Below are 141,916 nucleotides of genomic sequence, written 5' to 3'. Positions count from 1 at the left end.
ATTGCCAAACAACAAGTTTTCCTACATCTGAGCGTCCTTGTAAGAAAGGACTCCAAGGAAACTTCCTGTGCTTTTCTATCGCTTGCTTTTCTCCTTCTTATATAAAAATGCTAATCGAATGGGCTGGAAAAAAATGGGATAAGTGGTGCCAGTGTGTTCCCAGATGGCAGCATGGATGGGACCCCTAAAGGAAAGCCAGCCCCTGAAGCAAAGCCAACCCTAAGCTGTTCTGGAAGCAAAGCCATGCAGTGAAGCAGCAGACAAGCAGGGCAGATGTGGTGAATGTGCTATGGGTGTGAGCTGGGGTTGTTTTTAGCCTGAAAGCGCAGTGCCTTTTTCTGTCTTAGTTTGTGATTAGCTCTCAGTTTGAATTTGTTTTGTTTCTCCACTTTGTGACAAAATCCAAACATAGGTACAAAACTGATCCATTTGGATGCATGCGGGAATGCAGCCATGCTGTTCTCCAACAACCATTGTGAGTTATGTTGGAGAATAATAAGAGGGAGGGGGAGTGACTTCCAGGTGTGTCTGCTCATTGAAATAGCACAGGGCTGCTTGTGCCACGGGAAGGAATGCTGTAATATAGAAAACGACACATGGTTCTGCTTTTATTCACCTCCAGTGGTAATAAAGTAGTCCGAACAAAATGTTCTTTTACTACAATATCTCCCATTGGTTTTTTTTACTCCCAAGATGTGATGTATACAGTGAGAGAGCTAAACATCAATCTTCAAATTGCTCTCAGTGGTGCCATGCCAACATGCCCTGATAGTGTGCATGTGTTTTTTCTTACTCAGCTGGTACTGCGCTGTAAAACAGAGCTGTATTTACACGTGTCTCAGAGTGATCTACACGCCAAACTGCAATATGAAACAATATTGTGTGAGTTCCAGGCAGCCCCACTGCTCTACCTCTGGTTTTGCCGTTCCTATTTCAGTTGTTTATGCCACAGTTTGTGGGGGGAAATAGAATTCTTTCCAGTACGTTCTGGTTTCTGCTAGTTCTGCTTCAACCTCACTGCACAGGGCTTGAAAGGCAGAGTATATTTGTCCCAAGCATGCTCCTCGTCACAGGGCAATGTATTGCAGTGTAACTAGTTTGGCTTCTGCTGCTCTGCATGATGTGGGTCCCCTCAAGGACATCCCTGTGTGCCCACTACAGCAGTGCATATGGTTAATCTGACAGCAGCACTGCTGCAGGTGGTACTCACGGCGGCTGCCCTTGGTGTGTCATCTTCGCTTTATTAGCAGTGATTTGGTCACACTATTTTTTCTAGTTAACACCTCTACCACCTTCCCCTTGCCCCACTCCATCCTCTGAGGTGCAGCTGACAGTGGCTGAAGGATTTATTTTTACACGTGGGGACACTGCCAGGTTGGAGCAGTTCTGTGGCAGATGCTTTGTGCTGCCCATGTATTTATTAAATCTCATGCTGGCTTTTGAAGGTGCCCAATTTTTCTTCTGGTTTATACACTTAAAGGGAAAAAAAGGGGGTAGAATGTGGGTAATGTATGACCCGTGTCAGGGTGCCTGGTTTAGTCCTGGCTTACTGCACCATCTTCTCATAAAACTGAGATGGGCCTTATCTCTTAAATTTTATTTGTACAGCGCCTTGGGATGTAAGGCAGAAGAAGCACTTTATAGAGTTTATTGTTTTACTGTAGTATGGTAAGCCACCCGAGGCTGTGGGGTTGCATAACCCTCTATCCCATAAGGCAGGAATAGCGGGCGGCGTAGCTGTGCAAACAGCTGCTGGGTTATGGTGGGGGATGTGGCTTCCCTTGGGTGCTCCTGCACCACAGTTCCATGGGCTCCAGCTGCTCTGGGCCACCTGGAAAGTGGCATCTCCCCAACCGGGTGCCCTCTGGGGAGTCTGATGCAATATCGCATCATTGCAGTTTGCTGTCAATTGTGAAAATGACATTAAATTGCCCTTGGGCTGTAGAGAGCTGAGATTGGAGGGGGAAGGTGGGATTTGGGCAAATTTCTTGTGCAGTGAGAACGTGATACTTGGAGGGTTGGTGGTGTTTTGCTGATGAAATGATGGACTGAAGCTCTTTGCTGGCACTTGGGCTCTTTCCTTGCCCCATTCCTGGTGAAGGCCAGTGGGATGCATCCCTGCCCAAGGCTGGGGTTGGGTCTGGGTGGGCCTTATGGTCCAGTCCCAACCACTCTGACTCTGTGGTCCTTGAATCATAGAATTGTAGAATGGCTTGGGTTGGAAGGGACCTCATGGATCATCAGGCTCCAACCCCCTGATGCATGCGGGGCCACCGACCTCCACGTTTAATACCAGACCAGTAGTCTGTGTGCCACAAACCCTTTCTGCAGCGCAGCCCTTCTTTGTAAGTAGAGCTTCTACCAAAATGGTTTTATCAACTGTTGTGTTTTGATATCAGGCATTAACTTTCTTGGGCAGAAAAGTACCCTTCTTTAGTAAGCTCAGTAGAAAACCATTGACTAGAGAATTCCAGTTTGGCTTTGGGCTCGTGTGTAAATTAACCACAGCCAGAACTGGAGCTCTCACATTTATTGCATCAAATACTGGATTGATTTAGGAAAAAATAAAAAAAAATTGAAAGCGTTTACATTAAAACATTTTGGTCAGATCAGTGGTAGCAATTAATTCTTAAGGACAGACAGTGCGAACGGGCTGTCCAACAGCCCAACATCAAGTTGAAGTCCAACATCAAATACTTGTTTTCCAAACAAAATATACCCAGATCAAATCAAAATAGATCCAAAAATATTAATGCATGCTGACTGAAAACAGGTTTTCTCCTGAGCTTCTTCCTGTTGCTGTTAAACCAAACTGCAAATTATTTGCCCTAACACTGATAATTCTGTACTGGATAATTTAGATATTCACTTCATCTCCAGCCTCCCTGTTAGTATTCACCTGGTAGTGGAGGAGGTGTGCATTGCTGTTGGGTAGGTGGAAGCTGAAGTGGGGACACGGATGGTGAGGGTATGGCACAGAAGCAGCATCACAGCCTGAGCGTAGTTCTCCTGCTGGAGCTGGATGTCCAATTCATCCCCCTCCAGCTAATTGCTGTGGCTATTTAAATGAAGTCCTTCATTAAAATAAATGCAGTAGGTTTTCAATTAGACCAGAATGAAAACTGGGAAGGATGTTTGTTTCTCAGAGCCTTCATGAAGTGTGGTAAGGTTTGGGTTTCGTTGTAGGACTGAATTACACCTCCACTGCAGCACCTGGAGCTGCTCTTAAAGGAATGAGATTTGTTTTCTGCTGCTAAAATGCTGCCTAGTGGCCCCAGTCATTTCCATTAAAGAACTACTCATTGAGCTTCATCTTAATTTGAATGTGGATAAGAAGACACTGGTATAATGAGAAGGGCTTCAGAGGTCAGCAAAAAAAAAACCACACCAGTACTTTCTGGAAATGATGAATTTTCATGGAAAAGGAAAATTCAGTGATAAAAGTGATGCCTGTGATGTTACTGCTGTGATTCCTACAGCCATTCATTTGCATCAAGCTGTTCTGAGAGTGGACGCACCCATCTGACCGGAACGATAAAAAATTAGTCATCTTCATCTGCGCAAACAATAGCGGCCATGAAGTGGGAGGCACTAAAGGACATCACCTCTGCCAATGGCAACAACCAAGGGAAGCAGCATCAGGCATCACTTCTGGTTCTGAGTCTGGAGGTGAGTTTGGTAGTTGTGTTATTACTCGTGTTTGCTTCTCCAAAGCAACCACTAACCTTTTGTTTGAGTTTATTCCTGTTTTCAACAAGGGAAGCCTTATTCTACCATGTGAATGTGAAGACTCTGTAAAGATAATCTATTCTTAAATTGCTGGGTTTTTCCCTCTGTTTCAGCACTCTCCAAACAGCATTGCTTTCAGCATCTGGTGCTGCTGTAGCATCTCTGCACTGAATGGCTGGGACATATAAACAGGAGGGGGAATGGCTGTTTGTGAGGGTGGGCAGTGATAGGACAAGGGGGAATGGTTTGAAACTGAGACAGGGGAGGTTTAGGCTGGATCTTAGGAGGAAGTTTTTCCCCCAGAGGGTGGTGACGCACTGTTCACAGGTTGCCCAAGGAGGCTGTGGATGCCCCATCCCTGCAGGCATTCAAGGCCAGGCTGGATGTGGCTCTGGGCAGCCTGGGCTGCTGGCTGGCAACCACTGATACCAGCAGTGCTCATACAGCTATCTGTAGGATTGATTCCATTTTTGGGGTCCAGACCCTTTGCTTGGATTCAAAGCCCTGATGATGGGATGGGGAAGGCAGCTACTCCTGGTGCAGCAGAGGGGCTGGCAGCTGCTTGCTGCATCCATCTCAGCTATTGCTCTGGGCATGGATCCAGGGATGAGCTTGGCACCTTTTCCATGCTTTCACCTGTGGGGAAAAAACACTCCACTCTTCCAACAGCTATGTCTATTTTTAGTTTGGTGGAGCATAAGTGTGATAAATAATTCTGTTTTTACACACAAGTTTCTTTGCGTAACTGTTGGATTTTTTTTTTTTTCCCCATGGTAAACACTCTGTGACTTTAAAATATATATACCCTTATTGAAATTCTTATTGGAAATCTGATGGTGCTTTATCACAGCCTGACCTCTCTTGTCTAACTTCTGCATTCAACAGGCTCTAGAGGCAGCTGTTCTGTGCTTCATTTGTATTGTTGAATTGAGGGGTCTCCTCCAGTCTTAATGGTTCAACGTTCTTTGCTCTGAAGCTGGGGGAGGGGCAAACTGGAAATGGAAAAGGGAAAAAATGGAAAGCAAATGGTACTGTTATCCATTGGAGGTCAGGAGACTTTCAACACAACTTTCAGCAGGACAAGGGGAGATGGATTGAAGTTGAAGGAGGGCAGATGGAGGGTGGATGTCAGGGGGAAGTTGTGTACTGTGAGAGTGGGGAGGTGCTGGAACAGCTGCCCAGAGGCTGTGGATGCCCCGTCCATCCCTGGAGGTGTTCAAGGCCAGGTTGGATGGGGCCCTGGGCAGCCTGGGCTGGTATTCAATGTGGAGGTTGGTGGCCCTGCCTGTGGTGGGGGGTTGGAGCTTCGTGATCCTTGAGGTCCCTTCCAACCCAACCATGCTGTGATTCTGTGACCTTCACAGCTTTGTGGTTGGGAAGAACATCTTGTGAGGAGGAGCAGACACTAAGCAGGGGCTGATGCAGGCAGGAAACATCAGGGCCTCAATGTTAATTTCTTTAGTAGTAAGGTTGTTTTTTGTTGTTTGTTTGTTTGTTTTTGTCATTCATGGCTTACATCATATTTGTAGAATTTCTCAAATAAAGCCAAATGGAGGAAGCTGTGCTGCAGGTGTTGCTCTGCTCATCCCAACTCCATGGAACATCCCAGCTTCGTTCATTGCCTCAGATGAGGAGGAACTAAATCTGTTGCATATAGATTTTGTTTGCATCATTTTCATGGGGAGTAGCTATTTCTTTAGATGAACAATAGAAGTTTTGCCTTATGGCTTCTCCAGACTTCTCTTAGAAGTCACTTTGGGATTCTGGACGTGCAGCTGTGACTGCTGAGGTCTGTGTTTGCATTGAATTCTATGCCTGCTTAGGTTTGAATTGTTCTTATGAATTTCCTCAGAAAATATAACCCTGGTTCACGCTGCTATACGGATTAGGTCAAGTTCTGTAGTGCTGCTCTTGATTGCTTTCTTTATAAGATGTCACTGAATAAATTACATTCTTAGAAACCTGGTAGAACTTCTATTATTTTTTTTTTTTTTATGTTATTGGGCTTCTCTTGTATTTTGCCTGTGCCATTTCCTTCACCTTTCAGGTGAAGCAGAGGCCCTGCAGTGCAACCTCTGCTCTGCTTTAGGGCAGCTCATGGTGTGAGTGTGGCTGTGGAAAAGCTCTGCTTGAGCTCTGCTGCTGCAAGCCAGATGAGTGAAATTTAAGAAATTATTCCTGTTCAGATGTAGGTTGGCTTTGTTTTTAAAGTTGGTCTTTGCTCTGATCCATCCCAACAGCTTTTGGCCCTGTCTGGCATACCCCACCATTGGGGATGCTGGGTGCAGTGGTGCCTTGGTTGTGCTGCTCTGCTTCAAGCCCCACTGGTGAGCCATAAACCTGCCGCAGCAACAGGATTTCCAGTTAATTTTGCATCTCTAACGAGGCTAAAACAATACTCCTGTGCTCAGTGGAAGAGCATTATCTGGATGTTCTCTGTGTCACCCTCTGATAGAAAATTAATCTCCATATTCAGCAGCTGCCAGAGGTCTCGCTGGTTCTCCCCAGAAAAATGCCTGCGTCCAGTGGCAGAATGAGCCTGCAGCAATCAGGGATGGCTTTGGTTGAGAGCCATTCCAGAAACAAAAGCTGCATCCAACAGGCAAACAAACAGTCGGCAGCTGAAGGCTTTGGAGCTTTCTTAATGAATGGAGAAGGTCATTTTTAAGCACAGATTCCACAAACCTTGAGGTTCCCTTTATGGTCTTATGTAGATCACCTCCATGTGTATCTTGTCCAATGAAGAAGAAAGCTGTGATGCTTTCTTTGTGCTGTCCTTGAATAGTTACACTGACTTCTTCGGCTCATTGCTGGGATCTCTGTTTATCACAGAATCACACTGTTGGGTTGGAAGGGATCTCAAGGATTATGAAGCTCCAACCCCTCTACCACAGGCAGAGCCACCAACCTCCACATTGAATACCAGCCCAGGCTGCCCAGGGCCCCATCCAACCTGGCTTTGAACACTGCATTCAGGAGTGTTAGGGGTTGTACTGAGGGATGTGGCTTAGAGGGAAATACAGGTGGTAGGTGGATGGTTGGACTGGATGACCCTGGGTGTCTTTTCCAACCTTAGTAATTCTATGATTCTACTCCAACCTAGACAAAACTAACAGTATATTTAGGTACATTCTTAATTTGCAAGGCAAGAAATACTTCTGCATCATGTGTGTTTCTTTAGCAGTCCTTGTGTATACATGAAAACAAATCAATAGGAATGTACCTTGTGCCAAGGCTCCTGCTGCAGATTGCTGCTGCTCTTGCACAATGTGGGGCCCTGGCATTTAACTAAAAGCAGAGAGAGCTGTCAAAGGCAGTGCAACACAAGGGGAAAATGCACTTAATGTTAACAGGGCAGATTGGTATGGGTTTTGCTCGCAGTCCCTCTGGAACAGTGGCTCATGGATGTGTCTCTGCTTTCCAGCCATGGGCATAGCATTCTGCTTGCCACTTCGAAGCTCTGGAGTGTGGCTCAGGAAAGGGCTGGTGGTTAATTCCCACCAGGCACTGGAAGCTGTGGGCCCATGGAGGGCTTGTTGCCCTGGGGCTCTGGGTTGCATGCAGGAGCTGGGCTTTTCAAACAGACATAAACATCGGTGTGAAAAACATCCAAGGGAAGCAGGGATGTTCTGTGCTGACAGGGCCTTGGAAAAATAATTGCCCTACAGCAGTATTGAAACCAAATGGATTTTTCTGTGCAACTCCAAGGCAGGCAAGGGGGGAAAACCAGCTTGTTGCAGCAGGCACAGTGTTGTGCTGCTCCCTATGAGGCCAAGCTACAGCTGTTGTGTGCTTCTATGCGGTGCCCCTGCAATAAAGCAGGTTCTCTGTTTCTTTTATCCTTATATCGGTATGTAAAACAGCAGAGAAACTCTGGGAGATCCGTGTAGCACAGAGGATGCCATCATATGCTGCTGTTACATAAATTCAGGTTCGCTCCCTCTCTAAAATCAATTGTCCTGGGAAGCTGCGCTGTGTGCTGACACATGGAAGCACTTTGTCACAAGCAATTATGCCATGCTACAGTAAATTGCCACACAATCTATTACATTATGAGGCACTCAATGCGCACAGCATTTTTTTCCTCTAATCAGCCTGCCTAATTACCCATTAGCAGAAATGGGATTTGCAAGATTGTCCTAAGACTTTTCCAAAGGAAGGGGATTTTAGAAAGGCGATACAACTCAAAATACTAAATAGGGAGACTTATTTGTTGCAAAGACTCGTTTCCTGAAACAAGAGAAGCCTGCGGCTCACAGCTGTGCACCAAATGAAAATGACTCGATAGAGGCTGTCTCCATTGCTCACAACTGGCAAGTGTGGGAGCGTTCGTGGCTGTGCAGAAACGTTTGTGGTTCTTCCTGGGAGATGGGGCCGTGTTTTGTGAATTCATAATGCTGTTAATTTGCTGTTGGTGTCCTGTGTAGTGTCATTCTGTACAAGAGGTGACAGCCTCCTGTTGCACCAGGGCAGGGTCAGGGTGGGTATGAGGACCCATTCCCTCCCCACAGAGCAGTCAGGCATTGCACAGCTGCCCAGGGAGCTTGGGGTCCCCATCCCTGGGAGTGTCCCAGAGCTGTGGGGATGTGGCACTGAGGGATGTGGGCAGGGCTGGGTGTGCAGATCCTAGAGGTCTCCTCCAACCTTCATGATTCTGTGATTTAATGATGCTATCCAAGACAACTAATGCCCTTTGTACACTGCTGGAGAGTTTTTCTGCTCTTAATGGGGAGCGTTCTGTGGCCACCTTTATGATGCTTTGACTTCCTAAAAACTTGAGAGGCATCTCCCGTTTGTTCCCAGCTGTGTGTCCTTTTGGTGTGCCAGCATCCCCAGACTGGCTGCATTTGGCACTTCTGCACTGGGAGGCTGTGAGCAGCTGCTGGCCAGCTGTGGCTATGGGGCTGTGCTCCAGCTGTGCTCCAGCTGTGCCCAGCTGCTCCCAACCATAGGGCTGCATCTCTCACAGAGGCAGCAGCCCAGCTGCTCTGCTGGCAGCGCTGCCTGCTCAAGTGGCCGGGCAGTGATGCAGCATCTGCTCTCTGCTCATGGGCAGAGACAAGTGCAGAGCAATCAGGGCTATTGCTGCCGTCCTCTCTGCTGCTTGCAGATCGCTTGTGAGCTCCTTTAGCTGTTGAGTTCTGCACTTCTTGCTGCTTTGTCATCACTTCTGGTAAAGCGTCCTTTCCTTCTTGCCCTTTGCTTTCTCATTACATCTATGTATGTCAACAGCTCTTTTGGCACAATCAGGTCAAGACTTTAAACTCTGCAATTCTGTTTCTTTTGTTTGTTCTTGCTTTTATTCATTATTGCCCATTCTGACCATCTTGGCAAGGACATTAGAGAGCTTTGCTTGTTTTGAGGCCTTGCTTGGTTTCTTATTTTGCTTGTAGATCTTATTTTCACTCCCTTTCACCTTAGGAGCAGGCATAATTTTGCAAAACTTCATTTCTTTGTTCCCCCCGGACAGTGGGGAAATGCAATCACAGCAAGGTTCCTCTGATAGCTCCCATCTGTGGTTCAGACCTGCTGCTTCCGTGCTCATGTTTGTGAAACATGGCAGCTTCACCTCCTCTCCCAGCAAGGTCCTTGAGGTGGTGGCCATGTTTAATTAAGTGGCTAAATGAGATGGGTTCCAGCAGCTGCATCTGGGCTCTGTGGGAGATGCTCTCCTTGCAGTGCTGTGGTTCTGCAGCTCCTCCAGCACTGGCCCTCTTGACCTCCCTGGTAGGGAAGGCAGACAAGCATTAACCTTTCCTTCCGACCTGTGCTCGCTCGCCTGCCACTAATTGCAAGGCTGCACAGATACATAACTGCAATCAATGCTGCTGAGAAGTAAAGGAGGATAGATAAATAATTTGGGAAGCAAACAGTGAGTGTTGCCATACGAGGCAGCCAAGTGCTGCGATGTGCCAGGCCTGACCCTTCTGTGTGCTCACCCAGCAAGGTGAGCTCTGCACTCATCCCCTCCCCACAGTTCTGGTATAGAAACACACGTATGTCTGTGTCCACAGGTACACACTGCCTGAGCTCTTTGTGCTTGTGTAACAGAGATGGGATATTTTTAAACTAAGGGAAAAAGAAAAAAAAGCTTCAAGAAATAATTATGTTAATAGAAGCTGATTGGTTCCTGACTTAATTAGAGATGGGAACAGGGGAGCCTGAGTGACATCTGTTACTTCTGCCTTATTTTTCCCATGGACGTCACTCAAGGAGGCGCGTGTTCCTTGGCCATTTGTTTTGAGAGGCAGTTTCACTCACTTAGCAAATAATAACAGAAATAGCTATCGTGAAATGAAGCAAACGTTGAGATCTTTTGCACTGTGCTGTTTTTGTTCATCGCACCTACTGAGCATTTTTATTTCCAATTAAGTGCGTGAAACTCAGCCCCATGTTGATGGCTGCCTGCCGGTGGTTCTGTGTGCCCACCGTGCAGCTGGGGTTGGGGGCATTGGGACGTGGTGGCAGTGCTTTGTAGCAATGCACAGGTGATGCTGTGGGATCAGTAAATACTGCTCTGCAGTCAACTGAATGGCTTGAAGGATGTCCATGCTGAGCAAATCACGTCGTATGTTCCAGATGCTACCTTGGTGCTGTGTGCTCCCCTTCACACAGAAACTCTCCCTCCCTCATCCCAGGTCTCATTACAAGACATCAGCTCCCATGGATGGCACTCATTTACCATAAATCAGCTGCAATCAGAAGCTGGGCTCGGGATGGACTCCAGAACCCCGAGTGCCATCGATCTGTGCTGCTACCGCAGGCACCGAGCCCGTCTGGCTGCGGTCTGCAGGCTCCCTCTGCCCATCCTCCCATGGCTCCTGCAGCCATAAACATCCCACTTAGTGCACGGGCTGCAGGAGGGGTTGTTTAAAACAGCCCGGGGCTGTGAGGGGCATGAGTTCAGTGCAGCACCTCACAGCACAGTGCCAGGCTATGGAGTTCTGAGAAATAGGGTGAGTACCAACAGGCACAGAGCTCCTCTTTATGGAGCAGGAAGCACTGCATCCCCATGCCCAACCCCACCCAGCCCCCCATGCCCACTGCCCACGTCCCTCAGTGCCACGTCCCCACAGCTCTGGGACACCCCCAGGGTTGGTGACCCCCCACTCCATGGGCAGCTGTGCCACTACCTGGCTGTTCTTTAGGCAAGGAATGGTTCCTCATTCCCAGCCTGACCCTCCCCTGTCACAACATTCATCGTGCAGACCTACAGCTGCTTCAGTCCACGCTGGGCACCATTGTCATTTGGTTAATGATTCAGAAGGATTGATTTGCACATCACCAATGATGTTAAACTGGGAGGAGACCAACTGGCATGGAGTGGTGCTGATCTAGGACATCACCTACAGGGATTAGATCACATTCCTGGCAGAATCAAGGCAGCACAATGCCCCTCAGAGCGCACAAAAGCAGATTACCGTTAGTCATTTAACCTGCTTTCTGCATAGGTTGATCAGAGGTCTATAGGCATGGCTGTCCATAGCAGTGTAGGTTTAGGACCTCAGAAGGAAGCATGGGAGAACTGGTAGGGAATTCCAGCCCCCAGGCTCTGCAGTGGGTGTATTAGTGAAGCCGCTTTGAAGCGCAGCAGCTGGTGGAGGTAATTGGTTTGATAAAACATTTTTCCCTTTCTCACTCTGCGCTATTTGTTTTGATGGCGATGTAAGCGGATAGCTTAATAAAGCGCAGAGGCATGGCTGCTGGAACCAATGCCCAGCTGGCAAAGCATGTGATCTCCGAGCAAAATTCGTCACATTTGGAGAGTGTGTATTAAAATTAAGTCTGGCTGGTATGTTTTTATGATGATTAATATTTACTGCGCTCTGTTTACAACTCGCTGTGGAATGAATACCCGCTTACTATTTTTAAAGGCTTAATTTTATGAATCATTTCCAGCCACAAACCCAGAATTTAGAGCAGCGTGTAACTTCTGTGCAGCTGGAACTCTTCTGCCTCTTCATCAATTCAAGCAGTCTTGCCCCAGATCTCTGCTGCCTTTGGCTTTCAGCAAAAACCCAGCCTTCACCACAGGGGGTAGGTGTGCTAGAAATCATAGAAAGGAATCATGGATTTATTGATATTTGAAGAGACCTCTGAGATTCCCAACCCCACCACCCCCCCATGTCCACTGCCCACATCCCTCAGTGCCACATCCATGGTTGTGGGACACCCCCAGGGATGGTGAGCCTCCCACCCCATGGGCAGCTGTGCAATGCCTGACTGCTCTTTGGAGAAGGAATGGCTCCTCACACCCAACCTGACCCTCCCCAGCACAACATGAGGCCATCACCCATGGGTGTGTGAACAGTGTGGGTTTGCCGTTGGCGTGCTTACTGCAAGGCAAAGCTGCTCACAGAGGGCAGGATCTGGCTGTTCAGGTGGTGATCTCCAGTAATTAATGCCCTGGGCAGGGCTCAGCCCCCTAACAGTGCCGCAGCCAGGCAGCGAGGTGCCCCATCTCTGGTGATGTATTTCATTTCTGATGGTCATTTTCCTGACAGAAAGTGGAAATATTGCCTTGGAACAGAGCAGGGCTCCTCATACGTGCTGTTCTTCTTGTTTGCACCTAGAAGAGCTGAAAAATGCTCAGATAATATGCCCTGCATTGTTTGTGAGCTAATTGATCATCTCAGTGCTCTTCAGTCTAGTGTTTATGCAAGGTTTATGGATCAAACCCTGCAGCTTTTATGATTTTTAACTAGGGGTCAGCTCAAGCTGGGTGGCCACTGAGGTGGATGGGAGCTTTTATTACAGGGAAGTGTGGTACGGATGCAGGTGGAGTGAACCAAATGTGAGCATCTTCCAGCAGAGGATTTGTTCAGCCCTGATCAAACTGTGGCTGTGGCTTTGTCCGAATGAGCTGCAATCAGCTAATTACCAGTCACTAGCAGATGACATTTTCGAGAGCTGTTCTGCTTCAGTCCAGCCTGAATGGATTGAACGGACACAGGGAGGGCCATAATGGTGTCCCTTAACATTAAGTGCCTTAACAGCTCGCTCAGAATATCATAGAGCTGGAGAGATGCTGCAGGAGCCTCAACCCCCAAAACAAAATGACAGCTACTGGGAAGCGAGTGGCATGAGAACATGCCTTGCTGGGTTGTGTGTCACCTCCCCTCCAACCCAGCTGCAGGAGGTGCAAAGACCAAAACTCGTGCTTCCTCCACTTTCTTTTATTGGCTGAAGGCAGGATTTGTTTTGATTGGAGTTGAAAAGAAGGATGACACTGCTGTAATGTGTATCTGACATCATTTCATTAGAGATTAGGAAAGGAAGGAAGAGGGAGAAGGTGATTTTCTGTCATTTTCTCATTAAAAGACAGGAATCTTAGTGAAATTCACTCTTGTTGTTGGACATTAATCTCTTTCCGTTCTCTAATTATGCTCTTTAGCCCAGCTTCTCCATTTAACCTGAGGATTATTGCATTTGAAGAAAGCCTACCAATGCATGCAGTTTTTTCACATCTGCGGTCTGTGAATGAGCCAGGTAGAATCTGGATCACTTGGGTTGGAAAAGACCCAGAAATGAAGACCCCCCCCCCACACACACACTGCAGTCCAGCACCACACCATGTCTCTAAGCATTGCATCCACACATCTCTTCATTACTCTCAGGAATAGAGATGAGGCTGGATGTGGCTCTGGGCAGCCCGGGATGCTGGTTGGTGACCCTGCACGCAGCGGGGGGGTGGAACTAGATTTACATTGTGGGCCTTTTCAATCCAGGCCATTCTATGACCCTGCGATAGGACTCCTCAACCCTGGGCAGCCCGTTCAAGTTCCTTACCACCCCAAGCTGCCCTGCATAAGGAGCCTGGGCTGCTTCCTCACTTCTGGGTGGGTCACCTCTATCTCTGACAGCGTGGCTTAATTCAAATGGAAAAACATTTTGCATATGTAACAAAGAAAGTTTTCTCTTATTTCAGACAGATTTGGGGATGCTCAAGAGAATAGCAGTAAATGCGGACGGCTGCCTGGCTGTATGTGCGCACCTTTAGTGACAATCACAATGACATTAAGGAGTGATTTCCATGCACAGCATCACTAGTGCTCACAGCCATGCTCTACCTGGGCCACACAGATGGGAACTGAGCGCAAATCATGGCAAAATGGGGCAAGTGGCTTGAAGTGCCAACTGATGGGGGAGCTGGGATGGCTCTGTCTGGAGCAGAGGAGCTCAGGGGAGACCTCATTGCTCCCTGCAGCTCCTGAGAAGAGTTTGGGGCAAAGGGGGCCGGGGGTCTGTCCCCACTCACAGGTGACAGCAATAGGGGTACAGCCAGTGGGCAGCCTTCCTGCCGTGCACCACCCTGTGTCAGCATCAGTCAATCCGAGGCACAAACAAAGCAATTAAAAATCGATAGCTGTGCAGCTATTAGAGAGCAGAATTTCATTAGTGTTAATAATGGTGGAAATTAAGGAGCTCATCAGCCCTGGTGATCTCCACGACAAAGCCATCGCAGGCTCTGCGCTGCATCCAGCCTGCCCACAGACCTCAGTTACTGTGCCAAACACTTAGGATAAATGACTAGGTATTATTTCCAGACTAATGGTCACCATAATGACTGAATATCAGACTAGTAGCTGATATGTTACTTGTGTGCTTGGCAGCAGTCCTACTTGGGTGGGATAAGTGGGAGCAGTGTGTGGCATAGTGCTGTGCTGGGGAGGCACAGCTGCTTGGGTTCGGATTCTCTGCACCTGGAGAGACCATTTTCTCCCTCAAAGCCAGTTTGCAGGTGCTTACATCTTGGTCAGTTCACATTGGTAGCTTTATCTCTGGGTGACAAACCACCAGCTGGTATGCAGGGTGCCCCCAGGAGAGCTCTGCCCTCTCCCCATTCGATCCAGCCTATGGCATTTCCATCATCTCTTCTCTGCAAGTTGAATGGAGCCTTGGAGGCTGCTGGAAGTCTCAGCAAAGCACCCCAAGCACTGAGGCATTAGCTGTGTTAGTACAGGCTCCCTCCTGCACTACTTGCTTTGCTCATCGTTTCCCAAGCACACCGTTGGGTTGTTAATTATAGCCCGTGTCTGAGCTGTCAATCAAATTGAGACTGCTTTGTTTTCCTTTTAATTAAAGTTAGCTGGTGAGCTCATTTCAAAACATCTCATATTAAGTCTGAAATGCAATACGTGCTCCAGGAAGATGGCGGTGATGGCCGTCAGTGTGGGGTTCACTTACAACCTTAGAGCCGGTGGCACCATTTACCTCTGGCTGCACAGCACTGTGCTGCTGCTGTCAGCTGCTGTTTGTAGGGGGTGACCAGGGCTCGTAGCAGGAACTTACACCTCTGAGTCGCTTAACAGAGGCGGTGATTTTAGTTATAACAACTAACGTGAGCCAACATCCTGCTTATCCCCATTATACTATAGCTGAGGACCTCTCCAAGCTGCACAGTGTGTCTTTGGGGCAGGAGCTGCCTTGGTGGGACCCAGCTGGGGCTGCACAGCCCTACCAGGGCCACCTCCAGCTGTGCTAGAGTGTTCTGTGTGCCAAATAACTCCGAGCAGGGAAATGCATGTGTTGCTGTGAACAGAGAATAGTGCAGCCAAAGTGCACCGGGCTGCTGAAATGCTCACAGAAGTGCACGTTTGCACCATTTTTCTGGATGCAACGCTGTGATTGTGGATTAATGAGGTGAGCGGATTTTAATTGGACTAACCTTTATGGATCAAATGACAGGCTTGAATATTTGCTTACATTAGCAGACAGAAGGAAATGGGTGTCTTTTGCATAGTTACAATTGCCAAGGAAACCACTGCTGGTATCCACGCTGGGCATCTCCTCTGCTCCCGCATGTGGTGTTGGACAGCCCTCTGATCATGGAAACAAAATGCTTCCTGTCTGACCAGATTTCTTCAGCATCTTCATCAGTGGGAGCAGAAATACATTGCACAGCTGCCCATGGAACGGGGGGTCACCATCCCTGGGGGGTGTCCCAGAGCTGTGGGGATGCGGCACTGAGGGACGTGGGCAGTGGGCATGGGGGGGTGGGTGGGGTTGGGCGTGGGGATCCTAGAGCTATTTTCCCACCTTAATGGTTCTGTGATTCTATGATCAGCTCATCCAAGAGCTGCTGCCATCCCATTACAGGCTCTGTGGTCACAGGGTTTCGTTTCTCCAAGTATGTGCAGCCAAGTTTGAAAACGGGGCTCTGAGGTGACTTCCAAGCCAACAAATCCATGGTTCTATGATCATTGAAGTCCTTCCAACCCAACCATTCCGTGGTTCTATGATCTTTAAGGTCCTTCCAACCCAACCATTCTGTGGTTCTATGATCTTTATGGACTTTCCAACCCAATGATTCCAGGTTATTTGAACTCATTTTTCACCCTTTTGTCTCTACATGTGTTAATGAGTTGTGATTCAAATCAGCTCCTGATCTGTGATTTTTAATTCAGCTTAGAGCAGGCTCTCTGCAGGGCTTTGCATTTGGGAATATTATTCGGTAGAATTATTACAGGGAGGCTTTTGGAAAGCTGTGCTCACAGCGAAGATAGCGTCTCCATTCCTCCCGTGGTGCTCATCAGCTGATGTGAGCCCACCATAGGCACAGCTTTCTGACCATGCCAAACTCTTATGAAACAAACACTCCAGCTGCAGTTATCAGCCAGCAACATGCCTGGGAAATTACATTACACTCAGCAAAAAGCCTTCAAAAGCAAAGATTTGCCACCTCTTTCCCACAGAGAGCCGGACCACAGCGGATTTGTGTTATTGTTCATTTTTCTTCTCTCACAAGATCTATCTTTTATTCATCTCCTCTATATCCTGGACAATTCCTAATCCTTTTCTGAAGACCATGCAGTAATAGCTTATTTTTCGGTTTAAAATGAAATATGAGAGCCAGCAGGCTGCCCCAAACTGCTGGGTTTCTCTTTTTTTTTCTGTTTCGCTCAATCTGTAGATGTCCCTGTCCATCGCAGGTGGCCTTCAGAGCTCCTTTCAAACCCAGATGATGCCATAATTCCACGATCCTATGATAGCTTTTGCTATCGATGCTTTGCTGCTGTGTTAGTGAATGGCAGCTGAATGAAGAGTGACAAACTGCCCGCAATGGTGTGATGGCATTGTCAAAAAGCATCAAGAGGACTGATGGCAAACTTCCCCAGCACTGTGATATGCAAACGCCCGAAGCTCCTTCTGTAGTGTTTGCAAATGGTCTTTAAACATGTGCTGCGAAGTCGGTGGCAGCAAGGAGCTGAAAACTGTGTATGCTGCACAGATGCACCGTATCCATTACAGGGCAAGCTGACAGTGTCTGGCTGACAAACAAACAGTTTCCATCTGCTCCTCAAATTAACGATTTCTAACTAGGAAAAATACATTATTTCTCTCATGTGAGTTCAGTGATGGCTTTACAAATGCAGCAGGAGCTGTAGGAAGCACTGAGATGTGGTGAGCAGGCATGGGTGGGGTGGGGTGGGGTTGGGATTGGGGGTCATGCTGGGGATGTGTTAGGGACACACTGAGGACATGTTGGAGGACAAATGACATTGATTGTGGTGCAGGACTCAAGGAAGAGGGGGCAAGAGCACTTGCCACAAGCTAAACAACACAGGACTGGGACGGGGTGTTGTAGCTGCTCTCAGTGCAGCACCTTATACATTTCTTTTCCCTTTCTACCCTTTTTTTTTTCTCTTTACTTTGATCCACGTTCAGCTTTCTGGCTGCTTTGCTCAGTTTTCCCATCTCCTGACATTGCTCAGTGACACACCTCGCTCTGTACGAGGTTCCACCAGCTGCCAATGGGATGGGGTGCTCTCTGTGTGTATTTCTGTTGCTTCAAGCCCCTGCAGGCATGCACTCCCATGATAGCAACTGCAGGTCAGGCACTGAGACCTAAGCTCTTCCAAATTGCTCATCAGTACGGGTGACAAAGAGCTTCTCAGAGCAGGAGCATTTCTTCCAGCCCATAACACAGCCAGCCCAGCCTGCTGCTGGCTGCAGGCAGCTCCCCTGCAGTTACTGCTTAAGGCTGATGTGTGATGCAAAGACTGCTCAGCATCACAGCCGTCTCGGTCCCAGCAGGCGCCGCTTTCCTTTCTCAGCATGCATGTAGGCATTTTATGTATCTAGGAGAAGTATTCGTGCCAGTCCCCTCTTAAGTCTATTTTCTTACACAGTCCCTTTCCTCTCAGGAAGGTTTGCATCTCTAATGTCAAAGATTTGGGCACGCTGTATGCTTTTATTTTGATGTGGGCTGTTTTCATCTATTTCCTGCGCTGCGCTGGCAGGGCAGAACTGGAGGAGAGGATCTGCAGGTGGGAAACTGGTTGGTACCAGCGTGCTGAGCCATTCATCTCAGCCTATTTGAAGCACAGATGCAGTACAGCTGATATTGGTGTGGCTGCAGGGAGATAGAGAATTTAATTTTCAGTGTCAGCTCTGGTGACAGGTTCATCCGTAATGGTACGAATTAGTTACAGCAGCTTTACCTGCGACCGTTGTACAGTATGATTGTCTGCCTCTTCCAAACACGTAAACCAGCTCTTAGAATCAATGAGTCAGTGAGGCTGGAGAAGCCCTCTCAGATCCCCACACCCAACCCAACCCACCCCCCTGTATCCCTGCCACATCCCTCAGTGCCATATCCCCACAGCTCTGGGACTCCCCCAGGGCTGTGACCCCCCACTCCCTTGGCAGCCTTTACCACTCCTTTGGAGAAGAAATATGGATGTCAATCCAACCCAAACCTCTGCTGGTGCAGCTTGAGGCGATACCCTCTCATCCTCTTGTTCCTTAAAACCATGCATTTTTCACTCTTTTCTCCCAAAACTATGCAACTCGGTTTCATTTAATTGTGGGTTTTTCTTCCTGGATTGTAATGAACCCTTCTGTTCCCATCAGAGCCTGTTTACTGATGGGGATGGAGCTCTGCTTACCCCTGTTTCTGTGGCCACGTGCTGCGGCTGCTTCTTTAGGGTGGAAAAGAAGTGCTGGGATTCCTCATTTTATGTAGAAGTACCAGGACCAGAGCGACATTAATTCTCCCCATTAATCTGCCTTGGGGACTGGAGGATGGCAAAGCTCTTGCTGGGAATATAAACAGAGCTTGAATCACTTTCCCAGCGCGGTGTCCATGTGCAATACACAGTCAGAGTGCTATGCTCTCATTTGGCACGTTCCTTTGGTCATTTCTGTGAAATGCTCATCAGCTGATTTAAGATGTTTTTGCTTTCCTTCCTGCCTGGAACCGGGGGAGTGGGCTGGTGCAGTTTGCCTTGATGTTTCCCATTCTCCCCCCCCCACCATAGATCCCCCATCCCACCATGCACTATTTCTCCATCAGGCCTCAGTCGGAGCTGTCAGAGCTGGGAGCTGAAAGGGTCTCAGTTCACTTCCTTTACTTGCTATGGCACAGCCCTTTTCCCTGCCATCAAGCAGCTCCCCGGCCCACTCCCAGCTGGGCCCCCCTGGCTGATGACTCCTGGAGGAGGCAGCAAAGGGACTCAAGGCTCATGGGGAGGCCGAGGCCACCCAGCCCGCATACACATCACCACTTCTGTCTCCATTTAAGGACTGCCACGTTCCATCCTCCAAGCACTGACGGGTCTCGTTCAGCCCCTCTCCCACCTCCTGGTGCCCCACTCTGCACACGGAGCCATAGATAGCCCTCTGTCTGGGAGGAATTTTTCCAGGGTTGCTGTTCCTTGGAAGGGTGCCTGGTACGTGAGTGTGACCATCCATCACCTCCCCAGCCGTTCCGGCATTCCTCTCTTAGTTGTACATATCCTGCTGCCCAGAGCTGTTTTACGCTTGCCTGCCACATTTCTTATGGCATCATAGAATCATTAAGGTTGGAAATGACCACTAAGGTCATCCAGTCCAACCATCCGCCATCTTTCCATTTTCCCACTTTGAGTTTCCATCCCCAACAAAACAGTCGCTCCGCAGAGCTGAGGCTTTCATCATCGAGTAAAGGAGGGCAGCAGCACTCAGGTGGCTGAATGCATGATGGCTCTTAAATGAACTCTGGCTTCAGCATATTGTTGTGGGTACTTTGTGCTGTGCTGCTATCAGGTGGTTATAGCAACGCAGTATGTTCGTTTTACAGTCTCATTAAGGCAGTGCAGGGCTGGATTAAAGTCTCCATCTTATCAATCATTTCTCTAAAATGTATTAGAAATGAACAAAATCTGGACTGGAAGGCAGGTATAGCACAGCTCTGCAATTACTGGCCAAGTTCAGTGATGCATTGTGGCTTTCTCATAAGCAACACATGAGATGCTTTCTTGCTACATGGTGAGTAGTTTTACCCTTAGATTGGGAAGGGACAAAGTATGTTTTTGTTCTGAAATAAAACAATGACAGCACAGAGATCTGTGATTATTCCATGTCTCTGTGGTGGGAAATTGAGCACATCCCTGTTTTGCAGCTGCAGTACCATGTTGCACATCTGGAGAAGCAGGGATGTACCAGGTTGGGTTACTGACAGCGCTCCAATATTACCTTTGGAAAGCAGTTTGTTTACCCAGGTTTAAGTGTCATGGTGGTTGGGAACAGTCCCAGCAGTGCTGTTACACCTCATGCTGCACACCTGGGCCGTGTGCCTGAATTCCTCTGCAGTCTGTCCATCCAAGGGCAGCCCACCAGGGAAAGCAACATGCAGCCCTTCCAGCACAGACTGCAGGACCACTGCTGGGTCTGCTTGCATGTACTGCACTGTACAATTCAAGCCTGGCCCAGGGACTGGTGACAACAGCTGCATAGAAGCCTGTCTTACCCAAAAAATCTGCATTTACTGTAGGAATAGGAAGAGTTGGAGCCACTGCAGTACAATAAAGGATAAAAGGCATTTAGAAACAAGTGCAGCAAAGCGTTTCAAGGAAAATGCTTTCTTAAAAGAAAGAATACTGCCTATGGTATTGTTACTTGATTACTAGATAGGAACAACACTGCTGTTATTCACAGGGAGCAAAGGCAGAAACGTTAAAGAACTTTGTGATGAGAAGAAGCAATGAACTTGCTTAGGGCTCTGCTTGTTGCCAGAACAAGCTGCAGCCCACTGGGAGAACCCCAGAAATATCAAATGAAATTTCACATCTAACAATGTGCCAATGCTTTGAGAGGAGCTCTCCTGAGAACAATGTATATGGCAGCCAAGCATCCATTCATCTATCCACCTATCCACCTATCCAGCCAGCCAGCCAGCCACCCACCCACCCACCTATCCATCCATCCATCCATCCATCCATCCATCCATCCATCCATCCATCCATCCATCCATCCATCCCTCCATCCATCCCTCCATCCATCCATCCATCCATCCATCCATCCATCCATCCACCCATCCATCCACCCATCCATCTATCCATCCTTGCAGCCATAGCATGGCAAAGGAATGTCAAAACAAAGAAATAATGAATTGTAGAGGACCAGCACAACTGCTGCTAATCTGCGTGGCTTTATACAAGACTGAAGTTATCAGACAAAATTTACCCTTGAGGCAACATGCATTTTGATGTTGTTTAGTATGAGAAACTTGTTTAAGTATTAAGAAAGTAGGCTAGATGAATAAGCCTACCATTCTGTGTCCTAGGAGCCATGGTTTTGAAAAGTTTTCTACGTCTCAGCCATTTGATCAGCAGAAGGTAACAGTGAAGCGTGACACTGAGACCAAGAGAACAGCTGGCATCCATACACTTTTTAGAACAGAGGAGTACAGATTTATGTGGCAGAGAGGTTGTGTTGCCTCTGCATCTGATTTGATGAGGCTGCTCCTGGGATGTTGTGTCCAGCTTCAAAGGCTTTGAGTTTGCAAGTCTCATTCATGAAATGCAAATTGATGATGGAGAGCCTTTCATTGTGGCTCTTATTAAGAATCAAATTAAGAAAGAAGTCTGTGATAGACTCTAGGTAGTGTGTAATTTCCAAACACCAACCGCAGCTGGCCATTGGAGTTGTTGTGCTGAGTCTCCACAGTCTGGAGACAAATTAAACTCAATATTTAATATTTTTCTAGACATGATCAAATATTAAAATGGAGGAATTAGGGGAAGAAAGAATGATGATACGTCTGTGGTGTGTGGACATGTAGTTTTCAATAGGCACCGACAGAGATGCCTATTGATGCCTATCCGATGAGGAGTTTTGTGCTCCTTGGCAAGAGCTTCTCAGGACTCAAATGCTTGTTAAAACATGAATCAGATCTACTTATATCCACATCCATGGGTTATGGATTGGTGTCTCAGGCCTTCTGGACCTTTGTTTCTGTGATTCCACATGGCAGATCCTATTGCCTGCAGGCGGATTGCTTGCGTGTTGCTATTCGATGCTGTACGTTCCTCAAGGTTTTCCAGCTGGGGCTACATTGGGAAGGGTCTCTAAAGTCACTGAGTCCAACCACAGACCCATCACCCCATGCCCACCAAACCATGCCACTTGTGCTGTACCATCCAGCACACATCTGCAGGTGGAAACACTGCTCCACAAGCATCCTGTATCTACTTGGAGGCCCATGTGTGCGATGTCTCTGCCTCCCAGAAGTACTGCTACAACCTTTCCTCACTCTGTTTTGTTGTGAAAACAGAAGAGTGTACTTCTGACAACTACAAAGCTCTCAGTTTGCTATTATAATAATCACTGCATCTCTGTTTGGGTACCAGGCACAGTCTGTGCACCCCATCTCCCCTGGAGCAGCCTCATTGGCCCCACTTGGGCTGGCTGACAGCACAGCAGTCTTTCAGGACATTCAGAGCACTGGGCAGAATCAGTGGCAGTTTCTGAGGGGCTGGTGCCTTGCTAAAACCCTTATAATCAATCCAGGGGCAAGACATGGGGTGGAGCACAGCATGGCCAAGGTGCAGGATGCTGCTTGTTCATCAACTCCAGAGCTATTGTATTTGTGGCACTTGTGTTGTAGCACAAGCTTATCCTGTTTTCCCCAAAGCCTGCTTTTAATTAATGTGTGCGGTTTCATTTTCTGCGCAGGGTACAACAAACGTTAGGTATCATTAGCTAATACCTGCTGTGCTCCATTTCTCAGTAACGCTGTATATTTTTCCTAAAGCAATGCATTTCTCACTGTACAGATATCCCGTGGACGTGCTTTGTTCAAATTAAAGGTGGTATTTGTGTATAAAAGCGGTCATGATGTACCGTTGGGACAGGAGGCAAAGTGACAGCAAGCAAATGGAGCACGCAGAGAAAAAACTGCTGAAGAAAGCACACCGTTTCCTCCTTTCTTTGCCCCCCTTGAACTTCAGTGCATTGGAATAAGATGGTGCTTACAGGGTATGGGGCACATGGGGAACGGCAGCATCGTGTTGCTCAGCTGGTGGGAAGAGAGCCAGGTCATCTCAAACATATACCGTCCATCATCTCTGAGTTTATATTTGGCAAAGGGAAAGGGAGATGAAGGCCTTGTTAATGACGCAGGGGTTGCAGTGAATGCTGGAATGGGTTTGTGAAACCCTGAACACGTATTTTGAAGGCTGTGAATGGCAGTTCCATTACACACACAAACGCCCTCATTGGCAATCAGGTTTGAGAGCACCTTGCTTGCTGTCAGACAGCCACCAGTGTTCTGGGGAGCCGAGTCAATTAAAGGGAACGGCTCCTTCTTCCATGTCCTGAACTTGCTGGTTCTAATTCAGCTCGTTCTCTTTGCTTGAAAACCTTTGAGTAGCTCTTACATGTAGTTAACATTTACAACATGGTTGGCATTTTTTTTGTTCCTTTAGCTTCCAAAACACAGCAATCAGCTGAATGTCCTAAGAGTGATGGAGAGGTTGGGGCAGAGGAGCAGCTTCTGGTGAATGCAGTCTTGTAGGGAATATATTATCAGGGTAAAAGGATTTTTGTATCTTTCCAACAGAGGTTACTCTACAACCTGAGATTTCCCATTGTCAAGAACATCTTGGAATCATAGAATTATAGAATCCTGAGGCTGGAAAAGCCCTCTCAGATCCCCACGCCCAACCCCATTTCCAGTCCCATGCTCACTGCTCATGTCCCTCAGTGCCACATCCCCACAGCCCTGGGACACCCCCAGAGACCCAGGTGACCCCCGCTCTCTGCACAGCTGTGCCATTGCCTGTCTGCTCTTTGGAGAAGGAATGGTTCCTGGTGTCCCACCTGACCCTCCCCACCCTATTAACCCTTAGCACAAGGACTCTGCTCCTTTAAGTGCATGTGAGGTTTCAGCTCAGATGGGCATTTTTCCTTCTGTCTGCAATGTTGGTGACAAAACAGGAAATAAAGGCAGCTAAAATGAAAGCAAGAAATGGATGCACTCTGAGGAAATGCTGACATGGGACACGAGCATAGAGCAGTGCCTGGTGCAGGGCAGCTCCCAAGGAGCATGCAGCACCCAGAGGTCAGCAGGGCCCAGCAAGGCCCAACCTGCCTGTGCTAGGATAAAAGACATAAACGTGATAGATGGCTTTGTGTATTTTTCATATCATGCGCTCATGACACTTTTTTTCCATGTGCTAAAAATACCTTCCATAGCTACAGAATGGGTCCCCAGCGGCTCGTGGCCGGGCTGATGGATACACTTCGCCCTGAGCCAGCCCGGCTCCCTCCAGTTCCTTCCTTTGGGGTTTGCTACCCAGCTACAAGCACTCTATTATTTGGCATTAAGAATAATACAGGTGGGCCATAAAAGGAGCTCACCCTCCAGGTCCGTTGCAGAGGATGAACTGCATGGCCTCCAAGGTCACTCAGTCTGGGTTTAAATACAGGAGGAGTAAGAGAGAAGTTGGAGCTGCTGAGACTGCATGTGGGTGTGCATCATCCTCACCCAAGCAAGCGCTGGTGCCTCAGCTTCCCATGGATAACATTGCTTGCTTGGAAACCCACTGTTTTCCCAGACATGGACACTGCTTGAAGTCACCAGTTCACCAGGCACTCATTCAACATCACTGAGCTGCTGCCAGTGCTTTTCCTGTGCTGTCCACATGGGACACGTGTGCTTGCTGGCTTGTCTTTTGTGCAAGAGCTCCACGTTGCCATTTTGGTGCTGGGAAGCATTGGTGCAGAGGAGGTGGGAGCAGTGCAGTGCTGGGCTGGCTGTGAGTGAGCTGCAGCCCTTGGGCACACTGCAGGGAATGGCACGTTCATGGAGAGTGAGCAAGTTTAAACCCTCATTATGGAGGGGATGCTGCTGCATTATGATATCAAAGAGCTGAGAGATGTGTCGTCCCTTGGGGCCACGCATCACCGTCTGCTGAAATCAGTGCAGCAGGAGGAGCTGTGCATACACAGAGGTTGGGGCGAGGAGAGCAGCATCTGCAGTGGTTCATTCCTTAGTGGCACATGAGAGGGGCTCAGAGCCTGTGTGCTTGGAGGGGATGCCCTCCTGGATGCTTCCATAGAGTCATGGCCTGAACGTGAACACTGCATCGCACAGATCTCACCTGCTGGCGTGCATCTTTCTGGCACTGTTTGATTATGAAGATGAGGGAAACATACAATTAAAACTGTATGGCCATCAAGAGGGATTGAAGCTGAGTACCTCTAAAGGGTTATCTAAAGGCAATTGCAGCTGCCAATGTGTTTGTAATAAGTGTATCTCTTTTAAAGCATTGAACACCACTGGCTGTTGGGAAGTGGCTAAGATGCATCCTGGTCTTTGTTCCGGGAGATTAGTGCACATTTTGAGCTGAAAGAGTGAAATCCATTATCTCATGTTTCCCAGCCTTCGTTCCCAGCCAGCTGGAAGCAAAGGAGACTGCTTGTGAGCCAGGGATGTGCAGGCCCAGGAGGATGCTCTGTAGATGGGCAGCAATATCAAGCTCTGCCCGAGGCTCTGCTACACAGGCACCTCTTGGGTACTGCTTTCACCCAGGCAAAATTGCTGTGCTACCTTTGAGAGAGTAAAGCACGCCAGAAGTGCACCAGCCTAAGGTGAGGCTGCTCCAGCCCTGCTTTTGGGGGAGTTGGGCTCATGCTTTTTAGTTTGCTGCATCAGTAGCTGATGTTGTGCAGCTGAGGATGCTCTGCCCATGGAGATGCTCGAGGCCATGCTGGATGGGGCTTTGGGAACCCAGTCTGCAGGTGTCCCTGCCCTCAGCACAGATTGAGGCCAGATGGGTTTGAAGGTCCCTTCCAACCCAAACCACTCTACCACCCTATAATGCTCAAGGAGTGACCACGTAAGGAATTAACCCAGCTGCCCTTCTCTGGTTGGGTCTGTCTGGATTTTGGGGCTTGTTGACTCCAAACCAGCCATTGAGAGGCTGCAGTGAGTCATGTGAGAGGGTCCTTCTGCAAGATCCCCCCAGAGTGACTGGGCATCGCAGAGCCCCACATAACTTGGAGGTGTCCTCTGGAGAGCTCACACCAATTGATAAGTACTTGGGGCCACTCAGCCCAACCACTGCCCCTCTGGGAATGCCATGAATGCAAATATTACAGAGGAACCAGAATGATGTCAATGAAACACACCTTGGTTGGTGAAATCAAGCGTATTCTACCAGGGACAAGCACAGAGAAGCAGGTTGGTTGTCTGTATCGTCTTGGAGCCAAGCATGAGGTGGCATTGTCCTCCTTTGGGGACTCCTCTGCTCATTCATAGGAGCAGGTGTGGCTTTGGCCATCCAAAACCCAGTGCTTACAGATAGGCTGGAAGCACTGTGCTGGATGGGGGCTCTCGTGTTATACCCTCGGGCCACAGGCAGCTGCCTCCTGGGTTGACTGCTCTGCTACAGCACCAGGGCTTTACCATCCCTCAGATTTACAGCATTGGAAAAAACTGTGGCTTCTGGCAAACGTTAATTAAAATGTCTTACACTTTGCTGTAATTAATAAAGAATACGTAATGAATCTAGCCCTCAAGCAGCGCTCAGGTACGCAGCGCCCTGCTAGCAAGGCAGGCTATGGAGCAACTGTGCTGCATTACCATCAAGGGATGTGAGTTAACAACTTGGGGGTGTTTTGTAATCAGCCAAACATCTCCATGAGGAGTTCTCCTTTGTACTGTATTATTAAATGCTGTGTTATCTCACATTCCTCCTGCATTAAGGGGTAAAGAAGGGAGGAGAGCTTTGGTTACTTTTCTCCCCATCGTTTCAGTCAATGGATAGCTCAGTAACATTTCTTTTGATTTAATGACAAATTCCACAGCATATTTGTTCCCGGGAGAACAGGCAGATCTGTTCTTTTTCTTTCCCTTAAATGAGTACACAGCTGAGATTGCTGCTCATCTCAGGGAACTGCACCACATTGCGAAATCCTGCTTGGTTTCATTCGCTACCAAAAGTTTATTCTCTGTCTGGAGCTGCCTCAAGCTCCAGCTCGATTCTACTCTCCAACCCAAAAAGGACCTAAGCTCCAGTGCTCGTCGGAAATGCTACATTTCATAGAATCACAGAACCATAGAATGGCCTGTGTTGCAAAGGCCCACAGTGCTCATCCAGCTCCAACCCCCTGCTGTGTGCAGGGTCACCAACCAGCAGCCCAGGCTGCCCAGAGCCACATCCAGCCTGGCCTTGAATGCCTGCAGGGATGGGGCATCCACAGCCTCCTTGGGCAACCTGTTCCAGTGCATCACCACCCTTTAGGTGAGATTGTTCCCTTCAGCATCGAACCATCAAAGAAGAAACTTCTCTCAGCATCTCTTGTCGATGGCCGTAATGATCGGTGCTCTGATCAGCCCGGAATAAGCCGAGAGACAACGGGGCAGCCCCAAGCCTCGCGGCACCGGTAGGAACCTGGCCGGCACAGAGCGGGGCTGCGGCACGGGAGGGGTGCCGGGAACCGGAGCCCTCCCGCACCCATCCCCAGCGCTTCTGCCGCATCCGCTGCTCCTACAGCAAATGTGGCCGTATTGATTTCAGGCTGGCAACTGTGGGGGATGTGACAAATAGCACTGCCAGCCTCTCACAGAAAGATGCTCCGCTATCCCTATGAACGAAATGGACGACGGAGTAAAACATTTATCAGAGCGTGAATATCTGAATATCTCCCCCTTAAACGCGGCTGTAAGAAATCACCTGTTGGCGAGGATTTCGGCTGCGTTCATAAAAGGCGTCGGTGCCGCTGTCCAGGGCCGCCATCCGCGGGGCCGGAGGGGTCCCGACCGCTTCGCGGAGCCGCCGCCGCCCCCCGCTCCCTCCCGCCCACCATCCCGGCTCTCAACGCGAAGGAAAAGAGCAGCCCAGACCTGTTGCCATCAGAGCGCGTTTTACTTCGGCGCCGCGGCTCTCCCCGCACCTCGGGGCCGCGGTGCCGCTCGGAGCGGGGAGCGGACGGGAGCGGGCAGCGCTACGGCGGAGCGCTCCGTGCGGGGCCGCGTCGTCGGGGCGCGGGGAGCGGAGCTCAGTACGGTCCCACCACCACCGCCTCCACCTCCTTGGACGGCCGCCGGTCCTTCACCAAAAAGTTAATCATGCTCTCCGACTTGATGAGCAAATTGCAGCCCAAAAAGAAGATGCCGAAAACGACGGTGAGAGCCAGGACGCAGAGGACGGCGATCTGCACCACGCGTATGATGTACAGGCTCCGTTCGTCCGCCGCCGCCGCTCCTCCGCCGCCGCCGTCGGTCACCGCGGAGGCGGCCGTACAGCAGCGCAGCGCCCGCTCCAGCTCCAGCGCCGCGCTCCCGGCGCCCGCTACCAGCCCCGCCGCCGCCGTCCCGCCGCCCGCAGAGCCGTTCATCCCGCCCGGCCGCCCCGCAGCCGCCGCCGCCGCCGCATGCAGCGGGCCGGGCCCCGCAGAGCCGAGCCGAGCCCCGCCGAGCCCCGCACCGAGCCGCTGCCCGCTCCGCCCGCCCCGCCCAGCCCCGCCCGGGGGGTGGCACCGGGGCTCGGGGTGGGGGGGAGAACGGGGCTCTGTGTCGGAGTTTGGGGGCTGCGTGTGAGGGAGAGGGACCTGGAGGAGGGATCCTGCGGATGGGGCGGAGGGTTCCGGGGATGGGGCTTAAAGGAGAGAGTTCTGAGGGTGGGTTTCTAAGGGGTGGGGTTTGGGAGGGACGGGCTGGCGCAGGTCGGACTTGGAGGAGCGGCGTTTTGAGGGTTGTTTTGGTTTAGGAAAAAAGTCCAGGGATTGCACGGGCAGGAGATGATGGGACGGGTGGGAATGGTTTTAAACTAAAAGAGAGGAGGCTGAGGTCCGATGTTAGGGGGGGAATTTTTTATTCGGAGTGCAGTGATGCTGTGGCACTGCCCAGCGCTGCGGTGCCCCATCCCTGGAGGTGCCCAAGGCTGTGGATGGGCCCTGGGCAGCCTGAGCTGGGGGGCAGCCAGCCCACGGCAGGGCTGGGGCTGTGAAATCTCTTCCAACCCAGCCATTCTATGCCTCTGTGACCTATAAGGACCCTTCCAACCCAGCCATTCTATGGCTCTGTGACCTATAAGGACCCTTCCAAGCCAAGCCATTCTATGATTCAATGATATGGTTGGTGCTGGGACAGCTGGGACTAGCATGGCAGGGCCAGGAGCGATGTTTGGGATATGGGGTGATAGGGGACAGCTGCTCCACTCCTCGAGCTGAGCCATGGCTGGGGGTATTTCCAAGCAGGGATGTGGATATGAGCACTGCCCATGGCCGGCCGGGACCATGGCCACGTTACACCGTGGGAATGAACTAACAGGGAGCTGAGGGCCAGGCCAGGAAAATGGTGTTTCCTGGGCCCCTTGCAGTAAATTGAGGCTGGGGGGCAATTCCTTAGCTGCTCACACAGCCACCCACAGCTGAGGGTGCTGGTGCCTGTGTGTCCCCTCTGAGGCACCTGACGGCCCTGCTGGCTGAGGTTTGCAGCCTTATCTGATGGGACACGAGGAGAACATTCTGTTTTTACTGCTGGAGGAAGAAGATCGTATTAATTCTAATTAGCAGAGGGAGTGCTGGCAGTTGTTTTAGCCAGAGGAAAATGCTGGAAGAGAAGTTCAGCTCCACACAACTCCTTTGTGCAGAACGCAGCTCCCTCCTTCTCCCCTTTGGAAATGTTTCCTAATAACAGGCTCTGCTCCCCGAGGCAGCAGCAGCAGCAGAACTGTGGTAGAGATGGGGCTGCCACAGCCAAACAGGGCAGTAGTGAGAAAACGTGTAAATAGTGCTAGGAAACTGCAGAGGGCAACTCTCAGTTTGTGTGTGTGGTGCCTCTTAGCACTGGGGTATCATTGACTTTGGTGTTCTGTGGTGAGGGACTGATAGAAACAAAAGTTCTTCCTCTGAACAGGCACAAGTGTGTGCTTGCCAAACCTCCCCATTGCGATCTAATGGCAGGGCTATGGCATGGTGTGCAGTTTAACCTCTTTTCCCATCATTGCCTTTGTTCTCATCCTTCTGATTTGCCAGCCAGAACTGGAGGAGCTTTGAGGAGTGAAGTGTTTTTGGAGTGTCCGTTGGAGAAAGTTTCTAAGAGGTTTGGTGATGCACATTTCAGGTGATGCAGAGCACTTGTTGTAGGGTCAGGATAGGGCTGGCTCCTCTCCCCTGCTTCAGGCTTGGAGTTGACCCCAAAGAGCGGAGGGAGAGGGTGGCAACCAGAGCTTACCTGCAAGGCAGCCCCCAGCCTGGGTCTTTGGGAGGGGATGGAGGTGGGAAGAGGAATTATAGGATGGGGTTGGGATTGGGGTGGGAATGGAGGTGGGGATGGGGGTGGGAGTGTACATGGGGTGGAGATAGGATAATCCAGAGAGGGAAATTGAGATGGGGATGAGGATGGACCAGGGAGGGGAATGTGATAGGGACAGGATAGGATGGGGATGAGAATGGGGTTGAGATGAGGTTGGTAATTGGTTAGAAATGAGGATGAGCTGAGGATGGAATGGGGATAGAAGTAAGAGGAATGAGAACAAGATGAGGTAAGAATCGGGATAGAGTGAGATAGGGATTGAAACAGTGTGTGAGTGGAATGGAATGGGGGTTCTAAATCTGTCCCTTAGGCAGCGGCTGGCTTCTAGGAGCCGTCACAGACTCTGACGGGAATGGGGGACACCGGACAAACACTGCCTGCATCTTGAGGGCACCGGGACGGTGGCAGTGAGGTCGGCGGCTCCTCCGCCCGCTCCTGTTGCGGCTCTGGGCCTGGGACACAGCGGCTCCCGGGGCGGCGATGCCTGAAATCCCATCCACGACTCGTGCGAGCGCTGCCGGGGCGCTTCGGAACGGAGAGGGGCGAGAACAGAGCGCGGATTTCATGTCGCGCAGTGACACCTAGCGGGGACGGGCGGCCGGATGGGGCGGAAAGATGCGCTGCTTTTCCAATGCGAGATCCATCCTCGGGATGCTCCGGGTCTGCAGAACGTCGCTCCCCGCTGCTATGTGAGATCGGCTGTCCGTTCTCGGAGAGGTTCCCGGTCTGGGTTGCAAAGGCCCACAGTGCTCATCCAGCTCCAACCCCCTGCTGTGTGCAGGGTCACCAACCAGCAGCCCAGGCTGCCCAGAGCCACATCCAGCCTGGCCTTGAATGCCTGCAGGGATGGCGCATCCACAGCCTCCTTGGGCAGCCACCTCCTCCCAGGTCCTGCCGAGCCCTTGGTGCAAACAGTCACACCTTCATCCCCCTCCATTTCTTTTCTCTCCTAATACACGCATCCCTGCTATGAGCATCCCTGCTTTGTGCACCCCTGCTGCATGCATCCTTGTTTGTACACCCCCACTGCATGCACCCCTACTGTGAGCATCCCTGCTGCATGCATTTGCTGCATGCATCCCTGCTGTGTGCATCCCAGCCTGAAAAGCAGCGATGCTTCTTAGGGTCAAGACCTGCTGAGTTTATAAGTGGTACTTGAATGGAACTATTATTAGCAATTAAATGCAAAGACATCGAGCAGATTTTTTAATAAAATTACTTCTAAAAGGGAGCTGCAAAAGGGCATTTTAAATGAAGCCAATTTCCTCCGAGCCAAACAGGAAGCCCTTTGGATAATAACGGAGTTGAACAAGCTGAAGTGCAGGAATGTTAACATCCAGATGAGGGAGGAGAAAATGAAGTTTCTTGATGTGAAAGAAGGCAGCTCTCTGCAGGATGGAGGGGCACAGCGTTTCCTATGTGGGTGTTCCATGCAGCTCAGCCTGGCTCTGACAGCCCCAGTGTGACACTTGGTGGACTCCAAAAGCATGAGGAGTGAATGCAAGGCATTACAGCTTGTGGCTGTAAATGTGATTCTGATCCTCACCTTCCAAACTTCAGGACCTGCTGTTACTGCACAGCTCTGCGTGGGTCTGTGGTGGGCTGAGCAGCAACCATGGCAGGAGTCACTGGGGTAAATCTCAACCTTCTGGAACAGCCAATTGCTGCTCTCATATCATGTGTAAGGAGTCATTTAGAAGTTGATTAATGGCTTACGAGGTCTTGAAATGGGAAAAGGAAAGGAAAAATGGGAAAAGAATGGGGGAAAGAGGGAAAAGGATGGGAAAAATGGGAAAAGGATGGGGAGAAATCTGTTCTTTATCCTACGGCAGAGTTCAGGAGGCAAACAATCAGTGACAGCTCTGTTGGTTGGATGGCACAGAGCAGCCTGTGGCAGGCGGGAGGAGCACTTTGCTTTCTGATAGGCATCTGTGTGGGCAGCGCTGTGTGCTGGGGCAGCAGGCAGCCATGGTGGGAGCCATGCAGAGCCCAAAGGCATGAGCACAAGCCCTCACTGTCACTACAGGTTTTACCCCTTGCAGCAGTGGGATGGCAGCAGTGGGATGGCCTGGCAGCTCCTGGGCTGCTTCTCTCATTGCAGTCTACAAATAAGCCATAAAAAGGCTTACAATACAAAAACACAATCAATATGGTTTATATTTACTTAATTAAATAGTACCTGATGCCTGACCTCCAAGTCTTTCGGACTGAATTAGGTTTGGTATCTAATTATCAGTCATGTATTGATTTAAAGCCAGGATGTTTAAGTGGTCTGGTTGCCATATATATTTAAAAATAACTCACAAGGTTTTCATTATTGTACATGGTGGGTCCTGGAGGAATCTTGAAGAAAACCAAAACAGCATCAAGGTGGAACACTAGAAAGCTAGAGGAGGACAAGCTATGCTGAGACTGATTTGTTTTGCTGCTTCTGTCGTGGTGTTCTGACACTTCTCTGCTTTTTCGTTTGTTTCTTGTTTTCCTTAATTAAAACACAAGGAGGTCTGATAAATGTATGTCCAGTCATGGAATCCTTCAAGCTGGAGGAGCTCTCTCGGATCCCCATGTCCACCCTCCCCCACCCCCCCCATCCCAATGCCACGTCCCTCAGTGCCACATCCCCACAGCTCTGGGACAGCCCCAGTAATGGTGACCCCCCACTCCCTGTGCAGCTGTGCAATGCCTGGCTGCTCTTTGGGGAAGGAAATATTCCTCATTCCCTACGTTAACAGAAGGACATGAGATGCGCATTTTGCTCTGGCTCCTCTTGCTTAACAGCTGATTCATTTTTTGTTTCATGTTTTCTTGCATAATGGCTCTATTGGAAAGCACTTGAATGGCAGCACCACAGTGCAGCAAATGGAATTAAAGGATAACCGTAATTAAAGCATTAGAGGACAAAGAGCCTTTTGCAGTGGGCTGGGCACATCTGGAACATCCTGAATTAGGAATGCGGTGGTGTTGAGCAGCCTTTGGCCACCGGCCGGCCACGCAGCTCTGGCTTTGGTGGGTCTGCACAGCACCCTTATGGTGGCTGTGTGCTGTGGCAAAGCAGGGCTGCTTCCACCCCCAGCAGTGCTGGGTGGCATTGGGCTGCAGTCAGAGGGGAATCTCCTGTAATCACACAGCCCCAACTCCTCTGGAAGGGAGATGCTGGTGACAGAGGAGCAGAAATCACAGCAACGCTGCAGGGAGGGCTTCGTGGCTTCTGTGCAAAGCAGTGAGAGAAACGGGTACAAAAAGGCAGGGCTGTACCGGTGTGGTGCAGTGTTGATGCTAATTCCCAGCACTTAATTCAGCTGAGATAATTATTCTGAGTTGTGCTGCAGGATGTGCTGCTGCCAGCTCCCGACTCATTGCTGCCTTTGGGTGCTGAGGCCGGGCAGCTTGGGCAGGGGCAGGCAGCAAACAGGAGACAATGGATCGGCTCCTTTTTTCCCCTAAAATCCCACCCTGGCTCATTTCATTGCAGACCAGCAGTGGTTTCACTTCAGCAGAGTCTGCATTGTGAAAAGTGAATGTGGCTCATCCAACAGAGGCAGCTCCTTTGCTGTGCTGGGTGACAGCTGGACTCAGGGCATCATGGAGCAGAAAGCAGGAAGGTGACCCAGTGAAGCATCAGACGTGCAGCTATGGACATTAACTATTAACACCAGAACTCTAGGAGTTCAGCACAGGGTTCACAAGCACTTATGTGCTCGAGGAACTTTAAAAATTAAATCACAGATGCTGAAATATTGAAGCAATGCATTTAGAATTCAACCCATTTCTGTGGCTAGTGCCATTCAGACAACGAGCACGTGCTTTTATTTGTACATCTGTATACAAAGATGGACACACAGGAGAGACCATCACCTACATTTAATTACGTGAGTAATTACGGCCCTCCAAACAAGCATTTGGAGCCAGAAAATGAGTAGTCTGAGTTATTTCATCCTCTTAATTATCATTAGAAATGCATTTTTATTAAGACTCAGATTAAAGGTTGAATTTAAAGCAGTCCTGCCACTCGCTATCATTTTTCAAACAAAGATGGCACGGCAGCAGCAGCCCGAGCCCTTTCAGCTTGCTTATGGAAAGCTGCGCTGCTTAACATTGCTGTGCCTTAATTCATCACTTTTAATTAGCTCTTCCAAGCAATGAGCAGTCCTTTGCATGGCAGCTCTTGATGTTAGATGGCAACTCATTGCATGGTGCTACCAGGGAAGGTCACCTGGCACATTCTGGGTTTTGCTGCTTCCTGGCAGTTCCTAATTCCAGCATAACATCGATCTTTATATCCTTCAGCATCCTCTCAGGGTTGTTTGTGCCCAAAGCTGAGCATGATCCCAAGTTCTCTCTCTGCAGAAGCCGTGTAACGAGCAGAGCTAATTGAGTTCTGGCCATGTTGTGCTGAGAATGGGGCGCAGCAGCAGCCTTCTCAGAAGGACTGAGGGATGCATTGCTGGTCAGGATGTGGGGTTTCCTCCTTACAGCAGTGCATGGTGTGTGCATGCAGGTAAGGCAACTTCTAGTCTCAGCTGCATAGTTGTGGATAGATACAGCAAGGAGTTCCCCATCGCCTAAAAGCCTTCCTCTGGCTCCTGGAGGAGTGCTGTGCCATCCGACCCCAACCCAGCAATGGGGTGGGCACATTGTGAAGGGAAATGGCACTCTGTGACTCTCACTGCCTCAACTATTAGTGAAGAGCAGCAGCAATTAGTGAAGAGCAGAACTGCATCTCAGAAGTTTTGTTTTTAGACCCTCGGAGATTAATCGCATGAAAATAGGTCTCATAAATAATTCACTGTGACTGACTTAGACAAAGGCTGACTTAATGCCTTTTGTTGTGCAAAGGCCAATTATCAAAGCAAACATTCAGCCTTATGGTGATCAGTAAATGAGAAGCCATTTCCAGGACATGCAATGTGTGTTTCCATTCCTGCATCCCACCAGCACTCACAGCTCCCAGTGCCTGGGTTGGAAGGGACCTCCCAGCCCTCAGCCCCAGCCCTGCCATGGGCTGGCTGCCCCCAGCTCAGGCTGCCCAGAGCCATCAACATCTTGTAGCACCTCCAGGGATGGTGCACTACAGCTCTGAGCAGCACCATGGCCTCACTGCCTCTGGGTAAAGGATTTCTTCCTCACACCTGACCTCAATCTCCTCTCTTTTAGGTAAAAACTTTCCCCTGTACACAGCCTCACTGGAGCTGAGGACAGGAGCTGGGGAGGACTTGTCTTGTACAGTAGGGGTAGGCAGGGCTGGTGGGTTTTAGCCCAGGGATCTGGGCTCCAGCTGCCTCCAGTTTGACTGCTTCCAAGCATCTCCAGGAGGGCACTGTAGTAGAAATGCTGAGTCGCAGATTGGAGCAGTGGTGGGAAGGCAGGACCAACCCAGGGGAGCTCAGGTGCATGCAATGTACCTGGGTGACTGGAAGGGCTGGAGCCAGGATCAACCCCTTCCCAGACCTCATTTAAGGGTTGGCAGTGAAGGTGAGGCTATTTCAGTGGTGATCCTTGTATGCTTGAGGTATTCCAAAGGTGAGTGGTTTCTTTCCTTTATCTCTGTGTCAGTGCCTGTTGCATTTCAATAAATCCTTACTTGCTGGGTTCTTGCAGCTCTGCTGTCACTCCTGTGCTTTCCATTGTGTTACAGGCACATTCAGTGCAAAGCAGTGAGTATCATATTAGGCTGGTTTATCTCACTGCTGGCTGATATGGAGATGAACCTGGGCTGTGTTACACTGAGGTGTCAGTGGGAGATCTGAACCATTTTCAGGTTTAACCTGGCTGTGGGTTTGTAAGAAGGGGCAGCTCTAAAACTGCATGCATTTGGCACTTGGTGTTCAGAGAACTCCTTTGGCTTGAGCAAGAAGTGATGGAATATGGGGGAGCTGCTTCTTTTCCAGATGAGGTAGTTGGGTGATTTAAGTGATTCTGTAGATCTTGTAGAAGAGGCTCTCAAGCATCATTCACTCCTCTGAGAAATATGGGAAGCTGTTGGGACTTTACCATTATTGTTTGGGTTGTCTCGTGGAAGGATGGATAGCCCTGTTTCTCTGATTGCAAATCAGTACCGTAAACTCTGTGTTCTGTGATTGCATTTCATGTAATAATTTATAGGTCCTTTAGTAAGAACGTGCCTTATGGCTCGTAAGACAGAAGCAGTGGAGTTATTTAGCTAATGGATTTCTCTAAGCTGCTGCAAAAGGAATTTATTTGTGTTATAAAAATGGAGGGTTTGGAGGAGTTATACTTGTATCCATTGCCAAAGCAGAGCAAAATGATTTTCATCAATTCCATCTCTGAAGCTTGGAAAGCAGAGGGGATGGGGAGGAAGGGCAGGTTGTCTTGCAGTTTTGGTGCCTGGCTGTGGTAGGAGGGCACTTGTTGTGGGGAATTCAGGGAACCGTTGCATGTTCAGCTGGAAAAGAAATAGCAGAGCTGTTTCAGCAAGAGGTTCTTAAATTAATTGGTTTATCCTTAACCAATAACATGGCAGTCGATCTCTCCTGCCCACACTGTTTTATTCCCATGACATTTCTCTCCTGCTCAGAGCTCCCCCTCTCTCCCCCAAAGCACCCCAGGCCATGTGCATGGATCTGTGTAGAGCACAAACCTGATTTCCTTTGATATCGTAGCAACTATCACTGCAAAATACATCTCTGAGAAATATCACCTCAGAAAGTAGCAGTAATATTGGTTTCCTGATGTTATTTTTCAAGTTAACCCATGTAACACTGTGGAGTGTAACACCACCTCCATTTCTCATATTGTTACCTGATGGTCAAGCCTACCTAACGATGCTCTAATAGTTTCCCCATTGAAACTCCTTTTTCAGAAAGTTAATAAAATCTGACATATAATCACCACAATAGATATATGGTGGGTTTTTTAATGCTTCTGGAATGCACTAAGCATAAACAGAGTAGTTTTCCTTCAAAGCCTTCAAGAGGAGGCATTTTCTCCTTTCTCGCTTGCTCAGAGCAGTTATCAGCAGACCCATAGACTTGGATCCCTTAGGAACAAAAGCACTGAGCCACTTAGAGCACAACCCATTGATTATCCGGGCAGTATACATGGAGGAGTATATTGTATAATGGAATATATATGTATAAGGGAGGCTTTGCGAAGCTGTCGCTCACACTGTATGATCTATAACATTATGAACCCCTCACAGTAATGGCTGATTTTGTCAATTTGGTCCAGAATACTGTGCTACTGTACTACAGCAGTTAAAGCAGTAGGTGAGGGAGAAGTGGAGTTCCTCACAGGTTATGCAATATAGTTAATGTTTGCTTACTTTTATGTAACTAAGCTTCATTTTTAATGAAAGCATCAATGAAATGTAAAAAAGGATTCAGCAGTCACTCTTGCACTGTCAAATAAAGACTAGATTTGCTTGGGGAAGCACTCTTCATTGATTTCTATCACTGTGTGCCGTGCTCCTGTAACTGACAGTTTCTGGGTTAGAAGAAGGGTGACAATAGGTTCACGAAAAAAAGGTCCATAAAAGCAGTGAGAAGTGAAGGTTTAAATTATCTTTCCTAATATACAAAGACATTTGAGGGCCTTTCCTTTACTAGTAGTGTTATTTTGGTAAGTGCAGAGTAATAAGACCAGATTGGGGTATTTTGTTTCTGTGTGTCTGTGCTGTCTCTCCACATTGACAAAAAGCATGGCAAAGGAAGAAGTGATATTACCACAAAACTGTAATAAATCACATTTTGAATTCAGATGCCAACAGCATTCTTTCAAATCAGAGCCGATCAACAGAAAGAACACAGCCAGGATTAATTGGCTGTTGTGGGAGGCTAATGACTGCAGGAAGGAAAGCACTGTCAGAGCAGCTAACGGGGAAGAAAAACCCTTGAGATTCTGTGATATTGCTGAAAAATAATCATTAATTTAAAAAGATTCATCTTAAAAAGAAGGAACAACTGGAATAGAAACATTCAGCAGGGGTGTGTGTGTTTCTTAGGGCGAGAGACTGCAACACTTTGAAAGGGCAGATAACAGCAGGATGAGGAAATGGTTTTGAGTTGAAGGAGGGAAGATTTAGGTTGGATGACAGCAGGAAGCTCTGTACTCTGAGAGTGGTGAGGTGCTGGCACAGCTGCCCAGAGAGGCTGTGGATGCCCCGTCCATCCCTGGAGGTGTTCAAGGCCAGGTTGGATGGGGCCCTGGGCAGCCTGGGCTGGTATCAATGTGGAGGTTGGTGGCCCTGCATGTGGTGGGGCAGTTGGAGCTTCATGATCCTTGGGGTCCCTTCCAATCCAAGCCGTTGTATGAACAGGAAACATGCAGGATGTTGGTGAACTGAATGGAGGCCACGTAACCCAACAAACCAGTGGAGTCGGGCTTCATACTGGTGTGTCTGTGCTAGCAGAGCTGCAGCACTGTGTGCTGGTGTTCGGAGGTGCCAGCTGAATGCAGCCCAGCAGCGTTCATTTCAAAGATGGAAATGGAGCTGTTAGGTGGGTGCCTGCCTTGGGTACTTCTATGGATATCACAGGTGTAAAGTCTGCATTAACCCCTCCAAGTCCTGCTCGTAAGGAGACCTTTGTAAGCGATTTGTGTGCTGTTTTATGCTTACGTCTTATAGAATAACTTTGAATGATGTCGGCCTCTTGAAACAGTTCCCTGATTTTAATTAATTGATGGAGAGGAAGAAAGTCTCCAAGTGACGGATTCTTAGTTGTAAATAACACACCCTGTTCTGTAAGAACTTAATTTGAAAGCTTTTCCCATGCAGCAGTGGAACACTCATAACTCCAACAGTTTGAAATAAATAAGCTCAGAGTTGGGCAGCTGTGCACAAATTAGCACTGTCACAGCTCAGCTTGCTTTAACCCTTTGGTTACACTGACTCTCGATGTACTTCAACACACAGTACAACACGCTGCTTTGCTTGATGTTTGCCTTGGGAAAACACTCAGAGTACATGTGTGAAGAGAAACCTGGTTTCTGCTCTGTGTGCACTTGTTGGCCCAACCTCTCTTTGTTTAAATGGAGTAAATGCAAATGTGCTGAAGCCCCAAGTTTGCACCACAATGGGTAATGACTGCTCATTTATTCTTCAGCAAGAACATTTGTGGTTTACTTGCGAGCCAAAAAGATTGTTGGCTGTTGTTACACATACAGAAACGTGATGTCTCATTTAAGATGTGGCAGCAGTTACTGACAGAAACAAAACGAAGCCCAGGAAAGCACTGTGCACAGAAAATCTGTTTTCCAGATATGAATGATGTGATCTATGCGTTATTAAAATCAAAGATTTCCCCGGGCAGAAAGCCATTAAGCCTGAATTAATGTCATAGATATCTAATGGCTCCTTCAGGTGAACATCCCTGCTCAGAATACTGCTGTAGTTATCTCAAATCACGCTCCATTAATATCAGTCTGGAAACAAGGAGCATGGTGCTGTGCAGGTGCTGATGTGCCTGCAGGTGTTATGGTGGGTGATGTGCAGTCTGTGTCCTTGGGCTCATGGCTCTGGCCCGGCCTCAGCCCAGTGGCTGTGCAGGATGTGAGGATTTGGATTTCATTTCCTTCCCTGCTTCAGAGAGCTTCGACCTGCAGCTCCCATCTCCCTGGAGAGCTGCCTAATGAGGCAGGAAGGAAATCTCTCTCTGTCCATCCTATTAAAGCCGTTTCGCTTTGTAGAGAATCATTAAGTATTAATTGGGCCAGAAAGAAGGCAGAGGGATGCTGTGGATAGTTGAGTCCCAGGCCTGCCTCCAGCCAGTGTTTAATTTGCTTCCATTGAGCAGCCTTCAGAGCAGAGACCCAGACGTGGGCCTGCCCACCTGTACAGGGATGAAGTGACTGTGCCATGCTGGTGTGTCCAGAGACATGGGGTCTGAGAGGAAGACACAGCTCCCCATTCACTGCCTGGGTTGGCACACTCCAGCCAGCATCCCCCTCCCACGTGAATTATTTCTTCTGTGGCTTAGGGGTTGTTTCAGGGCTAGATCACACTCCTGTTAACATTCCACTCTTCCAAATTCAAGGCTGTTGTTGCTGTACCATTTTACTTTAATTTCAGGAGCTCTAATTGAGTTTGTAAAGTGTTGTTTTTCCTCTGGGTTGAGAGCAAGGCAACAGTAATCTCCCTGATTGATGTCTGTGAAGTTTGCAGGAGAACGTGCTGAAATCCCAGAGGCAGTTTTATGGTGTGAATTCAAGGCGCTTCCTATTTCTAACAAGAAAGCCTTATGATTTGCAGTATTCATGGAGCATTGTTTCTATGTAAGATTCTGAAGTACAGTTTGCCCTTCGTGCAGGTATAGATTGGAAACACAGATTAAGGGGGAAAAAAACCAATTGATGGTATGATGCTGACACCAAAGGTTTTAACTTTAATAAAGGAGACCATTTGAAGGGGAAAAATAAATGTATTGTGGGAAGACAAGAGAAGAGTCAAAGAAAATTGAGCTGTACTAAAACGGTGTCTTAATTCATCAGGTGGGTTTTACTAAAAGCCAGTCAGACAAATGGTTATAGGAGATATGGCCAAAATTGTTACTGAGGCTTCTCAAAGTGCCAGGTCCTTATAAAGCCTGACAGTGTAAAAGGTTTGGACTATTAAAAGTAAGAATTCCAAACAGAAAGATTTGATGCGTTTCAGGACAGAGGAGCAGATCCTGCTGTGTGTAGTTGAAAGCCTAATAAACTTGTGTGTAACGTTAACCTTCCCCTCCCATCTCAAATGAGCTTTCTTAGCTTAATTGACTTCAAGTACTTTTATGCCGTTGTTTGACAGCTAGTCAAAAGGAAATCACTTCTGGCCCAAAATGAATGATAAGTCACAGGTAATGAAAAATCTGTACTTCAGACACTCCCACAATGAGTGAAAGAGCTTCACTGAGGAGGGGATGGAAGTAATAAAGTTGTAATAAATGTCAGAAAGACGAGAGCTCTTTGTTGGAGAAAACTCATGTACTGCTTTTAACAACGGAACCTGTCAGTTATATCAGTGATAATGTGCACTGAGGGAAAGGAAGCTATAAATCCTGCGTTTCTGAAATGAAATTCCATCAAACGGGAAGAAATAGGTTGGTGACAAAATTAATTCTCTGTTATGTCGACTATAGATGCATCTGGACAACTGTGTTTTGAATTCAGAGCAAAAAGAATCATAGAAGCACAGCGTGGTTGGGTTGGAAGGGACCTTAAGGATCACAAAGCTCCAACCCCCCACCACAGGCAGGGCCACCAACCTCCACGTTGAATACCAGCCCAGGCTCTTCAGTGAGTAAACACCTCAGGGTGCTCAGTGCCAACTTCTTCCATTCTAGAAGGGCAGGAGCACCCAGAAGTAGCCTTTATACATAGAGAAGGCAAGACACAGGGAGTCACTAAGATGGGAAAAGGTATGTATTAAAGAATCAAATGAAATCACAAAGCCCGGATGATGTGTCTGGGAGGCTTGAGGAAACCAAAGCCTGAAGCAATGGAATCGCTGCCAGTTGTGCCTAATTCATCGTTACACACACCTGCTGTATCAGATGAGAGGACACAGTGCCACATCCTGCTTTGAAGAAGCTCGAAGATTTGTGTTCGAGGCATATTTACGTGCAAGGCTGTTTGCACCTTCTCACATAGAGCAGGGAAGTTTATCTCTGAGGTTACCCAGTTTATTTTCAAGTGGTAAAGCCAGGCAGTGCAGTTGTAAAGGAAGCCGCTGTCGGATTAATGAGTGCAATAAGTGCGATGGCTTTCATATTACAAATGATAGTTCCATGAGTTTGATGAATAGTTACTTCTGGTTTACCTGTGGTCCTGCGTTTGAGGAGATATTATAGAAAAAGCAATAACAATGAGTAAGTAGAACAGCACAGGCTGCTGCTGGCTAAAAGTAATACATGGATCACACTGAAAGGCAGCACACGTGTGATAACTGTCAGCTGCTTATCTATCAGCCATTTTATTTCTATTAGGAAAGAATACTGTATTTTGTGTAATTACCGATGTGAAATTCAGATGGAAATGAACTGGCTCTTCCTTCAGCTTTGTTTTCCTTTCCACGTATGACCATACACAAGTCAACACCTGTGTGAGGCTGGAGATAAGAACGCTGCAATGCAGAGGAACTGACTTAGCACAGCACGATGGATTTCATGTCCTGGGCTCCACACACCTAAGTAAGTGTCCTTTGTCCATACTAAGTCTGCATCGGGATTAATTTACAGAATCACAGAATGAGCCGGGTTGGAAGGGACCTCAAGGATCATGTGGTTCCAACCCCCCTGCCTGGCAGGGCCACCAAACATACACCTTTACTAGATCAGGTTGCCCAGGGCCCTGTCCAACCTTGTCTTGAACACCTCCAAGGACGGGGCATTTATTACTTTTAAGGCTGGACATCACACACTGAACTGCCTTTGCACCCCTGCGGAGCACTGGGGCAGTGGCAGAGCTACACATGGAGCGGTGGGTCCCTATCCCTTGGGGATGCCGTGGGGATGCTGCACTGAGGGTCGCGGGCAGCGTGCACGGCTGTGGATCCCAGCGGCCTTTTCCAGCCGTGACGCCCCCACCCACCCTCGTTCTCCCCTCCCCTCTATGCACGTTACACCGCCCCTCCCTCGCTGTCGTCGAGGCGCCGCCCCGCACCTGCCCGCCCATCGCTCTCCTTGGACTCTCCGTTCCGCCGTGCCGGGCCGCAAGTATCGCGGGAGCCGGGCGGTGCCGCAGCCATTGGGCGGCACAGCGGAGGAGAGGCGGACACACACGGAGCCGAGAGCCGGGCAGCGCCGGCCGCATCCCGTCCCGTTCCCGGCAGCCATGAGGAGGCGGCGGGCGGCGCCGCGCTGTGCCCCGGGCGGGGGCGGCGCTGGGGGGCGGCGCTGAGGCCGCTCCGTCGGGGCTGAGCGCTGCTCGGGGTCGGAGCTTCTCGCGTTTGATAACTTTCGGTGTGTGCCGGCCGTCCGTGCTCTGCTGCCGCTTCCAGGTATGTCCGCACGGAGCCCTGTGACCCCAGGCGTGGCGGATTTCTCCCTGCTGAGCCGCCCGTCTCTGCTCTCGGCCATGGGCTGGGACAGGCAGTGCGGGCATCCCCGGGTCCCTTCCTGCCCTTGGCGCTGTGCTGCTCAGGGCACCGTGCAGTTGGGTGTCTGCTTCTTTCCCCGCTTAGTTCCGTGCTGCGGAGTGACAGCGGGCTGGGTCATTTGTTCGTGCGCTTCTGGAAGCAGCTTCTCTTTCCTTCTGGAAAGGTGAATGAGAAGGAAACAGGAGGGTTGCTGCCACTGGGTGATGGGCAGCGTGCCTCGAGGGCCTTCAGTGTGTGTTGGAGCAGGCTGTGTCAGTCCCTTAACGTGCAGTGTGAGCTGTGCAGGGCTCCCAAACTGCTGCTCCCTCTCCAAGCATTGCTCTCGCTTGGCCTGTTGCTGCAGATGCTTTGGGATTATTTTACTCGTCACGTTAAACCAGGGGTGTGATGTGGCACGTGGTTGGGTTCCCTTCGGATCAGCTCTGTGGGGTTTAGGAGCGATCTGTTCACAGGAGCAGGAAGGACCTGGATCTGTTCCATGTCTCCCTGTGGCTGTGATGGTGCATGAGAGCTCAGTGCCTGCAGGCTGCAGAGGATACGTGGTGTTACGGGCAGAGCTGGTGCTGGTACGGCAGGGGGAAGCGGACTGGCAGCCTCTGGCTGTAGGTGAGCTTAAGGGAGAGCTGTGACCAGCTTTGCCTCTCAGGCACGAATGAAGGGCTGTGTGAATGCAACCCTGCCAGGCTCCGGGCTTTGTGCTGTCAGCTTCTGCCTCCCCCAGCAAGAGAAGCCTGATTCTCCCCAAGCATTTAGGAAGGGGAGAGGTGGCAGATCTGTTCCCACTCTGTGCTCTGAGAACCCTGTTGTAGGGGTTACTGAGTTGTAAAGTCATTCCTTACCATCTACAGCAAAAGCTTTCCTTATCATCTACAGCAAAAGCTTACAACCATTTTATGTTCTGAGCATTGCTTGCAGGATCAGAGTGCTTTCCTCATCACGCTGCTTTGGGTTGAGGCAGCGTGCAGCAGGTTACTACCAGTGATGGGAAAATTAAGGCCAAAGAAGGAAAGCAGAAACACTTGGAAATAAGAAACTTAGAAACCTGGAAGCTACTTATAGAATGGCTTGGGGTTGAGAGGGACCACAAGGATCAGCACCCAACCCCCTGCTGCAGGCAGGGTTGTCAGCTGCTAAATCAAGTGTGCAGTGTGACTGTCCAGGGCTAGTGGGGATTTCTTGGTTTGGCTTTTTGTTAATACTATTTATTTTTGCATGCGTGACATTAGCGGATGAATTTGAGAGAGTATGCACACTGAAAATATGGGGGGATCATTGTTATCAGCACAGCAAAGTGTGGTATAGGATGTTTTTGTTCAGTGCAGCGAGGCCTGTGCTCTTGCAGCAGGTCTGCCTTCAAAAACACGCAGGTTATATACTCGTTCTTTCTGTACATCCTACTACTTCTTGATGATTCGCTTTTAAGTCAGAGTGACTGTGATGTGAAATTAGAGTCGGTGCTGTCAGCAGGGGCCTTGTCGCCATTCTCAAACATTGCTTCTAGAGGACTCCACAAAAAGCTTTTCTTGTCTGGATGTTGGGAACCTGGGAGGTTCATTGCATTGAGGTATTGGTTGTGGGAGAAGCTGGTGTTAGGCATATTGCCTGCCCCTAGTCTGAACAGTGGAACAGAAAATGCAGGGTAGGCTAACAAATAAGTTTGATTAGGTGAATTAATAAGCCTTTTCTACTTTAATTTCGCCTTTTAAAATGAAGAATAGGTTGACTTTTAAATGTCAAGTTGTCTATTTCAGGAAAGGAAAGAGTGGGAGAAACTCAGTCTTAAGACACAAAGCACTGGGTAGCTCTAACCTGATACACCTGGTTTTCTTATTGAACATAAAGGCTTCCTATGTTCATCTCAGAGACTGGCAGACTGAGCACTCTGAGTTCTTCAGGTAACTGTACATGAATTGAACTGCTTGCAGTGTTGGGTGGTGATTTGTGCTTTTTCTTTTAGAGATAATAGCGTATGTGTAGGTTTGGTTAGATGAGTGTTAACTCTTGGAAGGCAAAATGTATTTTAGCAGTATTGGCATGTCATGGAAAATAGGATTGCAATCCTTAGTAGTTTTCTAAGCAAGTTTGCTTCCTCAGCTTTTTAATGATTATTTCTCTGGAAGCGACTCTGATGGGTTTTATTTATAACACAGGGCAGCAGCTTTGGCTTGTACCATCTCGTTTTGTGATGTGCTGGCCCTGGCACACATGGGTGCAGTTGTGTTTATGTACCCTGTCACTTCTCACTGGCCAGCTGCCATTCGGTGCAGTGCTGCCCATGTTGTGTTCTGGTTCTGCAGCAGAGATTGGCAAAAATAACACCACCAAACCTTTCTCTTACCAGTGCTTAAGTGTTGTAGTTGAGCTGGTTTTCTCATATACCCTTCTCCCGAGATCAGTATTGTGATAGTACCTGAGGTTTTTAGTTCTTTGCCTCTGGCCTGAGCTTGCTCAAGTACTAGAGAGCTGAAGGCTGTGCATGGGGATGGCTTGGGAAAATACAGCACAAAACAGGCAGGGTGAGTTGCAGCCCTGACTGAGGTGAAGTTGCATGCTTCAAAAGCATAGCCCGTGTGGTAGATTCACTAGGGAAGGCAGCATACCTCAGCTGAATAATGAAAAGGCAGGAAATTACCTCTGGAGTCATAACAGTAATGCAATTCCATCCACTTACTCATCTTCCTAAAGCACCTGTTATCTGCAGTCTGCATGTGATAATTGAAACGTAGCCCTGAAGGTCAGTGGAAGCAGTTTTCTGATCCCCAGCTCCTAACAGCACGCTTTTCCCTCAGTGTTCATAGTTCAGAGTGGTGTAGGAGGAGAACAGGAGAGGTTCCTCTTGTTGTGTGATGCTGTTGGAGAACAGTCTCTGTGGAGATGTGGAGCTTTATACAAAGATTTGGGTGCTCTGTTAAGCTGTCACAGCCACTGCTAAGAACAGCATCCACTTGAAAGGATGTCACTCACCTCTGTTTTACACTTAATTCATTCTCAGTCCTACGAGTGGCAATAGATTAAGGAGCCATTCAAGGGCATGCTCACACAGACCTGCAGACATTGGCCATTTGGAAATATATGGAGATAAAGCCCCATTACATTTTTCCGGATATGGTTTTTGCTTGCAGTCCCTCAGGTGCTGCTGCTGTGCGTTCCTTACCTGTGTCACTGCAATTGCTGTCTTACATCCACAGCTGAGCCACACTGACAAAGGGTGAGAGCAAAAAGCAGTCGGAGGAAACCGCTGGGCTGGGAAATGGATGGATGCCTCAGAGAGAAGCCTGGATTGGGGTAATCAGCAGGTGCGTTGCAGACAGCACTGGCAGGAAGATGCTGGCTTGAGGTCTGTTTGTGATGGGATCAGTGTGCTGGTGGGGCTGCGTGTCAGCTTTGGGCTGTATGGATGTAACCAGGGAGCAGAGCTGATGCTGGATGCTCCTCAGAGCCCTGGCCGCAGTTGGTGCTGCCGTTGTTTTTAACGAAGGGGTAATTCTTTTGGTTTGTAATCTCACAGAGATAGCATGAAATTAAAAGCTTTGTAGGCAGCTGTATGGAGTAGTGCTGAATGGTGTTGAGTCCCCAAGGAAATGAAGCTGGTGGGTTGCAGGGAGCAATGCTGAGCACGTGCTTCACATCCCCAGAGCCACGTGCTGTGTGGAAGCAAGCTCTGCAGGGGGCTGTTCCAGTACCCGATAAAGGTGATGTGAGCTTTTGTGGCTGTCTTTAATTCTACCAGTTGTACAGAGCTTGACTTGATAACCTCCGTAAGATCCTCTTAGTGCTGTTTTGCTATGGCAGTTTTAGGAAAGCCTGGCAATGCAGCTGAGTTCTAAATTTGCATCCTGTTTTCTATTATAAAACCCTGCCTTTATTGCTTCCAGCACTGCCAAACTGCAGTGTTTTGGGGCTGGGATTTCCCTGCTTTGTTGCTGCTGCCTACTGTTTAAAATTAGCTTTGTTCTTTGCAGTGGCAGCTGGGAGGCCTGGTGTGTTTCTCTTCCCCTTCCTCCCCTGAAGCCTCGATACTCCAGATTTTAGTAAAATCCCAAATCAAAGCAATTTAGGGCCAGAGTAATGGGGAGGGTTTGTGGCTGGGGCTCTTGGCAGCTGTTGTGTATTGCTGCATAGGAACTCAGTGGCCCTGCATTAGCTGGGCTTCGGTGTTCAAGTAGGTCTGCTTTTCATTTTTTAAGTAGTTGGATGAGTATTTAATTGAAATCATAGAATCACAGAACTACTCAGGTTGGAAAAGACCTCAAAGATCATCAAGTCCAACCACAGCCTACCCACAGTACCCTAACTCTAGCAACCATCCACTAAATCATGTCCCTGAGCACCACATCCAAACGGTTTTTAAACACATCCAGGGATGGTGACTCAACCACCTCCCTGGGGAGCCCATTCCAGTGTTTAACAACCCTTTCTGTAAAGAAGTGTTTCCTAACATCCAACCTAAACTTGGTGCAACTTGAGGCCATTTCCCCTCATCCTGTCACCAGTGAGAAGAGACCAGCCCCGCTCTGCTGTGAGCACCTTTCAGATACTGGAAGAGAGCGATAATGTCTCCCTTCATTCTCCTTGTCCCCAGACTAAACACCCCAGCTCCCTCACCCTCTCCTCATAGGGTTGATTTCCCAAGCCCTTCACAAGCCTTGTTGCCCTTCTCTGGACCTGCTCCAGTACCTCCATGTCCGTGTTTGAAATGTTAATTATTAGAAAAGAGAACCAAAGCTATCATTGCCATTAACTCTATAATTGCTTGTCTCGCTGTCTTCATTCTAACCCCTGCAAACTGCAGTGCTCCCAGCCACGGTGTTACAGCAGCAGTGGCTCCTGCACAGTTGGTTTAGAAGCTGCACAGGTTTGGGAACAGGAGATTTTTCCACTCATCCCTCTGACTGTTATGCTGCTGAGGTTCGCTGGGTTGCATTAAACCAAGAATTGATGAAGAAAAGAATTCCTCTGTATGATGAAGTGCTCAGGGAGGACGTGCCTTTGTGTCAGCTGGTGCTGAACAAATAGCTGCGGTACTGAAGGCTACAGAAGCCAATTACAACCGCTGCAGTGACAGGGGCTGCGTGGGGGGGGTGAAGGCTTCTGCATGTTCTCTATTTTCCCTAATAAAGATCTATGTCATTTTTCAGGGTGTTTTTTTTTCTTCTTGGTAATTTTCTTCCTATCACTAAACCGTTCCTGTTGACTAGCATGAAAATAGATTGTGCTAACTGGAAGCAAGCGTTCCAGAGCCCATATGACTTTAAATCAACCGGCCATGTGTCGTTCTGGTGAGAAAAGGAGCTGCTGGCTGTGTGTGTATGGTGGATGAACGGCTTTATTGATTATTATGTAGTCAAATAGCACTTCTAGCAGATTTCTAAAAAGCATATTTAAATTGTTCCGTCTCCTCCATCTCGTTTGTTCAAGTGAAGTGCAACTCAACCCTAAGTTTCTTTACAAAACTGAGATAAGATGCAGGCACAATTTATGAGAATCACGGTATGAATTTGGTTGGAAGGAACCTTCAAGATCATCCAGTTCCAACCCTGACGGTCCCTTGGCTGCGTCCCCTTTTCCTTCCTGCTGTGCCCCAGCACAGGAGCTGGAGGCTGCACAGAGACAGCAGCAGGCAGCTTTGATTGCTTTCCATCCACCCCACAGCCTGCTCATCCTGGAAGCAAATACTACATGGGCTCCTTGTTTCCATCCTAGGAGAGGCAGCAGAGCAGTAAGTCCTGTCCTGTGTTTTATTTTGCAGGTGCTGGGACAGCTATCTTGTGGTTCAGCTCCAAGGCTGTGTGTGGGGACGTGGCTGAAGCACAGCTCCCAATGCTGGTATGGAATGCAGCGTATAATGGTACAAGTGAGGTGTCTGCATGTCATCTAACTTAGCAGAGAATCCCAGAGCTGTGGGGGCTGGAAAGGACCTCTGGAGCTCCCCCAGGCCAACCCCACAGCAGTTCTCTACAGCAGCTGCACACAGAGTGTCCAGGTGGGTATGAGGGCTCCAGAGGAGACTCCCCCACCTCCCTGGGCAGCTGTGCCGGGGCTCTGCTCCCTCATAGCACTCAGGTTTGTTTTCACATCACATTGGCTTTCTTGGCCACCAGGGTCATCCTGCTGGCCTCCAGGACACCTGGGTCCTTCTCATAGAGCTCCTTTCCAGCAGCCCAGCCCCATGCCTGTACTGATGCATGTGGTTATTATGGAACTATGCTGAGAGTAGATGATAGAATCATAGAATGGTTGGGTTGGAAGGGACCTGAAGGATCATGAAGCTCCAACCTTCCCAACACATGCAGGGCCACCAACCTCCACAATGAATACCAGCCCAGGCTGCCCAGGGTCCCATCCAACCTGGCCTTGAGCACCTCCAGGGATGGACGGGGCATCCACAGCCTCTCTGGGCAGCTGTGCCAGCACCTCACCACACTCAGAGTAAAGAACTTAAATAACTTAGGTATTGGCTCCTCATGTAGCTTTTGGTGACCAAACGTCACATTGCAGGGAAGAGCCTAAAGAGGTGGGTGGGTAACTGCTGTGTTCTTTTGCAGGTGTCTTTGGTGCTGCTGCCACAACACTCAATCTTTCCTTCAGAATTAATTAAAGAAAGAAAATTGCTTTTAGTCCTCACATATTTAAAACAGCTCTATAAACACAGTATTTGAGGCAAAAGAAAACTTCTTTGTGTTAACGTCTAATGTTGAGAAAAGTTCCTGATTAGAACAGAATGGAGTTTGGGTTAGAACTGTCTGTTATCACTACTTTGACCTTTTGCATGCTCTTTATTAAAATATATTACATTACAGCTAATTCAGAGCTTTTCTCCTTTTAATCGCAGTGGGATGCATGCCTTTGCTTCCATGTTGGATTCTAGCTGTGGGAGTTTGGTGCTTCTCAGCAACGGCGTTCTTTCTTTAGCACTTTAACTGGAGAGGAAGCAAAGCGATGAGGAGATTTGTTTACTGCAAGGTGGTGCTGGCCACTTCTCTCATGTGGGTGCTCGTGGACGTCTTCTTACTTCTGTACTTCAGTGAATGTAATAAATGTGATGACAAGAAAGAGAGGTCCCTCCTGCCTGCTCTGAGGGGTGAGTGCCAAGTCTGAGCCATCTCTTGTGGCCACAGATTTATTATTATTATTTTTTAATTATCTTTTTCATATCTTTCTCTGTGCTTCCTAAATTATTTTTCCAGTTCAAACAGATAGAATACCAAGATCTGAAGCACTCTGTTTTATTTCACTGGTTTCAGAATTGCAGATATCTTAGTGTCTGACCTTCTACCATATTGAAGCCTGAGCCTTGTATGTTATTTTTTCAGCAAAAGCAATATAAAATGTCTGGTACGTAGAAGAGAGAAGCCAAAATAATTATTATTTGGAAATCCAGTGTTTGGAGTCATTCTTATGATTAGAGAGGAAGGATTCTGCTTATGTAGAATGTGTATAGAAGTAAGAGGTAAGCTTTCCATGCCTTTTTAGTTGTAATTATTGCTCTGTAAATGATTCATGAAGACAACTTTGCAGTAGGTGTACAGTGTAAATGGTGACAGTTCATAGACTGAACACAGCTGTCAGAAATCCCCTTCTGATGTCTGCTGCATCTTGAAGCGTACGAGTGACAAGTACAAAAGCTGGGTGCTATAACAGTGAGCTGTTGTTGTGCTGGTTAGTGACGTTGCTTAACAGCTTGCGAGTGTTATCCCAATTAACACAGAGCTGGCTTCCAAACAAGCCGTCTTTACTTGTGTCTATTTTTGTACCACGATTGAAGGAAAATATCCTTATTTCTTATACCTGCTTCCTGCCCTAGAAGAAAATCAGTACTGGTCAGCCTTTAGCAGTCCCTGCTCATCAATGGCATATGCAGAAATTGGTGAAAATATTAGATTGGGAAATTAGCATCTGCATCCTTATAGCGTGGGCTCTGCAGCTGTAGGGTTATGTTCTCCCATTGCTGCTGTCCTCTTACTGCAGGTGGCTGATGTCTGACAAATCTCAAGGTGATGGAGGATTAAGTCCCCAATACATGCACCAGGCAGGGTGTGGGGATGCTCTTCCAAAAGCAGTCAGTAGAGTCAGAAAAGGTTTGCAGCCCTTCCTTTTCTCAGAGGCACCTCGTGTCTTGTAGCAAGCAGCACAAAAGCAGAGATTTCTCTGGAAGCTCAGGTTTTGTCTGGGATTTCAGGAGATTTAGAGCACCTCAGAAAATTTGTAAGAGAGGTGAAGTTTTATGGAGAGCAGTGCATTAAGTAGGAGCTGGGTCTGGCCTCTCTCTGGACTGAAGCATGCTGAGGTGGCCAGTGAGAGGGGTCTCAGCAGGGCATCTCTTGGCCTGCATGCAAGGCTGCTCCCCTCTTCTTACTGCAGGAGGAGGAACCACAGCTGTTGATGTGTTGGGAACATCCAGAGCCAAGGTGTGCTGCTCGAGTTGGTTCAGCCAGGGCTCTGAAGGGAGAAGCTGGCAAAGTTTGCAAAAAAAAAGCCTGTAAAGTACAGCGTTGGTATTGATAACAGTTCTGTTTCAAGTGCTTTAAAAAAGATATAAGGACAGCCCCGTTGTGAGCTTTTGTATTTGTTCATTTTTTGGTAGTTTGTTTGTAAATGGGTGAAATGACAGAGACGAATGAAGAAGTTGCTGGCCCAAGGAAAGAGACTGGAAATGAAATCTTATGTTGCGAACTAATTGCATTCAATCTAATATTCCTAGCAGATGGCTCTTCTGAAACATGCAAGACTTGCAAAAGGCAATGCAGGGTGACTTTAGGTCTGCCTAGAGAAATAATCCTTCTGGTATTGAAAGCAGGAGTGCTTACGTGTGGATTGGAGGTCAGTTTGCTCAGCATGCTCAGCTTCCAACAAAGGAGATGCTGTTTAAGCCAAGGTAGTCTGATGGCCTGGAGCTTGATCCATGAATTGGGATAGTTCTGAGAGACTCCAGAGGCTTTGGTTCCTGCAGCCCCATGCTTCCCACAGCAGTGTGTGGGAGACCAAGTGAAAGCCAGCATCCCTTTGGGTTGTGTGCTGCAGGGGGCTGAGAGCTTAGGATTTGTCTTGGAGTGGGGCAGAGAAAGGTGCTGTGGATTTGGAATGTAAAAACGCTTTCCTGCAGGAAAATACTCAGATCTTTTAATTTCAAATTCAAAGTTGTTAATTAAACACAATATTTTCTGTTCCAAAAGCTGTCTTTGAAGATGATTCTCATTTTGGAAAACGCACGTTGAACTTAGGGAAGTCAAAGCTCTCCGAGCAATAAAGAAAGGAGCGTGTGCATTGACTGAAATAGTAATTGTCAAGGGAGTGTGATTATTTTAATTAAAATGAGTGAGAGCGATGAGATGGAATTGTATTTTTGAATGCTTGTCTTTGCAGCATGACTAATGTATCTGTAATGTGCCGTATGCTTTAGGCTCCCATAGAGTAGTGCCAAGTCCTTAATATTTTTGTCTAATGTTTTTATGCAGATTTCTGTTCCCCTATTATGAACGATATTCCTAAGTAGTACAAAAGGGCTTTCATAAAATCAGTACAAGTTATTAAATTGCTATTTTGAGGACAACTCGGTGTAAAGGGAAGGTTCATTTATTCAAACCCTGTAATGTATTTCTGTTTCGAGAGAGAAAAGGTCTGTTGTAATCATGTAAAGCAAGTGAATGAAACATTGGGCTGCGGTATGAAAAGTTTGGGGTTACGGCCAAGTTTAGAAAAGGAGGCATTCATTTTGGTAGTTTCCATAGTAACTTGTTTATCTGTCAGATTACTGTATGCATTGGGCTGTCTGCATTCACAATGGGAGCAGATATTTTTAATAGCGTGCCATAAAGATTTAATGGATGGAGGGATGAATGTGTACACTGCGCTCCAGTCTTGGCACAAATTTGTTGACAAATAAAACCTGAAGTGCTGATTTGGGTATTGTGATGGGACAGTAAGCTGATTTGTAGAGCAGTTCAGTTTCTAAAGATCGAGGGGAAAACCTGAGCATAGCAGATGCCTTTATCTGGTAGCAAGCATTTAAAAAGAAACAAAAGAGAAGAAAGCATTCCTGAGAGATCAGGTGCCCGCAGTTGGAGCATATAGGCTGCAGGGGAACCACGTTTTCCAGCAGGCTGTGGAGGACCAATGGCAGGATGCTTCTTACTGCAGTGATGGAGGATGAGCAGGTGTTGTAGGTCGGCTTTGCTTTGGTGATAGCAGGTTGTGCTTTCCAGCTGACAGGTAGGTTTTTAGGTTTCCTTCTTATGTTCATAAAATTACTGGAAATTCTTTGCAGCCAGCAGCTGTCTGCTCTGCACAGTACCTGTCACCTTTTAGACCCACTTGCTTGCAAATGTTTTAGTTTCATGGGAACTTATAAGTGATTCTTGGAAGCTGTGCACATCCAGCATCAGCTTTAATAATGGATATTGTCAATGAATTATGGCTCCTTTTTGTTATTGATGCCATGCTCTGTACCTTGAATGACTCTTCATTGATTTCAGGAAAGCTCTGCAAACACTCGTCCACGTGCTCAAGCCCAGTTGCAAGAACTGAGGCTCAATTTGCCATCAGCCTCTTTTAATCCACTGTTAAACAATCCTTCACTTGTTCTGAAAATAACACAGTGTAGTTGATCACAGCAGAGTAGTTTTCCATCCTTTGTGAGCTCTGTGTAGGTGTTAAGAAGTGCCAGAAGACATAGGAGCAATGAGAACTGTGGAGAGGTCACAGCATTGGAAGGCAGTACAGCACGTTGGGTGGCTCTGTGCTGCAGCTCTTCTGTTTTGCAAAGGGTGAGAAAGGTTTTTATAATACTGGCTTTAAGCCGTGGTTCTTGTGATTTGCATTTGAGTTTTTTTCCCCTTGTGAAGTATCAGTGATATGGAACTGGGGGGCAACTCCTGCTAGAAATACTAATTGGTGTTATCACTGAGAAACACTTCTCAATTATGTTTCTCTGTAGTAGTGCAGTGTGAGACTTGAATAACGATTACAGATGACGATATCTGTGTGAAGTCCTGGTTGTTTGTGTGTCTGAGTGCTGCTCCTGGAGACTGTTTTCGGTAGCTGTCGTGCAGTGTACTCCTGTATCGGGAATGAAAGTTTTCAGCTGCAGACGTTCTCGAGAGCCCTGATTGCCAAACCTGGCAAGCTGAAGTGTGCATTCATCTGCATAATAAAGAGCGAAGAATCAGAGCGGGATTTATTCCAATGTCGTCCTTTTTGTCCTTGGGAGCCTAGTCTATATTAAAAATCAATTAATGAGAAAACTAAGCCAAAACAAGAACCCCAGGCTCTTACCATGCAGAAAAGTGAGCAAGATGAGTAAACATCATTGGGTACTTTGTGCCCTCTGTGATATCCCATCTATTGGTGTCAGAGAGGTGTTGTTCACCTCGTTGGGTTAGGAAGGCCTATGATGAATGGGAGCGCTGGGTGCACCCCAGTTCCTGTGTTACAGGGCAGTGGAGAGGCTGTGGATGCCCCATCCCTGGGGGTGCTCAAGGCCAGGTTGGATGGGGCTCTGGGCAGCCTGGGCTGCTGTTAAATGCGCAGGTTGGACCTTGGGGTCCCTTCCAACCCAAGCTATTCTATGACTCTGTGATAAGAATTTCCGCATCAGAATGTGTGATTTTTGACACCTTTGTCTTGAGTTTCATCCTGAATAGTTAGAAGCTTTCCTGAGGCTGACACATAAATATAAATTACTTTTGTTCAAATGGTTTAAGCATCATTTACAAATAAACAGAAAAGTGTCTTGGTTTTTTATTGGGTCTCATAGCTGACACCTGTGTGTGTACATTATGTGGAGTTTCATCCTTTTGGCATTTTGCTGCAGAGCTCCTGTCAGGGCTCTGTTAAGGCTGGAAGCAGCCTGGAAACACTTAGCCCCTAAATCTCTTAATAGTTTGTCACCGTGCCTGGGCTTAGCTTTGGCAGAAATAGCCCTTTCCTCCCGAGGGTCATCATTAATTACATGCTCCATGGCTGTTCTGCGTGCAGAAAACCTGTAGCAGTGCTTTAGAAGTTGGAGCTTTGGGGCTGAGGAGGGAAGAGAGGAAGGCCGTGTGTGTGTGTGCTGTGTGCCTCCTGAGCTGTTCTGCAAAGCAAGATGGAGTGTGAACGTACACCTCGATGTCTTCCCCTCCCTCCATTCCCTGTTGCTTCTTTCACTGATACTCACCATGCAGAGATGTAATTTTGCATTCCTTTCATCAAGAGAAAATAGCAGTTGATGTGAAGGTTACAAAAGCTGGGCTGGAAAAGAAGAGGCCTTTTAAGAGGAATTCCGATAAACATTTGGTAGAGAAGGCTTCTTCTTAAATGTACAAATTAAGAAATAGAATTCAATTATCACTTGGTCAGTAAGGCCTTGTTTCTAGGCTTGTAGGAGTTAAGTATAGCACTGATCGCTCAATTGGCTTTTGGCTCTTTTTAAACTAGAGTGTTGCATGTATTTCTATGCCAAGGATGGTGCATGCTGCAGTGCTTTGCTGCTCTCCTCTATGGGAGCAGGGATGGGTAGGATGCTGCCCCTGTGCTGCCTGACTCCTGTGCTCACACACTCCTGAAGAACCTGCTGTGGTTTATTGCCGTACCCATTACTGTGCTTTGCACAGCTTCCTCTTAAACGTTAAGGTAATTTCAAATCTAATCAGCTGGAAAGCATTTTGATACACAGAATGCCTGTTAGTGTGCTTTGTGTCTTACAGTGCTGCAGTCTGAGAAAAAAAATAGGTGAAACGTGGTATTTTGTGGTAATTTAAGCAGAGCTTTGTCGGATTATGTTCTGAAAGTACAGCGGTCAGCAGCAAACTGACACTGTGCTGTGTTAGGGAATGTTTTCAAGTACAAATGAGCTAGTTTTTAGTTAAAGGGTATTCGTTTTATTTTGTACAGGAGCACTTGGTGTGTAGAGGCGCAGGGATAACGCTGATGCTTGCTACAGGTTCTGTTAAAAGTGATTCTAGCAGTTTGGCATTGCTCAGTGATGATGTGGTTAAAAACAATAGCTGAATCACAGCATGGTTGGGTTGGAAGGGATCTCAAAGATCACGAAGCTCCAACCCCCCACCACAGGCAGGGCCACCAACCTCCACATTGATACCAGCCCAGGCTGCCCAGGGCCCCATCCAACCTGGCCTTGAACACCTCCAGGGATGGACGGGGCATCCACAGCCTCTCTGGGCAGCTGTTCCAGCACCTCAACACTCTCAGAGTACAGAGCCTCGTGTGTCAACTTCCAAAGTATGGCATACTGTGTCATTACTGCAGTGAGTTCAGCTGTGTGTTCCCTCGCTGCTGCACTGAGATAATTCTGTGCTCCAGAGTGCCTTGAATTGCAGGAGCAATATTCCTTGAGTGATGTTGGTATCTGAAAGCCAAATAAAACTTTAATCATAAAAGACTTTCTCCATTAAGCGATAAGAGCGCTTTGTAATAAAAGAACTTGTCAGTCTTCCATGGTTTAGGAATAATTTAACCACGTTAAATTCCCTCGATTTAGGCTTTATATAATGGCAATTTCTCCTACTTGCTGCTCGGAAGTTTAAATACAGCATACAGGGACCTTAGTGCTGATGGGTTCAGCAGTTGGTTCCACTTTTGATAGTCTTAAAATTTAACTGCATGAAATTATCCTGTTTCAAACTTCATAAAACGTCAATTTGCCTCATTTTGCTACTGCATGGAAATGGTGATTTAGAGTTGAGTGTACCATAGCATTAAGCAATGTGCTGGTGTGTGGGATGGCCGCGTGCTGTCGGCTTGAGAATATGTATGGCTGTGTTTGCAGAGCTGCCCCTGGGTTTGTGACCTCCTCTGTCACCAGGGCTATTGCAGTGGGATACGTGTGACATATCACTGGTGATATGGTGATTTGGTGGTTCAGAATAAGATATGGGTGTTGTTTCCTTAGAGGAGAAGTGCAGAAGTGAGCCCAGGTCAGGTAGGAAGAGGTGCTGGTCGGGCCTCATTTGTTTTCTTTTTGGTTTGCCTCCTCAAAGATCTATTGCTGTTTTGAAGATTAAAGATTTGTATTGCTGATAAATGTTTCCTTTAAACATTTCATTTGATTTCCTTGAGGGTTCTCTATTTACTCTCATAATTATTTATATCTCTGCTTAGCCCTCTGTGCTAGAGCCATGATCCACAAATGAGGCAGGGCAGATGCTCCATAGAAATGCTGTTCATCTGGTGTGTATTTTATGGCAGGTGAAGACTAAAGTGAGAGGAAAGAACTGCTTCCCCATCAGTAGGTTACGCATCTCAAATTCAGCCACTAAACCAGCCTTGGTTTGTGTATTGACCATCAGTGGCCCGTGGTACAAGGAGTGAATAAATAAATCATTTAAATGTATTAAACGACTCAGTGCGATGAATATATATTCTTTCAGTCATTATCCTTTCTAGTACCGGAGAAAATAAATCTCAGAGGTAAATACTATGGAGTGAACCTTGGTTGTAGACTCACAAATTTATCATTCATTTACCTGAGGCCGTATGTCTCCTGTGTTTCTGGGCAGACATCTGGAACCACGAGGGAAGGTGACCTGCTTTGGCTTTTGGATTTTCAGAGGAATTAAATAGTTGGCTTTGCTGCTCTTATCTGCTCAGGGTGAGCCTTTCTGGGGCTGCGGGTGGGGGACTGGTTATAGGTTAACTGTGTATGAAAATAGGATGATGGGAAAATAATGAAGCATTCAGGACTTTATGATTCTTTTTCAGGTGTTATTAAACAATTAAGCGATAGCTGGTTCTTCTTTTTATATAAAAGAACCCCAACAAAACAGCAGCTAATAGTCTGTTTCTCTTGCAATATGATAAAGTATAATTAAAACATGCTGCCAGAATGGAAGTCTAGTTGTTGATGTAGATTACTGTACTAAGGAGACCTCCAACAAGGGGAAGCGTTGGGCATTCGGTGGCAGTTTGGAGCTCCCATCTCTGCATTTTCAGCTTCCTGCTGCTTTTATGGTTGGAGTCATTACCCTGTAAACATGGAAGAAGAGGGAAAGAACTTCCTTAAATGATCACAGTGGGTACAGTTAAAGCAAGCTCTTGAAACAGCCTGTAGATAAATGGTGCCATTGTAAGCCTTAATTTTAGCTTGCAAAGACCTGTTTGGGCATTTTAATTAAAAATATCTTCTGCTTTGAGCTTTCTGTAATTTAGTGTGGAGTCGATCTTCAGGCTGGATCCCTTGAAATCCTTGCGGTTACAGCAGAAATGATAAGTTAGCACCAGAACTACATGCTTTGTGTTTTTCTACCCTATCCAGTCTCCTGTGGGCACAGTCTAAGCTTTGGAATGCTTGTGATGGTAACATTCAGGATGTCCTGGGATTGCTTGCTAGGAGTTTAAACTCTTGTAACTGAAGTTGAACTTTTAGGTGGAGTGAAGGGAGGAAATGGGAAGGAAATCTTTAAACATGCAGTAGTTCTACAGTCCAGCACGATGGTCAACATCTGTGGAGTTAAGAAGTGTTAATATTCCAAATGGCCTAAGGCTGCTAACGGCAGATTAGGGAGGCTGCTGGCGTGGAAACGAGGCAAGCTGACCCACATAATGCCCTGACTTTATTCCCAGGCCTCCTGCGTTGCGACGTGTACCTCTGAGGTATGTTAGTGGATTTGCTTGGCTGTAATCTCAGTTGGCTGGCATTGATTCAGGCATCAGAAGTCATTCTTCGTGCAGGTGCATGATGCTCCATAGCCCCCTGCTAAGGGGGAGGGAGGAAATCTCAGAGGAGGCTTTCCATCCAGTGAGCAATTGGAAGCAGTGAACTTGTGGATGAGAGTCCCCAGTAATGGCAGGATCTGCTCAGTGAGTTGTTCCAGTGGCTTGTCAGCAGGTTACCAGCGTCACCTGAAGGTATGTCAGGTTATGCATAAAACTGCTGCGTTGGACCTGTGGTCTAAAGTATCATGGGGAGTGCAGTGTTTGTTTGCTCTCTTGAAAATGCTGGGTTGTAAACAAAACTTGTGTATTGTCCTGCAGACTGAGAGGCTGGTTATGGGATTTACCTAAGAACCTCTGGGAATTGCCCACTGGTAAGCTCATAATTAATTCCACATTAATGCAGACTGCTGTCGGCTGCTCCTGGTGTCTGGTTGCTGTTGGCCCATCTGTGCTCACAGCAGGTGGGAAGAGCAGCAGTGTGAGAGGGAGGGGACAGGTGGGAGCCATCCATCTGTTCTGTGAGGTGCTTCCTTCCTTAGGTCAGGTTCCTCCTAGAATGGCTTATGATGGAAGGGACCTCAAGGATCGAGTTCCATTGTCTTGCTATGGGTTGGCTGCCCCCCAGCTCAGACTGCCCAGCACCCATCCACAGCCGTGGGCACCTCTTAGTGCCAGGCACTAAGTGTACATTCTGAAGTTATTTCCCACATCAGCATCAAAATCGTTTCAAGAAGGTACTTTTCTGGGCTCGTCGCTGTCCTTCTCCAGGTACATCATCTTCAGAACTAACTTCTGGTGTTGAGATGTTCACAGCAATGAGAGCAGCTCAGTATGTTTGCAAGTGTTGGTTTTAGTAGCTTGCGAGCTGTGAAACTACGGGGAAGAAAAGGGGAAGAAGCAAAGATTTGCCTGCCTCATCAGCTCAGGAATAGTGAACAAACATGAGAGACAATCGGGTTTGTTTCAGTAGGATTATTCCTATTTTTTCTCCAGTTTCCTGCCCTGGAAGCATCGCATTCAGGATCACTTTAGCCCTGCTCAAGCACAGCTGCTGCCTGTGGTGCAGGCAGGGCTGGATTTATGGCTGCCTTGTCTGTGCCAGCTGGTGAATGGCAGGGATGGGATGTCACTGGGACAGAGGAGCAGCATGAGCCTTAATAGTGCTTGGAAATGTTGCTGGCTCTTAAGAGGCAAGGCATATGAACCCATTTATTAAACAGCATCAAAATTAATTGTAGTTTCCTTTTAAAACATGTTATTATTCTCTTCCTTATTCTGAAATATCCTGCAGTCAGTCTGCACGGCTCCTTCACCCTGCAGGAAGAGCTCGAGGCTTTGTGTGCTTGACTTTGCTGTCTCTGTTTATGAGAAGTTCCCCTGGATGTCACAGCTTCAGTCAGTGCTGCTTGTGCTGAAAATGTGTGTTCCCAAATGGGCTCTGTTCAGGGAGCACAAGGAATGACTCTCCTGCTTTTAAGCTGGCTACCTGTAACTGCAGTCTGTGGAGCTGATGCCTTAGAATTTGTTTGAAGGCTCTTCAAACCCTACGCTGCGTGTTCCCATACTGATGATACTAACACATCCATTCATTTAGCTAATGCTTCACCTACTTTACAGTTGTCTCATCTGTTGCAGATGATGAAACTGCTGACATACTCACAGGATGTCACACCCCCACAAAACCTCTCCAGAACAATAAATGTAGTTATGTCCCCTCTAAATGCATGCTGTCTGCTTTCCTGCGTGCTGTGCTGGAAACAGGTTTTGCTCAGTTTTAGAGGTACGTGTTTAGAGCATAATTAAAGTGAGTTTGCATAGAAATTACTTATTTTTTCCTGCTCAAACACGCGCTGTTTGCTTGACTGGGAATCCGCTTTTGCTTTTGGGTTCGCTTTGTCTGAGATGTGATCATCTTTGACTGCTGGGTTTCTGTTTCTGCAGTTCACAAGATGTTGCTGGCAGCACATTTCCTGTCCTTTTGCTGTCTTTCCAGATTGATTTTTGTCACTGTACTTTTCAGACTTCTTAGCCTACTCCTTATATACGTATCCTTTTTTTTTCCCACCTAAATTAGGTTAGTGCTCTGTCAGATTGTTAGTGTTTGAACTTTCTCATCTCGCTGCCTCTCATTGGAGGCTCATTTTTATGCTTCAATCTGATTTGTGTGATCTGATGTGTGTTCATGCAGTTGGTGCAGTGAGCAGTGGCTCTTAGTGGTGCACTGGGCGCATGGTTGGACTCGGTGGCCTTGGAGGTCTTTTCCAACTGGGATGATTCGATGAACCAAGTGAAAAACCTGACAAAACAAGCAAGGCATCAATGACTGTTCTGTAGCGCTGGCAGTCTTGCACCAGCTGAAGGTCTAAGCCCTGCTGTGGTTCTTTCTGCATTTTACAACCCAGGCTGGTGATATGAGAATAGAAAATGCTATTTTTGCAGCTTGAGCCCCAGCAGCTCTGCGTTTCTGACAGGGGCAGCAGTGAGGACAGGAGCTAAGTGCCTGCTGCTAATCCTTGGGATTGCAGCCTGACCATCAGAAAGCTTCTGAGTGGGAGATAAGCACATAAGGAGGGATAATGTGTCTGTTACTGCTCAGCTGATGAAGGAAGAGGCACACCGACCTGACCCCGGAAAGGTCCCAGCCTCTCATGAGAACTCTTCCCTCTTGCTCCAGTTGTCAATGTGATAAGTTTATTGGAAGCAGAACCAATTGATGAGGTTATCTTCCTGGTAGTTCTCAGCAGCTGCTCCATTCTCACTAAGTGAGATTGTGTTCAGGATGAAGTATAGCCATCAATTCGTACTTTAGTGGCAGACTGCTGGGTTGGTGGGTTGATCACACCCATAAGACTGCTGCTGTGGGTCTGGGTCTTTGCTGTGGAGCAGGCAGTGATGCTTTTAGGGACAGCATCCTTGGACGACAGGCACAAACTAACCTGCAGCTCAGTGCTGCCTGGTAATCAGAAAGGATCTACTGCCCAATGAAAAGCTGCTGGTCTCAGCTGGAGGGAAGTGGGTGCCCTCTGGAAGTGCCTTTCCCTCACCAGCAGCTGGAGGGAGGCTTTATCAACCACTGATGGGTAAACTTAAATTAACTTAGTCCCACATTGTTTGCCTGTCTGTTGTTAATCAGGTCCAGGTAGCACCATCTGGTCCGCTAATGAATGGTCTTTTTGCTACCCAAGGTGTAGACAAACCCCTGTCTCTGAGCATGCTGGAGCTAATGGTGAGCAGTTTAAGGAAAGTGCAGGCACTGAGTGGGGGTGTAGATGCTGTTTCCCTGCTAGGATATAAAACAAGGAAGAGAAAGTGATGTAGGAGATGCGTGATGTAGGAGGCAGTTGGGTGCTTTATTTCAGCCTCAGGAGCAGGTGGTCCACATTACTGTCTTCCAAAATAGTAACCCTGGTTACGTTTCAACATAGAAAACAGGTCAAATATAGGGCGTAACTTCAGACTTAGCTTGTTTCAGTGGAGTATTGGAAGGTGTTTTATCATCACTATAGAAAAACTGGAAAAAAAGGTGCTTATCTGGTATCAACATGAGAAGGTTTTGTGGCTCACGTCGTCATCATGTTTTTCTCTTTGCTCTTCTTGGAAGGAATTAAGGTTCAGACGTGAATGTTTTTCTCCCCAGGAGCGTTATGGCTGTGGGAGGTGGAGCTCCATGCCGTGGTGCTTTCAGTTCCCTCCATCTGGTGCCACCTCTCCATGGTTTCTTTCACCATCTTGCCTGCACCAGCTGCCGCAGTGCACTCCCCCTGCATCACCTGCCTGGCTTCCTTAATTACTGCATTGATTGGAATTAATGGTATTAGTGGGACAGCCGGTGTGTTGCAATAGAAAGGAGAATAAAGTGAAAGAGGGCACAATTATGGGGGCTTCTATCCTTGCTAGAAGTTTTCAGCAGTAAACTGCTCACAAAATGTTGTAAATGGAAAAGAAGGGAATTCCTGCCTGGGATTTGCTCTTCCTACAGAGGAAGAGGGGGCAAAATTTAAGTGAATATTTGAAATGCTTTGTTTCTCATGTGAATGCATTCATCCTCGCTCCTGCTTAGTGTAATGAATTTCCCAGTCAGTGCCAGTGTCTTAGATGCATGCTGTCAACCTGTCTATCTAGACAGCACCTTTCATTCCCCTTCATCTATTTCAGCAAGTAAAAATGCACAGAGTACTGTAATTAATACATGTGCGTGTAGGGTGCAGATTATTGCAAGGGCGATTAGTTGTGTGTGAGTGCAGAGACCCATTGGCTGTGTCTGCAAGACAGCTCCAAACCTGTTTCCTTTCTCCTTGTCTGTAATTAGAGATGAGGTGGTTTTCTGTCTCTTTGCTCGCTTACTCCTTTGTTAAGCATGGTTTGCTTTGGAAAATATCCTTTACTGTAAGGCTGTCAGTTGGTTGAACGGTCACTGACCTTAATACAAAGAATCACAGGGAGGTGTTTATCTATAACTTTTTTTCTCAATTTACAGGGGTTAAATCTAGAACAGGTTGATGTAATTGCAACATTCAGAAGGCCTTACTTGCTAGACCTGTGTCTAGCAAGAGAGCATCCCAAAGGAGGGCTGCAGAGATGGGGAATGGCCCAGAGGACAGGACGTGAGGAGTGACTGAGGTCCCTTAATTTGTTCAGCACGGAGCTGAGGAGGCTGAAGGGGCTCCTTGTGGCACCCCACAGCTCCTCGTGAGCAGAGCAGAGGGACAGGTGCTGAACAAACATGGAACTGTAGCAGGATCTTGTTCTGGAGATATGTGTAAATAAATCCAGGGAGCTCTCAGATGCTTCCTTGTTCACAGGTATGGAAACACAAAGCCTGTTGATGAGACCCTGAGGCAGAGAAGCTCTATGTCCGTAATGATTGGACATTATAAGACCCTCAAACACACTGGACTGCCAGCCAAGGAGGTCAGGGATGCTTTAAGAAAGAAATGAAACTCTTCTTACCTTCATTCCATTCAGTTACTGCCAGCTTAGTGTTACCTTGTGGAGGATTGCTTTTCCTGCCACCATAAATTGTACTTTCACTGCTCTACCCTCAGTGTTTTTTGCTTTGTTTGTAAGGTGAGTTTCTCAGAATGACTGCAGCTGCTTGTGCAGGGCTGGCAGTAGCAGTGTGGTCTGGTGTTTCTCTGGACAGCATGCGTGGAAATGTTGTAAAAGATACTAATGGCAGAAGCTGCAGTCAATTCTGATGCTTTTATTATTGGAAAGCAACTTTTTGGGTTGTTTTTTAGGATTTGTGGAGCTCTGGTCTTAGAAGACAATGCAAAGCAAATGACCTATTTAATGATGGTTATGACAACTTAGTGGGATTTGTTGCTGCTGTATAATTAAAACTAGAATTCTTTGTGTTCTGGATTAAGATGAGTCTGAGCAGCAAAAGATGGATCATCCAAATAGCAACGGACTGCGAATTGATCCTGTAGCTTATTGGATTCTGTAGGGAGTTTATAACAAATTACTTGGGCATAAACCAGCAGAATAATATTGAGTGTTAGAGCCACCATGGAGGTGCAATGAAGAAAGAATTACTTGTCTGGGATTCTGAGGGATTGATTTCTTGCGTTGTAGTAAGATATGATGAGAAACTACATAATGCAGGACTGCCTGGGAAGGGCCAGTGCTGGTAGAGGCAGCAGGGCAGGCAGCTCTGCCTGCCTCTCAGATCACACTTAAGTTCCCACTGGTTTTATTTATGTACTCCTCCAATTCCAGTTCCCATCAAAACCGTCTCCTTTGGAGATCTCCAGCAGCCACCTGGATGTGGTCCTGGGCGCCTGGATCTGGCTGTCTCCACTGGAGCAGGGTAGGAGCAGATGATCCCTGCCAACCTCGGCCTTTCTGCTCTGCAAAATGAACTTAAGTCATGTTCTCTCAATGCTTTCAGCATGAGTAGAGACACACTGTCACTCACTGGGGTGTTCTTACCATTCACATCTCATCTTCTCCCCCTTTCTGTTTCTAAGATATCAGTGAACACAATGAATTGGGCAGATGGCAGCTGCACGTGGCTTACACTCCTTAAGCTACTTTCTTCTCTGTCACTATCCCAGGATTGACTTTATCCTCACCTAGTTACGTCTAACTTTCCAAACTGTAACACCAGCATTCCTTCAGTTTCTTACAAAGCCGGGAGGTTTTCTATTCAAACTGCACATTTCTGGCAGCTGCAGAATGGAGATTTGGGCTGAAGTCCCTCCCTGCAGCCCCCTGCTTGTTTTAAAGCCACCTGACTGCTGCTGCTGGGATGCATGAAGGCTGTATCATAGCTGCAGTGAGTATCAGTGCTATTCCAGCTTTCTCCTTAGTGATTTAAACTGATCGATAATATATGAAGAATCATACCAAACATAATAGTTTGGGTCAGAAGGGAACTTAGAGCCCACACAGCCCCTGCTGTGGGCTCCACAACCCCTACCAGATAGGGCTGTACTGGGAGAGGGGGATGGGACAGGGATGGTTGTACAGGGACCCTGCTGCCTGTCTGTCTGCAAAGCAGCATCGTTTCACAGCACTGCTGCTTGAAAACAGGCACAGGGGCTTAGGCCAAGGCATGTGCAAGGCAAAGAAATGTTTGGAGAGAATGCATGGGTGATGAGTCCTTATATCCCCAAGTGTCAGCATGTCTTTGAGCAGCAGTCTGTGTGCAGAGCCCTTGCCGAATCCTTAAATAAATTGAATGCTTTCAAATCTATTGAGGTCAGCTTTATTTTTCCTTTCCTTATCTTGAATTCTGTGCTTCATATTCTGTACTCTACCGAAGACCTCAGCGCTTCTGGTAAGCCCTTGTGAGGGGGGCTGTGTTCATTTCCGAAGCAGGCCTGGTTTCTTCTGACAGATGATGACAAATGTCTGCGGGCAGAATGCTGGATAAATAGCATTTTTATTCTTTGTGGGCATGCTTCGTGTCAGTTCCATTATGCCTTTGTGCACCAGGACGGTCGCTGAGGAGATGAGAGTTAATTCTTGTGCTCGGAGGTGAAGCTATTTTTGATGGACACTTTTGAAAAGCACAGCCTCTGAAATCCCATTCAGTGAGTTAACAAACAGAAGCGCTGAATCACTGCTCCTTGCTTGCAGCTCCTGAACACAATTAACTAAAGCATGGCGAATCACGTATGGATGCCTCCTTGAATGGTGGTCAGTATACACAGCTCCTTGTTGAATCCACGCAGGTGTGACTGCATTCCTCAAGGGCCCAAGTTCTGCAGTTTTTATGTCTTTAGCTCCTGAAAATTCTGCTTCCTTGGCTGGGTCAAGGCAGGAGTATAATCCACTTATTGCATGCCTTGGGTTTCTTGAAAGGCTGTAAAATGTCCATCAAGGCAGGTATGAAATGTGTGCTGTGGGTGTCTTAAGTCCGTTTAACTCTTATTATCATCGAATATCATAGAATCAGAGAACGTCCTGGGGTGCAAAGGCCCACAGTGCTCATCCAGCTCCAACCCCCTGCTGTGTGCAGGGTCACCAACCAGCAGCCCAGGCTGCCCAGAGCCACATCCAGCCTGGCCTTGAATGCCTGCAGGGATGGGGCAGCCACAGCCTCCTTGTAAAACATGGCGTAGCATGATGTCGAGGTGCTGCACAAACACTAATTGAAGGCATTGCAGTTTTCCTGTTTGGTGTTAGTATTCTCATTCCACAGCACTGTGGCCATCCTTGCAGCCCTGTTGTGGCTTTGTGCATTTCGAAAGCTTGGGTGATACAACCTGCAAGCTGTGTGTCTTCTCTGCAGACTTGACAAGCTGAGTTTCCTGAAGTTAGCAGAATTAAACGTATTTCTTAGTCATAGCATTGCATGTACTCTGATTGAAATGTAGCCAGGTATCACTTTGCTTTGAGTAAAGCTGTGAGAGTGGAAAGGCTGATCGGGAAATTCCCAATTAGTTTTGTTATAAAGCTTCACAGCGCTTCTGCTGCCCTGAGCTTTATCTCGATGAACCTCAGCAAACAGCAGAAGCGCGTGGAATTACTTTATGATATCTCAGTTTTACTGCAGGGTGGAGAAATAACTGCAACCTTCAGGAAGACTTGCTGGAAGTTTTCAGGCTGAGATGAGTTTGCAATGCTGTTATGAGGCACTGCTCGTGCTCTGGTGAGCTGGCAGTGATTCCTGCAGCAGTGCAGCACAGCATCCTTGTGGTGTTTGGATGGTACCCTACACAATTTCATTTTCACCCTTCATGATACAGTTTTGTGAGATGGCTTGCTCTGAGAGGCAAACTTCTGTCATAGCGATGGCTGTTCTAATCATACTCTGACAGCTTTTTTCCTCACGCCTATTTGCTTTCATGGAAAGCTTCTGATTTCTCCAGAAGAAAACTGTCACTAAGATATTTTCAGCCAAACCCAGAGTACTTCAGCATCCTGAAACAAGCCCGTTTCCTGCTGTCTTACTGCCTCAGCAACGTCTCTGCATGGCTGCCTGCTCCCTGCTGGGCTCTTGTTGGGCACAGATCTTTGGGAAGCAGGGAGCTGCTCCTGCGGGACTGCTGGGGGAAGGATGCAGCCCTCAGCCTTCTCCAGCCAAAAAGAGGCAGAATTTGCTTCCATAGCCACAATTGGCAGCTTGAGGGAACATTTCTTCAAATTCCAGCCTGCAGAGTCTCATAATTCCTCCAAAAATTGATGGTAGAACAGAGTTTAATTACCAGCCATCAGTTCCAAGTACTTGATGCCTGCATTATGCCTTGCATAAATATCCCTTATGAAATGCTCCAAGTGGAATTTAGTTGTGTGGACAGCGTGCACTTGTGTGCTGCAGGAGTTGTAGCTTCACATGCAGTGAAAGCAGCACGTTGTGGGTGCGGCATCCAGCAGTGCTTCTAGTAGAAATGGATCGCAGAGCACCGGGAAAGTGTTTGCTGCTCAGGTGAAGCATACATTACAACTGCAGGCAGCACCTCCTAGGTAAATTTCTGATGCTCTTCTAGCCAAGTGTGTCTGGATGTGTGTTTCTCAGGATGCCTGCTTCTGCAGGGCTGGAGGGATGTTTGTTTTTTAAAGGACAGGTTTGTAATGCCACATGCCATTCGGTTGGGAATAAATTAACAACAAAAGCAGTAGGTCAGAGTGATTTAATTCATGTGTTCTTCAGGTACTTTCAACACCTGTACAAGTGTTGCCCAGACTTTGTGCTTGCAGGATATCCCAGAGAACCTGGTGCTGGGCTCTGATTCTGGCATGAGTCTCTCAGGAGCATTCGTGTACTGTCAGTGTGATTCCAGCTGAAAGCTCAAAGACACCCCAGTGTTAAAAGCTGCCCTCCCGCTGTCTTGTGTTGCAGCTGTCATTTCCCGAAACCAGGAAGGACCCGGCGAGATGGGGAAGGCAGTGCTCATCCCAAAAGACGACCAGGAGAAGATGAAAGAGCTGTTTAAAATCAACCAGTTTAACCTTATGGCCAGCGACCTCATTGCTCTGAACAGAAGCTTGCCAGACGTGAGGCTGGATGGGTGAGTGCTGCACGGGGCTCTGCTGCAGGTGGATGGGGCTGTGGCTGCAGTGCATTGCAGGCTGACTGCAGGCAAATCCTCTTTGGGCTCCGGGTGCATTGATGGGCTCTGGGCTTATCTGGGGTTATACACAGCAGCTGCTGTCTGAGCAGGTGAACAAGGCAGTGAGTAGCTAATCTGTGCTCAGGCTCCTGTGCTTGCAGCTGTGCAGTTTTGTGGCTAATGCATTTAGTGTGCAACCTGCTGTACTGCTGGGGACTGGACGTGTGCTGCAGATGTGCAGGTGGCAGAGCCCAGACCTTGTATGTTATAAATGCAAACTTTTCTTTCAGAGCTAGGGAGTTTTCTTGCAGGACAAGTCCTGTGTAATTTTCTTTCTAAGCATATTCCCTAGCAAAGGGAAATCAATCTTTTCTGAAAGAATAAGTTGCCAGTGCTATTCCACAAATTGTTAAGCTGTTACAGTCAGATTTCCTTATCATGGAAATTTAGGTTGAAGTCGGCTGTTGCTCTGTGTCTGTGCTTACAAACATGTATCTTCTAGTCAGAAACACCCTCACATAAGAAAAAGCCCTTTGGTGCCTCCAGCCCTGTGCATGGCAGGGAGCATCCAGTTTAGCCCTGAGAAGGGAGAGCCAATTATATTGATTTCTGATGGTCACATCTAACCCATTTATCTCATCTCATCAAGCATTGCCTTATTTCTTCTTCCACCTCAAAGTGTCTGGTCACTGAAGCGTGTTCAGGTTTTACCTGCTTACGGCTTCCTATCAGTGAAAGCTAACTTGTTTTTAAATATTTTACTGTTATGCACAGAGAAATTCTAAAGCATCCATAAACAAGGAAGGTCAGAGAGAAATCGATCTGTGCTTTCAAGCCAGAAAATGCTTGCAAATGACACATTAGAAATTATTTTGCCTTGTGAGCGTGGAGGGAGAATTACCTGGGGTGACTGCAAGCAGGGAGGAGAGTTGCCTGTAGGTAATCTGCACAACATAGATGTGCTGCTGGAGCACATCTCACAGGTGACTTTTGGGTTGCTCCCAGAGCCCTGTTAGACCAGAGCGTTGCTTTCTTTGACTTTGGGCTGTTACTGCTTAGTGGAAAATACTGCTCCTCTGATTACTTTGTCACAATGACAGGCAGTTATTTGTGGTCTTGGCACGGAGTGAGCAGTGCAGAGATAAGGATGTTACATGTGTGCCAAGCAGAGCCTGCTCTGTGTGACAGAGCACTGGCACAAGGGGTGGCAATTCAGGTCAGGCACCAAACACCCACGTGTGGGAGGAGAAGAAAGTGTGAGTGCTCAGCAAGGCTGTGTTTGTACTGCAGGGTTAAATTCAAGTGACTTGATGTTGTTCCTCTGGAAATGGGGGAAACTTCTCTGTACCAAAGGGGCAGAAGTGCTGCTGGAGAGAAGGGAAGAAGAGAGAAGCCCAATGCTGGGCTTGGCATTGCTGTAGGACCATAGCAGCAGAAATCCCATATTAACTGCAACCAGAACTGAAGTCTGCTGTGGGCAGTGGAAGGTTGAGGTTAGCCTGGTGGGTATGAGGTGAAGAAGATTCAGCAGTGCTATTGTAACAAGTAGCACTGGAAATGGAGCAATACTAACAATGGAAAGGTGTCCAGGAAAGCCTTATCTGCTGAGTTGTGAGCTCTGTTATAGGTTTGTCCTGAATTAAGCTACGTGCCAGGCAGGTTTGTGGGGGTACTGATGCTTCTGCTTGGAGTTAAGGTGAAAATCCCCTGAGCTGTCTGCTGGAAGGCTTAGGATGGTGGATGTGCCGTACCGACTGCAGCTTCTTTGCTTTTAATAATGCTGTGTTGTGTTATCGTGGCCTTCCTCGACGTGAAAATAGCTTTGAGCATTCAGTAAACAACTTTGGAAGTGATATTTAAGATCTCAAAGCAGAGTTTGGGGTGGGAAATCCCTGAGGAATGTTTGATATTCAGGGCTATACCTGAAGCTTTATGAACACTGATAGCCGGAGGGATGAGTGAAGGGTTGCTCCTACCAAATGCAAACCTGCTCGTACTCTGTAATGAAACACCAGGAAACAATTTTCATGCATCCTCACATCCTTCATCTGCTGGCTATAAAAACTGATAGGCGCTGGGGCATATTGATGCAATGAAATTCAACACGATGGTGCGGCTGCAGCCCTGACGCTCTAAGTGAAATAAATTCCTTTTCAATTATTTTCCATTTGCCTTTCATTTGCATTAATTTCAGTTTTAAAACAGGAACCGGTGCAGTTCAAGTGAATGTATTGAAGCAGAGTTCAAACAGGTGCATGCTGAAGTGATGAGGCGGGTGGCAGAGGAAGGGTTTGCAGTGGGAGAGGTGACAAATCAAGCCTAACCCAAGTCTCTTGTTTTCTGCAGCTGCTCCAATGGGCTTTTCTCCTGCTCATAACGTTGCACCGTGCATTTCCTTATAGCAGTTTAAATTTCCACACCTCACAGGGCTTATATACAGTATACAGGTGAAAACTGTGTTTCAGGCAGCAGGATTCTCTGAGCACAATATCACTTACGTAGAAGTGAAACATTGCTGTCTGCAGGTAGCCAAGTGGTGCTCCAAAGTGCAACTTCTAGAAGACACGTTTAGTATTGCACCAACATCCAGTGTTATGCACCTTTTCTATGTGTTTCCATCTTTATATTCTCTGTAATGCAAAGTAACAGTGGGTAATGGCTAAATAATCATCAAAATCCCCCAGCTCATATAAACTGCATCTATTTAACACAGTTCTTTTTGTTCCCTAATGCACCATATCACAAATACTGCATAGTAAATTCTATTTACCGGTTACGTTCTCATTTTCCCTCCAAGTGTTTTGCTTTCCTGCATGATTTTCTGCCTTGATTTTCTTTTCTGAGAGCCTCAATGTAATTGTGGAAGAGAAAAATCACAGCACAGCCCTTCATGTTCGTGCAATCTGCACACAGCCAACGGGAAGGATGGTAAATAGTCTCGCTGTTCCCATGTTACTGATCTTGGAAATTGTGTTTTTCCTGCATTTAAACAGCTGTATTTACTTCATGTGTATTTATAAAGTCACAGCTGATGAGTGCAGAAGGAAAACCAGTGTTTCCGAGGAAGTCTTGCCAACATCAGTGTGTGTCAACAATGACTGTGCACTGCGTGGAGTTTTGGGGTGGTGGAATGGCAGTCCTTGCATCTGATGGCTGTGTGAGCAGTGCTTACCTTTATCTCTCCTTCAGAGCTGGCATAGGACCCAGGGAGCAACACATCACCTCCATGGGACATACATGAGCAGGTTGCAAGCGTTAGGTAGCTCATGCAGTTACTGTGTCTTTGTTCACAGTGTTGCTTCTTAGGTGATGCCTTGCTCTTGGGCCTCCCTTTTGCACAACCAGCCCTTAACTTTTGCAGGCGTGTTTCCAGAAAGCTGAAGAAAGTTGAGTTTCTTGTAGAGCTGCTCCTCTGAGAGCACCGTTCAGATTTGATGACTGCATACTGTAGAGTGGAAGTCAGCATGGAGCCCAGTTTGCCACCCGGAGCAGACTAAATGCTCCTCTGGGTGGGCTGAGCACTGCAGTAATCTACTGAAATACGGATTTAATGCCATAATATAGACAAAGTACATGCATTTACATTTTCTACTGAAATCAAATGACCCAAATTAAGCAAAGTGAATAGATTTAATTTAGTCTCTGATGAGCGGGCCGGATATCAACAAATCCCAGTTCATCGCTTGATGTACCCGAGAAACTATACATAGCCAAGCAGCAGGATGAAATCATTTGGAAATTGAATAATCCTCCCCCAGAGGGGATAATCCCAGCCTGGAAGTGTCTGGGATGCTGAGGGGGCGGATCTGCAGCAGGGCCTGTTGCTGTGAATGGAGCCAGGGCTGCCAGAGAAGGACTTCACACTTGATTTGTCCCTTCCAACTCGGGAGATTGTATGATTCTGTGATCAGAGTTAATGAAAAGCTGCAAACAAGGAGATACCTGCCTCTTTGTGTCCTGGCCTTCAGCTGCTAATGTACCTGTCTGGACATTTTTGAACAGTCCCGTGTAGGAGCTCTCTCCTGATTTCCAAAGTTGTGTCTGTTCTAAATACAGTTCAAGTGATTGTTGTGAATTATGGGACAAGCAGAATTTATGCCAGCTTTGTATATACCCATTCAGTGCGCCTTGGAAATAAATCAGTTCAGAATGTCCGCTTTTGGACATACTGTTCTGTTGTGCTTTTGCTCTTTTAGCCACCTCTGTTGCCACGGGTGATCATAGAATCCTTAGAATTGGAGGAGATCTGTAAAGGTCACCTTGTCCAGCTCCCCTGCAACAAGCAGGGGTACCACAGCTAAGTCAGGTTGCACAGGGCCTAGTCCAGCATTGCCTTGGAAGTCTCCAGGGATGGGGCATCCACTACATCGATGGGCAACCTGTGCCGGTGCCTCACCACCCTCACTATAAAAGACTTTCCTTAAATCTAACTTAAATCTCTTTCAACTTGAAGACGTTTCCCCTTGTTGTATCACAACAGGCACTGATAGAAAGTAATGAACTTTATCAGTATGAGCTCTCTAGACGTAAAAGGATCACTGAAGTTGGAAAGGTGGGATGGTGACCAGCAGACTTGAGTGGTCTCCATCTAGATGATGTCAAGGCCATTATATAGCTCTATGTGTGCATATGTTTCTATATGTGTTCATACACACACCTGTGTATGCACAGTTTCTATTTACACCGTACCTTCTGCAGTCAGATCTGGAGTTCAGTGACTATCCTGGGAACCCTGTGACCATTCTGCAGAGTGCAGTGATGTTCAGTATTCTGTACTATCCCCTCACCTCGCATTTTAAAAGCTGTGGTCACGATTTCATGTACTTTTTTAATGGCAGTGATTCAGAAGAAGAGATTAAAGTGAGTTTTGTTATGGTGGGTGATGTTTATGAAAGAAACCATATGGACAAGCTGGCTTTCTGCAGGGACCAGGATCGTTTGTTTCCCTGGCTCTTAACAGAGAGCTTTGATGTGCTGGAGGAGCTCCTCCTAAAGAATTTGTGCGTATGAAGATTCCTTCCCACCTTCCTGTTGGTAGAGCTCGTTAGGGCTCTTTGGGATTAACCTTTTATTCTCTCCTGTATTTTTTGGCAGGTGCAAGACCAAAGTGTACCCTGACGAGCTCCCAAACACCAGCGTGGTCATCGTGTTCCACAACGAGGCCTGGAGCACCCTGCTGCGCACTGTGCACAGCGTGGTCTCCCGCTCCCCGCGTCGCCTGCTCGCCGAGATCATCCTGGTGGACGATGCCAGCGAGAGGGGTGGGTGCTGCAGGGAACCATTAGTGCTCCTTTGTGCTGTGCTTCATCACTGTGTGTTGCTGCAGAAGGCAGGATCCCCTCCCCCATCCCTCTTTTGGTCTCTCTTTTGCTGCAGTCCCAAATGGGATCATATTCCATAAATGGGATGAATGGGGTGATGAGCAGTTTTCCCCGGTGCAGCCAAATGCAATATCCAGTTGCAGCCGTTCAGTGCACGGAGGGTACAAGCCAAGCCATCCATTCTGCTCCATGTAGCACTAACTTCACTCCAGTTACTGTCCTGCTTTTCCCTGCTTCAGAAAACATACAGGCTTGTTATTTCTCTGGGCCCAAAGGCTGAGAAAAGCTTTAGCCCAGGCAACTACACTTTAAGAGCAACAAATTTAGTAGTCCTACAGGTCCAAAATGGTGCAGCTTATCAAAAATGGCTGTAGCCATATTAAGCCATATACAAAAGGTGTAATCACCTTACACTGAATACTGATTGCAGATTTATTCCTGGGAAACAGACTGTGACTTACTTGAAGATCCTTTTATCCCTGTGATGTTTTCCCAAGGTGCTCAGGTTGATGTGTGCACTCATGTATGTGTGCTTTGTTGCTGCACTGAGCTGAGTTCCAGTGTGAGCCTCTGTAGCTCTGCTCTTGCTCTTCAGAAACACTCGGCATGTGTCAGGAAGAGTTTCCTGCATGGTGGCGGTGTTGGCTCCTGGCTGGGCAGAGCGTGGTACATATGTTCTGAAGTTGCATTTTGAGCCCTCAGGAGTTGCTGAACCTGTCTGTAACAGAACTATAAATGCTTGGGACCTTAAACATCATAGAGCCATAGAATGGTTGGGTTGGAAGGGACCTTAAAGATCATAGAGCCATAGAATGTTTGGAATAGACCTTAAAGGCCATAGAACGGATGGGTTGGGTTGAAAGGGATGTCACAGCCCCAGCTGTGGGCTGGCTGCTCCCTCTCTCAGGCTGCACAGGGCCCATCCATGGGCTGCTCAGGGCAGCAGAGCCAGGCCCTCAGCACCCTCAAATAATGTTTCTTTATTGTTTGTTGTTTTTTTCTTCCCTGCTGACTCTGGCAGAATTTCTGAAGGCCTCGTTGGAGAACTACGTGAAGAAGCTGGAGGTCCCAGTGAAGATCCTCCGGATGGAGCAGCGGTCGGGGCTGATCCGTGCACGGCTGCGGGGGGCAGCAGCTGCCCGGGGGCAAGTGATCACCTTCCTGGATGCACACTGTGAGTGCACCCGTGGCTGGCTGGAGCCACTGCTGGCCAGGATCCGGGAGGACAGGTGAGAGGGGCCTGGGGGACAGCAGATCCTTGCAGCATCAGCTGGGGCTCTGGAACTTCCTGGGTTCCAGTTTGTGCCGTGTCCTGTTGCAGGGCATTGCTGAGCAGAGCTTTCCTGCAGAGGAGCCACAGACTTAAAACAACAGAGGGATCTGAAAAACAATTTTGTTTGCAAGTGCCTTTTTCATTTTTTTTTTTCCTTACAGGAGGACTGTCGTGTGCCCAATCATTGACGTGATCAGTGATGACACGTTTGAGTACATGGCTGGGTCAGATATGACTTATGGAGGGTTCAACTGGAAGCTGAACTTCCGCTGGTACCCCGTGCCCCAGAGGGAGATGGACAGGAGGAAGGGGGACAGGACCTTGCCTGTAAGGTAAGGGGGGGGGGGGGAAATGGAGGATTGGGGTGTTTGGCTTTGCTGTAGGTAGATAATAATGCTGAAGGTTTTGCTGCAGTATTGGAGAATACATGCCAGATAGCTCTGGCAGAGAACACCAACATCTACCACATCCTTAATGCTGTTATGTAACTATCAGATAACTATCAGAGCTGAGAAAACTCCGTCAATACTTCCTTCAGACCATTCAATAATACAGAATAATACCTCCTTTCTAAGTATTGAGCTTCCTTCTGTGTTTGTTATCAGCAAGTAGCCTTGTTGAACTTGTTTGCAGACATTACTGTGCTCATGATTTAAAACAAATCTTAGAACGTATTTCTGAAATGCAAAATTGTGGCCACTTAATCCAGGCATTTGGTTATGGTGTGTACTTCTTAAAATACATACTTATTGCCTATAAAAAAACAGTGATGACAGTGCACACCCAGTCCGACATAAGAACATATTCTCTGAGTCAGAGGAACTCAGAGTTCCTCTGAGTCTTCCTGACCTCCTCCTCCTTATTGCTGAAACCAAAGTCTGTAACAAAACCTCAAGAAAAGTACTAAATGAAGTCGAAACGGAGCAGATTGAATGCATCATTTACATTAGATGTAGAATTACTTGCCTTGGGTTATTTGCTCAGCTCTAATAGCTTCTGGCAGGTTCATGAGGACTGAAAGAAAAACTAAAAAAAAGGAAGAAAAAGGAAAAAAGACCAACTTTTCTAAGTGGATGTAATGGTTTCAAACCTGTCTAAGAGGTGTGATGAAGTGGAAAGAATTCAGACCTGCAAACCCCTGACTGTGGGCAGCAGGCAGATCAGGAGGGAAGGCAGCTCAGGGGGTGGCATTTCCCAGCAGAGCTTTACAGGTTTTGCAGGTAAGGCAGAGGGTGGGCACAGAAAAGCTTTTCAGATCTACTCATACCAACAGTGGCCAAATCTGTCACTTTAATCCTTTCCGAGTCAGAGAAGTACTGGATGTTTTACATCTCTTTCTCATCTCTGGAACCACCTTGCTTTCCAGTTCCTTACCCAGTTAAACCTGAAGTGTCTATTAGGTTCATAGCATTAATTGTTGTAATGAGCTGCACGGCCTCATGCTGTGCTGGCTGGCACTGCTGGCTGCTCCCCCAGCACCCTTGGCTTTGCTCCATCCCTCCTGTGCTGACACAGGAAGCTCTGAAAGGTGGGCAAGAAGGAAGCAGTACTTAAGGTTAATCCAGAATCATACACGTAACTGACTCCTGGAGTTATTAAAGCAAAGCTGCTTTTCATCCTTTCCTCTCTAGCTTGTAGCTGGTGATTGCCTGGTGTTTTGGGAGCACTCCAGGTGAAGATGGGTGTTAGTGAAGGGTCAGAAGTTAATGAACAATGCAGTCCTCTAATTATCCCTGTAACAAGTACTTGAGAGGGAGTCGGTGGCTGCAGGGCTGGTGTAATTGGGCTGCCTGGGATGCAAGCTGTGCCCTTTCTGAACAGGCAATGGAGACTTTTTGGTCAAAACCAGCATGTGAGATTTCTCTTGGAAACACTGGCAGCTGGTGGACAATGAGCAGGGGTGTAACAGCCTTCATATGGGAAATGACGTTTAATAGGTCATCGGCTGCTTTCAGTGCTGGCCTCTATCTGGAAATGCTTATCAAAAGCAAACCAAGAGTTTGTGGCAGTAAATCAGCCTTGAGGTGTCAGGATCACAAAAGTGAACTCTGCATCCAGCGAGAAAAAGTGGAATATTTCAGTTGAGTTCAGAAGGGTTTTAGCAAATGCTGCTCCTTGTCTGTTGTAAGGACGAGAGGCTGAAGATAAGCAAAGTCCAACCCCACAGCAGCCATTTGGGAGCAAGCTGCTGACTTCATCTTATTTGCATTGCCTTGCCCGTTCTGTAACATTATTTCAGTCTCGTGAAGATTGAATATGTGTGCATTCATCTTTTTTTCGTTGCAGTCAATAGAATAAGCGCAGAATACATAAAGATCAGTGACTTATGTGCTCGTGTGTGTAATGTAATCATTGCACTCAAATCCTGCGTTTTATTACACTAAAAAGCCATGTAATCAGAAAAAGTGTTTTACTCCAATTTTTACCTTTTGTAATAACAGTGATAAATTCCTACTGTGACTTTTTAGATTTAAGACCATAATGCAGATTAGCCATTATCAGCCTGTAAGTGCAGTGAGGCTGTGGCACTGCCCAGAGCTGCGGTGCCCCATCCCTGGAGGTGCCCCAGGCCATGGATGGGCCCTGGGCTGCCTGAGCTGGGGGCAGCCAGCCCATGGCAGGGCTGGGACTGAGGGGTCCCTTCCAACCCAGCCATGCTGTGATTCTTTTAATTATTATATATATAATTCCTTGTTTGTGTACATGTTATTACTTTATATACCCTTTATAATGGAAAGATCAGAGTAGCTGGTGTGAATGGGGTTCATTCATCACTGGGACCATTAATCCTGAGGGGGAGTTAAGCACAGACCGTGTGTTATCCTCAGGGGAAGGCACACAATCCTTTCTAATTAGTGGGTGTGCAGCACGGCTTGTTTGTTTGCTTAAGGAATTAAAGAAATTGAAGTTCACAAATCAGGTATTTCTGCCCACTGAAACATCCGTCCTTGCGGGAATCCCTGGAATTGATGGGAAAAGGTTAATTAATGCAGCGATTGATATTGAAACCCTCCATCTCCCTGTCATGCAGTATGGCTGTAAAAGCTCTTTCTTAATGGAATCTATTAGAAAAGTTGGACTGTTTGTCATATTTCTAGCAAACAGATCAACAAGAATTCATAGGTGCCTCTCATACTGACGAGTAACACCTTGCCTCAGACAGAATTATTCCTTTGCTGGCCATCACACCTCGGTAGCACTTTTCCCCTTGCTTTTTTCTTGTGATGCTCCAGCACCAGATGTGTGGGACCATTGCTACCACCCTCTGCTGTTTTAATGTCCCTCAAAGATTTTGTCTTGTTCCTGTTCTTGAAATGCCATCACTGGAGTAGCACCTGGTTTGTGCACTTGGTACATGGCTTTGCAAAACACATCACTTGAAGCGCAAAGCCTCCTGTTCCATTGGGCTGCCTGGGGTTGGAGTCCACATGGCTGCACAGGCAGAGCTGAGAGCACTGGAACAGGGCTCTGGGCAGAGCAGCTCGGTCACCGGTCTCTCAGGTTTAGTGGTAGATGTTCTTGGAGTGCTGAACCCAATGGTCTCATTCAGTCTCTTGTTGGTGTGCGCTTTTTTCTCCACTGAAAAACAGTACTTGCCCATCCCGTGTCTCCAGGTGAGCTCAGTGCTCCTGTGATTTGCCAGTGGTGGTACAACACTGTGCTGAGATCACTGCGCAGTCATCTTATCCTACAGCTGCAGGATCCCAGCCAGAAGGCACTTCTCTGTACCTTCTGTGTGGATGTTGCCATATTTGCCTTTAATTGTTCTGGAACGGAAGACTGATGAGTCTTGTACTTAAATATACCTGTATAGTTCCAGAAATTTCAATTAAATGAGTTAGGAAGAGGAAAGAATACAGTATGAAACACGAGGATCTCCTTTTCTTTGTCCTCTTAGGCTCTGGCTGGTGCTGTGGGTGCTGAGGTGTGTGCTTTGGGCAGCAGTGGGCTGAAGTCTTTGCAGGGGGTCGCCTTGGGCAGGTAACGTGGGCTGATCCTGGGCTGAGCAGCATTAGGAGCTGGTGCTGGGAGCGTTGGGATGCAGCAGAGTGGGGCTTAAACAGCTGTCTGCTGTGCTCTTCCCTAAGGGAAGGCAATGGGGTGAGTGTGAGAATGGGAGTCCTGCTTGCTGCTCACAGTCACAGAAAGGAAAAGCAGACCAAAAGAAGAGAAGTGGGTTGGAATGATGGCTAGCGTTAATCACAGCACCGTATTGCTCATGTGCCTCCAAGTAGGCAAAACAGAGCTAATAAGCACAAAACTAAGAAGAACTGCAGAGATGCTCCTTCTTGCTGAAATGACCGTTTCAGCTGTTTTTACAGTGAGCTCTGCAGTTCTGTTTATGCAACGTTAAATTTACTTAGTGAAGACGAGCTCTGCCTGCTGCACCTCTGTTATTGAACACTGTGGCATACAGGGGTTCCTATGCTTTTACAGCGACTTCTAATCCATGATAGACATTTGAATCTCTGAGTGCTGACTCTGCTTTTGGTTTTACTTTAAATGAGTTTTGCATGGACGGATACACTAAGTAAGCAATCATAGACATTTCTTTCAGCGAGAAACAGAGGTAGCATCTCAGCTCTGGGGCCTGGCAAGGCTGTGCTGGGGCCAGGTGGAACAGGCTGGGATGAGCCACAGAATCACAGAATGGCCTGGGTTGCAAAGGCCCACAGTGCTCATCCAGTTCCAACCCCCTGCTGTGTGCAGGGTCACCAACCAGCAGCCCAGGCTGCCCAGCAGCTGTGTCCCAGCAGCTCCCAGCCTGTGTGTGCAGGGCTGGGTGGGAGCACAGAGCGGTGCTGCTGGTCCTGGTGCAGGCATTGGGTGCTGCAAAGCCTGGAGCTGGCATCGGTGGGGAAGCAGGACAGCTTTACAGGAGGAGCTGCACCCTGATGGGATTTGCCTGTTGTAAGGATCCCTAATCCTGTTAGGAGAGATTATGCCAGCCCCGTAATGTTATGCACATTCAGTCTCCCTCTAAGGCAAAGCTAAGGCATTGAACTCCCTTCTCTAAGCATCTCAGGTTGGATTTAAGTGCTGTTCCGGATGCAGTGCCAAAATTCCATCCATGTTACCATTGCAGTGCTCCTGAACTCATGGTGCTGTTCTGTATTGACGCTGCTGTGCGCGGGATGCATTGATAGTCAGAACTGTGTGAGGAGATGTGTGCTGTGGTGTCACGCGATAAATTCCACCGTGTCTTTCAAAAGGTATTTTTTCTTTTCTTTTTCCTCTTTTTCTTTTTTTTTTTTTTTTTTTTTTTTTTTGTTTTTGTTCTGTTTGTTTTCAACTAGGACCCCTACTATGGCTGGTGGCCTATTTTCTATTGACAGAAACTACTTTGAAGAGATAGGATCTTACGATGCAGGAATGGATATCTGGGGTGGAGAGAATCTTGAAATGTCTTTTAGGGTAATTGCCGTTTTCCTTCATTTTCTGTCAACAAACACTTTTGCTGTAACAGTTCCTACATTGGGGTCAGTGTTTTAGCTGTGTTTTAGCTGCCACGCAAGTCTCGGGTTAATTGTAACGCTGCAGCTATTTGGGGGTGTCTCAATACGGTATTCGGTCCTTTTTACTGCATGAATCATTTTGTAACTGTTTGGAAGCTTTGACTTTGCCCTTCTGAGATGATACGTATGTTAGAATAACGTGTTCTTGTGTGGAAAAGTGAGGCTTTCTGCGAGATGGTGCGAATGCTAACTGACATAAACAAGGCCTGAGTGATGGAAGAACTGATGTCTGTGTTTCTGAGAGCATACGTTGTCTTGGACTTGCAAGTTGTGGCCATGGTGCTTACACTGCGTGGGATGGCGCTGCCTGCAGGGGGTGGGTGCATTGCCTGGGATGGGAGCGGATCGCATTTAGCGCTTGTCCTTCAGGCATGAAGGAAAATGGAGTCACTGAGTCTTCCACGGATGGTGTTTAGGAAGGATATTGGAAATGGTTTTTAATGGCTGTGATGAATCGCAGTTTTGGTGCTTGAAGTAAGTATGCAGAATAAATGCTGCTGCATCCCTATGCCATGCCCTCAGAATGGCTGAGGAAGGTAGATTCTTCTTCCATTTATTTCTCTCTTGTTTTCAGCGAGGGTTGGCTGGTGGGAAGTTTTCTGTTGGCAGAGCGGGCTTTGAAGGGTTCTGTCCAGCAGAGCTTCCAGAGGAGATCAACTGAGAACCTGAAAGCATTTTCAGGCCATTTTCTATTAACTGCACATCATTCGCTTCCCAGTCAAATGGAGAGGCTGAGAGACTTACTCTGAGTGCTGATGTTTTAAATCAGATTTCAGCCTTCCGAAGCCTTCCTTGGATGCACACGGGATGCAGGTGTGTGTTGGAGCGTATGTTCATCTGAAGCCTTTAAGGCAGCATGTTTGTTTCTTGCCTTTTTAGAAGAGATCCCTGCAGCAGTGAATAGCACAGCCTTAGGGCATCGGCCACAGGCCTCTCCTGAGTTAAAGCTGTGGTTTGGCACTGCTCCCTTTTTGCTGGGCATTGCTCACCTTGCTCACCAGAATGGTGAAGGGCAGAGATGTGCATTCAATCCCTGCTGCTTTTTGTCTGTTGAGTTTTCAGGGCATTCTTTGATCAGGAAAAAAAACAAAAACACAGGAAATATAAAAGAAGATGAAAAACATTTAAAGAATTCTATACCATCCAAAACCTGTGGCAAGTATTCAGGAACAAGCGCTGGTTTTGGTAGTCTGGCACATTTCCTATCCATAGCTGTAGGGGATTCCTGCCAGGATTATTCTTTCTTTTTTTAATATTATGTTTTTTCTAAACTGCTGTTCTTAAAGCCATCCTGCAGAGCAGATCACGAAGGACAGATGAGCAGCAGCTCTGCTAATAAGAGGAAATATCGACTTACCCTGAAAGAAGGGAACTATGTGCAGCAGTGCACAGTGCCAGGAAGTTCTACTGGAATGGGGCAGCTGTCCCCCCCAGGATGGGAGCAGTATTAAGAGCAGTATTAAGAGCAGTATTAAGGCAGTGCTGTAACCAGACCCAGAGCTGGATGCACTCAGGGCTGGCTCCCACCTGAGTAATGTCCTTGAACTAAGAGTTTCAGCGCTTCCATCATTACAGAGATGCTGGGGCGGTGCCCTGGTAACTGCAGCATGGCGTGCTCCGGTGCCCATCTGTTGCTGATGCTTTACATCAGATTTTTAATTGTTCATTCTTTGATTTCTACGTCTGAGGCCGCAGTATCTCATAGAATCCCAGAATGACCTGGGTTGCAAAGGCCCACAGTGCTCATCCAGCTCCAACCCCCTGCTGTGTGCAGGGTCACCAACCAGCAGCCCAGGCTGCCCAGAGCCACATCCAGCCTGGCCTTGAATGCCTGCAGGGATGGGGCATCCACAGCCTCCTTGGGCAACCTGTGAACAGTGCGTCACCACCCTCTGGGGGAAAAACTTCCTCCTAAGATCCAACCTAAACCTCCCCTGTCTCAGTTTCAAACCATTCCCCCTTGTCCTATCACTGCTCACCCTTGTAAACAGCCATTCCCCTTCCAGTTTATATGCTTCCTTCAAATATTGGAAGGCCACAATGACATCTCCATGGAGCCTTCTGTATAGCTGCTTGTAGCCCAGTACAGTGCCCTGCCTGCAGAATGCCTGTGCCATGCAGCAGAAAGGACAAGGGACCAGCAGCAGGCAGTGTTCAGCCTGATGGTATGGGAGGGCTCTTCTGACTGCAGGATTACAGGGATGGGAGTGAGTTAGGCTGTGATTCAGTAAACAAGCTTAGCATGTTTGTTGGTTTGGATGGCAGAGAGACCAGTTCTGTGCTCTTACAGGCACCAAGGGTTGTGACTCTGTAGGGCTAGAGGGTTCACATGCATGCGGGATTGTCTTATCTTCAGGAGTGCAGTGACATTGGATGTGGGTTTTTGTGTGTCTGTGTGCTGTTGGGGTATATAAAGCCCTGGGAAACCAGTGGTAGGATGAGAGGGAATGGCCTCAGGTTGCACCAGGAGAGGTTCCTGTTGGATAGTAACAGAAATCTCTTTGATCTAATGCCACACTCCATAAATACACATTTGGAAGTGTATACTAAAGAAACAGTCTTTTGTGGGAGTAAATATTTCTAAAAGGCAGTACACAAAGTTATTAACATATAAACAGCAAAACCAAAAGCCTTAAATCTCTCCAGCCTGAATTTTTAGTTGTATTTTAATCCGAGCTCTAAAAAGCTGTCGGTCCCATTTGGACTTAGTTTTACATATCCTGTCATTAAAGGAGATTGCCTCGCTCCTGGGAGAGCCATTTCCTTGCAGTAACCACAAGTGCAGAACCACCCAAACAACCCACTAGCTAACCTGCGTGAGCAGCTTTTCTGCTCGTTTTAAGGTGTTATTTTTATCTGCATACATTATTATTAGCCTTTTACATTTATGATGGGCGGGCGGGACGTGGCTTTACCTGAGCATGCAGAGAGGACAGAAGGGGCAAAGGATCTTAAAGGTGGGCTGTGCAGAAATGGGATGGAGTTTAATGCACTCCTTTTGTGCAGAGTCTGAGATTGAAAGGTAGTTTTTAATAATTAATGCCTATATTGAAACTGGGATCAATGATCTTGGCAGTAGCTTGCAGTGAGGAGTGATTAATTGTATGTTGCTTTGTATCGTGTCTATACTCTGGCCAAATCAGTGTGGTCCTGCAAGCTCTAGCTGCTATGAACCTGGGGAAGGGAGTCATTTTAGCAGTGAGTATTCAGGAAACTTGGTTTTCTTGTGGGCTTTTCTGGTTGGTTTTAATTAAAGCCCTTTTCTTCTGAGCAGCATGCAGGTTTATCTGCATTCCTATGACAGCTGCAGTAGCTAGCAGCTTGTAGCAAGGGCAGCCAAAAAATACACTTAAAAAATGTACAGAACACACATATAAGAGTGTTAGCATGGGAGGAGTCTCTTGCCAGGAAGGGGGTTGGGGTGAAGCTGTGAGAGCACTGATCACGACACTGACGGAGGTTAAAATGCTCCTCAAGCTGTTTGTGCTCGCTGCTGTCCTGTGTAGGGAATCGCTGCTGTGTTGCTGTGTAAATACAGTGCGTGTTTTGGGTTTAATAAGTGTTTCCTTCTTGCACTCACTGACCTGAAGTTTCACCTGAGCTGACTGGTTGTCACTGAGCTGCAAAACACAAGATGTTAAACACCAGAATATTTTGATGTTTGTCGTTGCTCATCCCAACAGAGTCCATCACTTAGCATACTAATGAAGTCACATAAAAGGATCTAGCCCTAATTAAATAAAATCTGCATTAAGTTTCTATGGTAACTGTTATGTCTGTGTCGAGGAGCTCTAATTACAAGGCTGTACCAGTGATCTTAAGACACCAAAAGATTCTTAAGCCCTGCTTCTTATTAGGAAGAGGTATTGTGAATTTTAGCCCTGCTCTCTGCTTAACAGGAGACCAGTGCAAAGAGGGGAGTGAGGCTGGGTAACGAGCTGGGCAGCTGGTGGTGCCAAAACTTGTCAGTGAGCCTTGGTGTAGGGGGAGCCTCGAGGAATCACCACTGTCAGAACAGCAAAGTTGGGTAGCCCTATAAAGATCCCTTGGGAACCCTCCTTTATTTCTGTGCACATCTGGAGCCAGCTGCCTGCATCGTGCCTCTACTTCTGCCCAGTTGGACCTGGAACCTCTGGTAGTTCCTTCTCCAGTTCCTCCCAGCACATAGAGATGCAGGAGGCTGCAGAGCAGGTTGCGGGCAGTGCACCAGCTGTTGTACATCACACCAAGACTGCTGAGCTGCCAGAAGAACGTTACCTCGTTTACCAGCAGGGTGCTAAGCCCAGGCAGGGTTAAAGGATTGTTTATACTGGTGCAGACATATTGAAGGCACTAAGCTTGCTCACGGTGTAGATTTGGGGACATCTGTGTGTGATGTTCAAGGTGCCTGTGCTTCATGTTCAGTATTAACCAAAGTCTGCTGTGCTTTCACTAGCGTGGTCATGGACTCGATTGTGCTTTAAACAATACAGATGTGGGTAGATAGATTGTAAAAGTTCGTTTCTTCTCCATTTCTTCAAATATTATGTATTCCTTCAAAACTCAAATACATGGTTAGCATTCAAACCCTATGCTTCAAAACACAGTACAGGCTTACTCCTTTCTGAGGCAGTGGTTTGTAGGTGTTTATATAAGAAGATCACACAACCAGTTGTGCCATTCACACGAGATTTCACAGTGTAGTTAAGGTCTGTGGGATTTCATTGCTGTCAGGAATTATGTCCCTACTGTTCCCCTTAAATTTGAGTTTGAAATTCCCAGTTGAATTGTGTCCTGGGGAAATAAATGAGGAGATAGCTGCTAACCCATCAGAGTCCTTCCTGCTAGAAGCTTTTTGTGTTTTGTACTGGCTTTAGCCAACCTATTCTGCATGTTTTCGTTTCAGGTTTGGCAGTGTGGTGGCTCCCTTGAGATTGTCACGTGCTCACACGTTGGCCATGTCTTCCGTAAAGCAACCCCTTACACCTTCCCTGGTGGCACGGGACACGTCATCAACAAGAACAACAGGAGGCTGGCAGAGGTCTGGATGGACGAGTTTAAAGACTTCTTCTATATAATATCCCCAGGTAAGAAGTTATTTTCTGAATGTGTGGCGATATGTAAAGCTGCCTGAGAAAAGGAAGATAGAAACACGAGATACGTATAGGTAAGTGTACACATGTATGCATATGTATGTACTAAACATAGAATTGCAGTGTGGTTGGATTGGAAGAGACCTTAAGGGTTGTAGAACCTCAGCATGGTTGCATCATTAGGGACCTCAGAGTCACCAGCCCCACTCTTGCCATGGACTGGCTGCCCCTCATCTGCTAAGGCTGCCCAGGGCCCCATCCAGCCTCGTGCTGATCTCTGTTCTGAGGTCATAGCTGTGGGCACCCCCAAGGATGGGGACTGCTCCATTTCCCTTGTGGAAGCTCTTTTTATTAAAGCCATTGGTGTTTGTCATCACCTAAACATGCATTTGTCTGTGTGCCGCACCATAGGGAAGTACCCTGTGGATTTCCCTCCTTCTGGATATAGCAATAGAAGTTCACGTAATGTGCATGAAAAGCAGCAGCGCTAACAGAGTCCTCTTAAATATGGGAAGTGAGCTGTGTGAAGTAGGCAGGATTGTGTCCCTCAATGATTGGTGAATATATCTACCCGACTGAAAGTAAAGGAATACAGTACATGATGGAAAGTTTGGCTGTTATGAATGTAATTTGTTTCTGTTCTCCTGTAGGAGGAGGAGAAAAAGCCAACACAAAAAATCCCACTGAGAAGTGGATGTCTGTAATGGCGTAAAAGTGAACTCAGAACCAATATAAGATGCAGCAGAGTTCAAGTCATAAGGTTCTCCCATCGGATTAGCCATTCTTTTATGCGGGCCTCCTTTATTAAGTTCTGCTTTTGTGCAGTCCCATAATACCAAATTCCTGTTGCTTTTTTTTCTTGAACTATAAATGCTTTCTTAATAATTAACCCTGAAAGTGTACATTTGCTTGTGAGGATGAGGCATGCAGATACTGCCCATTCATTGCATTGGGGGGCTGGCACTGTGCACTCTGTCTTCTGCCCAGGCAGCAGCTTTTGCTGGCTGATGAGGAGTTTGCTGCTTTAATGCCTTCAGCTTAGCTGAAGCTCCAAAAATACCTAACTAAGGGCTATTTAAAATACAATACATTTAAAATGAGATTTTAGTCAAATGCATGTAAATGCGACTAGAATAATGATGCATATGGGAGAATAATGTAAGAATTCCAGTTTCAAGAAGAGTGCAAGGTGAAATTCCTGCTGGGTAGTTTCTTTTAATAAAAGAAAAAGGGTTTTCTTTTTCCTCTCCTCCATTTCTTTGGTTTAAGGGTCTTCTAATCAGCAGTCCATTTAATTACAGCAGGACTGCCCTAGTCCTCCTTGGCTTTTTAATGCACTCTTACCTCAGTTATACTGCAGTATTCTGAGTTGAATGGGGAATTCAGTGCTGTACAGAAGGCTTGGTTTGGGCATTACAATAATAAGGACGTGAGGAAATAAGTCTGATATGAGCCTACCTGCGGCAGGCTGGGCTATTCCTAAGCAACGTCTGTAAAACTGGAGCAATTCCCTTTGCTCCTGACTTCTCCTGGTCTGTACCTTTGGTTTCATGTGTTGGTGTGTCTTGAAGTTTCTCCATTACAACATGTATCTTGGACAGGAGCAACAGGTTATTTTCTCTTACATTAGTGAGAAGTTTCTGCAATCCCTTTGGAAAAAACCTTCACAATTTCCAGGGTTTCAGCAGGCAGCGTTTGTCAGCAGTGTTTTTTTAGCTTGGATGTCCAAGCTTCCTAGCCAGCATTTCATCAGCTGCATTGGAAGGGAAGAGACATCCACGGTATTCACAGATCCACATCCCCTCTTCCATTGAAAAGACCAGTTCTTGCCGCAGGCCATTTTAATTTAGGCTCCCAAGTACAGCTATAAGTGCAAGGCTATCTTTAACAAACTGTTTTTCAGCAGCCTGTCATCTAGCAGGACACGTTCATTGCTAATGCTGCTTTCTGCAGTCATTGCCTGGCCCAGAAGGCAGGTGGAGGAGGCACCACTCTTCCTCACACCGAGAAGGACATTTCTCCATCAGTTTCCCTATCGGCGTTTCCCCAGGGGCTGGCACAGTGCTTTGCCCTTCCTTTTATGCCTGTAGGGTGCTGAGGTGGCTCTAAAAGCGCTCTCCATCAGAAATAATGGAAGGTAGTAAGCCAGAATACGAAGAAAATCCCTCAGCATTTCAGTTCCTGTTCCACCTGCTGAGCTGGACTTTGTCATCTCCTCAGTGTCTGCGTGTTCCTCACTGCTGAGCATCCCTGGGGGACATGTGTCCCACTTGGGCAGTGCAGCTGCTGGCAGTGCTTGCTGCATTGCTGGCCATTCACACTCGCAGGTATGAAAGTAGAGACTGTGCATGATAAAAACCTTTGGTTTTCCTCACAGCAGTTTTTGTAGAGGCATAGAAGATCCTGAGTTGGAAGGAACACATAAGGATCATCCAGTCCAGCTCCCAGTTCTCAGGGAGGCTGTTTCTTCTAACAAGAAAAGTTAGGTTCAAACACCAATGCAGTTACTGTGTTTGTTGTGAGATGGAGACTTCTCTTTCTGTGAAGAAAATTGCCTTTTGCTTCCAAAGTGAGCGCAGACTGGCAAATTTAATGCTGCTGAGCATCATCTCTCTTCTGGCTACGTGTTTGCATATTTGCAGAAGGCTTAAATGGAGAACCTACAACACTGTATTAATGTGGAAGACTGAAGTCAGGTCAGTGATAACAGTTGTGTTGGCTGGACCAGGTCTGTTTAATTGCAGCCCCAATGCATGGTGCTATTCCTGTTGCTGGCAGTTATTTAAGAATATGCTATGTAAACTGCCAACTAAAATGCCATCGTAGTGCTCTGTGGGATTCAGAAGTAAAGGAAGGAGGGGGGTGCTTATGTGTTCTAGATAGATCAATGGAAGTTAATGATAATATTTTAACAACAACAAAAAAATAACAAAAATCCATAGGAAATAATTGATTTTTCTTATGGGATGTTGCAAAATGTCAGAATTTGTTCCCAATATCACTGAACTCCTTTTTTTTTTTATCCTTCTGTCTGGCACACATCTCCTTCAGGTTGTTAGTGTGCAACGTACAGCTCTCCTGATAATTCAGTTGGAGAACAAAGCAAGATGCATTTCAGTAATTAGGTCTCTGAAGCTGTTATCTATCAGCAGCTCTCATCTTCCCCGCTCTCCTCTGGGCCCTGCTTCACTCTGTGTCTCAGATGATGTCCTGAGAGGAACCCGTGGCTGCTCACAGCAGCGCTGCCTTCAGTCTCTCTCAGCATAATTAGAGCGCACACCTTGCAATTATAGTTGGAGGTGAAAGTCTTCATTAATCAAGTTATGGATTGCTTGCTGGAGGCTGGCTGTGCTCCCTGCTGGTTCTGAGGTGCTGGTTTTGCTTTTCTGTCATGAGTGGTCCCTGAAAGTTCTGTTTGTTGAGGCTGGCATAGATTTGTAGCTGTCGGTGGGGTCACAGTAGGAAGTGCTTACTGTTTGGATTTGGTGGCAATGCAGTGTTTGACAAGGAGCTTTGAATTTTACTTGGCAGGAGCTACAGCCTGTAGTGTGGATTGCAGCCTAAAACCACAAGAGCCTGCCCAGTAGTTCAGGAGAGTCTGGAGAATGTCAGAAATACTGGGCACGCTTCAAATGGGATCAAAGGAAATCCCTTAGAAAAGAAAAAAAATACATCAAGCTGTTCTGAAAACAGCAGAGCTGCTCTGTGCGTATGGCCCACATTGTTGTCAGTGGTGCTGTTTCACTTATGGTAAGTCAGACGGTCCTTGCGGTGTTGCAAATGCAAAAATAAAAGCTCTTTCCCAGCTCCTTTGCAATGCAGAAGACCCAAAACTGGGATGGCCAACCCACAGTTGAACTAGATGATCCTGTAGGTCCCTTCCAACCTTGTGATTCTATGAGTCTATGATCCCCCTGGGGAAAAGTGAGCCCTGTTCTGTGACACCAAGTGCTGTGCTTTCCTTTGCACCAGTTCACTCATGCTCTGTGTCTATCTTTCCTTGGCTTCTCTAATGAAAAACCAAATTGCTTCCTAGTAACTCCTCACTGTTGGTCTGTTTAGCAGTCAGTTTTCTGTTATTTTCACTGCTGGGCATTGTTATCAGTGTAGTTGATCACAGAATCACAGAATGACCTGGGTTGGAAGGGACCTCAAGGATCATGAAGTTCCAACCCTCCTGCCTGGCAGGGCCACCAAACTTCCACATTTTGAACAAATACATTTTGAACATACACAAATTGATGTACACCAGTAATGCAGGATTACACTCCAGGTGGTGCTTTGCTAATGCCAACATCTTTCTCATATGCCAAATATGCATTTTAGTTTATTATTCTGAGCCACCTCAATGTTTACCTGTCTGTCTGGGTGGCTTTGCACTCCCATACCTTCTCAGCTTTCTCCATTTACCTGGTGTGATATTTCCAGCAGCATAATTCACTTCTTTCTCTGGCTCTTCCACCGTATCTCATTCTACTTGATCTATGCATTCCTAAATATAGGCAGCTTTGTCAATCTGTGCATTGAAATACTGTAGCTAATCACTGCACGGAAATAATTGCAGCTCAGAATAGCCTGCATTTGCAGAGTCAGCTGAAAAGCTTGTGCCCATCCTCATTTGGTTCTCTATACGCCCACTGCATCACTAAGCCACGTGTCTGTGGCCACACTCATCAGCTTGGGGTCAGTTCTCCTGCACCAGCTCGGCTGTTGAAGCAAGGCTGACATGCAGAGTTCTCGAGCACCTTGCTTAGAACATTTTTGAGGATTGAAATGTGCCACTTGTAAAGTTTTAATTTCGGATTGCAAGATAAGTGCTTGTGTTTACTCAGCAGATGATGTGCAATCCTCCTGTCGAGTGTAATTATATAATTAGGTTGATAATGACTGTATCAATCTAGCAAGCAAGAGCTCTCAGTAAACATTTTCACTCTTCAGCGAGCTTTTCAGCTGGTGGTAAGAGCAGAAGGAACTTTTGCTTTATTACTTTCCATGTGATAAAAGCAGAATGAGAAAATAATACACTCATCAGTGGTGTGGATTGGACCCAGTATTGAAGTGCCAAGTCATCTAAAACATAGTGGGAATGTGTGGAGGAGGGAGGCTGGCTTGTTTGTTCATCCCTAATGTTATTGCTCTCCATTGGGAAAACATCTTACATTGTAGGCTTGTGTGGATGTTCGGAATGAAACTCGTTGAAGGTGATGTAAAATGGAGATTGATGGTGGACCTGCGTGTCGAGGCTTAAAATATCAATGCAATAAATGCCAGTCAGCAAACAGTCGGTTTGAAAAGAGCAGGAATATAGCAGTCCTTTATGAAGGCGTTCAGCACTTTTTCCAGCCACAAAAACAGTGTTTTTGACACGTGCACTTACAGTGAAGATCAGCTCTTGCCTTGCTATGGCTTCTGCAATGGGGGTTTCCCTTAGAGGACACTTGTATTTTAGTAGCAAACATGGCATCTCGCAGGGACACCAGGGCACCAAGGGCTTAAGGCTTCCATAGGAACAGGACTGTCTGATTTCTTCCCCTACAATAGTCCTACTATTTCATTTTTACTCTTTAGTCTGGGATGTTTAAAACAAAACTCGAGGGTTTGTTTTGAACTCTGCCGTCTCTTGAAAGCTTTCCTGAGATGTGCACTGCAGGAGCATCTTAATGCATCACTGGTGTTAGCCCTGATGGTGTTCCATTGATGACTGTTGTGGTAGAACTGATCCTCTGCTTGTTTTAGTGTCAGGACCAGTCAGGTGTAGGATTCAGCCTCAGTAAGCCTCTGCTTTTCTCTTTGCAATATCCACATGTAAATAACATACAGTGCAGGCGTGATTATGGGGTAAAATGTAGTTTAAAGTCTTTTTCAACAGAAGAGGCTGTGCTTGTGGAGGTACACAATCGTGTATTACATCCAGAGTAGGGATCTCAGAAGCATGTGAAGCAGAGGCTGTTGGGTGTCCCTCAGCATCGTCCCTTGTACCTCCTGGTGGCCCCATGCATTGTCCTCTCTTGGCTTCATGTTGGGATGCTCCTGTTGTTTTGTTCCCCTTTAAATGGTCTCTTGTCCCACTGAGTCAACATTGGGTGACCATCAGTGGTGTCCAGTATCCCTTCTGGTGGCCCTCAAACCTCCTTGGGGGCATTTAGATCATTTGGGGACACTGGGGACATCTAGATCAGGTGCAGCTCCCACTGCTCTCCCTCTGAACCGTAGAATCATAGAATTGCTCAGTTGGGAATGCACCAATGTGCCACAGGACGCCTTCCTTTTTGGCTTCAGAAGGCAGCAAATGATGGCAAAAGCCTAACTTGGAGTAAGTTTTCTCAGGGTTATCTTTGCATAAAGGCAGTCGTTCCCAGCTCTTATGCTCCAGTGAATAGTTTTCATCTTTACTGTCGTAAATAAATGCCTTCTTACACAGAAACGGTCCATTTAGCCAATTTTGAAGCCATGTCCTTGTATACCAATTTCCAGGACGTGCCCATTAGAAAAAATGGTGTAATGCAATTCCGCTGCTATTCAATTTGTTCCACTGGCAGCGCATCTGCTGCTCTGTTATTATCATCTGCCTCTTCCCTGGGACGTTTACCTTTGCAAACAGCCATTTCTTTGCCTCCCTGTGATGTTTCATCTTGTTTTTGCATCCAAGGACATTTCACTTCCATTTTCCATTGTATCCTACAATTGCATGATGGTACGTAGAACTAATTTGTCAAAGACAGCTGGTAGATACTTGGGAACACGGGTAAGGGCATTAAGTTCAATTTTTGGCAATAGGAACGTTTAGTTTCATGGTTGTCACGTGCTGAATTTCATTAGGAATAGATACCACCTTGTGTGTTAGGATGGGGCAGCCTTGGGGGTTCACCTCTGTCATGATTTCAAAATGAGATCCCGCAGATGATGGAAAGCAGAAGGTGATGGAATGCAGCATGGATTTCAGATATAGATCTGGTGGTGTCTTTCAAGCTGTGACCCAGAGCTGCTGAAGTATAGCACTGCCACTGAGGAGCAGCAGGCGATCACCCGGCACCAAAACAATGGCGCTGTGAATCTGTATGCACTGCAGCTTAAAATAGGAAAAGGACCAAATCCCTTACTCTCCTGCTAACTGTCTTTCAGAGGAAGGCCCAGTAGGTTGCACTGCTCCGTCTAAGGTGTGCTGGTTGATAGCTGTGGTGTCGCAGTGGGCCTGAGCGGGAGGGAATTGGCCAGCGGTTGGTGAGGTCTTCCTTTGTGACGACTGCTCTTTGACCCTCTGTTTCTCTTAATGAAATGATTTCAGGCGTTGTGAAGGTGGACTATGGCGATGTGTCGGCCAGGAAGGCGCTGAGAGAAGCCCTGAAGTGCAAACCCTTCTCGTGGTACCTGGAGAACATCTATCCAGACTCGCAGATCCCGCGGCGCTACTATTCTCTGGGAGAGGTACACTGCACTAACTTGGCTCACGTCACTGCCAGGTCTTTTTCTCTTGCTTTGAGCAGGTCATATTTGCACTACACCTTTTTAACGTGGTTGTTGCTGTTGGGAAAGCATTCGCCATTAGAGATTTGACTTTGAAACGGAGCCGCACGTCCTAAGAATGGGGTTTGTGACTGATGTTTGATACTGATTAAATAATATGCCGTAATTGAAAATAAAACTTTGCAGCATTGTTTATCACATGGAGTAGAACAGGGTTCTTTTTGTTTTTCCCTCTGCCTCTATTTCGAATGAGGTGTGCTCCGTGTAGTCAGCCGGGCTGCCCAGCACTGTGTCACCATCGCTCACCACCCTGCTGTTCAAGTACCTCTGCGTGTGGAAGGTTCTTTAAAACTCAGATAATTTGATGTTAAAAGGCTTCTATTGAGTTGTATCTCAGCTGACTTTTGAAAGCTTCAGAATGCTTTGATTTAAAGGTACTGTTGGAATAGCAATCAAAGGCACAAATGGCATTATTGCAGCAGGGAAAGCAATTTGCTATTGAAACTTGCCATTGGAGTGGAAAATAAAAGCCACTGTAGGGCTTCAGGTTTAACTACGACTGAATAAAGTGTAACGTGGTTTTACAGCGAGCAGAGAACTCATCTAACAAGTGTCAAATGAGAGTGTTTTGTGCGATATTGTCAGGCTGGAAAATAAAAGTACGAGAAAGTCATACAATAGTTGTTAAAATACCTTATTTTTAACAACAGTGCCTCTGTTGCTACGGAAACAGGGATTCAGTACCTATGAATTAAAACCTGTGCCTGAGTGTCACAGCTGCTGACTGTGCCTGAAGCCTGGGTTCCCCCAGCAGCAGCAAAGGGGCAGGTAGGAGAGCACCAGAGCTGGGCCTTCACAGGCAGGTCCTGGCAGTCACTGGGACTTTATTTGCAGCTGAATTTTCCCTTCAGTTAGAGTAGAACTGATAGCTGGCTGCTGCAATGGATTATTTCCTGGGTAAACAGAAGCGGGCCTCAGAAAGTGCATAAGCTGCTGGCAAAATGTGGTGAATGCTGAATGGTCCTTTTTGTATTTTGATTGATTGCAAAGCAACACTCTGCTGTCACCGTGGTGCTTCTGGGTCCGGTGGTCTTTTCTGACAGATGCATGCACTGAGCACCACTGGGAGTGGTCTTGTAGTTCATTGTACTGCTGATAGCGTGCCTGTAATGTGGGTTTTGCACAGCTGCATTGTGCAGAGATGGCAGAGAGATGGTTTGGGTCAGCAGAAGTGCTCGCTGCATTTGTCTGCTCCATATAGGGTGGGTTCTGAGGGAACCTCTGCTGAAAAGTACTGGTGGTTTTTGTGGTGATGGGAATGCTGTAGGGAGTGTGACATTTACAGATTGCAAGTTAAAGCACATTCCTGTAGCTGAGTGCATAGACGGCTGTAGGCTGCAGGAGAAAATATATGGTGTAATTTTTTTCTGCACAGACATGACATTACAGACATACTGTTCTAAGGCACACTTTATCTTTTTCTTTTTTCAGATCAGGAACGTTGACACCAACCAGTGCTTGGACAACATGGGCCGCAAGGAAAACGAGAAAGTGGGCATCTTCAACTGCCACGGCATGGGAGGAAACCAGGTAGGAATGACAGCAAGGGTGTAAATGTCCCATGGGCCAAATGGTGACCTGGAAAACCTGGTGAGAATTGACTCACTGCAGCAGACGTGTTGGATTGCTGCAGACTGCAGTGATCGGTAGGTGTAGTAATAAGAGTTCCAAACCTTGTGAGATTTTGAGCTTTAAGGGATGCATACTCTGCTCCATCCCTGGAGCTGTTCAAGGCCAGGTTGGATGGGGCCCTGGGCAGCCTGGGCTGGTATTCAATGTGGAGGTTGGTGGCCCTGCATGTGGTGGGGAATTGGAGCTTCATGATCCTTGAGGTCCCTTTCAACCCAGCCATTCTGTGATTCTGATTCTGTGATAAAGCCATTTTTTCATGAGTGGCTTTCTCCAGTGTCACATCTGCTGCAAACAAATAAGAGAAGATGAAGGATCTCAGAGCAAAATCTTCTTTTCTTTCAGAGGTTATCATAGTGACCCCAAACTTCCCTCTCATTGTTAATTTGACTTAGGAGATGGAAGGGTTATCATTTTGATAAGGCTTCATACATCCAAGGTTCTGTTTGCACCTTGGGTGTTTGATGTATCTAAAGATATCCAACGACTGGTAAACAGCACTGTGTTTCCTCAGCCTTCCCAAGCCAATATATCACAAAAGAAAAAAGAAACTTTGCTCCACTGTCTGTCCCTTATCCCGGACACAAACTTTGTTGCTAACTGGGGAGGTAATGGAGGCACGGTTGTAGTTGTGGTCTGTTGTGCATTACAACTGTGGGGCTGAGTCCAAGGAGCTGGTGGGAGTGCATGGGGCTGGAGTGTTGGGGTGTAGGTATGTCCCTGCTATGGGCAGGAGGAGTGCTGCTGTCATGCACTGCACCATGTCACATGGATACTCCATTGAATTAGCTGTGAGATGCAACCTGTTGTTCCTCACCCTCTTTTTTTATACAGTGACGTTAATAGGATTATGTATGTAATTAATATGGATGTTAGTAAAATGGTAGCTTGATAATTTTACATGGTCTTAATTAACATTCATTTTTCTTCCTGAAGACTGCGTGTCTTTCAAATCCATCTTCTGTAATTGTTAACTCAGACATCACTTATTCTTTCAGAAGATATAATGGAGTATTGCGGTTATCAAAGAAGAGAGGAAAAAGAAAGATGCAAATGAAAACACATTAAAAAATAGGAGTATTTGCTTTCCGTAAAGCACAGCAGAAAACAGCTGCTGTATCTCTGAGGCTAGAAGATATCTGATGCAAACTTGTTTACTCTAAGAAAACCAACACAAATAAGTTAAAATTTTAAGTGGAAGTTGCTTCAGGATAAATAATAATGGATAAATCTCCTAGTAACGAGCGTGGCAGGAGATAAACTATCTGTACAGTGTGCACATGGGGCTGTGTGAGTGATTCCTGCAGCTGAGTTCTGCTACTTGCAGAGAGCGATGCTTGGTGCTACAAGTGTCGCTGAACTTTGGATTCACAGGAAGTTGTGAAGTAAGAGAATGAGATGGGCAGTACATATACTTAGTTTTCTGCAAGTCAGCAAGCATTGGCAAGACTAATGTTTGTGTAGTAGAGTTAACACGGTGTTTATAAAGGCCATAGAATGTGCCTTTGTACACAGAACAGTGGGAAGGGATATGTATACTTACAGTATAGGAGCACTAACAGGTTTTTGATGAGGACTCATCTCACCCCTTTCCAACAAGACAGTGTGCTCCGAGTGTGATCTCAGCAGAGCAGTCCCAGCTCAGTATTTCATAGTGCCTTTCCTCTTGAGAAAAGCCCATCTGAGCATTAACTGTGTCTGATGTGTTCTTAAGTGAAAGCAGCTCTTGAAAAGCCTCAGATTGATTGCAGAGATTTATCACAAGATGAATAAATGCAACAGGTGGTGGCTGGTGCTTTACCATGCCTGTGGAGCCTGGATTTTCATCCAGACAAGTGGCTGCTGAGCGGTGAATAAGGAGTGAGAGAAATGCAAAGCCCACTGATCCTTGCAGCCTGCACTTTCCCATATCTGTCTTACTGCTCAGACTGGGACCTAGCAGCTCCTCTGCTGTCTTTGCATGCTATTTCATTTTCAGTGGTTGCTCTAAGTGACTTACCTGAGCCTCAGCTTCAAAATACTTGCCTCTGTTCCCTTGGAAGCTGTATGCAGTATGTAAATTTTGCAAGTTTTTACAGAGCATTACCTTACCTTAACGTTACCTTGTGCTGGGGCCAGCAGCACCATCAAGGCTTTGAACAGTGGGTTGGGAATACAGAGATGCTTTGGGTGAGTCAGGACCTTGCAATTTAACACAACTAGTGGCAGTCGGGCCACCATTGCAGGCATTCTGTTAAGGAATCCTTCTGAAGCTTGTGCCTAGTTTGATAGTTTTGTTGGCAGATGGCTCCCATGTCCCCATTTATTTCCTAGTTTTATTAAGAGGTCTGCAAGTTGTGTAATACTCACACACACCAGCCTTTAACATGTAATTTTTATGTATTATAGACTTCTGCAATTGGAGAACCTTGCATGAAACACTTATGAAATCCACGATACCGCATTGCTGTTGGGAGAAGGAAGTTATTTTCCTTCACTGGAGTAGAAATGTTGTCTATTGCTGTTCTGCCAGCACTTTGTCACTGCAGGCACTTTTCTCTTGGCAGGTGTTTTCCTACACAGCAGACAAGGAGATCCGTACGGATGATCTATGCCTGGATGTGTCGCGGCTGAACGGCCCGGTGACCATGCTCAAGTGCCACCACATGCGCGGGAACCAGCTCTGGGAGTACGATGCTGAGGTACTGGGTTCCCCTCTGTGCTCCTGGGGCAGCCTGTCGGTGACTGTCCCTGTACAGCAAGGTAGCCACGTGCTGTGCTCAATGAGCTGGCTGTCTTGGGCATCCTTAGAAAGCTGAGGAAACATCCCATGTATTTTCTATAAAAGAAATGGAAAACAATACGTATTAGTCTAAGTTAGAGTTTTACCATTTTGTTTCTGCTGGCTCTTGAGGCTTTTAGACTGGATTGGAACTGTTTAGTCATTTTCCATATGCCAGTCACCTGCTTATTTAGGTGCTGGGATGGGACGTGGCTTTCCCTGGCTTGTGAAAGGGAGAGCAGCTTGTATAGATGCAGTGACTTACAGATAAGTTGCAGAATTAATACAGAGAATGTATGTAAGTATCTCAGTGTTTTAGGACTGAATTAGTTCCTCTTTAAATGCAACAGGGAAAAGCAGATTGAAAGCTTTCATTCTGAGCTTTTGCTTTGAAACAAGGATGTGAGTTTTGCACAGTGAAGTCCACATAAAAGTATTGGCATTTTTGTTCTACCAGCCTCTGGTAAGAAGCATGCAAGCACTGCACGGTACTGAGCTGCCAAGTAGGAAAACAGCAGTTAGCCCCGGTGTGTTTGCCAGGTTTTGATTCATTTTTGAGTTTCCCATCTGAATTTAAACCAGCGTGCTCTTTAGCAAAGATGATTTTCTTCTTACACAAAATGTGTTTGGGTGATGTTAAGTGCTCGTGCCAGCATTTAACGCTGAGGATTTAAGACCTTTCATGTCCCCTCATTTTGTTCCGTAAGCAGATTGTAGCACTGGGCAGTAGGTGCACACAGAGCTCAAGACAAGGCTTCTCACCAAATGCTTTTTCCTGTGCTACCAGCACAGAGAGTAATCTTTCCTGATAAAAAATCAGAATGCTGGTTGCTTTCCTTTGGATATTTCAGGCACAAGCTGCAGCAGATGAATTCCATGTGGAGCTCTGACGCTGGGTGCCTGATGGTTGCAGTTGCACAGTTACACTGTTCTAAGCTTAAAAATGCCACCTTAGCTTTGGCCTATTTCCATGGCAGCAAAGCTGGGAAAGTGCTGCAGAACTCGGGAGGTCCTGCCATGTAACTTGCACAGTCATTTGTCACCCTCTCCAGCATCACAGAGCAGCAGCTGCTTTCAGCATTCGGTATGAATAGGTCCATTTCTTCCATCCCATTATGTTCTCCTTTACTTCTAGCATCAGAGACAAGCTACCTTCTTAAGTTCAGCATAATAGATCCTCAGCGGAAGATTGTAGCTGTGTAAAAACGCCATCAGCCATTAGATGGAGCTCATAAAAAAGAAATACACTGCGTTCTGTGCTCACACCTTACATAAGGGATCTTGGAGACGGCTGCTTTGCTGACTGCTCTGTGCACAGAACAGCCCATTGCATCACACACCTTTTTTATTCACAGGAGTTATTTGTTTGAGAAAATACTTTACAAGCATTCAGACTCAGCTTGTGGATATTTCTTATGAAACGGTGTCGGTGTTCATTATTTAGGTTCATTTGTGGATAAATCTCAGCTGTTTCTTTCATTAAAATTCCCATAGACATGGCTGGCATTTATATTCTTTTCAAAAATGAACAAGGAAATGGGACAGGAAAAGCAGATCTCAGCCATTCCATATGTATTTGTGAAGGTACTGGATGGAATCAGCTTGAAGCAGGGTGTTTAAAATGGCCTTCCTCTCATTTTCCCAAACCAAACAGTGTCCACATTTGTGCAAAATGCATTTAAAGCAGAAATCATGAATACATGTTAATGTGAACTCAAGATGTAATTCTTTTTTGAGGCAAAGATGCTGCTGTTAGAGGAGCTCTATGGCTCCCGGCGCGGCTGTGCACCTCCACTGCAGTTTGCAGCCTTTTAAACCAAGGGGGTTTTTTTTGGTGTGTGAATGCATTTACATCTTGGCAGGAAATTCATTTTGTTCGATTTTCTCCTTCTAATCCATCGCCTTCTGTTATTGATTTGTAATGCTTTCATTTCCTACTCCTTAACAACCCATTAGGATTCCTGGCCCATTTTCAAGCTGCCTACTTCACTGCAAGGGCGGTTGTATAAATCAGCTCTGTCAATGGGATGTGCCAAGGTGGAATTTCTCAGCTTTTGACGGCTTCCCATCAGCATGCATTGTGTAATGGTTTCACAGTATACACGTGGTGCTTGCCTTGGGTTGGGATGGGATGGTGGATCCCATTCTGTCTTCCCACAACACCCAGGCAAGTATACGCAGTCTGTGTAGGATGGTGAAATCTGAGGATGTACAGTAAATGCAAATGGTCTCAAGGGAAGAGAAATACTAAAGAAATGCTAGTCATGTCTGATAGAAAAAGGCTCCATTTCTTCGTGCGCGGATAACGATGTCAGGATTTGATCGTGCATAATTACTCCTAAATTTGTCACTAAATATGACATCTGCACAAAGCGGTGGAATTTACATTCCCTGAAAGATGAAGGTCTTCACAAAAAGTATGCCTTGAGTCACTGACTCTCATTTCCTTTTCTTTTTCCTCCTGTCAGTATGTTGGTAAATGGGAGTATAGCTTTGAGGTAAGTTTGGAAACAGCTGCAGCCCCTGTGCCAAACCCTAGAGTAGTGCATCTCCTTGTCCCCTGCAGCAGCATAGTTCTCTCCTTGCAAGTATCCCCAAAGCCTCAGCTGCTCAGGTAGCAACTCACTGGTGTCAGGATGCCAGTGCTGTGCTTGGAATACATGTGTTCATCAAGGCACGCTGGGAACTCGGGAATATTTACAGCTTGGCATCTTTGGAGCTGGTTTCATAGAGTCACAGAATGGCCCGGGTTGCAAAGGCCCACAGTGCTCATCCAGCTCCAACCCCCTGCTGTGTGCAGGGTCACCAACCAGCAGCCCAGGCTGCCCAGAGCCACATCCAGCCTGGCCTTGAATGCCTGCAGGGATGGGGCATCCACAGCCTCCTTGGGCAACCTGCGAACAGTGCGTCACCACCCTCTGAGGGAAAAACTTCCTCCTAAGATCCATCCTAAACCTCCCCTGTCTCAGTTTAAAACCATTCCCTCTTGTCCTATCACTGCCCGCCCTCACAGTCGTTCCTCTTCCTGTTTATATGTTCCCATCAAATACTGGAAGGCCACAATGATGTGACTGAACCTTAGTCCATGGCTGTGCCTGTCTGTATGTGCGCTCTGTGCACGTGAGCTGGCCCTGTGAGTGGTCACTGTGCCATCTGACACCAGGGTATCACAGTTAGTCCTCCCCTCCCCTCTAGCAGCACTGCTGTTTGTTTGACCTGTCTTGCTGCTATGGGTGTCTAGTCAAAGGTTGTGGCTTTCTCCTTTGCTTCTCCTCCTGTTTGCTGGTTTTGTTTATTTTCACCACTTTTCTGTCATGCAGACCCACACATTTCTCCACATAATCACCCAGTCGTGCCTGACACTCAGCAGGATAGAGGATGGCACCCATGGTCCCACCGTGGAGGCTTGCAATGGCAGCCCCTTGCAAATGTGGATGCTAAGGAACTACACCAGGCTGGAAGTCTTTAGAAACATTTTTTACAGCTCCACTGATTATTTCCTTTAACAAGCTGCTGGAGGTTGGTATCTGAGTATAAAACATCTAATGCAAGTTTATCCAAACACAGCACTGAAAGCACATGGATTTAAGGTCCTTACAGGAAAATGCTTTTCCATTCTCTGCCTGTTTACCTCAAGAGAATTCCTTTCCTTGGTATATATAGCAGTACACGTGTTTAGTTTAGTGTTAGTTGTTAATTACAGCAGACAGTTATGAGGCATTACCCAGTGAAGGAATCAAAAATGTTGTGCTGACCGCTGGATAGTTTCACTGATGTGTGTGCATAGTGGAACACGGTGGGAACACTTAAGTCATTAATGCTAACCCCAGAGCTCTGATGGGCTGAGGGATTTCCCATCGGGGCAGTCATTTACGTACATTGCTGAGTGTGAAGCAGCACATCTCTTGTGCATCTGGTTGTGTGCGCAGCTTACTCTGCATCCACCCTTGCGTTCTCAGCTTTGAGTGAAACAGAAATTTCAGGCTGCCTTGTATGAGCGCCGTATTGCCCAGTAATTAATTGTTTCCCAAGCAAATGAGGCCTTTTTTTTTTAGTAGCATAAATAATGATAGAACACAGAAAAAAGAATCTACGAGACAGTTGAAAATCCCAGTGATATGTCAGTCTAGCACTAAATTATACACTGAAAGGAAGGGAACAGCTGATGAAGGCGGCGGCAGCTTTTTTAGACTTCTTTGCATTTCTGGTTCTAGCAGAAAATGATAGCTGGTTAATTGCTCAAAAACAATGTGAGTGAAGAATCAGTGGCGCTCTGAGCAGTGCTGTTTGGTAAACAAGCTAGTTCTGTTCGCACTGCTAACTCTTTCCTCTAGTAATTAGAGAAGAATTCCTTATATTCATCACTGAATGCATGTCAGATGGCCCCACAGTGATTTCTTACGCTATCTGTAGGGTTTTCTTTGAGAAGTGCTTCATAGTTTGTTTTAAACCAAGGAGCCAACCTCTAAGGGTGAGCCAGTGAAATAATCATCGTAATAAGGAGTGTTAGGATGTGGCATGTCGATCCAGGATGGACTGCAGTGTAAAATTATATGGTGTAGTAGCCCAGGTATGTGTCTGCATATAAAACCAAGCAGAGAATGTGTTGTGGTTGTGAATCTGTTCCCTTGGCTGTTCTGGCTAGGGCAGGGTTATAACCCACACAGAGCTGCTGCAAAGAGCTCAGACTTAGTCTGCGGTGATATGTTCACCTTCTCTTGGACTCTTTATGTGTGTGTGCTACCAGTGCTTTCAAGCAGATTATTTCAGGTAAGGATGTTCAGCTGCCTGCTGTCCCCTTCTGACTCTCCCACTCCCCAGAAATAGTGCAGTGTGTCAAATAATGAGAGGGACAGGTGTCCCAGAGAAGAAAAAATACAAAGAAAAGAGAAAGATTGTCACCTGTACAATGATGTTATTCATGCAATGCGTAACAAATTGAAGTTTGCCTTTGAAACATAGGTTTTCCACTAGCAATTATTTCTGAACTAACACCAGGTGGCCTGCAATGTGTATCTGTTTGGGTTGTTGGAGTCTGAATTCCTTAAAGCTGCTGCTTTGGGGTGATGTTCACATATGCTCACTGGTGTACTTTGTGTCCCATCCGCTGTGTGTGGCTGGGCAGCAGGTAGAGTGGTGGGGGTGACACAGAGCCGGGCCTTGGGTAGGGATGGAACCCCCCATGGAGCATTTCCAGCTGTGATTCTTGCTTCAGCTCTTCCCCTTCTCTTTGCAGAAGCTCACCCTGAGGCACATCAACAGCAACCAGTGCCTGGACGGGCCATCGGAGGAGGACAAGCTGGTCCCCAGCATGAAGGAGTGTGTGGGCGGCCGGTCCCAGCAGTGGCTGCTGCGCAACATGACGCTGGGGGCCTGACAGCACAGCCCAGCCCCATGGCTCCTGCTGACACGCAGCCCTCAGGCCTACTGGAAACCTCTCGCCCACAGGAGGCCCCAGGCCCGCTGGAAACCACAGCCCTGTTGGAGGCCTCACACCCACAGGAGGCCCACCGAGCAACAGAGCCGTGCTGTGTTGTCCTCCAGCAGGGCTCCACCTGCCCCCTTCAGCCCCGTGACTGCTCAAAAGAAGTGCATTGGAGCTTATAAATATCAAAACCTGCACCGTTAGCAACGCGAATGTCCTCAGTGACTGTTTCAAGAGAAAACTTTGTGAAATTTGGTTGGAGATGTTGGTGTGTGTGGTACGTCGTGCTGCAGAGCGGTGGCATGACATGAAATGCCTTATGGAGCTGATGGTGCTGGGAATGACAGCCAGAGGTTTTACAGCCTCCATGTGTTGTTACCTGGCTTTCCTGGCAGTGCGATGGGATGCTGGCAGTGGAGAAGCCCTGCTCTGGACAGGCCACTGAGGTGGTGCGTGGAGTTTCTGATGCCAAGAGACAACGGGATACCCACGTGTGTGTGTGTGAAACAGCAGCAAAATGGAGCGTGTTCATACACTGAGATTAAATGAAGCAACAAAGGAGACATTGGAACAATGCTAAGAAGGAGTGACACGCGTTGAAATCTGCAGTAGGGGGACTGTGTTAGGGTTAGGGCCTGCAACCTCACACCTGGGAGACTTAAAGGGTTTTTGCTGCTTGCACTAAATTGGTCTTCTGTGAGAAACAGAGACCAGGTGTCAGGCTGGACCCAACCTGCAGCTGCTGCTTTTGAGCATCCCTGTGTCCCTGCATCCCACGTGAAAGGCAGTTGGGAGCATTCCTCCAGGGATCCCCTATCACAGTGGGTAAAACTGTGGGCCGGGTCCGGCTCCAATAGAGATGGCAGATGCTTATCTATATTTTTAATAATTTTGTGGCTTAATCATTTTGCTTTGTTAGCATGGTTATTAAAGAAGCACTGATGACACGCAGTCATGTCGGAGGCATCCCAGGAGCTAATGTGTTGGCCTGTGGCTGGGTATGGGAAGGTGAGCTATCCATGGCAGTATCATTTCCATTGGCCATTGCAGCAGAGATTCATGCTATCATGGATCAGTATTCTCAAATGTAGATAGTAGAGATTCGTAAGCCATTCATATTTTCCAGATATGTATCATTACATGAAATCTAGAAGCCTGTTCAAGTTGAGAAGTGTTTGCTGCACGTGCATGGGAGCTGCCATGTCACAGCAGCTGGCACGTCCATCCCGACAGCCCCGCTCAGAGCGCTGTCAGGCACTTCCAGTCTCAAAGTTCCACCAGAACTATTCAGTATATCCTGATGCTTTTGCTTGTTTTTGCAGAAGTAAAAGTTATGGAAGGTCCTACAGCATCCATGAGCAATAGGAGCATGCACTCTTGGTGCCAACTGCTTCCAGTGTGACTGTGTCGCTGACAGAGCATCCCCAGTGCACGAGGTGGTGGTTGCTGCACCTCTTAAGGGCTGTGTTTGCACTGGGAGGTTCTCCTGGCATCATTGCTTGAAGGTGCTGAGAGGTGCAAGCAGTCTGCCATTGGTTAGGCTTGAGGTGCGGTCTCAGAGTGGCCGAGACTGAGAAATTGCATTCTGACTTAGGGAAAAAAGCGCTGGATTTAACCTCAGACACAGTGGATGTTCCTGTTGGCTCGAATCCCAGACCTACCTCCTTGATGAGGGGTCAGATCTTGGATCTGTCTCCTTTGAGTGAATATGGAAAACCCCCAGGTCCTCCCAGAAGAATTTCACATAAACCTCTCATGTAGAATGAGGTGTTAGTGATGAGGGGCACCTTAAATGCTGGTATAACATCAAGGGTGATGAGTTGTGATGCAGGGAATGAATGTAAGTTTCTGCGTGCTTAGACCCCAGTCTTTCCTCCATCTCCTAAATGTCTGTGTTTCCTTGGCAGATCATTTGAGATCTCTCCTTTGGTTGCGTGCCCACAAAGGGGAGCACTCAGAGTCACAGGCCACATCTGATAAGCACGGTTCTGTTTGGCACCCCTTTCATTAAATACCTCCAAAGGGTGTTGGGAGGAGTGGCTTCTATTTGCACAATGTGTTTAAAATAAAGAGAACTCTACGAATAATAAATATAATTATTTTATCATTTTCACCAGAGAATTGTGTTAAGAATGGCACTGATAGAGTGAGGGCCAGTCATAGTGTGAGGGTCAAAGTGTTGGGATCTGAGCAGCTAGACCAGTTTCTCTGCACACATTTCCCAGTCAGTAGAAGGATTTCATTCTTTGAAGAACGTTTTGAAGAGAAGCTGTGTGCTTTGCTGCAAAACTCTGCGTTCTGGCTTTGTATCTGCACCTTCTGGTTGTGTCTGCTGTGGGTGCTGGGCAAAGCCTCTGGGCTCCCTGGGCTCTGTGCTATCTAAAAGTCCTTGCATTCCCCATGTGGAACAACCTGGGGACGCAAAGGGAGTTGGTGAGCCCCAGTCTGTCCCAGCAGCAGGAGCAGCCCTGGGCTGGTGGAGCTGGGTGGACGCCAGCAACATCCATGGCTTTGTGTCAGCGCTTCTCCAACACTTGGTCGCTTGCATCAAGGGTTGCTGCTCCAGCAGGTTGCCATCCCTGCTTAGTTCTCTTCTCCATGTTCAGGCCAGCTTGGTAAGTGGGCCTTCATGAACACCTGGGGCACACAGCTACTGGGGGAGCGATGGGGTCGCGGTTGGCTTTGGTGAAGTGGTGGATGGCACAAAGCATGGCGGCCTGGGGCCTTGCTTAGTGGCGCTAAGTGTGAGGATTAACTGAAGTTTATAAAGGTAGATTGTGGGTAAAGAATTGCACATTTGAAATGTCGTAACAGTTATTAAATGGCATCCTGGTACTCTTTGCTGTACATTTAAATATTTATACATTTTTGTAGAATTAAAATATACTGGTTTAGTTTTCTTCTGGTGTTTCTGTCTTTTTTCTGCCTAAGTCCTTTGGTGGTGCAGTGTTGGGTTGTGGCTTCTGCTGCGTGGCAGTGGCGCTAACAGGCCGCTAACATGGTTATGTCAGGTTTTACTTCAATTTCAGTTCTTGTCTATAGCTAATCTGGTTGGTGTTAACCTTGTGAGAGTCAAGTCGTGGTGTTACGGGGTCAGGAGAGGAGATATGGCCTTCATCAACAGTGTGTCACAGAGACTGGCAAAGATGTGTAAGAAAAGCCACGTAACTCTTCTCTCAAAGCCTACCTGTGGTTTCGCAGCCTGAAACGATCCAGACTGTCTGCAGAGAAAAAGGTATTTGTGTGTTTGCTTCGAACAAGCTGCAGTTTGTATAAAACACCCATCGCACACACACACGCCATTACAAAAAGCCCGACAAGTCGCTACTCTTGATTATTAAACTATTTGGCAGAGATGCAATTAACTGTAGAGCTCACGTTAATTATAGAATGTGAATCATTTAGATGAATCATAAAATAATCTATTTGTGAGTAATGAGTGCAGGCAGAGGTGTGTTTCTTTTTGCGTTTTGCAGTTAGGGTTGGTAATGGGGCTATAATTACAGCGAGGGAAACAACCAGCATCTCATTTGTCATTAAAAAAAGGAAAAAAAAAAACAAAGCCAAACTGTGTGTTTTGCGCTCTTCTTTTGAGGTACATTTACAACCTAAATTCAACCCTCAGCGACGCAGCCAGGTTCTCCTTTACTTGCACGGCTCTGTCTGGGTGCTGCACTCACTGCAGGATGGGTTGGTGGCAGGGCTGTGTACCGATGGTTGCTCACCGCTCACCCCAATGGCTCTGTCTGCACCTCTCCGGGTCAGGGAAACAGAGCAAATCAGTGTCTGGCTCTGTGTTACATTGGAGCTGAACCTCGTGGTCTAAACGTGCCAGAGCAGGATGCTCAGAAACCAACGAGCTGCGACCCCCTATTTTATCCATCTCTGCATAAGTGATCTCCAGGCAAAGCTGTGAGGATAACTTCATGTATGGTGGTTGAGCCAATGCTCTGTGCTAGGTGGGCATACCTGAACGGCCACACAGGGTAGAAAAGAACGGGGAGAGGAGGGATGCAATGTGGTGCTAAGGTTGGTGAATGCTTTGTAGTGTTTAACACTTCAGAGTTTGTCAGGTGGGATTATCTTCCAGCAAAACGGATGGGAAGGCTGAGAAATGAACATACTGTAGGGAGCTCCTTGCAAAGCAGACGAAGCAAGACCTTCATAGAGCTTTTTGTCTCTAATATACTAGATTTGGAGATACAGCTGTGTACTGTATAGGTGTACGTATATACATACATGTATATATATAGGAATGTTGCTGTTTTTCAGCATATTCTAATGGTCCTGTTGCAGTTTGCTCCAGGCTTGTGTTAAGGGATTGGGAGCTGCACATTTCTAAAACACATCTGAGATGTGAGGAAAATGTATTTTAAATCACACGGTTTTGAAGCGTAGCAAAGCTTTCCTTGGCGTTTCCTAGGTGCAAAGGCAGAACGAAAGGAAGGACTGATATTCCATCCATACAAAACTATGAACGTTTGGAAAACCCTGAGGTTAGGAGTAAGGAATGAGAGAACAAAGCACGTATTGTCTGTCCTGATTTCACACTACAAGGGGAAGAGAAGCCTTGCCATGTGAGCCCTTCCTTCAGTGCTGGTGGTCAGTAATGACAAAATCAGGAAGGAAATGCACGGAGGCAGCTGAAGTGTATGGAACATTACCAGCACATCCTGCAGGGTAAGGCCTCACCCACCACCTCCTTGCCCATTTCTACTTGCCCACATCTATTTGTTGCCAGCACATCAGGCAGAATTTGCACTCTGTGCCAGTATTTCACATCAGACTCATCCCCTCACCTGGTCTGCTCTGCAGCCCTCATTCCTGCCCCTCCACAACAGCTCGGGGCCATTTATTGGATCTCCCCAGCAAAGACAGCGTGGATATCAGTGTCAGTGCTGCAGGTGCCTCGCTTTGCTGTGAGCAAATTGAGAGAGCAGTGGTTCATGAATTCTGCATGCAGACATCCCTGGGGATGGCTTCCATTGCCAATGATTCCATTTTGCTGACCAGCAGCAGAGCATTCGCTTGGAGCATTTTGGTGCTCCGTACTATCACCTGCCTCAGTAACATCTCCCTTAGATTTGCAGGTAGGCTTGTTTCAATAGCGCCCTGTCAGCTGTGCTGCAGGCTGGGGATGCTGCAGGGCTTTTCCAGCCTTAATGACCATGATTCTATGCCAGAGGTGAGGAGCTGCTCTGGCTGGTGGTGAACTGGGACCAGTTCCCAGAGCTGCACCACCCACAGTGGGTGCTGGACCCAGCCCTGGCTGTGGGATGGAGTGGGTGCTGTGCTGGCACCAGGTGGGGCTGGGCCCCCCCACTCCCTGTGCAATGCTCCCCAGCCCCGCTGTGGTGATTTATGGCTGTGATTTACGCTTGCTTTATCGGAAAATGTGAATTTGCTAATAGCACCGATGGGAAATGTAAAGATCATTTGAATGCCTGTCTTCAGCTAACAGCCATTTATTGTCTGTAGGAAAAGATGTTTGCTGCATTTCTGCTGTAACTGTTTATCTGAAATGAAGATTGATTCCATTTTCTGAGCACACTGCTGGACTTCTGTAATTGGCTGCCTCTACCATGCTGAACCTGTGTGCACTATGGGTCCGTGCTGAGCTTTTGCATCACTGAATGGCATTTCATAGAATCCCAGAACAGCCTGGGTTGTAAAGGCCCACAGTGCTAATCTTGTTTCCAACCCCCTGCTGTGTGCAGGGTCACCAACCAGCAGCCCAGGCTGCCTAGAGCCACATCCAGCCTGGCCTTGAATGCCTGCAGGGATGGGGCATCCACAGCCTCCTTGGGCAACCTGTGAACAGTGCGTCACCACCCTCTGGCTGAAAAACTTCCTCCTAAGATCCAACCTCAGCCTGCCCTGTCTCAGTTTAACACCATTCCCCCTTGTTCTATCACTGTCCAGATCCATCTGGCCCTGAAAGCAAACAAGCAACAAATGCAGACAGAATCAGAAATGTATCTGTGGTATCTGTTGGTTCCATGCAGTTCAGGACTGAGGTGCCAAATCTGGGCACAGCTCCTCACCTCCATTTGTAACACAGGAAGCCATGGGAGAGCAAAGGGATAAAAGGTTGGGGCAGAAACCTGAATGATGGGGCACATCACTGGGAGAGACTTTAAAGAAGAGACGTGGTAGAGCTGGTTTGAACTTAGGATGTCTCTCTCAGCCTTGCACTTCCTTAGCTGCCTTTATCCCCTGATTTGAGTTTGTATTTGCTTATGAACCGATCTGATGATTCACGGTGGAATTTTCTGTTCTGCAACCTAAGAACATTTAGGAACTCGATTTGAATTTGAATTGGAAACCCCCACATGGGTTTCCTGAGTGGCTTTGCATCCCAATGAGTGTTTCCTTCTGCTGCCAGCATCACTGTTTGTATCAGCAGCGCACCTAATTGATGACAAATAATCCGCTTGTGGTTTGGATGGGAGAAGGGTTCTGGGCTTTTCCTAATGGCATCACTGCTGGGATCTGGGCTCAGCTGGGAAGCCGGGTATGGCACCATGGGGCACAGAGGGGATAAGAGCTAGAGGCAGCTCCATGGTCTGGAACTTCTTGGCCTTGACCTCCTCCTAGTCACCAGCAGCAGCACGATGCTGAAGGACATCGCTGAGCATCTGTCATTCTCTTCCCCACTCATTATTTCCTTACCTCATCCCAAGCCACAGGAGACAGACGTTCTCTCTCTGCGAGTCTCTCCAGGAGCAAGAATTTGGTACCCCGAATTGCAGCAATTAGAAGGAAATAACTTCCTTTGTACTGATGTGGCTCCTGCAGCCACAGCATTGCGATTCGCGATGTAACCAGGCATAGGACGGGAGGTGATGGCCTCACCTTGTGCGGGGGAGGCTCGGGCTGTGTTTAGGAGGCAGTTCTCCAAAGAGCGGTCAGGCTCTGGGAAGGGGAAGTTTGCATAAGCTGTCGTAAAGCTCTCCGAAATGATCCCCGCAACCAGGCGTCACTTCCAGTTATATTTTTGCTCCTGGTTTGAGAACGATGCGTGGTGGTGCGATGTTCGCTCTGACGTGTGCCCCCCGCAGCCCCATCCGGGCGCTGCGCTCCAGGGTCGGGTACGGAGAGAAGGACCGCTCCCCCCGCGGTGCCTCAGCGCGGTCACCGCACATCGGGGCTCTCCCGGCCGCGGTTACGAGCTGCCCATCCCTCCCTCTATCTTTGCCTTCCGTGCGTTTTGGTACCCCGCGCATCCCGAAGCGCATCCCGGAGCGCATCCCGTCCCCCCCCTGCGCTCCGCGGGGCACTGCGGAGGAGGAGGCGTGGACGCATCGCGGAGGGGCGGTGCTGGTAGGGGCGGTTCCCGCACTGCCCGGGGCCGCCCCGCTCTTCTTTTGCCGGCGGCTCCGCGTGGGTGGCGGCCGCGCAAAGCGGTGCCTCCGCGCCCGCACAGCGGCGGCGCCGGGGCGCGGTGCGGTGCGGTGCCGCACGGAGCGGAGCATGTCGGCGCTGCGGAGGAAGCTGGGCGATGAGTACCAGGTGGTGAGCACCTCGGCCAGCGGAGGGGGGCTGCCTCCGCCCCGGGCGGCCCCGCGGGGGAAGCGGCAGCGCTTCGTGGATAAGAACGGGCGGTGTAACGTGCAGCACGGGAACCTGGGCGGAGAGACCAGCCGGTACCTGTCCGATCTCTTCACCACTCTGGTTGACCTCAAGTGGCGCTGGAACCTCTTCATTTTCGTCCTCACCTACACCGTGGCCTGGCTCTTCATGGCCTCCATGTGGTGGGTGATCGCCTACATGCGGGGCGACCTGAACAAGGCTCACGACGACAGCTACACCCCCTGCGTGGCCAACGTCTACAACTTCCCCTCCGCCTTCCTCTTCTTCATCGAGACCGAGGCCACCATCGGCTACGGCTACCGCTACATCACGGACAAATGCCCCGAGGGCATCATCCTCTTCCTCTTCCAGTCCATCCTGGGCTCCATCGTGGACGCCTTCCTCATTGGCTGCATGTTCATCAAGATGTCCCAGCCCAAGAAGAGGGCCGAGACCCTGATGTTCAGCGAGCACGCGGCCATCTCCATGCGGGACGGCAAGCTCACCCTCATGTTCCGCGTGGGGAACCTCCGCAACAGCCATATGGTCTCAGCACAGATTCGCTGCAAGCTGCTCAAGGTAAGTCACTGCCATAGAATCGTATCACAGAGCCACGGGACGGGGTGGGCTGGAAGAGACCTCAGATATCATAGGACCACAGAATGGTTGGGTTGGAACCACGAAATGTTGGGTTGGAAGGGACCCCTCAGCCCCAGCCCTGCCGTGGGCTGGCTGCCCCCCAGCTCAGGCTGCCCGGGGCCCATCCATGGCCTCGGGAACCTCCAGGGATGGGGCACCACAGCTCTGAGCAGCACCATGGCCTCACTGCCTCTGGGTAAAGGATTTCTCTTTGAGACATCATCCTCGTATGATGTTTACATTCCACACTGTCTCACATGTAAATACCTATCAGATACTAGGTTCTTTCTCTGAGAGGTAACTGCTTTTTAGCTGGAATTGCTCGGTGTGTGTTTTCAAAGGGACCTGTTTGCCTTTCTGGTGCCTTTCTGTGCTCTTGGAGGCTCCGGCTAGAGAGAACTTCATTTCTGTGGTGCATGAAGTTCACAGAAAGCTGAATGTCAGGGTTAGATGTGCAGAGCCGTGCTAATGGCCTTGCATGTCTAAGGAAAAGTAAGTGTGAAGCATTACCGAGGAAAACTGACTATCTATTTGAGACTCATTATTGTGGTTTTTATATATAGGTGAGCTGAAATAAATGTGCAGTGGGTGGAAAGGGATGGCTTAGGTGATGTTTGACGCACGCAGAGCATCCTGCACATTTCCTGGCTTTGGGGACATGGTGCTGGGTGCTCTGGGAGCCCCACTGTGAGGCAGCCCCCTCTGCCTGTGAGGGATGCTCTTGTTCCATCTGCTGCACCCAGCCCCAGCGATACGCAGCTGCCTTTTGCTTGGAGGCATCTGAAGGTGCAGTGCTTTCACTGTATTGCTGGTAGGGTTCTGTGGGCAGTATTGCTGCTTCTTGCACCAAGCAAGGCCCCCACTGCATCCCAAATAACGGGGCAGTCCATGCCCAGAGTGAATGCAGAACCGTGGGGGCAACTGAAGGCATCTGCAGGACTCCCCTGGCTCCTTCCAAAGGGTCCGGGTCTGGGATGGTGTCAGGGATGTGCTGAGGGGATACATTCATTGCTGGTCCTTTCTTTGCTGCTACAAGCGAACCCCAGTTGTTGGCTTATGTCAGAAGCTGGATGGTGGTACAGTGTGCACTGAGCCCCAGGAGCAACCCCAGTCCTTGGAGTGCACCGTGGTGACCCCCATGCCCTGCACATGGAATGGGTGGTGTCCGTATGGCTTCAGAGAGGCTGAGATGGTCATTTTTGTCACAGGTGTAAAAAAGAAAAACAACAGCTCTGTTTGTGTCCGAATAGAACAGTTCCAATGGGATTTGGGAAGTTGGAGCTTACCCTTGGTGCGGCTCCATGCAATCTGCGCAGCTTTGCAGCTGCCTCCATGGAAGTCCTGCTGGGTGATAATGCTGCAAGAACCCGAAGGCAGAAGGCTTTGCTGCTGCTTTTGGGTTCTTTGTTTGTTTGTTTTTCTTCTAAAAGTGAATGGTGCCACGGTGGCTTTTCAGACAAAGCCGTGATCATTGCCCGGGGACACAAACTGTGCTGAGAAAGTGCTCCTCTGGGAGCTCGGTCCATGGCACCGCAGTGTGCGCTCAGTGGAGAGCAGCGCGGAGCTGTGCCTGCTTGCTACTGCCCTGCTGCTTTCCACGTTGTTCTGCTGGTAGATGCTATGGGCAGTTGGAAAGCCTGAGAATTGCTTTGTTGTTAGTTTTTTTCTCCCTGCTAAGAAGATGGTGTAGGGAAAAAGGAAATCGTAGTGGAAAATGCTGAAACAAAGTTACTGCAGAGCCTTGCTCGTGGCCGTGCTCCTTTTGCAGACTGGATCTCCGTGGTTGTGAAGAGCTGAGAGGGATGCTGGCAGCGCTGTGCTTTGGTCCCCATGTGATGCTGGGTCAGAACAGTCCCCCAAGCTCGTTTTTCTCCACAAGTGTATTGACCAGAACAGCAAAATGGTCCATGATGGGGGTGGTTGTGCCCTGCGCTCAATCCTGCCTGACGCTCTGGTGCAGCTGTGATGGTGGATGAGCTGCAGTAGGGGCACAGCAATTAGCCTGTTATTAACCTTTTCCCCATCATTTTCTTCCTTCATCAACGTGTCAAACTGGGTACATTTCCTTTTCCGGTGTCCTTAAAGTACCACATTCTCTTTAACACCCATTTTTATCTATCCTCTCTCAATTATGATGTCCATGGTATGGAAATGTCTCTTTGCAATCAGCCCTTCAGCCTCCTTCACCACCTCCCGTCCTCAGGTTCCTGCCCTGCACCCACATCTTGGGCAGCTCCCTGGCATCCTGCTGGTGTCCCTGGCATCCTCCCTGGCCCTGCCTGTGTGCTGTGCTGGCCCCCTTGCCCATCTTCTGCCTGAAAAGCAGCAGACCTCTCAGGAGGGAAGGAGCCTTCGGCTTCCAGGCAGATGTTTGTGCAGATGTGTTCTGTGTGTTCCTTGGCTCTGTGTGAAGCCGTGGTGCTGGGCAGGGCAATGTGGGTGTGATGGGTCGCAGTGCTCACAGGTTCAGCTGAAAGCCCATTTCTCAGCTGGAACTCCAGGGCCCTGGAAGACATCATTGTTTTGCTGGGATTATATCTTCCGACCCAGCCACGTTCTGTGAAGATTTTAAAAATAGAAACCAAATCCCAGCGAGGCGCTTAATCCCTTTCTGTTCTGCTCTTGAAGTCTCTCTGCAGCTCCCACCCGGCCATGGGGCTCCACGGGGCACGCTGTGAGCAATGGTGGAAATGCATTTCAGGCAGCAATGGAACGTTATTGTGGGGCTCTGCGTATGGCGAACACAAATTCATAAAGCAGTTCTTAAACCCAGATAGAGACTAATGGGAAACTGTGTAATAAAAATAACGATTGGGAAGGAGTGTAATGTTCTGTTCCTTCCTATTCACAGCGCCGCGAGGAGAAATAAAGAGTGAGGAGTAAAGCGGGAGGGAGCGCTCGTTAGGGCTGCGCTCATTACAGCTCTCAGCATGGTCTGAGCCCATACCTTGATCTGGGGCTTGGGGCCTTCCTCCCACCCTGACTCCTCTCCCTCTGCTCTTCCCCAGTCCCGCCAGACACCCGAGGGTGAGTTCCTGCCGCTGGACCAGCTGGAGCTGGATGTGGGCTTCAGCACAGGGGCTGATCAGCTCTTCCTCGTCTCGCCGCTCACCATCTGCCACGTCATCGATGCCAAGAGCCCCTTCTATGACCTGTCCCAGCGCAGCATGCAGACGGAGCAGTTCGAGATCGTTGTCATCCTGGAGGGCATCGTGGAAACCACGGGTGAGTCGTGGAGCAGACGCTCCGCCACACAGATGTCACCCCGCGGGGCTCACTGCAGCTCGGGCTGCCTGCTGAAGGCCATGCATGAGTCACATGTCAGTGTTTCCAGATGGTCAAAGTCTTATTTTCATGGAAAGTAAAAATTATTCAGCAATTTTTGGGTTTTTTTTGGGGGGGGTTTTTTTGGAAATGTATTTGTTACATCCAAAGTGAAAATATTCAACTGATTTTTTGGAAATATCTTTGTTACCAAAGAAATGCTCCATGCGAGGTGGCAAAAAATTGCCTTTCTCAGTCACACTGGCTTGTGCTTGGGTAGGCTTTCCTGGAGGGCACAACATGACACCATCAGATCCTGCAGCATCGCCCATGGCGAGGTTGGGTGTCCTTTGGCATCACCCCATGGTGTGGTGGGGTGTCCTTTGGCATCACCCCATGGTGTAGTGGGGTGTCCTTTGGCATCACCCTCTGGTACTGTTGGGTGTTTTTTGGCATCACCCATTGATCTGGCTGGGTGTCCTGCAGCATTGCTCAGTGGTATGGTTGGGTGTCCTTTGGCATCCCCCCATGGTACCGTTGGGTGTCCTGTGGCATCGCTTAGTGGTATGGTTGGCATCCTGCAGCACTGGAGCATTTGGGTGTCCTACAGCAGCACCTGGGCACTAGAGCTGTGGTCAAGCCAGGGCTGGGAGCTGCTGCCATGGACTGCTTTACTTTCTGCTCTCTGATTTTGTAAACAGGAAGTCATGTGTTGGTTTGCTCCATAGAGGTTTTAGTTTTTAACGTAGACATATGCAAAACAAGAAAAACAGGAGGTATTTTCAGGATTTATAAAGCCTAACTCGTGTGAGCTTGCAAATGTTGTGACCTAGTTTTGTGAGATGAGGTGGATATTGGGTAAAACTGAGCACAGCGAGTTCTATCTTGATGAGACGTGGAGGGATGAAAGGGTTTTAAAGAGTCTTTAATAGTGTGAGTAGAGGAGGAAGGCCCTGCAGGGCGGTCTGGTGGTGTCAGGCACAGAGCAGAGGTTTGAAATGCCTTCTGCTGGTGTGGAAAGAGTGGTGGAATGGAGGGGCCAGAAATAACTCGCAGTTGTTCAGAAGCTGGGCTGCTATTTTTGGTTCTGTATACAAATGTTGACTGCTTTTCAGTTTGCCTGTGAGAACGAGAAATGCGGAAAGCGGATTCTTTTTGCCATTAACTCAGATTGCGTCACCATCTTAGCTTGGCTGGAAGTATGGTTGGCTTTCATGGTGGGGAGACCTTATAGGCTGGTCTGCTGTGTTCCCTTCCAGTGGTGGATTACCACCCCCATCCCTGGATCAGGAGGTGCTCTGAATGCAGAGCTGCCCACCTGGCAGCCCTGAGAGCTCCCTTGGAGGCAGTCACTCCCTGCCCTTCTGTCACCTCCGGCAGGGAAACCATCACCGTTATTCCACATCATTCATTTTTAAACAAAACGAAATTGGATTTTAAAACCCAAAAGATGACATTTGTACTGTGAGAGTGGGTGAGTTTGAGTCATTTTGCAGTGCTGGTGGCTGGCTGGGCATCCGGTGGCTGATGGCAGCACCTTTCCCAGCACTGTGCCTTGTAGGGCTGCATACTTATAGAAGAGGCTTTGGTATTCATCACCTCTTCAGCTCACGGAGTTTAAGGGGAGATCCAATGCTATCTGCCCACACTCCTTTGTTTTCCAAGTAAATTATTTTCTGTGCCTGCCCACAAAGTGCTGCAGAGCTGTGCTCAGACCCACAGCATCCCTTGTAGTTAACAGGGTGCTGCATGTTCAGAGATCTGCTGGTGCCAAAGCCAAGAGCTGGGCAGGCAGCAAATCAGAGCAAAGAGCAAAAGTATCTGTTTCCTGCCGTGCTGGTAGTGCTGCTTCTCCTTGCATTGCCATGGCAGGAGCTGCCTTTGGTCTGAAGCAGAGCGAGGCAAAGTCAGCATGATGAAGGAGAATCAGAGAATCATAAAATCATAGTTGAATTGGGTTGGAAGGGACCTCAAGGATCACGAAGCTCCAACCACCCACCACAGGCAGGGCCACCAACCTCCACATTGATACCAGCCCAGGTTGCCCAGGGCCCCATCCAACCTGGCCTTGAGCACCTCCAGGGATGGACGGGGCATCCACAGCCTCTCTGGGCAGCTGTGCTTTTTGTTTCAGACTTCCAGTGAGTGGCGTTACGCAGGGCTTGGGGAAGTGCTAAATATGTACAATAAATGTTGTGCTGAGTGTCTGCAGGGACGGTGTGGTCTCTGGGAGAAGTGAGCTGTGCTCCCTAGGCAGGCGCTTCTTGCTTGCGAGCCCCGCTTGGCTGATTAAAATCACCATTTCCGATGCCTTCTCTCATTAAATCATGTAAAAGTGATTTCTCATAGATGCCTCCCAACTTGATTAAATTATTTCACTGCCTCGTTGCTGACATTTTAATTTCTGGAAATATAAACATTTCTTTACGCTTTCTATACCCTCCTTAATTACAGCTTCGGGTTGTTTAGATAACAACATGTGGTGAGTTTTTGGGGCTTTCTGAGCTTTGCGGTGGTGGAGGAGGAGGGGGGATGTGGGACGGGGCTCCTTCTGTGCTGACCCTATGGCTGAGCCCTGGGGGCTGCATGGGAACACCCGGGGATGCTCGGGATGGGCTCCGTGCTCTCTTTATTTCAGGTTTTTGGAGCGCTGGCTACGATGTAGGAGCCTCACAGCTGAAGTGCTCAAATGGCTTTTCAGCATTCAAAGACAGTTATGATTCATGAGGGTAATTGCTAATCATTTGGGATTATTTTTGATATATCTCCAACCCCTCCATTATTATGATAGCATGTAATTTGGGAGTGCGCTCGGAGCGTTTATTTTCACAGCCCATTGTCCCCGGTTCCACGCTGTTGTGGTGGAGCATCCCAGCTCCGCTGCCAGCACTGGGACTGCCCAGCTGCAGGTGGAGCTGGAGGGGCTGGGAACCCCCCATCCCTCTGTCTGCCTTTGGGAGCACACAGCCCTTCAAACTGCTGCCATTGCTGGAAGAGGAGCTGGTAGTATGAGCCTGAAATAGGCATGAACCCAGCAGGGATATGCTTTGCTTTGTCCTCAGAACCCATGAAATGTTACTTCGGAAACCTTTTAACACCGTTTTCTGATGAAAGAAATCAAACAGCCTGCCACGTTCTTTAACTGAACGAGCAGAGAATGGGAATCAAAGGCATATTCCACTGTTTTTAACTTTTAAAAGCACTTTTAATAGCGTGAATGGCGGAGATGCGGTCTCTGTGGAAAGGTTTATCTCAGGAGCAGCCACTTGTGAATGATTGCAGAACTGGAGCAACTCGAGGGAACCAAGAGCTGCAGTACGAAGCTTTGTATTTGGGTAATGGGCTTGGGTAATTTCTAGAGCTACTTAAAATGTTCTTCCCATGTATGGTTCTCAAGGTCACATAGACGCAAAGAAACCACCGCTTGCATTGGGCGAAGTTGAAGGCGGAGTGAAAAATGTATTTGTTCTCTGTTTTCCTTTTATCTTGCCGTTTATATCTTGTGTTAGGATGGAAAGGGAGAATATACTGTGGGCAGAGGGCAGGAGGGATAAAAATGCTCAGGGGCTCTGGACAATCCCAATCTAGTGCTGGGGTACAGCAGGCACTTGAATGTCATGATATGATTCTATGGTCAGGGCAGTTCAGCATATCTTTTTCCAGTGTTGGCATCATTTAGGAGCTGCTCGAGGAAAGCACAGCAGATGCTGTGTGCCTCCTGCTCACTGCACAACCTCCAAAGCTCTCAGCTTCACTGCCTGAAGCCTCCACGGCTCTTCCATTTTCTTCCTTAGATATCTTCTGAGATACAGAAGAGACAAACGGTGGTAGTTCTAATCTGGAGCTCTGCAGAAGCTTTGCTTTCATCGTATATAATCTAAGGAGGCAGTGATTCATCAAAAGTCATGTCTTTGTAAGGATACTTGTTTGTACTGCATCAAACTGACTGCATTTTCCTTCAGAGTGCCCAATTGTGCTATATGTGCATAAATGGGCCCATACCTCAGCATCTGCATCCAGCCCAGGGCCTGTCCTGAGTAACTCCTGCAGGGGTGAGCACAAGGCAGCAGCCTCTGTGGGAGCAGCATGTGCCAGCATCCAGAAACTTGGAGCACTTGTGCTTGATCTCTGCCATAAATCATAGACTCCTAGAGTCATGAAGTCACAGAACCACAGAATGGCCTGGGTTGGAAGGGTCCATAAGGATCACAGAACCACAGAAAGGTTGGGTTGGAACACACCTCAAAGATGATGGAACCATGGAATGGTTGGGTTGGAATGGACCTCACAGCCCCACACCTGCATTGAGCTGGCTGCCCCCCACCCATTCAGGCTGCCCAGGACCCATCCATGGCCTGAAGCACCTGCATCCAGCTCAGGGCAGCAGTGCCAGGGCCTCAGCACCCTGGAAATTCTTCTCTTTTGAGTTGGTGCAGCAAATACATTCTTATTTCCAGGTATTTATTGTACTTTTTCATCATTTGCTCACAGTCTGCATCCTTCTCATTTTTTCTTGTATGTTAATACTGTTGTAAAGTATTACTTATAATTTTAATCTTGCAGGGCTGTCCAGTGCTGTCCTATTCAGCAGCCCAATTCCTCTGCCTTGGAAGGGAATGAAGTTGATTTGACCTGATTTGCCCTGACAAAACCAATTTTACCCTTCCTTGCAGCTGTGCTATCTTCTGGCCAATTAGAATGGTACAATTATTTGTGCAGCATTTCCATGGGTGGAGTTACCCCCATCTCCTGCCTGCCACACATTCACTGCCCACCCTGTTAGTTTCCATGAAGCCCAGAAAGGCTCCGTGGTGCCCTGATGCCCTTTGGGTGATTTCTCATTTTAGTGTTAGCAGTCACTGGAGGAAATGTGCTGTTGTCTCCTTGGCCACGAAGGGTGGAATGTTCTTCAGATGCTCTCTGCTTCTCCAGCAGTGAATGAGTTCCAAGGCAGCAAGCCAACAAATGGATTTCACAGAGCAAGGAGCGAGGGACAAGACTGGAAATGGTGTTAGTTGTTAAAGGTTTCCTTGTATTTCCAAAAGGAATAGAAATGGTCGTTCTCTGTATGTTCTGGATGTGAGCAGCCTTCTTGTTCTCCTTTTGGGGTGCGCTCACTGAGAGCTGTGGGAAGGAGGAAGGGTTCTTGGGGATGAGGGAGGATGGCTCTCACTGAAGATTTCTAGCTAAACTTAATTCCTTGAATAGCAGTGCAGCTCTGGGTTTCAGTGTATACCCTGTGATGGCTGGGCTGGGCCCGTATGCAATGTGCCAAGCTGACATATGGAAGCCACGTGGATGTTTTACGTGGTTTCCCAGCATGTATCCCATCTCCCGGGCTGCAGCCTGTCACAGTAGCACAGTGCTGGGTGTGCTATGGCTCTGCAGTGGCTCTGTGCCCTATTGGAGCCAGTAGTGTGGATCTTAATGCGGTTTCATATTTGCAAGGGCAACTTGATTAAAGAGATGGGGACAATTTAATTCATAGGGTTGAGGGAACATCATGAACAAAGTCAATGCTTCAGACTGGGGCTGAGGTCACTTTCTGCATGCTGCTGAATATTTTAATGTTGTTGTGAGCTATTTACTCGTATTTTTAGATACTCCCCTGGGGAAACGTCTCAGTACCAGGTGATTCTTCACTGTAGTTGAAGTATCATTAGCTGCGTTTTCACCTTCAGACCTGGAGGAAGAAATGGATTAAAGCAGGCAAGGCGAGCTTCCTGCTCTGCACGAATGTATTTGCAGCCCTCCCGAAATGGGCCTTCACGCTTGACTGAGAGCAGAGCCCTTTGGTGATAGTTAAAACTTAGCAAGCATTATGTTCTTTGCATTTATAAACACCCATGTGGCCTCTTGATTTGCAGTGCAATTTAGCTGGGAGGGAGGAGAGATGGAGCGTGGTGTGTCTGGTGCTGGAGTTACATGCTGGAGTTACATCCCTTGCTGCAGCTCTTCTCCAACCTTAGTGGTTCTGTGATTCCCTGGAGGTGCCCGAGGCCATAAGTGGGGCACTGGGCAGCCTGAGCTAATGGGGGCAGTCAGCTCATGGCACAGGTGGGGCTGGGGGGACTTTGGAGTCCCTTCCAACCCAACCATTCCATGGCTCTATGGCTGTGGGACTGCCTATGACGGCATCCTCAGGAGGTTCCTCATTCACAGGCATGTTGGGTGCAGCTGGGACCCCTGTGCAGCCCACCCAGCAGTAACACCACACTGCAGGACCGCCCCGGGGGGGACCTGCCTGAGTTTCAGCACTGCATCTCCAAAATGCCTCAAATGGCCTTTGCTGTGCAATTATTGTAATAACTGAGTATCAGTGCCTGATGTACTTTTTCTGAAAGAGGCTGTGTTGGCACATAACCCAGACTTCTTCTCCATTAGCTGTTTTGTCTCTTTTTTTTCTCTTGGAGTTTATGAACTGATGGTGCTGATGGGCATTAGCAGGGAGCAGGTGGCAGTGGCAGAAATAAGCGCGTTCTGAGCTTACCAGTGATGGGCAAACTGCTGTGAGTGGGTTGGACTTCTGGCTATAAAGGGGTTCTGTTATCTGTGTGTGTCATCAGAGAGCAGAGGCTGAGGATGCTGCAGGTCCCAGAAGAGCTTCCTGTTCCAACAGCATTATTGATCACAGCTTTATGGCCCCTGATTTTTTTTTTTTTCATTTTTCTTGCCGACTCCTATTAAAGAAAACATAGGACGTATTGCATAGACTCAACCTATTTGTTCTGAACCCATTTGGTGGTGGTGTGTGTGTTCTGGCTGCTTCAGATGGAGTTTCCCAGATAATTGGTTTCTTAGGCTGAGGTTTTTCACACCTGGTCTTTGCTCCTTGGACAACAAATAGCATTTGTTGTGGTGGGGATGGGTTGGGGTTGGACTTGATGATCTTAGAGCTCTTTTCCAACCAAGAATATGTGTGATGCTGTGAAATAGTCACACTTTGTGGATGAGGCATTCATGGCACACAGCCGCACATTCTCTGACTTGTATCGACAGCTTCGTTGGTAGCACAGAGGGTAAATGCAGCAAAAGGGGTAGAATTAACATTGCTAAAATTATGCTTTCTTGTTTGACCCGATTCCCATCTCCTGTCATACGTGACTTGTTCAAGAGCTTCTTGGTTGCCCAAGTGTTGATCCCTAAATACTCTTCCAAGAGGCTCCATTTTGCACAGGGAGTTTCCCTGCATTTCAGTGGGAAGGCCTTTAGGAACTCACGGGTTTGGGGCTCAGCCTCAGAATTTCCAGAAAGCTTCCAGTTTTTGGCAAAAACTTGTGATGTGAAATGATTATTTTTGGTTGTGAATGCCTTGATTGCAGTTTGATTATCAGCATCCGCAGCGTTTCGATAGGATTTATTGTTTATGATCACTTTTAAACAAATTACAAATGTCAGCTTTTGTTTTATGGCAAAGCTTATGAAGCAAATCACACAGCAGCTCCTCGTGGCCCTTTCCAGCTGCCAAGAAGTGGCTTATATTGAAAAACCATAGATTTTTCAGAGATGTGCCATGTGCAGGGTTGGGAGGGACCTCAAGTGATCACTGAGTCCAACCCCCAATGGACACAGCAGCCAAGTGACCAGTGTGTGCTTGTGTTCTTCACTGAGAGGGTGGTCAGGCACTGGGGCAGTGGTGATGGCACCAAGAGTGCCAGAGGTCAAGATGCATCTGGACAATGATCTCTGACATACAGTCTGCTTTGTTTTAGATGGTTCTGTGTGGAGCTTGGACTTGGGCTCAGTGATCCCTATAGGTCCCTATAGGTCCCTTTCATCTTGGGACATTGCATGAATCACAACCAGAATACTGCAAAATACAGAACATTTAACATGTTGGGATTTCTTTCTCTTGCACATTGTTTAGGGATGTGCTTATTTACAAGCATTTCTTTTTATCAACCCTGACCTGTGTCGTCTCAAACTCCTCTACCAGATCAGCACTTTGAAGCTTTGGGATTAGTGCTGCTTACAGCGAGTGCCTGGACTTAATGCTTGACTTAAAAGCTTGGACACCTGTAGTGGAAATGCTGACTCACAGCTTGGAGCAGTGATGGAGCACCTGGTGGAAGGCAGGGCCAATCCAGGGGAGCTCAGATGCATGCAATGTACCTGAGTGTTAGGAAGGGTTGGAGCCAGGATCCACTCCTCTTTTAGGAGTTGGCAGTGGAGATGAGGGTATCTTGCTGAAGATCCCTGCGTACCTGAAGCCTTCTGAAGGTAAGCAGCTTCTTTTAGTCATTTCTGCACCTACAGCTGCTTCATTTGGGCTTGTTCTTGTTTGCTGAAGTCAAAGGCTTTGCCACCCTCCTGTTATTACTGTACTTTCCATTGCATTATAGCATTACAGCACTGAACGACCAGGCACATTAATAGTATTCTATTCTGGGAGTGCTACAGCAGTGTAAATACAGAGTGCATTGCAGAGGTCTTAGCAGTGCTGGCTTACAGGGATTTCTTGAATCTTGAGCACTTTTGACTAAAATACAGCATGGAGAGTCCTCATGGGAAAAAGGCAACATCAGTCTGTGCCTACAGGAGGAATTTTAATGCCAAGTGGAAGTGATGTTTCTGGGATGTTGGTGGGATCCCATCGCTGCTCAGGTGCCTGTCGCATCAGGAGTGGTCCCTTTTTTGTGTTTCTAGGTTAGTCCAGGGAATGATAGCACAGAGATGCAGGGGGAAACAAAGCAAAACAAGGTGATCTCCTCGAGCAGCAATTTATCTAACGAGATTTTCTCTGCTCCTTGTTATGATATCGATCTGTGTCTGTGGCCTGATAACTCAGGATGAAGCTGAGAGCTCCCATCCCCTGAGTAAATGATGAAGGGCATGGCGTGACTAATTGTCCATGATTAAGGACACGTGTCCCCACCGTGTCAGGCTGCTCCACAGCGTGCTCTGCTCTGTAAATCTTCTGTCGATTGCTCTTTGCCATTGTATAGCTCTGCATTGCAAGGCAGCTCCTCTATCAGATAAATGATACTTGGCTCCCATCTGTGTTGTTTTCAGTGTTTGGTGGCTGTGGGTTTCTGGCTGATTTTGGCTTCCAGAGGGCTCCTGGGACCAGAATAACTAGAAGTTGGAACAATTTTAAAGTTAAAATTACAACCACAGAGTATAGAGGAGTGCAGGGGTAATAAAGACGATGCCTGGACAAAGCTGTGAATCAGTGCTGTCCTTGTTCCAGTGCTGGATTGAGTTGCCTTTAAGCACAGAGAGCTGCAGATCCATTTTCGCTCTCCATCGACCAGTCGGGCTCTGTCTGCTGGTAATCCCTGTGCCACCTGCACTTCTCAACTGTAATTTTACTTACCACATTTCTGCCCAGCTGTAACCACATCTGAAGTGCACCATCTCTAATTTAGGAAGCATTACCCTGGATAATAGGCAGTGAAGAGGCCAAAATTGGTCCAGAAAATAACGTAGCCGTACTCTGCGGTGTGCTCTGTCTGTTGCTGGCGGTCAGATCTGTGTTTAAGTGCAGGAGGTGGGGGGTGCTCAGAAAGCTGAGGCTGTGCAGCAGCTGGTGATGCACTGGTTGGTTGGCTGAGCAGTGACCAGTTAGTTAGCTGGCATCAGCAGCTGCCAGGTTGAGCTTAAGTGTGCCAATAGGTGTTTTTTTGTTTTGTTGTTGAAGTAAGGAAATAATAAGCAGTAAAAGAGCTGGAAGAGTAATGAAACCAAAAGGGATAGGGGGAATAATAGATAATTCCAGCAATTTACTTCAGTAATTTTCTTTGATGTCTATCAGCTCAATTGTGATGCTGGAAAAGAAGCATGTGTAGATTGCTGTGGTTCTAAAGTGGCTTGTTCTAGCCTTAAAATTTATTGTTCAGATCCCATTATTACAGTTACTCCTAATGGGAAATGACATCTCCAAGTGGTGCTACTGATGTTCTCTTTTGGAAGTGCCACTTCTGTTGTCCTGCAGTAACCCACGTGGCAGCCGCTTCACCTGGAAAACACAGCTCCTTCTCTTTGCCTACTGTCCTTCCAGGAGAACAGCCAGAGAGGGACTTGTATTCCCCAGGAAAAGCTTATAGACCTCTGCTGCTTAATATCACCCAGAGCTCACATGTGATGGGTGGATGTGCAGCAGGATGGCTGTCACACAGCAGCTTTTGCAGAGCCTGTGTCCCCATCCGTGGGCCAGCAGCTTCCTTGGCAGTTCCCTCTTTACCAGAGCAGCTGAATGTTTTGTCTCGTTTAAATTATTAAATGCTTCCCAATGTTTTGCATGTACTCTGCATCGTGACATGACAAAGCAAAGGATATCTCATGGGTTCTGCTTCTTCGCCAGCTTCTGATGCACAGTAATTAGGTACATTTTCTTCTTGGTTTCTTGTCTCAAGGTTCTCATCTTCCCTGTAACAGCTTGTGTCTTGGCAGGGGTTGGAACTGGTTGATCTGTAAGGGCCCTTCCAACCCAACCGTGCTGTGGTTCTATGATTCTTTCTTGGCTCAGATTGGGATGTGGAGCTCTTGGAACTGCCTGTGTCTACATCACTGAAAATAGGCTGGAAAAAGGCTGGAGCTGACAGTGCTCTCTGGGGTAGCTGAACATTCTCCCCTTGCCTTGGGGTGCCTGGGAGCTTGCTGAGGAGCAGGGTTTTGGCAGGAAGAGAAGGAGATTGCACATTGCTTGTAGTCAGTGCTGTGCATTGCTGGCAGCCATGGGAGACACGGCATTATGCTGCAGGTAGGGAGGGTACCTGCATGGTTCACCCCTGCTTGCACCCACCCCGGCTGTGGGCACCCAGAGCACAAAGAGCAGAGAGAAAGCAGGCCCTGGAGGCTTCCTCTCTAAATATAGATATCTTCAAACTTCCCCTCGGAGCCCTATCAATAATTCATTCTTTTTTGCCTTTTTATTTTTTAGCATGACGCCTCACATCTATTAGATGCAATCATCTAACGGGCACAAATTGTAGCACTAAGCATATTCCCAGTGTTTCGCTGTAGCTTGTTTCATCTTCTCATTATACTGCAGATGCTTTAAATTCACACGGCACGCAGTAATGGGGATGAAATTTCCCACAGTGGAACATTGCTGACTTAATGTTGCGTGATGAAATAGCACAGATTTATATTTAATATTTCTTTTTGAGCAGGCATTGCAGTGCAGGAATTCTTTGCTCCTGGCTGCTTCTTGCAGCACCGCTCAGCAGCCAGGGATGGGAAGATTTTAAAGCTGGAGGGAACTATTGCAATGCCTTATGCTGTGTACCTTGTACAGAACAAAAAGGTGGACCTATTTTTCCTCAAAACGCTGTTGTTCAGCATAGGAGCTCGTTGCACAGAGCAGAGGCACCAGCAGAAGGCTGAGTGCTCGCATTGTAATTAATTCATCTGCAAAACTCGCTGGAATTACAGCTCACTTCTGCAAGAGGCTTCTAATTGAGAATAAATGCCTCATTAGCACTGAACAGATCAACCTGAGAACATCAGTAAACACAAACAAAATAATTAATGGCGTTCAGGTAGTATAGCACAGCATCCTGGTGCTGCTTGGCTGCTGGTGAGCACAGAGCAGGGGCTGGCCCAGGTATGGCCAGGGTGACTGCCTGGGGGTGCTCCTGGAAATGGGAGCTAAGGAAGGTGCTGTAATGATGCAGCGCATGTGATGAGCAGGGATTGTGTACGTTCCTTGTTCTGTGATGGTGTGATATGGGCAGGGCTTGAGTTTGTGGAAGAAAACCACATTTCCTGCCCTCCCTGCCAGGCAGTGTTGTGTAATTCTGCTCAGAAACGTGGGGTCAGGGCTGGTGCCCGTCAACAGTGTAGTGATGCGGCTCTTGCTATGGGATTTAGGATCATAGGATATTCTGAGCCACATGGGACCCACGAGGAGCCAGGAGTTGGACTTGATGGTCCACACACGACCACCCAAAACTCAGACCACATGTCTGAGAGTGGTGTCCAGATGCTTGTTGAACACCTGCTTGTGGTACGTGCTGAGCATGATATCCCATAACCTGAGACCTTGCGGTAAAGATGGGTCTTCTAATGGTTGGGAGCATTTTCCATATACATTCAGGGTGAATTTTTGTCATCATGAGGGTTCTCCCACCCTGACAATGAGGCAAAATGTTCATGGAGAGACTTTCCCAGCATAAGGGCTGTGTCAGCACAAAATCAGGTATTCAGGGAAATAATTAACAAGTCCTTGACTTGGAGAATATAACTTGCATAAACTTCAAATATTTTATGTATCCATTAAAGCGCTTCTCAGTAGTTTCTTGGATTTATCTTATGTTTAACATTTACCCTGAAGCTTAAGAAGTGATGGAAATGGATGCCCGCTCTGCTTGGCTTTGAGCACAGGTACTGGTGGCAACTGCTGCCTGAGCATCTCTAAGTGCTTCAGGTTTGCTCCTTTTGTACATGCTGCATGGAGACAGCTCCGCAACCCAGCTGAAATGTAGGATTGAAGCTATAAGGAATGCCATACAGCACTGACAAGTTGTCAGAAATACTGTCTGCATCCTGAGATGCTTTTCCCCCAAATGTCAGGAAGGTCCCTCAGTTACAAGATTTTAAACTGCCCTTTGAGTTTGCAGGGGAGGTGGTGGGGGCTGCTGTGCTATAAGCCATTCCCATTGGGGCATCCAATGCTTTTTCCCACTGGCTGCTTCTGGAAATGAGTGACTGAGATTGCTCTCATGGCTTTCCTGTCATTTAGGTGTAATTCTTCATAGTACAGAGGAGGACGTGCAGTTCCTGCTGGCACTCATGTCCCCATAGCGACCTGCAGGGCTGTGCTGGCTCGGAGCTCTGTGTCTGTAGGCAGGGCATTGCTCACCAATGTGTGGGCTCAGGAATGTGAGCAATATTTCACCTTCTCACCCCATTATTTCAGCAGCCAGGCAGAGTTTTCTTCACTGTGTCAAGTGATAAAAGTGTGGGCAAACACAGCTTTGTGCTTGAAAATGTAACAAAATGAAGCATGGGATGTTTAGTTGTTGTGTTGAGGATCACTATTGGTGATAGGTTGGCCTTGGATGACCTTGGATGTTTTTCCAACCTTGGTGATTCTATGGTTGTGTGTATGGTGGAAAGGCTGTGGTCTGGCAGGAGCCACACAGACCCTATGGGGACTCCCTACTCCTCATTCCATAACTTGCTTGCTACACGTATGTGCTCTCTCTCTCTCTCTATATATATGTGTGGTGTACTGGGGAGAGCCTGGTTTCCTGAAGATGCTTTTATAGCCTCAGGATTATCAAAGAGATGATCAAAATACTCATTTCACCCAGAACTGACAACGTTCAAGCATCTGTTTCTTGGGAAGCTCTGTGTGCCTGACATGTTTGCAAGAAATGTTTGTCAGCTAAAACTGAAGATGCTGCGGCAAATGCTATGTTTAGTTCAAGGGATCTTGTGTTAAGCACCGCGAATTAATTCTAAATACATGACATGAGCTGTACACACGAGGAGATGCTGGTGATGGAGCTGGTGACTGGGAGTGTTTCAAGTGCAAAGCAGGCACTCTCGCAGCAGGCAGCTGTGGTGAAGTCTCTGCAGACAGAAGAGCTGCTCTATGCTCTAAGCATAATGCCAGCATTATGTCTATGCAACAGAAAGGTATGGTGTGTTCTCCCAAGCTGCTGGGCCCATTGGACCAGGGCTGCCCCTGAGCACTGTGCTGGTGGAGCTGGGGGGCACAGCAGCAGCTGGGTATCCCTGCTTCCCCCCCTACTCCCCAAGCCAAGATCAAGTTACAGCAGCACCCTGCAGCTTCATTTGAAGCACCTCTGGGGAAGAACAGATTGCCCTTTGGTGCCGAGTGTTGTGAAGATATACACCAAATTATTACACGTGTCAGGCCAACAGCACTAAATAGGGAACACTGACTTTCAAACTCATATTTCATCCTCCTTTTGTTGCTGCCATTCGTGGCATGCTGTTTTCAGCAGCATTGTTTATGGTCTGCCTGCTATGTTTGAGGTGTGTGTAGGTGAGTTCCCAGCATCCCCATGAGCTGCTGTCCTGCTGGGTCCCTGCATCTCCTGCATGCACACAGCAGCTGAGAGGCACCTGCTGGACCTGAGCCACACCAGCTGTGTGGCTGTGGTGCATGATGCCTGTGCTTTTCCATGTGAAAATGCAGTTCTCCCTCCCCTTAAGGCAGTCTGTGACGTATGATACTCCTTCAGACTTGCTAAAGCCCTGAAGATGGATGAGCCCTATTTTGGTGCTGAGCAGCATATGGTCTGGTGGGTGTTGGAGGAGAAGGGGAACTGCTGATGGATCCCAAGGGAACTGGGACTCGTGTTTGTGTTGCTGATCTCATAACTAAGATTCTCATTCAAAGGGGGTAACTTTTCAACTTATTTTCAGTTTCTTGTTCTTTCCTATTGTGGTGAATTGTCAAGACTGCTCCTACATTTCCTTTAAGCCATGTATTCCTGCTGCATCTCAGTGCTGGTAGATGGTGAGCACGCAAGCAGTGGCGTGCAGCAGATGGCTCTGCATGGAGAACTGCTCCAAGTGAGGGACTGGAGGGCTGAAATCAGCCCTGACTCACTGCTGCACGGAGAAGGGAGGGAACAGGTTGCTCTTCCAAAATAACACGCTTTTTTTGCATGTTAAAAAAATATATCTGAAAAATACCAGGCTAGATAGTATATATTGCTGTCACTGCATTAACTGTGCATTCAGCAGTTACACAGTGGCTGTGTGCAGCAGGGCTGGGCTTTGTCACACAGGTTTTGTGACACTCTCAATGCCCCACACAGCACATGCTGGCTGTGGTCCTGGTATGCATCAAGGCAGGCTGCCTGCAAGGTGCCAGAGAGCTGTGTGCCTCGCTGATTAAAAACTGCCCTAGGAGCAGCAGCTGATAAAAAAATACCCTGGCTGTCACCAGCGCTTTTTAAGCATGGAGATAGATAGATAGCTGCTGGGAGAAGAGCACAGCCTGAGCGAGCCGGGAGGTATTTATAGCACCGGAGCACAAACAACGCATCTAAATTGGGCAGCAAGGCAGCAGCCTGCCTTTGCTATTCAGTGCAATGAGAAATTACAATGTTTAGCAGAAGAGTGATGTCTGACTGTTGCATAAATGTGTGCATTTTGTTACTCAATCCCCCCGCTCCCGTCGTTCCCTCTTTGCATACATCCTTCCTTCGTTTGATCTCTGACCTCCTTTCACTCCTGTGGTTTATGGGTTTCAGTGGTAGATGGTGGTTAAGCATGAAGTTGCTCTGTGAAAAGCTCTCTGTGGGTTGGACTTCCAAGAGAGAGCATGCTGTACTATGGGGACATGCCAGCACCCATCACATTGCTGCATCCCACTTGTGCCGTCATTAGAGAAAGTGGAGTGGATTTGAAAGGGCAAAATGGGCAGCCTCTGTGTTTCCCTGCTATGGAAAGAAAAAAACATGTGGTGCAGAGCTACCAGAATCCAAGTGTTTTCTTCATAGCTGCAGCCTCACCCCTCTGCTGTCCTCCCCCACCTCCTTGGTATGTGGATGCTGGGGCTTTGGGCATGGCCACATGGATGGGGAGCAGCCAGTGGCTGCCATCCTCCATCAGTGCTTGTGAGGAAATATGTTGGATGTTAGGAACCATTCCTTCTCCAAAGAGCAGCCAGGCATTGCACAGCAGCCCAGGGAGTGGGGGTCACCATCCTCATCCTAGGGGTGTCCCAGAGCTGTGGGGATGTGGCACTGAGGGATGTGGGCAGTGGGAATCCAACAGGGCTTCTCCAACCTTCACAATTCCACGATTCTATTAAATGCTATTTATTTATTTCTCCCCCTCCTTAGAAAAGACAATTTAATTGGAATGTTATTTAAAATAATCAAAGCCATTAAGCATATGAAGGTGGCACAGTATCTGCCCACCTCTTCTCTGTTAAGGCAAATGGCCTTGTGGAAGTGCTGTGCCATAAATCAGGCGTTAAGCTGGGCAGCAGCAGGGGCTGGCAGCTGTAAACTGATGAAGTTTTATGGCATTTCCAACGATTGCCCGTGTAATAAAAAAAAAATGTATCCTGGAATTACGGTGGAAGAACTCTGGTGCCAAGAATAGCTGCTCCTTCAAAATAGATGGGAACTATTAGGGTTTAGACGCCGTGCGTGCTGTCGGGGTAGAAATTGGGCTGTGTTTCTCAGCTGTGCGTGGCACGGCTTGTCAGTTTAAGTTGTATTACAGTTGCAAACACTGGGAGGGAAAGCCTGAGAGCATCCATCACTCCGGGTTTGGCTGAATTGTTCCTGCCCTCACATTTTGGGTGCCCATTTTCTGTCTTATTGCGGAATTCAGCTGTTTGTTTTCATTTCAGGCAGAGAGAGGCACTGCAGCCAGGTGTTCCCATTGGGATATTGAGCTAAACATGCTGCCATCCAGCTTGTTACTCCCCTGGTTTCCAAAAGCCACCATTCCCCTTCTCTACCATCATGGAAGCCCAAGAGAAATGGATTTCTATGGGGGTCTTGCACCTCTGTCCTGATGGAGCTGCTGATCTTCCATCACTCCTATGGGAGTGCAGCATGGAGCACAGTGTATCATTATGCCAAAGTTCTCCCCTTGCATTGCCTTCACGGCCTCAGATGGCAGTGCTAAATTAGTTTTAATTTGGGCATGAGGCCCAAGAGACAAGAAAAAGAGAAGTGGCAGCATGTCTGCCAGGTTGTGAGTTCCAGGAGTTGCCTGGATACAGCCATCCCCATCCAGGTCCTTTAGAAATGCAGCCATAACTTGAGGGTTATTGCAGATAAAATTAGCTTTTTGCACGGCTTTTGTCAACAACTGCTATCCTTTGGGATGGCCTTGCTCTGTTGTGGAACAAGCCTGATGTTGTAGCAAAGCTTGAAGCAGTCGGGATAATGATCTTAATGCCTGGGATCTGGGATGCTGAGGGATCCTGCCCTCTCGGGTGGCTGGGAGCTGTGCTGGGAGCTCCCCTCCTGCCAGCTGTGCTCCCTGGGATGGTGAGCTGAGCTGCTGGAGCCACGGACACAAAAGCAAAGGCTGGCAGAGCTGCTGGCTGAGCTGAGTTAATTGCGTTCACTTCTTCAGCCCGGCTGGGGCTCTAACAGCAAATGTTCTACCTCATTAGAAATAATAACTTGTAATTAATAACTTATAATATGGCAGATAGATGCCTTTTGCTGCAATGATAGCACTTGCTTCAGACAGTGCAAATGATGAAAAGAAAAGGCACGGTTATTGAAAAAAATGCCTTCATATAAATCTCAGGGTTCACCAATTTAACCCATGCTTGGCCTGGACAGCAGCTCTGCTCTACTTTGTTCAAGGGCAGTGATGGAAAATGTTCTTAGATATGCATGGCCGGGCTGTCCCTGTGTGACCAGATGAGCATGGAGCATATACATGGGGGGGCTGCCCCCAGCAGCTCCATTCCCAACTGCATCCAATGGGGTTCAGCTCTGCAGCCCCTGGCATCTGCAGTGATGGAGGGGCACACGCTGGTGGGGTGGCAGAGAGGCACATGTGGCACTGTCAGCATGGCCAGGAGGAGGAATGGCAGCCCCAGCTTCTGGTGGAAACACTGCAGGGCAGTCTTAGTTGAGGTGGTCCAAAATACCCAGGATTTGGATTTGTGAGCATGCAGCCTATCAGCCAAAATAACATGTTTTGTTAGCAGAAGAGCAGCTTCTGTTTGGAAATCTCTTCCCTCTGGCGCTGTGAACATTATTGCATTCTGTGTTTCTGAAATAATAGAGGTTTTCTTATTGGACATTTGTGCCTATTTTCAGGTACATTATTGTGATTTTTATTCAGCTAGAGCTTGGCTAATGTGCATCGCAATCAGCAGCTGCTGACAGCCCTGAAGAGCACTGTGTGGTGGAAGCCCACGTTTGGAGTGATGAACAACACTCATCTCAACCTTTTCCTTTGACAAACCGTTGGCTTCTTAATGAGATGAGCAGCATTCGGAGCGTTTATTCCAAGAGAGTTTAAATTCTGTACTGCAAATGAATATTAATAGTCTAGACAAGCTGGTAAAAATGTAAACAGCCCATTAATGCGATGGAGGCATGGGAGGGACTGTCAATATCATACCTGCTGATGTGTAACTCCTTGGGGAAAAGAAGAATTTTCCATAACTAAGGTTATGAGAGTTCAGATAAGTTGATTCTAGAGGTCTTTTTCAACAGCGATGATTCTATGAAGAGAAGGAAAGCAGAGCCTGTGAGGCTGGTACTGGGACCTGGTTGGTTTGGTGGGAGCAGAAGGAGCCATACCTGCTGTAAGGTGGCAGGGCTGCTCATAGCAGAGCATAGATTGTGTATGGTGATACAGAAGGCAGTACAGAGGTGGCTGTCATCTGTAACAGGGCTCCTATGGGGAAGCCAGGAAGTAATGTTGCTGTGGTGCTTGGTGTTCTCCCTTTTGGATGAGCTGTTTGAGCTGGACTTCGTCATGAAACAAGGAGGAAGGTGAGGTTCCCTGCCCTTCTGTGCTTTGCTTGGTGCCATGCCCTGCCCTCTCTTGCTATTAGAGTTTGACTCTTGCTGTTGGTGGCAGAGAAATACCTTTCCCATACCTGGCGTGTATTGAGTATTGGGCTGTCTGTTTACAGAAGGGCACTGCCATGCTTGTAGGATTCTGCCATGAGGAGTCTGCTAAGGACACAGCAAGGGGAGGGAAAGCAGGGCAATGCAGCAGAGCTGAAGGAAAGTCTGAGAATTGATTTCTTGTCCAGTGCCTTAAACAGAGCACATTCAGCACCTCCCAGCATCTTCTGCTTAGCGTGACAATTATTCCCAGTGCCGACAAGCGCGTCAGTAGCGGCAGCTCCTCTGGGGGACTACTGAGTAATTTGCAACCTTGGGTTTGTTAGTGAATAGGATGCATTGAACTTGAAGCAAAAATGAGATACCTGTGAATATTTATCTCTCGGATGAGCTTCGTTACATTGATGCAGTAAAATGTGGATTTTCTTGGAGAAGAGCCATGTAGCATTGAGGCAGCATGGAGCTTGGAAGGTCAGGATGGGTATTAGGAAGCATTTCTTCTCCAAAGAGTAGTTAGACAGTGGCCCAACTGCCCAAGGAGTGGGAGTCACCATCCCTGGGGGTGTCCCAGAGCTGTGGGGATGTGGCACTGGCCATGGCAGGGTGGGCTGGGGTTGGACTGGGGGTGGGGGGGTCTCAGAGATCTTTTCTAACCTCAGTGTTTCCATGGTTCTGTACTTCTATGATCCTGCAGCACAGGTCCAACCCTGTGTGCCATCAGTGTGGTTACACTGCCCTTCTCCAACCCTCCTAGAAGGAGAACTCTGCATTTGAAGTCATTTGCCATCTAAACACAGGTCATGGAGTCAAGCAGTCCCTGCTCTGGGGGCAGCTCTGAGTGCTGCTCTGCCACGTACATGCGTTGCTGGAAGCACTCGTTCCTAATGAGGGCTCCCCTGGGGTCGGGTCTAGGGGAGCAGAAGGGAAAGGGCTGTGCTTTCCCTGTGAAAGTTCAGCTAATGAACTGCTGCAGGATAAAGGCTGCAGATGGCAGAAGCACTCACTGTAATTGCCTTCTTTTTGGTAAAAACTATGTTGTTTTGTTTTTTCTAAACCCATTAGGTCTGCGTTTGCTTCCACTTCATAAAGAATATGGAAACACAGGGTGACTGGGTGAAAAATGCATCACCCAGCAGACACACTCTGGACACTTCCAGCTGCCCCAGTCACTGCTTCCCTCTGGCTCTTGAGGTCAGGCAGGCAGCCAGGGGTCAATGGCCCGGAGGAAGAGAAGCACATATAGGCAAGAAGCAGGGGCAGAGAAGGGAAGGCAAGGGCTGTGTTGGGCCCTTTGGTCATATTTCTTTGTGCTAGCTCTTGTAACCTTTGATCTCAGCCATATCACTGTATATCTGTGATCTGTGGGCAGGATGCCAGTGAAGCACTTAAAGAGAAATAAATGCATTTCCTAGCCCATGCTCACTGCGTTCCGATGGAGTACAGTGCACCAGGATGGGCTTGGTTCATTCAAGTGATACGTAAAGCACGGGGACTGGTTTCGTGTACTTTGGTGAATATGATGAGTATGTGGAACAGGCAGGTTATCCTTTAAGATCACAAGTTCAAGTTAGCAGCTCCTGCTAGCTCAGTCCTGAGGCTATCAAGATAGCTTGTGTTCTGCCTTCATCAGCAGAGCCTTCAGAAGTGGCCATAAGAACAGACATGAATTATTCATACAGGCACATCCCTTACTCTATTTTTGGCTCCTCTCCCATCGAGGATGACAATTTAATAGTAACTATGTGGAAGTGGTAGACATGCCGATGCCTTTTCTTTCATATGCTTAAAAACATAAACTCCAATCCTTTAAAACATTCAGAAATCTCCAAGGTTTGTGCACTTCCTAAACTGTGTATAACGGATGTGCTTTTCTTCCTTGCTGCTTGCAGGGATGACGTGCCAGGCCAGGACATCCTACACGGAGGATGAGGTGCTCTGGGGCCATCGCTTCTTCCCGGTTATTTCCTTGGAAGAAGGGTTCTTCAAAGTCGACTACTCGCAGTTCCACGCGACATTTGAGGTCCCCACGCCGCCGTACAGCGTGAAGGAGCAGGAGGAGATGCTGCTCATGTCCTCGCCGCTGATAGCGCCCGCTGTCAGCAACAGCAAGGAGAGGAATAACTCGGTGGAGTGCCTGGATGGTCTGGATGAGGTTGGCATAAAACTACCTTCCAAACTGCAGAAAATAACTGGAAGGGACGACTTCCCCAAAAAACTCCTCAGGATGAGCTCCACCACCTCAGAGAAGGCCTACAGCATGGGCGATTTGCCCATGAAACTGCAGCGGATCAGCTCAGTCCCTGGGAATTCAGAAGAGAAACTGGTGTCCAAAGCCACCAAGATGATGTCGGATCCCATGAGCCAGTCCGTGGCTGACTTGCCGCCCAAGCTCCAGAAACTGTCAGGGGGCGGCCGGATGGAAGGGAACCTTCCTCCAAAACTGAGAAAAATGAATTCCGATCGCTTCACATAACACAGCTACCAAGGCCAGACTGCCCCAGCAGGAGGATGGCCTTCCAGAGCTCCATGTGGCTCCATGCCCGGTGCTGGCAGGGCTGTGTGTACACCAGCAGGCTGCCCGGGGCCAGCAGAGCCATCCACCCCTGGCGTGTAGAACCACGATGCGCATGCAATAATAGTGTGCAATTCCTGCATCTAGTTTTCTGGCATGGCTCCTACTATATTTATACTGTATATTCTGAAAAGCGTGTGCAGGGGTGTTCCGTTCCCTGCGTATTTCTAAAGAGTCAGTAGCAGGTTAAACATGCGAGTGGGTAACTTTCAGGGTAAGTTATAATTTGAGTTTGTTTCCTTTTTTCCTGATGTGGGTTGTGATGCTACACACTGGAACAGGTTGCCCAAGGAGGCTGTGGATGTCCCATCCCTGCAGGCATTCAAGGCCAGGCTGGATGTGGCTCTGGGCAGCCTGGGCTGCTGGTTGGTGACCCTGCACACAGCAGGGGGTTGGAGCTGGATGAGCACTGTGGGCCTTTGCAAACCAGGACATTCTGGGATTCTATGCTTTTCAATAAGGTGGTTATGGTGCATGCAGATTTTTTTGTTCCTAGAAGGAATTGTATTTGTTAATTCCTCACACCAAACCTGCTGGCCTTAAAATAACTGCTGGTTTCCATTTTGCTTTAAGTTCTTCTTGGGCTTTCTTTTCCTGCCTCTAGACTGCTGGGGGAAAATGAATGTATTTCACAGGATGCTGTTGAGAAAAGAAGCTTCTATTGGTAAGAGTAGGCAAAACTATAAAGAAATGAATGAAAATGGCACTTCAGATAAAATCAGAAAAAAAAAATAGAATTCTTCTATCATTTATCTCTGTACAGACAACACACTTGGATTCACAGGGCAGCTTGTGGTGTTGTTTCACAACAGTTGTGTTGTTCAGTTGTTGCTGAAGTCAGGCAGGCTTCTGTTGTGGATGCTCTGCTCCTGGGCTCCCCCTGAGCCCCTGTGGTGCCAGGCCTTTGCTCTTCTTACTCTGAAGCCCCATCCTGCAAACCCGAGTCCCACTGGTGGTTCTGTGAGCCCACATCTTGCAGCCAGAGCTGTGAGAGCTGCTGAGTCCTGTGGTGATCCCTGTACTGCTTTCTCTGTGGTGAGAACAGGAGCAAAGGCATTAACCAAGGTTGACCCTGTGGGTTTTGAATTGAGTAATACTTTGTGTAAATGTATGGTTTGGTATCCTCCTGTGGCTTTGTGTGGTTTTAGGGGTTTTTATCCTCTTTTACTCCCTCACTGCTGCTGTGCCCCAACACCTGTGCTTCCCCCCTGTTGAATACCAGGCTATTGCAGTTCCTGGGCTGCGCCAAAGGACACAAAGCAGGGTGGCTGTTTCAGAGCTGGTCAGTGATGAGGATCTCTGTTTTGTTTCATTGGGAGGTCTGTGTGAGACAGACCAGTGTGCAGCACTGGCATCGTGGCATCATGGTGTTGGAGACAAAGCACAGCTGTGTGGTCTTGGAGATGAGCAAGTGCAACAGCAGCTGTGTAGGGTAGTCCTGGCTCAAGGGCTGTGGGCCATTGGGTGTCAATGTTCATGCTTGCTTAATAAGGACAGATCTGTTCATCACTGGGAGATAGTAGTTTGGTTTGGGTAGAAATGGTGGCGTGGGATGAGAACTGAGAAATGCAATATTGCTGGAAGGGTTGGCTAAGGTTAAACTGGGGCTCAATGCTTGGTCTGGAAGTTTCCCAGTGTGCTTGATCAGCTGTGCACATATGGACTTTATAGTAACTAAAGGTTTTTTTCCACTGCTTATGGCGATTTTTGAGTGGCACTGCATGCTTTTTACACCTGTGGATGTACTGAAATACTTTGCATGCTGTTGTTAAAGGGAATGGTGTGTGAAGCTCCTTGCGTGATGAGCAGAATTGCAACATTGCAAGGTAAGATCTGAACATTGTTTTCCCCTATTTGCTAACACTTATTCAGGCCATTTTGTAAACTGCAGCAGGGTTTTGTGCCATTTGTAACTTATCCACTTGTCGTCCTTGGTGGAGTGAAAGTGGTCAGGCATCAACAGCAAATATGCCACCTCCAGTCCAAACCAGAAAGCCAAGGACACTGAACCAGCATCACGGTGGCTGATGAGTCATAGAACCATAGAGTGGCTTAGGTTGGAGGGGACCTTAAAGATCATCCAGTTCCACCCCATGCTGTGGGCTGGCTGCCCCCCACCTGCTAAGATTGCCCGGAGCCCCATCCATGGCCTTGGCATCTCCAGGGATGGGGCACCCATAGTGCTCAGGGCAGCCTACCTCCCTGCAGCCCCTCCTGGCACAGCAGACCTTGGGTCAGCCCCCTGCACCCAGGCCTCCATATGGACAGCCAACATGCCCCCATGCTAAGAGCAATGGAGTGTCCCCAACCATGGCCATGTGCTGCACAAAATGAATGTAATGGGCTGAGTGGGAGCAGTGGCGAGGTGTTCTCGTGTTTGTTGAGTTAATGCCATATGAAATATTAAAAGTGACCATTCATTCAACAGTTTAAATAATCTGCCTGTCCTTGTTGAACACAAGTTTTCTGAGGCTTGTGGCTTGTATGCAATGTATGACGTATGTTAAGGCTAAAATATGTGTCTTCTGTTACTGAGAGTGAAAGTAAAAACACGGGTGGCTGCTAACTGTTTTTGGTTATGGGGTTCAGGAGGTTCTTCCTGGTTAGCATTTCACTTTTACTGGTGTGGCTCCTTTTGTTTTTCCTGAACGTTTTCACCCAGCCCCAATGCTTGTGCTAAGAGAAGTGTATCTGTTTGACTGCACAGCCGGTCTGTGTTCTCTACTGCTGAACTTATGCTTGAATTCTATTGTAAATTGTACATATTTGAATTAGAATAAACTAAATGCATTTTCTGGCATGCGGTCTATAACTGTATAAATGTACAAGTTTATTTGAATTATACAAAACAACAGACTCTTGTATTCATTAATACTGCAAGCTCAGTTTTATCTACAGCTGTATTAAACTTTCAGACTTGTTCAGTTTGGTGATGCTCTGGGTGTTTTTCCCTCAGCTGGTCCCTGTTTTATTCCCTTCAGGAAGGACTGTGTGTCCTCACTGCGCAGGGTGTTATCATTCACTGCGTGTGTGTTTGGAGGCCAGTCTCTTGGTTAGTCTTAACACCAGCAAAAAATGAAACCTAGTTCAATTGTAGCTGCTGTTATATTGGCATATGGTACTTCTGTAGTTATCTCACCCCTCCAAGCCCCAAGTATGAATCCTCCAGAACTTCATAGTGGCTGTCAGGTCTCTCCTTGCTTATAGCAGCCCTTCCCCTCTGTTTTCTTTGCAGGAATTGCTTCCTGAGCACAGAGTTAATGGGAATCCACCCTGCTGCTGGTGCTAGGCATGCCACAGCCTGGGGAATTGAAGCCCTGTTTAGCATAATTGAATTACTGAGTGTGGCAGAACAAAAAGACATGGCAACATGGAGCTGTATCAATCACGCCGTGCTGCCAGACAAGGAATACATTTGAATTTATTTCCTCTGCTGTGTTGCAGGAAAGTGAATTTGTGGTGCTTACTGGGAGAAATGGATCTGGAATTGCTGGTAGCCTTGAAGTACTTGGAGAAAAAACAGTAAGGGAAGAAGGGTAAGAAAGAAAGAGAAGTGCCCTGGTGTAGTAATAGCTCGAAACAAGTCCATGCTCATCCTGTGCTGGGGCAGAGAAAAATAATTTGATTGCTTTTTGAGTCAGATCTAAGGGCTCTAATTTGTCTGCAGCAGCAAGGGAGTCCCACCATGCAGGACTGGTGAGTGGCCGATGGCTGGAGCTCAGCTGCATCCATAGAGTCCTTATAGTTGTTGGATGGCAGTGGTACATTGCTCCTGAATGTGTGTAACCCAGAGCCAGCCAGTGAGGCTGCCAGGAGGGCACTCAGGAAGACTGGGAAAGAGATGGAGAATGGGGAAAGAGAGAGGGATGGAGAAAGAGCCTGTCATTTCTATCAGCCTAATTTCTATGGGGTTATAAGCACTATTTAGCATGAATGCAGCACTGTATTTGTTTGCCTGTTTACAGCCCTCCCAAGCTCTCTGAGCACTGCTGAAATGCACTTGAGTTATCATTCCCAAAACAAACATCTGTGCCTCCTTCCCTGCAGGGTGCAGGCTGGGGATGTGCAAATCCCCTCTCTCCTTCCACAGGATGCTGGATGCTAATGAGGAGGGCTTCCCATGGCACTGAGGTGTGACCTTGCCTTGGCTTGAGCCCAAGCAGTCCTGGCCCACCAGGACCTGCCCTGCTCAGCCCAGTGCTGGGCATTAAAGGTGCGGATGGGCTGAGCTGATGGCTGCAAATTGAGCGCTCAGCAGAGCTTCCTTGGGTGTGTGCCCAGGTATGGCACTATTTGTGTAAGGAAATGCATGCATTCGTATAATATATATGCATAAATCCCCATGAAAATGTATAATTTGAGATGGCTGTGCTTTTATAATACATGGCAAGCAGCAATCAAGAGAGCTTTTTGCTAGTCCTTTCTCTTTCCCTTTCTACTTCCAACTGCTTACATTTATTTCCATCCAAAATGTTTGTTGGATTTCATAAGCAGCTTTTTGGGCACTGCCTGGAGAACTGAGTGGCTGGACTCCTTCCACACCAATGGCACGAGACAGAGACCTCACAGCAGATGGATGAGTGTGCAGGGCTGAGGCAGCACCGAGCAGAGCAGCATCACTGCTGAGTGAATAACTGGGGAGAACTGTCTCTTGGCATCCTGCAGCAGCTTCCTGGGAATCCAGCCATCCCTTCCTTGGGTGTTTTTGAAGCCCTCTGTCAGTAACAGAGGAAATGAAAAGCAAATGATACATATCCCAAGGCGGGGGAAAAAATTATGCCTTGAGCTGGGATGTAATTGGTGTTCCTAGTTTTACAGGGAACCTTTTTCTCTCAGCCCTTAACACCACCAGTTACATGAGCAGTTACTGCTGTGCAGGCTGGTTTCCAGTTGGTTGTGCCCATCGGCAGCCCCGTGTCTGCATCTTTCCCTTGCTGGTTCCCCCCCCATCGCACCTGCAAAGCCCAAGGCTGTCAGCCATGGTGTCCCCAGTTCACATCACTGGCAATTCACAACATCCTCAATTCACATCATCCCCAGTTCCCATTGTCACCAATTGAGAACATCCCCAATTCACGTCATCCCCAATTCGGAACGTGTTCAATTCCAATTGCCCCCAATTCACATCATCCCATGTTCTCATTGTCCCAGTTCACACTGTGAGAATGACCTATACAAAAATACAGGCTACCAACTGGAAATAATATTGATAATTTATAACAAAGTTACTGATTTTTATTTTTTTTTTTAAAGTAACATTCACATTCAAGACCATGAGGCAAAGCATTCTGTCCTTCTTTTCATTAATACATTACACTTTTATCTGTATTTTAATATATATAAATTGCAGAAACCCTTCAATGTATCCTCCCAAATCCATTGCCTGGAAATGCTTTGCTCCCTTCGCAGAGGCAGCTCTGAGGGCAGAGTGGCTGCAGTGTGACACAGAGCTCAGCAGCACGTGGTGCCGAGGGCAGAGCAAGAGGAAGAGGGCTCAGAATCCAACCCCATAAACACATCTGTCTTTTCTGCCTCCCTAACTGATTGTTTAAATCTTACAGTCTCGGTAACGAAATGATGGAGTCATCAAATAGAAATATGCAGCCAAAGAACGCATCAATACGCATTGCTGTTGTTGATAGGAATGGAGTCATTTAGGAATATAGAGGAATAGAGTCATTTAGGAATATAGAAGAATGGAGTCATTTCTTCTGCTTCAGCTATCCCCTGTGGCATCGGTGAGCAGAAGGCTCTGAGTGAAGATAATGAATTTCCCTTACACTGATTTTATGGCACGCAGTAGGGCAGGTCCAGGCAAACTCGAAGACTTCCCCCTAATGTGTAACCTATACTTTCATGTTAAAAAAAGGAAAAAAAGAAGAAGGAGACAACAGCTGCTTCAACAACATACATATTCTTAATGATGTTCCAAAACTATCTGCCATAAGATACAAGTAATAAGCCTCAGCCATGCTGCAAGACCCTGCTTGGTGCAAACACCATCAGCAGCCCCATGCAGCTGTGCACACACCCCACATTTACCAGCCCACCAGGCCTCTATACTGATGTATTTCTGTATGTATTTCTTGCTGTCCATACACACTCGTGGTTTGCTCAGCCTTCAGGAAATCTATGTAAAGGAAATGACACACTCTGTAAGAGATGTCAGCTACCATTCTGATGCTTCAGCACCAAACGTAATGGAGCAGAAAGGCAGCAGCAGAGAAACATTTTAATGTGCTGGTAGGTCTGGGCATTGGGGAGACAATTTATTGTCTTGTTAAATCCAGGCATCAACATCTTATCTTGTAAGCAAGTGGATGTACAAAACAAGTGCTGATGTAGCTGTCAGCCCCAGTCCTTTTTACCTCTGCTGACTTAGTGTGTGGTGTGGAGGCGTCTGCTCCTCCT

The 141,916-nt window shown here is 47.6% G+C and overlaps 3 protein-coding genes and 1 long non-coding RNA gene across 7 annotated transcripts in view; 3 read left to right on the top strand and 1 right to left on the bottom strand.

Annotated features, from left to right (window-relative positions):
• LOC107316864 overlaps positions 1 to 13,948 on the top strand; it is a 23,617-nt gene extending 9,669 nt beyond the window's left edge. The window contains exons 2-3 of the long non-coding RNA XR_001556621.2: positions 11,629 to 11,766; positions 13,658 to 13,948. This is a non-coding gene — a long non-coding RNA (uncharacterized LOC107316864). The remainder of the gene's footprint in view (positions 1 to 11,628; positions 11,767 to 13,657) is intronic.
• A 13,897-nt stretch (positions 13,949 to 27,845) lies between these two features.
• Positions 27,846 to 28,353, bottom strand: RPRM (reprimo, TP53 dependent G2 arrest mediator homolog). The gene has a single exon (XM_015868907.2). The coding sequence runs from the start codon at positions 28,336 to 28,338 to the stop codon at positions 28,000 to 28,002; it is 339 nt and encodes a 112-aa protein (XP_015724393.1). The 5' UTR covers positions 28,339 to 28,353; the 3' UTR covers positions 27,846 to 27,999.
• A 14,513-nt stretch (positions 28,354 to 42,866) lies between these two features.
• On the top strand, positions 42,867 to 105,867 carry GALNT13 (polypeptide N-acetylgalactosaminyltransferase 13). 4 transcript variants are annotated; one of them, XM_015869190.2, is made up of 14 exons: positions 42,867 to 43,193; positions 46,481 to 46,588; positions 49,042 to 49,118; positions 50,125 to 50,373; positions 68,236 to 68,404; positions 73,541 to 73,707; positions 74,789 to 74,996; positions 75,202 to 75,372; positions 80,338 to 80,455; positions 85,442 to 85,622; positions 92,914 to 93,053; positions 94,584 to 94,682; positions 97,328 to 97,462; positions 102,779 to 105,867. In XM_015869190.2, the coding sequence occupies exons 4-14, from the start codon at positions 50,232 to 50,234 to the stop codon at positions 102,917 to 102,919; spliced, it is 1,671 nt and encodes a 556-aa protein (XP_015724676.1). In that variant the 5' UTR covers positions 42,867 to 43,193; positions 46,481 to 46,588; positions 49,042 to 49,118; positions 50,125 to 50,231; the 3' UTR covers positions 102,920 to 105,867. The 4 variants fall into 4 exon arrangements, with proteins under 4 accessions (XP_015724676.1, XP_015724677.1, XP_015724674.1 ...); XM_015869191.2 differs by having other exon boundaries at positions 49,042 to 49,275; XM_015869188.2 differs by lacking the exon at positions 46,481 to 46,588.
• Positions 105,868 to 110,335: 4,468 nt separating this feature from the next.
• On the top strand, positions 110,336 to 138,429 carry KCNJ3 (potassium inwardly rectifying channel subfamily J member 3). Its single transcript, XM_015869215.2, has 3 exons — positions 110,336 to 111,118; positions 114,187 to 114,403; positions 134,823 to 138,429. Exons 1-3 carry the CDS (start codon positions 110,441 to 110,443, stop codon positions 135,404 to 135,406), a joined length of 1,479 nt encoding a protein of 492 aa, XP_015724701.1. The 5' UTR covers positions 110,336 to 110,440; the 3' UTR covers positions 135,407 to 138,429.
• Positions 138,430 to 141,916: the final 3,487 nt, after the last annotated feature.

Source organism: Coturnix japonica, chromosome 7 (genome assembly GCF_001577835.2).
Source record: "Coturnix japonica isolate 7356 chromosome 7, Coturnix japonica 2.1, whole genome shotgun sequence".
Classification (NCBI taxonomy): domain Eukaryota; kingdom Metazoa; phylum Chordata; class Aves; order Galliformes; family Phasianidae; genus Coturnix; species Coturnix japonica.
The sequence above is the reverse complement of the archived record's forward strand: the minus strand, read 5'-3'. Positions and strand labels throughout refer to the sequence as shown.

Coding starts and splice junctions, on each gene's coding strand:
- GALNT13 (XM_015869188.2), top strand. CDS start 50,232: ATGAGGAGATTTGTTTACTGCAAGGTGGTGCTGGCCACTTCTCTCATG. Junction 74,997..75,201: donor GCCAGGATCCGGGAGGACAG/GTGAGAGGGGCC, acceptor TTTTCCTTACAG/GAGGACTGTCGTGTGCCCAA. Junction 85,623..92,913: donor CTTCTATATAATATCCCCAG/GTAAGAAGTTAT, acceptor AAATGATTTCAG/GCGTTGTGAAGGTGGACTAT.
- KCNJ3 (XM_015869215.2), top strand. CDS start 110,441: ATGTCGGCGCTGCGGAGGAAGCTGGGCGATGAGTACCAGGTGGTGAGC. Junction 111,119..114,186: donor TTCGCTGCAAGCTGCTCAAG/GTAAGTCACTGC, acceptor GCTCTTCCCCAG/TCCCGCCAGACACCCGAGGG. Junction 114,404..134,822: donor GGGCATCGTGGAAACCACGG/GTGAGTCGTGGA, acceptor TGCTGCTTGCAG/GGATGACGTGCCAGGCCAGG.
- RPRM (XM_015868907.2), bottom strand. CDS start 28,338: ATGAACGGCTCTGCGGGCGGCGGGACGGCGGCGGCGGGGCTGGTAGCG.